Source organism: Atractosteus spatula, unplaced genomic scaffold (assembly GCF_055471065.1).
Source record: "Atractosteus spatula isolate fAtrSpa1 unplaced genomic scaffold, fAtrSpa1.hap1 Scaffold_62, whole genome shotgun sequence".
Lineage (NCBI taxonomy): Eukaryota > Metazoa > Chordata > Actinopteri > Semionotiformes > Lepisosteidae > Atractosteus > Atractosteus spatula.
The window spans coordinates 1215-124999 of NW_028296893.1; the positions used below are offsets into that span (position 1 = coordinate 1215).

The window sequence follows — 123785 nt, forward strand, 5'->3', positions numbered from 1 at the left end:
TTCATTTGATGTTAGTTTATCTCCATCAAATACCTAAGAGTATCTAAACTCGACAGTTGCTTTCAGTAGCTGAAAACACTGCTCCAGGTGAGGCTTGAACTCACAACCCCAGCATAACTCCGCTGTGCACTGTTGTATAAGTACCACGCGCTGATTGATTGCGCCACTGGAGCTGTGCAAGTTGTGATCCTTATACAGACTGACGCTGCAGAAACACAGGGTGAAAACAGTTTCGGTTGTGGATCCATCTCCACATGGGGAACACTAAAATAGCAAGGAAAATACAAGAAAAGAAACTGAAAGAATTGTGCTAACAGCAAATGGGGACGGAGGGAGGTGGTCGAACAAGTAAATAAGCCTGGCAGATTATTTGTAGCGACATTTTTTGAGTCAATCAGCACACTGATTTCTCTTCATGTACCTTAAACTGTGCAGTTTGTATTTTCGTTGTAGATAGGTTTCTTCAGAAGTCCAGTAAATTGACGATAATGGAGAACTAGCTGACACACCCCGTCGTGAAGACCCTCTGTAAGGTGATTACACGTTTCATTTTCAAGTCGCCTCCTTTACACGCAATTGCAGCTCCGACACTGAGAGAAAGCATGAGAAATGGCAGTACAGGCTCGATGGCTTCACATCTCCTATCAATCACATAAAATTGCAGTAAAGCGCTCTAAATATGACTCTGAAGTACTGGGAAAGATGATTATTTTGAGCGTGCCTCCCAGGGTCTGCTACAAGGCTGAAGTTGGCTTCTTATTCGCGTTTTTCGTTCCGCCTTAAATGCTGCTGCTGTGATGTTATGTCGCCTTTCGCCTGTAGATGGCTCTATTCGATCAGTACTAATTCGGCTGGAAAACTGTAGACATCCTCAGTGAAAGGGAATATCCAAATAAATAGCGACTGTCCAAATTATATTTTTGTATGGAATATATTTTAGAAAATCGCAAACCAATTTTAAAAACTCACCATAACATGGACTTGCACTGGGAAAAAGGTGATTGTGCTTTCTGCTTATTGCTACGGCCCTCCCCCCTGATTATAAAAACGTCTCACAATTCTGACACCGAGGTGTGAGAGACAATGTAATAGACTTTCAAAATCCTGAAGTACAAGACATTTTAATGCACCATTTTTCAAATATGACCCTCTGATCTTGGCTTGTCAGAATACATTGCGAAAAAGTATGGCACGAATTGCAATGGCACAAATTGTTGAGAATATCACTGACCATGCCGATATTTGCAGGGGATATGAGTGTTTTGCGCACGTTGAACTACAGCACGTAAGAATTGAGCTTCTTAGTCAATATCACCGGGGAATGTCCAATAATGACGAACATCTGTAGCTTCAAGGAAACTTCGACTCGCACATGGAGTTTTATCTTCGAATGGAGGGTGGGAGAATTCATTTATACTCTCGTTGCTCATTAGCTAAACTATTTTAAAAATATGACGCAGATTTGTTCGAGAAACTTGTAATCGTCTTAAAGAGAGTCTTCTTGAAGACGTGCACCAGGTAGCTCTCCACTGTTAATTGACAGGACTTTAGAATAAACTGTTCTCATACAAATTACTGTTTGTTCAAACATACAAATTACACATCTTAAGGAACATGAAGAGAAATCTGTGTACTAAATAACATAAAACTGTCGCTGCAAATTATCGCCAAGCTGTTTTACGTGTCCTAACACCTCTTTCTTTCCTATTTTGCAGCGAGCACAATTCTTTCTGTTTCTTCGTCGCTATTTTACTGTCTCTTCCCCCATGTGCAGATGGATCCACAGCCGAAACTTGAGGTCGGTTCCTATTACTCTGTCTGATTGAAAGAGCTGTATTAAGGGCACTCCCATCTCTGCAGGAAAGTTATTGCTGCTCTCAACACAATATACTGCAGACAAATATAGCGATACTGTCACGTGTTCCTGCTGTCAGTCTATTATGTCATGTTCATCCACACCCAGAAACATTACTGCTGTAGCACCAGAGTTATATAGGCGCAGTCCAAAGAGCAAGAATCTCTTAATCTCAGAACTGTGGGTTCAGCCCCCACATTGGGTCCCTCTGTGTCAATTTGATCCCGCCAATCCTCCTAGCATGACCTGATGGCGTAACAGTGATACCCAGTACCCAGCGTAATTCAGCTTTCTTTCCACTTGATTCAGATTTTGATCTGAAATCATCGGCCGAACAAGAGTTTGTCTAAATCGAGGGAGATCTGCTCACAAGCAAGTATTAAACACTTCAGGATTATCTGTTCGAATACCACACTTTGTCAAAACACTGCCGCTTCTTAAGCTAATAAGTAACGGTTTTTGAGCACGCATTGTATTGTTAATGCTTATATTAAAAAAGCATAAATTCACATAATGGAATTTGGACTGAACAAAGTAGTCCAGCCCCTTTACAACATTACATACCCACTGATTAAAGCTTAAAACTACAGCAGCAGGAGTAACAATAATGGCAACAACATGTTTGGAGTTCGGCATTTCATTTATACTGCGGAAACATCGTATCGGAATGAACTGCCCGAGATAAAAGAGCAATTGCGGCTTCAGATCGTTTTTACAGAGCATTGCGTTGTTCTGTTCATGCTGACTACACGCTTTAAATTTGTCATTTACTGCAAGCGTTGCTTTTCCAGGTTTTTCTGAAATTCCTCGCATTTGAGCCAGCACTAAAATATTTCATTCCCGTCGCTGAATACATCGTGGAAACGGTATTTGCAACGGAATGCTGTCACACATGAAATCTTTTTGTTATTCGGTTCTGAAGTTTGAAAATGAAAATAAAACGGGGGTCACTTCATAGGCTTGAAAGAAATCCAAGCAGCATAAAAACCAGCGAACTCTCACAAATTGCATTGTGCTGCACCTTTCTTCTGCTGCTTTTATAAATCTGCCTTAAACATTTGAATGCATACCTTACTGCTGCTAATCACATTCACGTGCTTACGAAGCTTTTTTCTGTCCGTTATGTTTTTCCAAAGCGGTTTCTCCGTTTTCCTTGTACTGTGATTGTCAGCGAGCACAACAAGACTGAAATAGTGTAAAGGCAGGTAAAAAAGACAAGGTAAAACGCCTGACTGTCGGGAGTGGGATTTGAACCCGTGCTTCTATTTGGAGAGCGGAACACAAAGATTGAAAGACACAAAACTGTGAATTTGCTGTTTTAAACCGCTCCACTATCCTGAAGAAATGGGTGCTGACTGTACCAGTTGCATCCGATTTTCTGTAACTTTAGGACGATTGATACGACTGGACGAACACAATTTGTGGCGTTTAGCATGACATGGAAAACGGTACCGGAGCATTCGGGTCCGGAGTACCAGACTCAGAAACAGTTTTTACCCCCGCACTATCAAACTATTAAACTCCCAGCCTCTCTCACTCTCACCTCACCTCTCACCTATGATCTGAACCTCACAGTGCCTTCTTTCTTACCAAAAACCCAAACACATTGAAAATCTACCTCTACCATACATGTCAAAAGTTCACTCCCCATAATTTCTATCCCTTTATTTCATTCTTTTGATGCATGTTTTTGCACATAACCTGTTACCTTTTTGTTGTTTTGCACACTGCCTGTTGTTGTTTTTTGCACATCGGCTGTTGTCTCTGTCTCTGTGTTTTTTTCTTTGTACTACTTATGTCCGAGAGCTAGCTAAATAGCATTTCGTTATAATATATACCTGTATATGAGTATAATGACAATAAACTTGAATTTGAACTTGAACTTGACATAGTCTTGCAGGCAGTATATTATTTTATCGTTTACTCGTTAAAAAAACACGGTCTTCTCGTTCCAAAGTCAGATTTTTAGTGCTTTCGAACGTCACTTCCAACCTGGACTGACAGCTCACCCGATCTGTTTGTGATCAGACCATGGGGGGGGGGGGGGGTTTACCAAGCGCACGTTCCTTCCCAGTGCTGAGGCGATCATTCGGAAGATGGGTGTGAAGAGAGACAAGCTTTGTCGACTAAAAAACAAGGCAGGATATGCAAGAATAGTAATCACTGGCGACAGTTATGTTCTTTTACTATTGAGACTCCTACATTACGAGTTCTTTGAAGACATTGAAACTGAAGGAAAGCGGCGACAAATGAAACAGGCACGGGTGGGGATTGAACCGACGGTCTTCAGTTAACGAGACAGACGCCTTACCACTTGGCCACCGCGCCTTCGAGCAAATATGGGAATAATGTTGTTCAAATTATTTTTTTCTGAATCTGGTTTACATCGCCTGGAGGCAGCAACAACAATAAAAGGGATACTTAACAAGGAGATATGCTGTAGCAGTGCGAATCCAACAGATGCTCCTGAAGAGACTGGAGGTTTAAGCCAACTCCTTAGAGCGCTCGGCCGCGTTACTCTCTTCAGCTCTTGTTGTTTGACCTAGTGGTTTTATAACGCGTGGAAACGACCGCAACTTCGTTTTCTGAGATGCTTTCTCTCACGTGGTGAAATCTCGACCTCTTTGGCATCTCTGGCTATAGTTCTTCTGTAGAGCAGGCTTTCACACCTCTGCTTATAGTGCCCTTGAAGTCATTTTATTTTTACAGGAAGACGCATTCCCTAACGATCTCTCCTGTTTTAGAAATGCTTCATAAGGCGTGTTTGATTCAACGGACAAACAGTATACTAATTGTACAATGCAGATTTATGCGGCATTCGTACTGGATTTGAGTGGGATTCTGAAATACTTCTTGCAAAGGTATTCAGACTTTCTTGAACCTATAATAAAAACACAGACCTGAAACTCCCTAGCTTCCAATCTCTGATGTTGCTGTCCTTAAACTCGGACGTGATGTTCTGCAGACGTGTGCATAATGTCCTGTTTTCTTACAGTGTACACATTTTGCTGTTCACGCTCCGCATTCATCTGCTTTGTGCATTGTTAGTCCGCACCTGTAACATGTAATGTCAGCCGTCCCCTGTTCTTCTACAGTATATCTCTAGCATGACTGCGTCCTGCTGCTCGGCTTTTGTTTGTAAAGTTTGAGCGAGCGCCCCGTTCAGTGTCACTTTGTCACTGTGGTCAGAAAGCATTCTTGATTCTGCTTGAGCTGCTTCATGAATTCTAGCGACTGTAAGAGCTCTTTCTAAAGTCAGCCCTTCCTCCTGCAGCAATTTATAGTCTCTTATGTGCACATTTTTCCACAAGTTGATCTCTTAACATGTCAGTTTCCAATACTCCAAAGTCACAAGATTTAGCCAGTCCTCTTAGTGCAGTCACAAAAGCATCAACTGAAGTTCTCTGCCTAAATTTATGCCGTTCCAAAACCACATTTCTCTGCGGTGTAAAGTAAGCGTCTAAGGCAGCTACAGTCTGTTCATATGTACCTTTTTCAACAGGGAGGTTGGCGAAAATCCGCTGCACGGGCACCCAGATACAGTGCAGTAATGTAGCACGTCTCACGGCATCCGGAGCTTCTGTAGATCCACTGGCTATTTAAAAAAATCTGTACGACTCCATCCATATCTTGTATTCCGCATACAAATCCGGAGCTCCGAGTTTCAGTAGAAGCGGTAGAAAAAGCTGGGCATAAGCAAAGCTTCTCGGCGCGGCTGCCATATCTTCCATGGCGCAAGCTAAACGAAAAGTCCGAAAATTCAAAAGTTCGTTTCTACCAGCAAGAGAACAAAAATCTGCAGTATTCTGCTCGCTTTGAGTCCGTCAAGCACTCATCTCTCGTCGCCATAAATGTTGTGTATCTTAATAAAGAGACGTTTTTATATTATTTTAACTATTTTGTTAACTACACAGATCACGCCCTTACACCATATATTCCCGCCTTCTACTCTCTCGTTCTGTTGTCTCGCGATTTCTACTCACTATACTACATTTAGTATGACTTCTTGTTGCAGTTGAGCTCAAAGCTGGAGATGATCTCCATATTCTACCGCACTAACTAGTCCGAAACGTAGTACACAGTACACACTTTTTAAGTGAAGTCAGGTTGTTAAAAAATTAAACCAGCGCCCTGTCACAGAAACGTACCCCGGTCTACCGCGCAACAAGCGGGGGTACTCAGCAGTATACTGTAACGCAACGGGGGCTCAGGCGGGCGCCCTTGCCGCATCAGGTCGGCCCCACACCGTCCGGGGCTCGAACCCGGGACTTCCGCGTCTCTCTGCAGCGACCCAGCCCCGTGAGCTAAAGAGAGATCTCTCCACAGCCCAGTAGCTGTAGTCCTGCTATCACAGGGAAGGGCGGTGACGTCACCTGCTCTGGTACGCCGGCTCTTACACAGTACCTGTCGGCCGTAAGCGTTACACTCTCCCCCGCTTAAATCGCCGTCCCCGGCGAAGGGCTATCCCACCCCGCTTCTGACACCAATGTAACGCAACGGGGGCTCAGGCGGGCGCCCTTGCCGCATCAGGTCGGCCCCACACCGTCCGGGGCTCGAACCCGGGACTTCCGCGTCTCTCTGCAGCGACCCAGCCCCGTGAGCTAAAGAGAGATCTCTCCACAGCCCAGTAGCTGTAGTCCTGCTATCACAGGGAAGGGCGGTGACGTCACCTGCTCTGGTACGCCGGCTCTTACACAGTACCTGTCGGCCGTAAGCGTTACAATACTAACGAGGAGCGCTTGTCTGCAGCTGAGCGTCAGCTCTGTTTACTGTTAGCAGTCATTGCCTCATTTCCAAACACTTTTTCACCTGCTCTCAGCTTTTAAAGACAGTCATAAACGCTCAAGAAGTAATTCATGTCAGTTTGAAGTCTGTTTCTGTTGTCTCAGCTCTTGATAAAGAAAAGCCGTGCGTGGGAGACTCCCTCTCTGAAGAAGTTTGCCGTCACCCTGCGAGGGAAAAGAGCCATCAATCACCGAGGCAACCACTGAGACAGTTAACATTAAACACGTGAAATGCGAGATGTTGTGATTTTTTTCCTGCTTAAGGCTTCTATCGTTTCTATTCTAACGAGAAAGACCTCTTTATTAGAAGTGAGATTTTAACAAACGTCTCCAGGGGTAACTGCGACCTGAACGCAACGCCTTAGACCACCAGCCATCTTGCCTGTGGTACTTATAATGAAGTATATATTTTATTTCTACTCGTTGATAAGAAAAGTGAAATCATGTAATTAGGGATATGTCTTTTTTTCATGGGGAAAACTAGCCCGAGCAAATGTAAAGTTTAGAGCAGCGCTCAATAAAAATGATCAGAAACCGAAAGCGCTTCTTATACGGATCAATATATTCCGATACCACTGGTTCTGCAGAAGAAATAAGAAAAGCCGAACTCAAAGCACTGTGTTGCCATTACGGCTACTCCATCTGCAGCTGCTTTAAGATTACTCACACTGTGTTGCCATTAAGGCTACCTAGTTAAAAAAAAAAACTTATCGTCACCTTTTTGAACGTGATTGTTAGACACCCGTTAAATCTCAACCGAGGTTTCTTGAGAGATCGTTCAGCGAGCGAGTAATAAAAAACTACTTCGCTTCTAACCTCTGCTGTCGCTGTAAACTCGGACGTGATGTTCTGCAGATGTGCAGTGTGCCTTTCCTCTCGTCGTATTCAAGAGTACTCACTGTGTGAGCTCCTCACTGCGTGTTCTGTATTCTACTGTGATTTAATTTAGATGATTACGTGGAGTAGAGTGACAAGATCTATTGAACATTTTCGGTTTGTGAAATGAAACACTAAATACACTACAGTAAATACAAGTAATGGACATTTAAAATAACCACAGTACAGCTAGAAGAGTGAAAGATAAAAGACTATTTAGAATGAGATTCACAATAGACTTAAGAAAGGCACAACCGCCCGAACAGGGACTTGAACCCTGGGCCCTCAGATTAAAAGTCTGATGCTCTACCGACTGAGCTATCCGGGCTCTGAAAGAAAGTCTACACTGTCGGGATCCTCGCAAGTCACGTGTCTCTTGTGCCGAAGAGCAGTCATACCTGACCCGTCTGGGATGACCACTGACAGACTTTATCCAGAAGCGACGGCACCACTCCCAGTAGAATGAGTGAGAAATACAGCATGACATGGGTAGTTAAGGGGCTCCCACAATCCATCTTTCCTCACATTACTGATTTTTTTCAATAGCATTTTGACCTTTTTTCACATTCAGATTTTTTTCACATTTAATAAAATCTTTCAATCAACAACAGTTGGGGTTAAGGGCCTTGTTCTGGAGCCCCATGGAGTAGGATTCCTCTGCCGACCGTGGGATGTAAACCAGCAACCTTCCAGCCACAGGTGCAGATCCTTAGCCACAGAGCCACCAAATGTGCCAATTCTTTAGAAAGAAGTCCAAAGAATGCAAATTTACTTTTTTAAAATAGCTGTTGTAAATAACATCAGTGGCTATTGAAGAGTACATACAAGCACAGAGACAAGTTAATAAACTTGGAATGACTACTTACAGCTCTGGAAAGACCGAAGATATTGTTTCCGGTTGTTAAGGAACAAGTAATAGGTTTATTCCATGCTGAAAAAAAGAAAACAATGTTTCGGCCGTGGAGCATTCTTCAGGTGTGAGAGAGAAGGCAGTAGGCAAAGGTAATGTAGTGGGAGAACAAAAGCTGGGAGGGAGGAAGGGTGAGAGGCGGGAGCAGGGGACAGAAAGAGAGGCCAATCAAGAGGTGTGAAGTCAGAATAGGTGTTGAGAGGTGTGAAATGAAACTTCCAATGAATGGAGAAAATTTAGTAGAATAGTAGTCTGTCGTTTAGAGAAGGGGGAAGTTGTGATCCTAGCTGCAGGATAAGTTTGGTTTGGTATCGGTAGTCTTTCTAATGTATGAGTTCAGAAAACCATCTTTGAGAACAAAGACGGAGAGATTAGAGTGGTCATGGCCATCAGAGGTTAAATGAGAAACAATGGTTTTTGGAGAGATCTTTAATCTTCACAGCCCTGACATGTTCTCTGAAGCGGTCTCCAAGTCCCCTTCCTGTTTCTCCAATATAGAGAGAAACTGGGCATTTACTGCAAGAGATACAGTAAATAAGGTTGCTGGAGGTACAAGATGCCATCTGGGTGATCCAGAATTGTCCTGAGGGGCCTTGAATGAGTGTGGTGTTGGATGTGTACTTGCAGGCGATACAGCGAGCTCTGTTGCAGGGGAAAGTACCTGGTGTGGAGGGTTGCTGAGGGCGGTCAAGGGAGCTGTGAACAAGAAGGTTGCGCAGATTAGGTGATTGACGATATAAGATGATGGGGCAGTCAGAAAAGAGGGCCCCAATGGAGGGATCATCCTGTAGGATGGAAAAGTTGTCGTTAACAGTCCTGGGGATAGGAAGTGTGTTAGGGAAGCACCAAAGGAATGCGGTTGTTACGGTGGGAGTTCCTGATTGGGTTGATGGTCCAAGGGGTGTTTTTGGCTCGGGCAAGGGCCCTGTCAATAACACTGCTGGGGTATCCTCTGTTGTTGAAAAAGGAGTACATTTTGAGGGTTTGGTTCTGGAAGTCGATGTCGTCGCTGCATATTTGTTGTAGCCGAAGGAACTGTGAAAAAGGGAGAGAATTTTTAGTATGTTTGGGGTGAAATTAGCTATACAAGAGATAGCTGTATGAAACCGTGGGTTTGTAATAAACAGAAGTGGAGAGTCTGGGGTAGTTGATGGAGAAGTTGATGTCCAGAAACGGAAGAGTAGTGGAAGATATGTTAACCATATATTTGAGGGACAGGTGGAAGTTGGTGAAATGGTGCAGGAAGCACTTAAGCTGATCGTTGGAGCATGTGGCGGCACTGACGCAGTCATCAATATATCGCTTGAAGAGGTCAGGGACATAGCCAGTGTAGCAAGCTAAGAAACGTTCTTCTACCCAGCCAACAAAGATATTGGCATAGCTGGGTCCCATTCTGGTGCCCATGGCAACTCCACTCACCTGTTGGTAAAAAAGATTATTGAAGGAGAATGCATTCAGTGTGAGAACCAGTGTTTCTGGTTGTTGTCCTTTAATTGATCTGCCACCAAAACATTAATCCTAAACAGTCAAACAAGTCCATGTGATGAAAACCTTTATGCTCTTTAATGTTTTTTTATGGATTGTGCATCTGCACTAATTTCCCCCCCTCCTACTCATCAGCTTTTGGATGAGAGATTCTGACCACTGTATAAGATCAGAAGCAATAGAAGAAACGGGCTTCTTTTCTGCTTATTAAACACACTCCTAATGCAAACAACACATTACAAGTACAACGCAAAGGTTGCACCAAATGGGATCAAGCAATTTAAAACATATGTTCAGGGTACAGGAAAGTTGTTATAGAGATGAATGGTATTCATGAAACAAATAATGTTGCAAAAAACTTTGCCAAAAGTCACAACCCATTTAACATTCATCAGACAGGTTGAATCAGTTGGATATCTCTTAGGTTTAAAATGCACTCAACGGCTGTATAATGCAAGCTCAAGAGTCAAAAGAACAATAGTGAACTACAGTTCTTACAATAATAAACAGCCATTTGATCTTGTGAATGATCTATCATACACCCTTGAAATGATGTTACAGATTTGGAAGTTTGCACAGCTTGTAGTCTTTCTAACTCCATGAGACACACAGACAGGGAGAGAAGCTGGGGGTCAGAGCGCAGGGTCAGCCACTGTGCTCTTGTGCCAAACAGGTCATACAAAGACCGCCATTCCTTATATCTTTCCCTGAACCTGTGCGTCACTACCTCACCTTCCAGAAGCAAAATATCGAGCTTCCACACACCCTTCTCCACAGTAACAGCTGTTGGAATAGAAATTGTAAATGACAGTAGACAATGGTCAGAGAAAAAAAAAAACAGGGGTTAGGCCTGCGGTCATGCAAGTAAAATCAAGTACCAAAACAAAATGCGTGAGCCTTGGGTCCCATTAGACTTGTGGCATGTGAAACCTGCCCTCCCCTGACTATGAAGTTTGAAGCCATCTTTCAGTTTAAAATCTTTACATAATGTTTGCAATAATATTGATGATTTATCAAATTGGACCTGTCTCTCGCCCGTTATTCTGCCTTCTCTTTCTAAAAGAGAATTAAAATCCCATCCCAATAAATATACTCAGTTCCTGAATTAGGACATATCTGTCATGTGAGCAACTCAGACAATATATATTTAAGCGTTTAAATTAGACATTCATGAAACCCAGATATACCACCAGTGCTCTCCCTGGTTTCATTACAAGGTGCTGTCGTACCTCTACCATCTTATTTTTAATTAGAACAGCTATACCATCAGATTTATTTTCTTTGGACCCACACCAGGTTGATCGGCCCAATGTCCACAGTTCTTCCATATCCTTATAGCAGTTTTTAAAGGGTAACCCACACTCCTGTAACAACACAATATCAGCAGTTACCTTCCTCACAAATGATAATATAGTCCTTGCCCTTAACTTGGAGCGAATGCTTCTCACATTTATGGACACAATATTAAGAGCCATACTTAAAGTAGGACCAGGGGAGACTAAAAGATCTGGCTACAATCATTCAAGTGTATAGACACCTACTATACAGGCCTCCCCCCCCCACTTTTGCTTTAATTGTCTCCTCCTCCACCACCCCCACAATCCATAGGATATTTCTCCACCTGCCATCCTTGAGTCTCTGGTTCTGAAGCTTGGTCAGTAAGATCACATATATTGGAGACATCTAAACCCATGGGAGAACCTACCTGAGGACTTGGAAAATGATCTTCCCTCACTCTGCTCGGAGTTAAATCATTTTCTAAATCCAATGTCTCTTTTAGACTGCACCCACTGTTCTGTACATTTCATTTGAGCACTTTCAGTCTCCACAGGTGGCAGGCTATTGGAAGAGATGCTACCAATCAAATCAGATTCCACCTCACTTTTTGCAACATTATCATTCTCTTCTACCTCAGCCTCATCTCCTTCACTCCATTCTGAACCCTCGCTCTCTTTTTCACCACTTTCTTCAACGTCAACCACATCCAGTTCCTGATCCAGAACCACTGCTCCAGCCCTAAATACCTCTTCAAACTCTTCCTGTTTTTGCATCGGTCTTACCAGTTTTGTTCTATTTGCAAAGGAATTTGGACAGTCTTTAAACACATGACCTTCACACTCACAGAGATTACATTTCCTCACGCTTGTACATTCAGTATATGCATGTCCAGTTTCCTTGCACTTACCACACACCACCTTTGTACAGGCATCCACAAAGTGACCCAGCTCCCCACATCTCCTGCACGGTTTTGGCTGCCCTTGGTAGAACACAAGGCCTCTATTTTCACATAATCCAATCAAAGAAGGAATGTGTTTAAATCCACCATAACCATTTTTTGTCTTCATGCAATGAAACAGGTACTCTCCATGAACAGTTCCAGATGCCATCATCATCCAAGACTTTCTGAAGCTCACCTTTCACTAAACAATACTTAGACAACCATGTCACAACATCTTCCTTCATCACCATCTCATTAAACATGCGAACAATCACAGTCCTATTAATCAATAATAATTGCTTACACTTATATAGCGCTTTTCTGGACACTCCACTCAAAGCACTTTACAGGTAATAGGGACTCCCCTCCACCACCACCAATGTGCAGCATCCACCTGGATGATGCGACAGCAGCAATAGTGCGCCAGAACGCTCACCACACATCAGCTCTCAGTGGGGAGGAGAGCAGAGTAATGTAGCCAATTCATAGAGGGGGATTATTAGGAGGCCATCATTGGTAAGGGCCAATGGGAAATTTGGTCAGGATGCCGGGGTTACACCCCTACTCTTTTCGAGAAACGCCCTGGGATTTTTAATGACCCCAGAGAGTCAGGACCTCGGTTTTACGTCTCATCCGAAGGACGGCGCCTGTTTACAGTATAGTGTCCCCGTCACTATACTGGGGCATTAGGACCCACACAGACCACAGGGTGAGCGCCCCCTGCTGGCACCACTAACACCTCTTCCAGCAGCAACCTTGGTTTTTCCCAGGAGGTCTCCCCTCCAGGTACTGACCAGGCTCACACCACATTAGAAAGATCCATCAGCTTCTGCCATTCAAACATTCTAATTAGGCCCACATCTTTTTTTCTCCTCTATTTTCATCCAAAATTCTTCCAGTAACTTCGCCGATTGAAACTAATGTCAAAACCAATTCCCTTCAGAAAAGTGATTAAGCATTTGACATCTAATGCCTTAATCCTTTCTGTAACACCTTCCTTAAAAAGTCCAACCGTGAAATATCACCCGAGTGAGCCGAACCCTCACCACCCTTATTCACCAAACGTGCGCAAAAGTAACGGCGCATGCCGAATCTACAGGCCGCCATGGCCGTTACAAATGTGTCAAAAGCAAACTAAACCTAAACCGAAACCTCTTCTGTGCACCAAACTCCCCAAAACCCTATTCCCTTAATCTTACACTTATACAAAAACTCCACTCTCGACTTCTGGGTTTAACCCTTTACATCGCCAACGCTGGTTAGAGATTCAGTGTGTCCCAGGCTCAGCGGTTATATAGGACAGGACTCGGTGAGCTGCAGGGGAAACTCGTTGTTCTGCGCTCCCCGTGCGGAATGCGCGTCTCCACCCTCCAGACTCGTCACACCGCCTTCATACTCTACAGCGGGAAAAAAAACTCCCTTTACTGTCTTCATACAGTACATCCCTCTTAAATCCCAGAAACACAGAAACTCCGGGGCGTTTCTGTGAGTCAGTACCGGGTTTCTCTGTTCGAGGTTACAAGCAGAAACAATAAAAGCGCTGAAAGCAGGAAGTTATTTCTGCTCGTAGGCATAAACGTACAAATAAATTTTCTGATTCCTAAAACCTAATAAAATCCATGTACAGTGCCTTGCGAAAGTATTCGGCCCCCTTGAACTTTTCAACCTTTTGCCACATTTCAGGCTTCAAACATAAAGATATAAATTTTTTATTTTATGTGAAGAATCACCAACAAGTGGGACACAATTGTGAAGTGGAACGAAATCTATTGGATTTTTGAAACTTTTTTAACTAATAAAAAAATGAAAAGCGGGGCGTGCAAAATTATTCGGCCCCTTTACTTTCAGTGCAGCAAACTCACTCCAGAAGTTCAGCGAGGATCTCTGAATGATCCAATGTTGTCCTAAATGACTGATGGTGATAAATAGAATCCACCTGTGTGTAATCAAGTCTCTGTATAAATGCACCTGCTCTGTGATAGTCTCAAGGTTCTGTTGAAAGCGCAGAGAGCATCATGAAGACCAAGGAACACACCAGGCAGGTCCGTAATACTGTTGTGGAGAAGTTTAAAGCCGGATTTGGATACAAAAAGATTTCCCAAGCTTCAAACATCCCAAGGAGCACTGTGCAAGCGACCATCTTGAAATGGAAGGAGTATCAGACCACTGCAAATCTACCAAGACCTGGCCGTCCCTCTAAACTTTCAGCTCAGACAAGGAGAAGACTGATCAGAGATGCAGCCAAGAGGCCCATGATCACTCTGGATGAACTGCAGAGAACTACAGCTGAGGTGGGAGAGTCTGTCCATAGGACAACAATCAGTCTTACACTGCACAAATCTGGCCTTTATGGAAGAGTGGCAAGAAGAAAGCCATTTCTCAAAGATATACATAAAAAGTCTCGTCTAAAGTTTGCCACAAGCCACCTGGGAGACACCCCAAACATGTGGAAGAAGGTGCTCTGGTCAGATGAAATCAAAATCGAACTTTTTGGCCACAATGCAAAACGATATGTTTGGCGTAAAAGCAACACAGCTCATCACCCTCAACACACCATCCCCACTGTCAAACATGGTGGTGGCAGCATCATGGTTTGGGCCTGCTTTTCTTCAGCAGGGACAGGGAAGATGGTTACAATTGAGGGGAAGATGGATGCAGCCAAATACAGGACCATTCTGGATGAAAACCTGTTGGAGTCTGCAAAAGACCTGAGACTGGGACGGAGATTTATCTTCCAACAAGACAATGATCCCAAACATACAGCAAAATCTACAAAGGAATGGTTCACAAATAAACGTATCCAGGTGTTTGAATGGCCAAGTCAAAGTCCAGACCTGAATCCAATCGAGAATCTGTGGAAAGAGCTGAAAACTGCTGTTCACAAACGCTCTCCATCCAACCTCACTGAGCTCGAGCTGTTTTGCAAGGAAGAATGGGCAAGAATTTCAGTCTCTCGATGTGCAAAACTGATAGAGACATACCCCAAGCAACTTGCAGCTGTAATCGCAGCAAAAGGTGGCTCTACAAAGTATTAACGCAAGGGGGCCGAATAATTTTGCACGCCCCACTTTTCATTTTTTTATTAGTTAAAAAAGTTTCAAAAATCCAATAGATTTCGTTCCACTTCACAATTGTGTCCCACTTGTTGGTGATTCTTCACATAAAATAAAAAATTTATATCTTTATGTTTGAAGCCTGAAATGTGGCAAAAGGTTGAAAAGTTCAAGGGGGCCGAATACTTTCGCAAGGCACTGTAAGTCTCCTTTTCGTCCCCAATGCATATAACTGAATATAAATCAGTCAAGTTCAGCTACTTTTCTGATGTATATGAATACACTAGTTCTGGTGCAGCTGTTACAACAAAGATACTGAAGAACTTTTTTTTCATACGAGCTCTTGCCGTTTTTTAAATTGAATATTTTTTTCATTTCGGTAAATCACACGAAACACCAGCAACACTCATCGTAAGCATCTGACCAATCACATTCCTGAATTTTAAAACCATTTAGTATTTATTTTTAACTTGTTTTATTTATTTTTTAATTTTACACACCTGTTTTAAGTATTCTTGCCATTTTTAGCATATTGTAAGTGGATTTTTTTCAAACATTTTATTTTTTAAATCATATCAACCCATTGTAACTTCCCATTGATAATTCCTGAGCTTTATAACTGTGTATTATTTATTTTTACCTTGTTTTATTTTTTATTATTTTACAGAGCTTTTTAATATATTGTGAGCATTTTAGTGTCATTTTCAAATAGGACTATCAATGCTCTTGACTTTTAAACCTGTATTTATTCTGACATTATTCTCTCCACCTGCAGATGAGGGAGGTATTTGATTTTAAATTTGTTGATTTTGGGGGATAATGTACATTCATTTCCTTGTATGTATCACCAGTGGGAAACTTTTTTTGGATGAATTGCATTTTTGGATGAATTGCAATCTTTACTTCAAGGCCTTCAGACTGATATAGAAATGACGGGAGATTTAAATGACACATTTGATAAATCAGACAGGAACAGCATAACATCTAAAATGGCAGAACCCTCTAAAGTACTGAAAAATTTCCGGCACATTCATAATAAATAAAATGTATTGAATTTGAAGCATAAAATTTGCTTTTTTTCCCACCTCACCTCACCTAATGCTATTGCATTAACGAGGCTGAAGTTGGCTTCTTATTCGCCAGCTTCTTCGCGTTTTTCGTTCCATCTTAAATGCTGCTGTTGTGATGTCATGCCGCCTTTCGCCTGTAGATGGCTCTCTACAGTCATTTTTAAAAATACTTATCCGGATGTATTACTGTACATATCCTCAGTAAAGGGGAATATGTAAGTAGAGACTGTCCAAATTGCATTTTTGTATGAAACACATTTCAGAAACACAACTCACAATAATACAATCTGGCATGTTATACAACGAGTAAATAAGACAAAGGCAAAACATAAGTTCACTGGCACTTTCTGCATATTTTCCACGACCTTGCCTTCTGGTCATAAAAAGTCTCAAACTCTTGGATTTTGCAAGAAATTTTAATATAGCAGTTTTAAATGGGATATTTAGAACATGGCATATGAGAATATATGGTTAACTGAGGATGAGCAGAGGGTGATCACACTTTCTGCTTATTGCTGTGAACCTACCTCCTGGTTATAAAAATGTCTAAAAATTCTGACACAGATGAGTGAGAGACAATGGAAAAGACTATCAAAATCCTGAACTTCAGGACATTGTACTGTACCGTTTTTTAAATACGACCCTCTGAACATGGCATGAGAGAATACATTGTCAAATGGTAAATGCAATGTTTGTTATATTGCTAGGGCCCTCCCTCCTGATTTTAAAATTGTCTCATATTTCTGACATCAAGGTGTGAGACACAATATAACAGACTGTCACAATCCTGAACTTCAGGACATTTTACTGTACCATTTTAAAAATATGACCCTCTGAACATGGCATGGGAGAAAATGGCATGTGAGAATGCATTGGGAAAAGGTGAATGCAATTTCTGCTGATTACAAAATCGTCTCACAATTCTGACACTGAGGTGTGAGACACAATGTAACAGGCACTCATAATCGTGAAGTACAAGAGATTTTACTGTTACGTTTTTTTTAATAATGACCCTCTGAACACAGCATGTGGGGATTTATAGTCAACAAAATAGCACACATTCTGCCAAATTGCTTTGTCCCTCCTTCCTCGTTACCAAAACATCTTAGTATATCGACACTAAGGTAAATATCGGAGTCAACCGATACTGATCAGGGTCTGCTGCTGCTGAGCCCGCAGCCTTCACCATAAGGTCCAATTCCCCAAGCCTGCTGACCATATATGTCTATCCCTTCTCGTCAAAACTCGTATTTTCACAGGGTACCCTTCAGAAATCGCAGTATAGAATGAAAAAAAAAACCTCCAATAGATCTCGGCCGCTGTTGGTGATTTTCCTTTAAAAACAAATGAATGTCTTGAAATTTTACGGAGTGTATCACTTTCACCGAGACCGAGAAGTCTCCACGACCGGTCTTGTACCGCAATGAAATACAGAGCCCGTAGGGGGCAGTAGGCTTGCAAATATAGCTCACTGTGTATATAATGAAGAAGCAGAGATTAGTTCCTCGTCTGCATGTTGCAGAGCCTTACGCTACTCGTACCAGCAGCTGGGGTTTGATCCCTGCACGGGCGATTAGTTGAAAGACCATTTAGCCGGCTGGCTTTTATGTTTCACACTAAATTGAGATCTCGAAACCAAAATAGTTAGAAATATGGAACACAACCGTTGTTCCCCAAGAAGGAAAGCTGTTTTGTACTGACGTCACTCCTTTTGATTTAACCCAGATTGTGAAGACAACTCCGCCCTATCAAAGAAAAATGTTACTCAAAAGTTGGAAAGCACACTCTTAACCCATCTTATATCTGATTCCCGCGATCCGTTCAAAGCTGCTTAGTGTTTCGCAAGCAAATCATTTCAGGGAAGAAACTCAGTTTAGTGAACTACTTTTGTATTTTCACTCATTGAATTTGATATTTGTACTCTCTTTGCATTCTCAGCAATAATAATTCAAAATTACAGTTCGGATTTATTGGAAAACTTCACAAGCATTGTTAGGTTAGGACTTTAAAATTGTATTTTAATATCTTGGTATATTTACCTTCATTTTAATATAGATATAACCATAAATGTTGTTAAGCATATTGTACTTATGTCGTACTTTTTAAAACATTTTAGCTGAGGACGCACAGCGACTATTATACCTTGTGATACATGCAAGACATCTGTAAACAAAGATGTAATTACAATAAAATTGGCAATTAACAGAAAACCACAATTTGTGTAATATTATTCCTCGATATCGATGATCAGTTGAAGGATTTGAAGAAACTATCAAAGAAACAGCAGCAATAGCAGATGATTGGTTTTGAACCCATCTTTACACCTCAATAATCCATTTGTCCTCAAAAAAAGAAAAGACAGGCATGTTTCGAGTCTCATAATTATCCTCCTCTCGATCCAAAAGAAACGTATACCTTTGATTGCTTCTGTAGTATTTTGGATTTTCTTACAAAGATCTCACGAAGTATTGCCAGGATCTATATTTAGCGTTCGGTAGCGATAACACTGCTGATATTGATTGAGTAAAAATCTATGATGTATTGACAGCTTTATCCGAAGCGAGAAGTCCTTGAACGCCGCTTATGAAGTGTTGGGATCCATACCAAGAAATGCCTTTTGTTTTCTCACCCAAAATACTGCTATTGCATTACACATTACATGAACATTACCAGTTTTGGTAGCTTCTGGGTGCGATTTTCCAAAACTGAAACTAATTACAAAATTATTTAAGATGAACCATGTCCAAAAATTGTAAATCAGGATTAATATAATATCAAATGAAATTACTACAGAAGAAAATGTTTAACTGAAATATGAATAAGACTATGCAAGCCTACAAAATAGAACAATTCAATATTTATAACTTATTTTTTTTATATTTTGAGAAATGGGCTCACAAACTGGAAGACACTAACGTTTCTCTTTGTTAGAGTATGTGAATAACAGTTTAACCCCAAATGTCTGTAATTGTGATTTTGTTAAAATTCCAAAAAAGCATCTATCAATACTAAGAAATTATTAAGAAAGGAAGAAATTGTATTTCATAACCTGTAAGACATGAAGACATTTACAGGTTATATCCTTTGCTTTGTCTTTTAACGCAAGCGTTAAAAAACAGCAGTACTGATGATTTTCATGGACTGATGCACACTTGTTCTGTACAACTCCAGTGATAAAACCTTGTCTGTAAAAATTGTAGAATGTAAAAGGGCGAAACAACGCTCCAACCACAGGAATGGTATCATAAAGGATCATTTTCTTATTTAATACATCCTTTTGAGATGCCTTGTCAACGCACACAGACGTTAGAGCTGAACAAATATTTTGTACACAAGACGGCAGTGCGATATTAGTTTTCCTGTCTTCTTGATGGATTCAGAGGTCCTTGCTCACCACATAACTTTACAGCTAAGGAACAGTAGCTTGGAAAATACCCAACTCAACAAGTGAGCATGTTGGTTGCTCTTGCTCTGAATGCAAGGAGCTGTTTTTTTTTCGCATTAATCATTATTAACCAGAAACAGCTGCACAACTGGTCGCATTTGTGATTATGTCACTTCTCTGCTTCAGCAAGGTCAATAAAAAACTCTGAAAGTAGTAGAGAAAAACTGAATTAAAATCATATTAGCAATTCTGAGCGATATCTGCATACAGGCAATCCAATAAGAACATTGAAATCTTTGAATATCATCTCTCTATATATTGCGCTGCTTTTTACTTGGAGTAAAACTATTGGATTGGAGGAATGCTAACCGCTGGGTTAAAATGTATTGTTGTTATTTGGAGAAATCAATGAACTCGTGATTTTATATGTTTTAAAAGACGGTCATGCACACAGAAAAAAGACAGTGCTGATTATTTTTCTGGAGACGGAGCACTGATGACCTATCCGAGCCAATTGATAAAGCCCACCCAGTGGATACTCTAGCAGAACGTGGAAGAATGTTCACCATTGTAACCAAGGCAACCACAGGAACAACATCAAGAAGCACAATCAATTCCCCATTTAAATCTTTCGTGTAAGGTATGCTATGTGAAAGTATGAAGTAAATCCTCTGATCTCTTTTGAACATGGACAAGGTATTTCTGATGGAGCGCTATGAGCAAAGATTTAATAAACTACTCCTGCCGATAATTCAGCTTGAAGAAGTAAAAGCCTCACAAACAAAAGCAGCTCGCTACCACAGCCAATATTAAATGTACTTGGTGGCACATTACCATGTGCACTGGCTCAAAAGTGATCTCAGCAGATGTTATTCCCTACGTAAAGCTGAAAGCGCTGATGAGCATTTCCATTGAGAAAAAATAAATCTGCCTTGATGTTAAACATAGAGAGCCTGTCTTTTAGACGTTCTCCCTCTAAACACCTTGTGCAGCCTCCCGACAGACTAACAAAAAGCGCATTTTCACCAACTCAATTTATAATACGCCCCTCAAAACTCACAACCAAATAACAATCCATCCGTATATTTGAATTCCAAGATCCATTCAAGGCAACTTGGCTCTTCGCAAGCAAATAATTTCAGGGAAGAATCTCAGTTTAGTCAACTACTGGTGCATTCAGCACACACCTTGCTTTTGCTTGTCAGGGTGGCCGAGTGGTCTAAGGCGCCAGACTCAAGGATGTGTGTTTTTTCAGCTGGCTTGGGTGTTCTGGTCTCCAAATGGAGGCGTGGGTTCAAACCCCACTCCTGACTGCTTCTGTTTTTACCTCTCTTGAATTGTTCCAGTGCTAGCTGACAGTGAATGACTGAAATATAAAAGCAGCAGAAGAAAGCAAGCAACTCAGTGCAATTTGTGAGTATTCTGCACTGTTAAAATGCACAGGTTTTCATACTTTTTGGAATTTGTAGCTCAAGAAGTGACTCCTGTTTCATTTTCTATTCACCAACTCGATTTGCATTCCGCCCCTCACACCTCACAACAGAATAACAAACGGCTTCATGTGCCACACCATTCCCCTGTAGATTCGGTTTGCACTATGAATTAGGCGACCCCAAATGAAATATTTTAGTGTTGGCTCAAATGTGAGGAATTTCATGAACCCTCAAAAAGGAACGCTTTCAGAGAATGCCAGCAATTCAAAGCGTGTAGGCAGCAATTCTGCAATTTATTTTATCGGGGCTGGTGCTTTCCGAGTCGATGGCTCCGCATTAGAAATGAGAAGTGCTGAACTCTAAACATGTTCTTGCCATTACTGCTACTCCTGCTCCTACTCCTTCGTCCTCGAAAAAAGAAAAGACAGGCATGTTTTGAGTCTCAAAATGATCTTCTGGATCCACAAGAAACATGTAAATTTGATTGATTCCGCAGTATTTTGGATGTACTGTACTTATAACTTCCATCGAAGAGAGATTTCATCAGTTGCATGAAATTGAAACTTTCGACTTTTTGTCTGGTATTGAAAATATGTTAAAAAAAAACATAAACAATTTTCTAATGAACAACTCATGAAGTATTGCCAGGATCTATATTTAGCGTTTGGTAGTGATAACACTGCTGATATTGACTGAGTAGAAATCTATGTTGTATTGACAGCTTTATCTGAAGCAAGAAATCCTAGAACGCCATCTATGAAGTTTTAGGATTCATACCAAAAGATGCCTTTTGTTTCCCACCCCAACTGCTGCTATTGCATTACACATTATGTGAACATTACCAGTTTTGGTAGCTTTGGGGCATGATTTTCCTAAACTGAAACTTATTACAAAATTATTTAAGATGAACCATGTCCAAAAATTGTAAATCAGGACTAATTTTAATATCAAATGAAATTACTACAGAAGAAAAGGTTTGATTTATATAACTTATTTTTTTTATTTTTTGAAATGGGCTCACACATTCAGATTCGTTCTCAGTGGTTCTTGCTCACCAAATAACTTAAAAGCTGAAGAAGAATGCTACGAAAAATACTAATCAAAATACAAAATAATAATCATTATTAACCAGAAACAGCAAAAAAACTGGTCACATTTGTGATTATGTCGCTTCTCTGCTTCAGCAAGGTCAATAAAGGACTCTCTGAAAGTAGTAAAACACTAAAGAACTGCAAAACTGAATTCAGAATCATATTAGGAATTCTGAGTGATGCCTGCTTACATGCAATCCAATACGGATGTTGTCTTTAAATAAGAATTCTCTATGTTTCCCTGCCTTTTCCCTGGAGTGAAACTATTGGATTGAAGGAATTCTTATCACAGGTTTACAAGGTGTCGTTGATATTTGGAGAAATCTATGAACTCGTGATTTTTATATACTTTAAATAACGGCCATACGCACAGAATAAAATGACAGTACTGATGATTTTTTCCTGAGACGAAGCACAGATTATCTTTCCAACACAGCTGATAAAGGCAAGCCAATAGATACTCTAGCAGAACATAAAAAAACAGAATCAATTCCCCACTTAGATCTGATATCTGAGGTATGCAATCAGGACTCTGTATTAGCTACTATTGATCCATGCAGGACACAGCACAATTTGAGCCACCACTTAGACCTGGTGCCCTCTTGTCTTGGATGAGATTGGCACAGCGATTGATTACTGGGGATCATCTTCTTCATCCCTGAACTACCTCACTCACACCGAGATCCCTGGCTGTAGTCCCCTTTACCTAAAGTGGGGTCTCCCTCACTGTCATCCACACTGTATCCAGAAGGTGCCGCATCAGAGAGGAGTCTCCCTGTGAACAGAAGAGCAGGTCAGTAATCTCGCTGTCATTCTGACACATACTGGCTTGTCAGAGACTATTTCTCTTCCAGGTAGTGTTTATTTCTAATGACAAAGGCTAATGCAGGCTGGTACAGAGTGTACTACCAAGTCTTATTTATGATAACTCACCTGACACTGTGTCTGGGCTCTGGGGCACAGTTACAGCATCATCATAGTACTCTGGAGCCTCTTCTTTCACAGAAGTCATCAGCTCTCCTGAAGCACACAGAGACAGTTTTACTGTTACACATCAGATTTAAAATACAGGGGATCAGGCAACCTGATTATATAATACATTTCAAACCCATTCCATTTTTTTAAATTGAGATGGTGACTGACAACAGTGCAGCCTGTATCAGAACAGAGAAGGCAATGCTTTGTATCCTTGTGAAATATTTGAAGAGGAGCTGGACACTGGCAGCAGAATAAACAGACTCAGTGTGATGTGGTCTGCAGTACATAGAGGAGAGAGACTCAGAGTTTCTGGGATTGGTACAAGGTTTCTCTTTGGGACTGGACTGAAATAACCCACCTGACAAGGCATCTGGACTCTGAGGTATAGTTACAGCATCGTCATAGTACTCTGGGGCCTCTTCTTTCACAGAGGACATCAGCTCTCCTAAAGCACACAGAGCAGAGCTTCACTGTCACTGTCACACATCAGAACACTGATTCACTCGGCGTCAACATGACAGAACAGCAATCACTTGAAAACAATGTTCCACACTCCGTAAGCAAGAACTTCAGTGTTTGCAGTCACCCGATATGCCGATAGTCAAAGGAGCGCAAAACACGAAGCGTCAAAAGACAAGATGAGTTGATGGAAAGAGGGTTGAATTGATGAGCACAAAAGTTCAGCTCGTACAATAGGCAACGAAGGTCCCAGCGTCGTCATCGCACTTGAAAGGACTGCCTTGCAGACCAAGGGCAGTGGGCGGTGCCTGGCAAGAGGGGCAGAGGCGTTAAGACATGATGCCGAGAAGCATGAAGCGCGGGGGATTAGCTCAAATGGTAGAGCGCTCGCTTCGCATGCGAGAGATAGCGGGATCGATTCCCGCATCCTCCAGGTCTGAGTTTGGAGCTCTGGGAGCCCGGTGCTCTAATTTAGCCTCTGCGACTTCTGATAGGTGCTCCTCCGTTGTGGAGAGAATGTCCTTCAGTTGTCAAGCGTTGAAGGGCCACACCTCCTTCCCAACCTCAGTCTGCACTGAGTGCGTCTCCAGCATTTTCTCGTCCAGTTTGTCAGCTTAGCAAGTGAGAAGTATATCCGAGTGAAAACAGTGCTGATAATACTCTCACAAATTGTTAGAAGACGTGCTTTTGATCATCGATTGCTTAACAATCACATTTGTTCGACTTGAGCCATCAAGCTCGTAGTTTTCCTTCAAATCTTGAAAGCTCTCAGTGAGAACATCATAGGCTGCAGGACGCCCCGTAACTTGAGTACTTCAACAGAAAGAAGAGCAGACAGCTCCACAAATATGCGAGGCGCAGAGAGCGCAAGGCGAGCCGCACACGTTTCGGTGGCTGAGAGAGGGCAGTTTTTGCTTTTGCATTTCCCAAGTAAGGACGCATGACAACAAGCGATCGCGGTGCTCATCTACGACATAGTGGTGATGAGTTTTCAGTACGTGTTCTTTTGAACGAGCAATGAGGTTGCCGCCTTGGAGAGCTGACTGCACGCTCTCATTGTGCCACGTGATGAGAATTCGCCAGGCTCGTTCAGTCATTAGTCACATTCCATCGTTTGCCATAAGCAGACGCTGCGAAGTGATGTGGATATCAGTTCCCAGTCTTGTGGAAGAGGAGGAAAAGAGCACACGAGGGCTCGTCCGGGAGTTGAACCCGGGACCTCTCGCACCCTAAGCGAGAATCATACCACTAGACCAACGAGCCACGGCAACATTGGCTATTTCAATCTGTCAGTGAGCTTGAGGATGGGGGAGAGGCGTCATTCGCTCGTCCAGTCAGACCTTCATCAATAAGTCAAGAAAGCCGCAATTACACGGCTGCCTTGCAGACGAAGGGCAGTGAACTTTGCCTGGTAAGAGGGGAACAAGTGGCACTAGGTGACGCCGAGGCATAAGCCCCAGCAAGCGGGTTTGGCTTGTATGGTACAGCGCTTGCCTTGCATGTGGGAAGTAGCAGCATCAATTCCTGCGTTCTCTAGGTGTGTGCTTAGAGCTTGATGTGCTGAAAGGTGTCTTTTAGCCTGTGGTCATGCCTTTCATGGAGAGCATCGTGCAGCTGTCAAGCATTTCGCAGCCACGCCCCCTTTTCATCTTCTCTCTGGCTTAAGCGTCTCCGCCACTCTCTCTTGACATTTCATGTCAGCATGTCAGAAGTCCGAGTGACATTTTTAATGGCTGAGTGAGGGCACGATGCTGAAGCAGAGAGGCCACTTCAGCCAGAGAGACTTGTGCTAGGTGAGATCTGAAAGACGGACTCGCAACAGAAACAGACCAAAAAAGTATCGGTGAGATCAAAAGGCAAATGCAACATCCAGCAGAGGGCGTCGCAAGATTAGTGTATAGGTGACTGAAATTCACGTGAGGCAAACTTTCCGACACATGCACTGCAGCCGGCCTCATTGGCGTAGTAGGTAGTGTGTCAATCTCATAATCTGAAGGTCGTGAGTTTGTTCCTCACATGGGGCAGGGTTGCTTCCTCTCTTGCTCTTTTCAGACTCTTGTGCCAACTGTTCACTCATAACCACGTCTGGAATGCGTGACCTTTACACGGGCGAGAAGCAACGCCGCATCCCTTTCCTAAAGAACATTCACATTCAGAAATAAGTCAAGAAATTTGCCATTACTTTCGCTCGCGCTGCTGTCGGCCTGCCCATGTTGCCAAAGAAAGATTCACTCGGCGTCAGCATGACAGAACAGCGATCACTTGAAAACAATGTTCCACACTCCGTAAGCAAGAACTTCAGTGTTTGCAGTCACCCGATATGCCGATAGTCAAAGGAGCGCAAAACACGAAGCGTCAAAAGACAAGATGAGTTGATGGAAAGAGCGTTGAATTGATGAGCACAAAAGTTCAGCTCGTACAATAGGCAACGAAGGTCCCAGCGTCGTCATCACACTTGAAAGGACTGCCTTGCAGACTAAGTGCAGTGGGAGGTTGGTGTTTTGAGACGGAGGCATTGGGATGGTGGGCTGAGATCTATTCTTCTTAAGGAATTCTTCATCGTGAAAGATCGGTCCACAGGTCATCCAAAGAACTCAGGGAATCATGTGCTACTGAAGGGAGTGAAGTGCTGAAACACATGACATGCCCCCTTGATCTCACATGCACAATTCTGCTGCAACATGCACAGCTACCGTCCACACCAGGCAGTGGGGCTTCAGCAGAATTTGCTACACCACCTGCAATTACATATCCAGCTGCACACATATACATGGCCCCTCTGTCCTTTTCAGGATCTCAAAAAAAGCAAAAAGCATAGCGTGGTTTTCCTGCCACCTGATTGACCTCATCTCCCTCAGAATATGCCCCGCCACATTCATTGCTGAAGCAGGACGTAGGCTAACGGACATGTCAGAACAGTGAGGTTCAACGATCTCTCCAAAATATTGTGGTTGTAGTGGAAGAGATATGTTTTAAATTGTACCTTGGTATTTCAAACTCTCTCTAGAATGTTTTCCATTTCTATTTTATTTTGACAGGAACTGTTAAAAGGCTAATGACACTAGATGAAAAGAGAAGAAAGAAAACACAACGTTTCAGCCGTGGAGCCTTCTTCAGGTGTGAGGGCTCCACGGCTGAAATGTTGTGTTTTCTTTCTTTTCTTTTAAGCATGGAATAGACCTATTACTTGTTCCTTTGCAGCCTACACATGGTGACGCAGCTCCCCACCTGAACTGCTAATGATACTAGATGCCTGGTAGTTTGTGGTACTTGGTTATTGTCTTATGTTTGCTCAAACTGCATATGTGTTGTAGCGGCGAGGCTTATTAATAAGAAAGAATTAAGTGTTCTGAGCCTTCCCAAATGAGGCCCCATCTCTGTTCATCTCTGTGGTGCAGCCACAGAGAAACTATTCATGCAGGCTGATTTAAGGTTTCCTTTGATAAGGGACAGCTCCCAAAGGGGGATGCACTTAGCTAAGCCTGGCTATCATGATCAATGGTCATCCATTGGCGCCTATCTGTCTAGGGAGTGCCAGATGGACTGCATTCCTAGGTGTCAGGAGTAAATGACTCATATCTCACCTTGATCAACCAATCAGGGACTGGTAGGGCCAAGTAACCCACGTGGGACTCTGATGCCCATGGAACGTTCAGCCAATCAACGAGCTGGAGTTCCTCCAGGTAAAAACAGGCAACACAGAGAGCCTGTAGTAAGATTCAGGAGAATTCTGTGGACTTTTCTAAAGGGAATTCAAAGGAGAATTCCAGGGCAGGACGGCCCAGGAGCAGAAGGCTCCCAAGGGCAGGACATTCTCACAGCGCACCTCCTGACCATCTTGAGACTCAGCCCGGACAACCACGGAACGGCCAGTGTGTCCGAGTGCCAGAACTTTCCTTTGTTCTAAGAGTCTAGAGCGGAGGTTGCCAGAGAGTAACCAGAGGATCCACCCGAGGTTAGCACCAGCAGCAGGCCTCGTGAACAGGTCGGAACTGTGGACAGCTGAATCACTATTCAGAACTAGCGCTTCATCAGGAACGAACCGGTCTTTTTCCTGACTTGCTGGGACCCACAGTCATCTTTTCTCCTGTGCGCAAACTTTGCTAGTTAAAGCCAACACTAACCAGCCGGTCAGTGAGCATCAGCACCACACCGTCACAAGCCGCACAGCACAGCCTGGCACCGAGCCAGAGAGCGCGGATTGGACAGCAACAGCCTGCAACTGTTTCTTTGAGTCTGCAGGAGATCTGAATCCCCAGAGATTGGATGAGTATTCAACTTCACTGCATTACAGCTAGAGAATTCAATTGTTATCCCAACCAGTTGATATCACTTTAATTCCTAAGAGTTATGTACTTGTTTTGAGAATCTAATATAGAAGTTATAACCAAGTTCATTTACGAAACGGTCTAAATGAATGATATATTGAACGTATGTCCTTTTGATATGTGTAACACTTTGTATCTGACTGAATATATACCTTTTGTATTCTGATAACCCTCTCGATAAGATCTGTTAGGTTTATATGCATATTCTATGTATTAATAAATGTATCCTCGTGTATTAGTACCTGTGTGTGTGCGTTGTTCGAGTTATGTCGCATGGTTGGATTCTAAAGCCATCAAAAGAATCAATTTTGTGATTTACTGCTACAATTAATAATTGTCCCAGTAAATGCCCAAACCCTACAGAACTGGTGCCTTCAGAGAGCACACTACAGTGTGATTGCATATTTTTGTGTATTTTCATATGTCAATATTTAATTCACTCACATTCCTTTATGCTTGGAAGGAAGGCAGATTGGATTTGGCACAGGACGCCTGCTCATATATGTTGATCTTTGTTGGGCTGGAAAAACAATGATAAAAAGTGAATGAAAAAAGATCTCTCCAACATTTCCCTTCTCTTGGCCATGGTTACACTGCCCTTTCTTTCCATCTTTTGTCCTTCTACAAAGATTCCAGGGCTCTTTATCCACCATAATATCAGAAGCCAAAAATAACCATCTAATGTGTAAACAGCATTTGTAATGTTGGTAGCTGGAAGAGGTTAAGTATGTTTGCAAGACCTAGTTGATTACACCACAGACTTACCTTGTTTTTTTTCTCTTTTAAAGGCTGTGCTGGACTGTACCACTATCATAGAAGATTTTTTTCAAGACACATCGCAGTTCCATAGTAGAGTTTATCAACAGTAGAATTCCATAGGACATTATTTATCAACATCTAACATTACCCAGTGTGAGACTCTGCCAGTAAACCTCAGAGCATTGAGTTCTCCACTAGTGAAGATGGCTTTCTGAAGTCATGAAATCCACTGCTGGGATGCCTGAGAGACAGTGATTGAATCCTGGCTGGAATTAGGCTCTCTGTTAGTGTTGATCTGTGGGAATTATGTGGTAAAAAGGGAAAACTCCTTTACTTTAGTCACTTTGAAAGTTCAAATGTACAGATCTTCAGAAACCCCAGTCTGAAGGGTGAAGCAGGTTCTGCTCAAGGAGTTGCCTGCGTTTTGCTCCATTCAATCCAAGCAGATAGTCCAACATTTGCCTTTTCTTGGCCATGATTACACTGCCCTTTCTTTCATCTTTGTACTTCTACAAAGATTTCAGGACTCTTAATCCACCATAATATCAGAAGCCAAAATTAACCTTCTAACATGTACAAATCATTTGCAGTGAAAGGAGGTGGAAGGGTTTAAGAATGTTTGTAAGACCTGGTTGATTACCACACATAGACATACTTTGTTGTCAGTTTTTTTTTTTTCTCTTTGAAAGGCTATAGGAGGGGTTTGATGGACTGTACCACTATCATAGAAGATATTTTTCTTCTAAGGACACTTATGTAGCGGCAAGGCGTATTTAAAATACAGGAATTAAGTTTGCTGCTCCCTTGCCAGTCCCTCTCTCCCTCATCTCAGTGCAGCTGGATACAGAGAGGCCATTCCATCTGGTTCACATTTAAGGTGTTTTGCTAGCTGATAGAGTTTCCTGATAAGGAACAGCTCCCAAGGCTGAGATTCACCAGCCACCCTAATAAATGGTCATCTCTGGCGCCTTACTGTCTGGGAGATTCCATGGGAGAGGCTCATCCCAAGGTTTACAACCCTAAGGTCAGAGGTCACTGTTACTCATCCTCCACCTCAATCAGCCAATCAGGAACTGGTAGGGCAGGGTAACCCCACGTGGGTCTCGAATGCCCGCGGAACTTTAAGCCACTGAACTACCGTAGTTCCTCCAGATAAAACAGGCAGCACAATGCCCAGAAGGTGCCCCTAACAAAAAGATCTGCCCAAGGTTAGCCCAGCTGACAGCCTCGTGAACCACCGGTACTCCACCGCCAAAGCTCGCCTGATCAACGAGTGAACTACGGTCGGAACTGTCGACAGCTGAATCTCAGGATTCAGGGCTAGCGCTACATCGGGAACGAACTGGTCTTCTTCCCATCTAAAGAGTGTGACTGGCTTGGACCCGCAGTCACTTTCCATATGCACAAGCTCTGCTAGTTTCAGCCAACACTAACTAGCCGGTCTTCAAAGAGCATCAGCAGCGCATCGCAGCAGGAATCTCTCCCTCCTCTCCTTCTCGCCAGCCGCACCGGCCACTGCCTGGCACCGAGCCAGAGAGTGCCGATTGCACACAGCAACAGCCTGCCACTACTTCTTTGTGTCCGCGGGAGATCTGAATCCACACAGATCGGATGAGTATTCAACATTCTGCATTACAGTTCGAGAATTCAATTGTTACCTCAACCACAATTGATATCAATCTAATACCTATGAGTGATGTACTTGCTTTTGAGTATCTAGTGTAGAAGTTGTAATCCCAGTTCATTTACGAAACAGTCTAAATGAATGGTATACTGAATGTATGTCCCTCTTGGTTTGGAACTCTTCATGATTTAATATATACCTTTTGTATTCTGCTAACCCACACTCTTAAGATCTGTTATGTTTATATGCACATTTTATGTATTAATAAGTGTATTAGTATCTGTGTGTGTGCGTTAATGAGTTAACTCACAAGGTCGGTTTTCTAATAGCCATCAAAGAATCATTTTGTGACTTACTGCTACAATTAATAATTGTCCCAGTAAATACACAAAACCCCTACACATTCATGGAAACCAATATTTACCTGCTAATCCAGAATGCAGCAGAGAACAGTTGGACAGAAGGTTAGTATTTGTCGATACTGCATCACAGAAGTCAGTCTCTTCCCCCTCATTATGCAGGCTGACTTGTTGAACGATGAACTGTCCTCCAGTGACTGTCAGCTGCAATCACTGACTCAGACATGGTGTTGATCCATTGATGGCACTTTGGCTGATTTGGTTAACATGCTTTCCTCTTAAAACAGGAGATGCTGAGTTCAAATCCCAGCAGTGCTTGTCTTACAAAATGAATCACTATGGATGATTACGTACAGCTTGATTTTGTTTAACGCAAGTTTTCATTTTCTTTCTGGAACAACTTGCTTTTCATGAAATTCATACAGCTTGTGAAAGATGAAATACAAATCTTGCCTTGTATATCGCAGGCTGGTAAGAAAAAAGCATTATTTTCTTTTTTTAAGCTTGCAAATGGAGAAAAGGGACACATGTGAGTCTCTGTTAATTGAAAGGTTAGTGGTTTGAGCCCACCCAGAAATGCACTTCTCATTATTGCAATGTAAACCTCATCTCTACTTATTCGGATTTCTTAGCAAAACCTTAACCCACTTGATATTTGCAAGACATGTGAATGTTTTTGTTAAACAATTAAGTATGTAAGTCAATATCACTGGGAATGGCCAATAATGACCAACATTCAAGGACATCATATTCAGCCAAGGACTGAACGGCTGGCAGAAGAATTCATTTATGCTCTTGATGCATCCTTAGTTAGAATATTTAAAATTACGACACAGATTTGTTGGAGAACTTGACAAGCAAAAAAGACAGTTGGACAGCATGATTATGTTAGGACTGTACATTTGTATTTTAATACTTTTGTATATTTATCTTAATTTTAATATACATGTAACCATAAGTGCTGTTCTATGTAAATAAATTTTGTTGTATTTTATCATATTTTAGCTGAGGGCACAAGGGGGTATATTATACCTTTCGAAACTTCCAAGACAACTACAGTATAACAGAGGCTCATACTTTAATATAATTTGCTTTAAAAGAAAACCACAATTTGTACGATATCATCCCTCAATATCGACGTTCAAATGAAGGATTTAAAGAAGCAACAGCGATAGGAGAGTACATTGATTTTGGACCAATGTTTGCATCTGAACAATCCTTCCTCCTGGAAAGAAGAAAAAACAGGTATGTTTTGAGTCTCATGATGATGCTCTTCTGGATAAAAAAAACAGTGCAAATTTGTTTCGGATGTATTTTAGATAAAATTATAACTGTCATCGAAGAGAACTTTGATCAGTTGAATGCAGTTGAAACTTTTGACATTTTATATGATGACAGGACGTACATTTAGGACTCAGTACCGATAACGCTGCTGCTATTGATGGAGTAGAAATAAGTGTATTGGCAATTTTATCTGAGGCAAGAAGTACTAGAACACCTCCTATAAAAATGTTAGGATTCAGAGCAAGAAATATTTTTCCACTTCACCCAATGGTATTGCATTAACGAGGCTGAAGCTGGCTTCTTATTCGCCAGCTTCTTCTTCTGCCTTAAATGCTGCTGCTGTGATGTTATGCCGCCTTTCGCCTGTAGATGGCTCTTTACAGTAATTTTTAAAAGTACTAATCGGGATGGATTACTGTATTTATCCTCAGTAAATGGGAATATGTAAGTAGTGACTATCCAAATAACATTTTTGTGTGAAACACATTTCAGAAAATTGTAAACCAATTTTCAAAACTCACAGCAACACAAACACAATAAGTAAATAAGACAAAACAGAAGTTCACAGGCACTTTCTGCATATTTACCACGACCTTGCCTTCTGACCATAAAAAGTCTTAAAATCTTGCATTTTACAAGAACTTTTTAATATAAATGGGACGTCTAGAACATGGCATATGAGAATATATGGTTAACCGAGGATGAGCAACGGGTGATGGCACTTTCTGCTTCTTGCTATAAACCTACCCCCTGGTTATAAAAACATCTAAAAATTCTGACACTGAGGTGTGAGAGACAATGGAACAGACTATCAAAATCCTGAACTTTAGGAAATTTTACTGTGCCATTTTTTTAAATATGACCCTGTGAACATGGCATGTCCCTCCTTCCTCATTATCAAAACATCTCAATGTTCCGACACTATGTACATTGGTAATTACAACACTTCACTGTTGCATTTCTGAGTTGTGACATTGTGAACATGGCATGTTAAAGTATATAGACAATCTAGATCAGAACAGGCTTAATGCAATTCATAGTGATTTATCATTTTCTTACTTTCTAAATGAAAAAAAAAATTCAGTGATTATGACACTTCGGTATGACATAAAATATGCTTCAATGACAGAATAAATAATCATGGAAAAAATACCCACAGTAGACATTCATATTTGTGATTATAGGAAATTTAAATATCAGGTGAGTAGCTGCGTCAGCATGCGTAGGCTGCAAAGGAACAAGTAAAGGGTTATTCCATGCTGAAAAGAGAAGAAAGGAAACACAACGTGTTGGCCGTGGAGCCTTCTTCAGGTGTGAGAAAGACAAGGCAGTATGCAAAGATCATTTTCTTTTTATCTTTGCTGACTGCAGTTTATCTTTGATGACAACATCAAAGACATTAAGGAATTCTTACGGCTAACAGCTCCACATCAACTTCCTTCTATAACTAACCTCATCAGATCTCTCAACTCCCAACTCTTCCAGTTTCTCACTTCAGAGAAGGATAAAAAACTCAATCATCCTCTACAGAGAAAAACCATCAACACCCCTACCACCTCCACCAATCCTAACCTTGTTGTTACTATACCCTCTGACCTTTCCCTTTCACCCCTTTGCATCCTCAGCTAACATATTTTAATATTACAACACAATTACAACAGATTGTACAGTATTTACAGTTTAAAATTAGGGTAAATATGTCAAAATATCAAAATCCAGATGCACAGTGCTAACAAAACAATGCTTGTCAAGCTCTCAAACAAATCTGCGTTGTATTTTTAAAATATTTCAGCAGAGGATGTGAGGGGAGTATAAATGACGATTAGACGATCATTTTCCTTGGGTGAATATGGTTTTCTGGGGAGTTGCGATGTTGGGCATTATTGGACATTTTTGACACGTGTTGAACAGTCGCATCTCCTACAAATATTAAAATGGCTATGGTTTAGCTGAGAAATCCAATCGACCTATGCAAAAACAATGTTTACATCGCAAAAAAAAAACACGTCCCTGGGTGGACTTGAACCACCAACCTTACGGTTCATAGCCGAACGCGCTAACCGATTGCACCACAGAGACTGACTGGTGGAGTCTTTTCTCGAATCAAAAAAAAATCTCTTACCGTTCTTTTTGCCAGCCGGTAATATTTCTTCTGCACTGATAACCAAGAACTGAATTTCATGTTTCGCAAGCTGTGTGAATTTCATCAAAAAACAAGTTTTCCAGAAAGGAAATGAACACATGCATTTAACGAAATCAAGCCCTTTGTGAGTGCCCAAAATGGTAAGATCTATACTACAAGATAGGAAGAAATACACGGCTGGGATTTGAACATAGGTTCTTTTGTTTAATAGAAAGGTGCTTTAACCAACGAAGCTATGGTGACAAGATAACCATCACCTTTAACAGCTACTTGGACACACCGCTCTGAGACATCTGCGTTCAGAAAGCGCTGAAACTGCTCTCAGAGAAAATTGCCTCTTTTACATACAGTAGCAGCCCCGACACTGAGAAACGAAAAGAAATGGCTTTTATTGGGCATTTTTCATGTCCAATGCGTTTGACATCTCCCAAGGGCGACAGAGTTCTTTTGCGACACTATTTCTTCTTCTTTTTTCTTGCTGTACGTTTTGATAAAAAACGAAAAATCGTGCAAGGGAAAAATGTATTTTTTTCATAGAGAAAATGTGCACCAGGAAATGTTGTGTTGAGAAGAAGTGATTTAACATGATACGTGACCTAATTTATCGGAGCAAATGCTCACCCAGCAAGGTCTGGAGAAGTTGGAGAGTCTGGGGGATGTGATAATTATACGGTGTTGTGGAAGAAAACAGTCTTTCTTTGAATTCTCAATCAATCGGAATTTCGGAATCGGAATCGAAATTTTAGACGTGGCGGTGGATTACTAGTAGCGACGCTGAGCACACTATGAGGGAATTCAGGTTATGTGAAATGCCAGCGGTTTAATAAATAACGCATCTGATTTCGGATCGTAAGATTGTAGGTTCGACTTCTACCTGGCTCGTTTAAATTTTATTCGAGCTCCTCAGTAATATCTTTTATGTAATGAACCGCACCTGAAAGCAAACATTGGGTCTGTTTCCTTTGTTTTCCAGCATGAAATAGCAAATCGTTACAAAAAGTACCTGCTATTGTCCAATAGCGGGTTTTTTTTCAAATTACATTTTCAGGCTTCAGACACTTTTTAATAAAACAAAAGTGTCCGGAAACTCCCTAACTTTCAGGTTTGCTTGAACCTGTATTAAAAGAAGTTATTTTAAACTTCCGGGATTCCATTCTCTGATGTAGCTGTCTCTAAAGACAGAGGTGATGTTTCGCAGATTTGAACTGTGCCTTCTCTCTTGTGTTCAAGGGTATTCGCTGTGTGAGACCCTAACTGCGTGTCCTGTAGGGTTCTATTGTGTTTAGATTATCTATGTGGTGTACAGATAGAACTCAACTACATGGTGTGAATTCCGTGTTCAGGACCAACAGAACCTGATAAACTAATAGCAGACCTCGACGCGATTTGAACACGCAGCCTTCTAATGGGGAGTCAGACATGCTACCTTTGCGCCACAGATATCAGCAATTTTGAAATCCCCAAAGGAGACAAATCAGCTTCACAAAAAATTCTCCTGTGAAGCGCGCCGCTCTTCCGAAGAGAGTCTCTTCTTCCCAGACCACATTTTATTCTTCCTGCGCAGCTCTTGTGCAGGTGTTGTTCTCGATAACAGATCCAGGAACACTGACTGTTTTTCTATTTTTTTTAAATCAAATACCCCATGGTGCAACGGTAGCACGTCTGACTCTAAATCCCGAAGTTATTTTTCAAAGTATATCGGAGTCAACTGACACTGATCAGGTTCTGCTGCTGCTGAACCCGCAGTCTTCACCTTAAAGTTCAATTCCCCAAGCCTTCTGACCTTATATGTCCATCCCTTCTCGTCAAATTTCGTATTTTCACAGGGTACCCTACAGAAATCGCAGTATAGAATGAAAAACTCCAGTAGATCTCGGCCGCTGTTGGTGATTTTCCTTTAAAAACAAATTAACCTCCGGAAATTTTACGGAGTGTATAACTTTCACCGAGACTGAGAAGTGTTAAGCTGTACATGGGTTTTTGTGGCTCGGTTGTTAACCAAAAGGGTGGTGGTTTGAGCCCTCTCAGGGACACTATGAGCCTTTTAATGTACACACCAGTCTCACTTCATCTCCACAGCCGGTCTTGTACCACAATTAAATACGGAGCCCGCAGCGGGTAGTAGGCTCGCAAATATAGCTCACTGTGTATAAAATGAAGAAGCACAGGTTAGTTTCTTACCTGCATGTTGCAGAGCCTTACGCAACTTGTACCATTAGCTGAGGTTTGAGCCCTGCACGGGCTATTAGTTGAAAGACCATTGTAAATGACGTGTAAGAGATTTATCCAGCTGGCTTTTATGTTTCACACTAAATTGAGATCTTGAAACCAAAAGAGTTAGAAATATGGAACACAACCGTTGTTCCCCAAGAAGGAAAGCTGTTTTGTACTGACGTCACTCCTTTTTATGTAACCCAGATTGTGAAGACAACTCTGCCCTATCAAAGGAAAATGTTACACAAAAGTTGGAAAGCACACTCTGAACCCATCTGTATATTTGATTCCCGCGATCTGTTCAAAGCTGCTTAGTGCTTCGCAAGCAAATCAAATCATTTCAGGGAAGAAACTCAGTTTAGTGAACTACTTTTGTATTTTCACTCATTGAATTTGATCTTTGTATTCTCTTTGCATTCTCAGCAATAATATTTCAAAATTACAGTTCAGATTTATTGGAAAACTTCACAAGCATTATTAGGTTAGGACTGTACAATTGTTTTTTAATATCTTGGTATATTTACCTTCATTTTAATATAGATATAACCATAAATGTTGTTAAGCATATTGTACTTTTGTCGTACTTTTTAAAACATTTTAGCTGAGGACACACGGCGACTATTATACCTTGTGATACATGGAAGACATCTGTAAACGAAGATGTAACAATAAAATTGGCAATTAACAGAAAACCACAATTTGTATAATATTATTCCTCGATATCAATGATCAATTGAAGGATTTGAAGAAACTATCAAAGAAACAGCAGCAATAGCAGATGACTTTGGTTTTGAACCCAACTTTACACCTCAATAATCCATTTGTCCTCGAAAAAAGAAAAGACAGGCATATTTTGAGTCTCATAATTATCCTCTTCTCGATCCAAAAGAAACGTTGATTGCTTCTGTCCTTTTTTGGATTTTCTTACGAAGATCTCACGAAGTATTGCCAGGATCTATATTTAGTGTTCGGTAGCGATAACACTGCTGATATTGATTGAGTAAAAATCTATGATGTATTGACAGCTTTATCTGAAGCGAGAAATCCTCGAACGCCGCTTATGAAGTGTTGGGATTCATACCAAGAAATGCCTTTTGTTTTCCCACCCAAAATGCTACTATTACATTACACATTATGCAAACATAACCAGTTTTAGTAGCTTCTGGGCGCGATTTTCCAAAACTGAAACTAATTACAAATTATTTAAGATGAACCATGTCCAAAAATTGTAAATCAGGATTAATATAATATCAAATGAAATTACTACAGAAGAAAATGTTTAACTGAAATATGAATGACTATGCAAGCCTACAAAATAGAACAATTCAATATTTATAACTTATTTTTTTATTTTTTGAGAAATGGGCTCACAAACCGGAAGACACTAACGTTTCTCTTCGTTAGAGTATGTGAATAACAGTTTAACCCCAAATGTCTGTAATTGTGATTCTGTTAAAATTCAAAAAACCATCTATCAATAGTAAGAAATTATTAAGAAAGGAAGCAATTGTGTTATTTCATAAACTGTAAGACATGAAGACATTTACAGGTTATATCCTTTGCTTTGTCTTTTAACGCAAGCATTCAGGATCCAAGCCCATGTTCGGACGGTTGTGTTTCTCTTGTAATCATCAAATGGCATTGTTTTGTCCGTCAGTTCCTTCTCGAGTTGTACCATGGATATTTTATGCCATCAATACTTTTCATGCTCTTTTGCATTTTCCTTCACATCCGGAAAAAAACACTCAAGGCGTTCTTGTCACTGTGCTACACAGTACAGGACACACAATGAGGAATTCGCGCAGCTTTCAGCTCAGTGCGGAATCCAGATGGAGGACTCGCTCGGTGAATGATCTCTCAGGAAAACCCGGGTGAGATTCAACATCCCGGGTGAGGTTTTTCTGCAACAGCCATGACAAGTGTGAAGACGTTCTCTGGATTTCCTGAATGTGACTTTAAATTAGTTCACATTCTTTGGTAGTTAACAGAACTAAATGCTTTGGAGGTACATTTAAAACTGCAGAGAACACTGTAGCACTTCGAGTTTAATTGTGTAAACCTGGCTCTCTATGAGCACGAGCAAAGAGTTCTCACTCAACAGAAGACAGCAATGTGAGCACAGTAACATAAAGCACTTGGAGATGCCCGGGATTGAACCCAGGACCTCATACATGCAAAGCATATGCTCTACCACTGAGCTACATCCCCCACATAAAAGGCTGTGGAAGTGACTTAGAGATGTGCAGGTGCTCACAGAACACAATCCATCTTTTGCATCTTTTAAGTGCTCTTGATTAAACTATGCATAGAAAAACAGCAGTACTGATGATTTTCATGGACTGATGCACACTTGTTCTGTACAACTCCAGTGATAAAACCTTGTCTGTAAATATTGTAGAACGTAAAAGGGTGAAACAATGCTCCAACTACAGGAATGGTAACAGAAAGGATCATTTTCTTATTTAATACATCCTTTTGAGATGCCTTGTCAACGCACACAGACGTTAGAGCTGAACAAATATTTTGTACACAAGACGGCAGTGCGATATTAGAATTCCTGTCTTCTTGATGGATTCAGACTCCTTCTCAGAGGTCCATGCTCGCCAAATAAGTTTACAGCTCTAGCGGCAATGCTTGTTAATAAGACAGAATTAAGCGTTGCTGTGCTTTCCTAAATGAGGCCCCATCTCACTCTCCCTCTCTGTGGTGCAGCCACAGAGAAAGTATTCATGCAGGCTGATTAAAGATGTTTTCTTTTGATAAGGGACAGTTCCCAAACGGAGATGCACTTAGCTAAGCCTGGCTATCATGATCAATGGTCATCCATTGGCACCTATCTGTCTAGGGAGTGCCGAATGGACATCTGGACTGCATTCCTAAGTGTCAGGAGTAAGTGACTCATATCTCACCTTCATCAACCAATCAGGGATTGCCAGGGCGTGGTAACACCACGTGGGTCTCCAATGCCCGCCAAACTCTCAACCAATCAGCACACATCTGTGTCTTGGTCAAAAAGGGAGCAAAAGAGTAGCTCGGAAAATACCCAACTCAACAAGCAAGCGCGTTGGTTGCTCTTGCTCTTAATGCAAGGAGCTGTTTTTTTTCCGCATTAATCATTATTAACCAGAAACAGCTGCACAACTGGTCGCATTTGTGGTTATGTCACTTCTCTGCTTCAGCAAGGTCAATAAAAGACTCTGAAAGTAGTAGAGAAAAACTGAATTAAAATCATATTAGCAATTCTGAGCGATATCTGCATACAGGCAATCCAATAAGAATGTTGAAATCTTTGAATATCATCTCTCTATATATTGCGCTGCTTTTTACTTGGAGTAAAACTATTGGATTGGAGGAATGCTAACCGCTGGGTTAAAATGTATTGTTGTTATTTGGAGAAATCAATGAACTCGTGATTTCATAATCACGTTTTAAAAGACGGTCATGTGCACAGAAAAAAGACAGTGCTGATTATTTTTCTGGAGACGGAGCACTGATGACCTATCCGAGCCAATTGATAAAGCTCACCCAGTGGATACTCTAGCAGAACATGGAAGAAAGTTCACCATTGTAACCAAGGCAACCACAGGAACAACATCAAGAAGCACAATCAATTCCCCATTTAAATCTTTCGTGTAAGGTATGCTATGTGAAAGCATGAAGTAAATCCCCTGATCTCTTTTGAACATGGACAAGGTATTTCTGATGGAGCGCTATGAGCAAAGATTTAATAAGCTAGTCCTGCCGATGATTCAGCTTAAAGAAGTAAAAGCTTCACAAACAAAAGCAGCTCGCTACCACAGCCAATATTAAATATAATTGGTGGCACTTTACCATGTGCACTGGCTCAAAAGTGATCTCGGCAGACGTTGTTCCCTACGTAAAGCTGAAAGCGCCAAAGAGCATTTCCATTGAGAAAAAAAAAATCTGCCTTGATGTTAAACATAGAGGGCCGGTCTTTTAGAAGTTCTCCCTCTAAACACCTTGTGCAGCCTCCCGACAGACTAACATAAAGCGCCTTTTCACCAACTCAATTTATAATACACCCCTCAAAACTCACAACCGAATAACAATCCATCCGTATATTTGATTTCCAAGATCCATTCAAGGCAACTTGGCTCTTCGCAAGCAAATAATTTCAGGGAAGAATCTCAGTTTAGTCAACTACTGGTGCATTCAGCACACCACTTGCTTTTGCTTGTCAGGGTGGCCGAGTGGTCTAAGGCGCCAGACTCAAAGATGTGTGTTTTTTCAGCTGGCTTGGGTGTTCTGGTCTCCAAATGGAGGCGTGGGTTCAAATCCTGACCGCTTCTGTTTTTACCTCTCTTGAATTGTTCCAGTGCTAGCTGACAGTGAATGACTGAAATATAAAAGCAGCAGAAGAAAGCAAGCAACTCAGTGCAATTTGTGAGTATTCTGCACTGTTAAAATGCACAGGTTTTCATACTTTTTGGAATTTGTAGCTCAAGAAGTGACTCCTGTTTCATTTTCTATTCACCAACTCGATTTGCATTCCGCCCCTCACACCTCACAACAGAATAACAAACGGCTTCATGTGCCACAGCATTCCCCTGTAGATTCGGTTTGCACTATGAATTAGGTGACCCCGAATGAAATATTTTAGTGTTGGCTCAAATGTGAGGAATTTCATGAACCCTCAAAAAGGAACGCTTTCAGAGAATGCCAGCAATTCAAAGCGTGTAAGCAGCAATTCTGCAATTTATTTTATCGGGGCTGGTGCTTTCCGAGTCGATGGCTCCGCATTAGAAATGAGAAGTGCTGAACTCTAAACATGTTCTTGCCATTACTGCTACTCCTGCTGCTACTCCTTCGTCCTCGAAAAAAGAAAAGACAGGCATGTTTTGAGTCTCAAAATGATCTTCTGGATCCACAAGAAACATGTAAATTTGATTGATTCCGCAGTATTTTGGATGTACTGTACTTATAACTTCCATCGAAGAGAGATTTCATCAGTTGCATGAAATTGAAACTTTCGACTTTTTGTCTGGTATTGAAAATATGTTAAAAAAAACATAAACAATTTTCTAATGAACAACTCATGAAGTATTGCCAGGATCTATATTTAGCGTTTGGTAGTGATAACACTGCTGATATTGACTGAGTAGAAATCTATGTTGTATTGACAGCTTTATCTGAAGCAAGAAATCCTAGAACGCCCTCTATGAAGTTTTAGGATTCATACCAAAAGATGCCTTTTGTTTCCCACCCCAACTGCTGCTATTGCATTACACATTATGTGAACATTACCAGTTTTGGTAGCTTCTGGGCATGATTTTCCTAAACTGAAACTTATTACAAAATTATTTAAGATGAACCATGTCCAAAAATTGTAAATCAGGACTAATTTTAATATCAAATGAAATTACTACAGAAGAAAAGGTTTGATTTATATAACTTATTTTTTTTATTTTTTGAAATGGGCTCACACATTCAGACTCGTTCTCAGTGGTTCTTGCTCACCAAATAACTTAAAAGCTGAAGAAGAATGCTACGAAAAATACTAATCAAAATACAAAATAATAATCATTATTAACCAGAAACAGCAAAAAAACTGGTCACATTTGTGATTATGTCGCTTCTCTGCTTCAGCAAGGTCAATAAAGGACTCTCTGAAAGTAGTAAAACACTAAAGAACTGCAAAACTGAATTCAGAATCATATTAGGAATTCTGAGTGATGCCTGCTTACATGCAATCCAATACGGATGTTGTCTTTAAATAAGAATTCTCTATGTTTCCCTGCCTTTTCCCTGGAGTGAAACTATTGGATTGAAGGAATTCTTATCACAGGTTTACAAGGTGTCGTTGATATTTGGAGAAATCTATGAACTCGTGATTTTTATATACTTTAAATAACAGCCATACGCACAGAATAAAATGACGGTACTGATGATTTTTTTCTGAGACGAAGCACAGATTATCTTTCCAACACAGCTGATAAAGGCAAGCCAATAGATACTCTAGCAGAACATAAAAAAAACAGAATCAATTCCCCACTTAGATCTGACATGTGAGGTATGCTTTGTGATCGCTTGAAGTAAAACCCACGATCTCTTTTGAACTTGGACAAGTTATTTCTGATAGAGCGCTATGCAGAAAGACTTTATCAGCTCTACCTCTGAGGACGACTCGACTTGAAGACGCAGAACGATAAAAGGAACACAACCGACATCATAATTGAGGGCACACTGTGATTTTCACTGAATCAAAAGTGATCTTGGTAGACAAACTTCCCTGCTGAAGGTGGAAACGAGAATTTGTGTTGAAAAGACGAAACATTTTTTTTCCCTGCTTTGATGTTAAGCTGATAAAATAGCTTTTGCTCCATTTATCAAAAAAACACATGTCCCCCCATTGGATTCCTAAACAGTAGGAAGGTGGTTCTAACACAAAAACACCAGACAGCAATGGGATTGGATTCCACACCTCCGAAAAGACTGAAGCCTTAAGCCAGAGCCTTAAACCACTGAGCCACATTACCTGCCTGGATAAAACAGGGTGGCTTTTGCTCTTGTCGCCCGACTTAGTGGCGTTATGACCGTGGAACCAACTGCACCTGCTTTTTCTGAGATGCTTCCCCTCTCATGGCAAGATCTCGACTTCTTTAACACCTCTGGATATAGTTCTTCTGTGAAACAGGCTTCACACCTCTGCGTACAGCGCCCTTGATGTCATTTTATTTTTACAGCAGCCGCATCCGGAAAGTTGTGTCTTTTATTTTTTATTTGAACAACAAAACTACATACAATACAAAAAAGAGCACATATAACGTATCAAGAAAATCGTCAGCGGTACATGCTATAATACAATTACACTTTATGAAAAACGATTACACAAGGTAAATAAAGATAAGGTCCACACAGCTTGTTCTTACATTTCGAAAGAGTCCGTAAATACCCCTTTATGTCTATTTTGAACTGTTCAAACGTAGGACTCTTCCCAGACCATTTCACTCTATACCACATTCCTAAACGAGGATGCATCTCCTGTTTTAGAACTATTTTGGCCGTGTGGCTTATACAACACACCCACAGTATTCTAATGGTGGACTGCAGATCTGTGCTATAGTTCAGTCGAATTCGAAGGATCCAGCAATCGTACTGGATTTGAATGGGATTCTGAAATGTCTCTTGCAAAAGTATTTGGGTTTGCTTGAACCTTTGATAAAAAAAAGTGATCTGATCTGAAACTACCCAGCTTACAATCTCTGAGGTAGTTGTCACTAAACTCGGACGTGATGTGGCACACATGTGCCGTGTGCCTTTACTTTTGTAAAAAACTGGTATCGGGAAAAGTTTCTTAATATTTCTTTTGATTAGCATGCAAGAAAATGTGATCATTACCTATGGAATTTCCCGCCAGCCTGGAGCTTGAATTCACAACCTTGAGATTCAGTGTTCAAGAGTCACAGAAGAGGTCGGCCTGGTCTTCAGTCTGCCAACAATAAGCTCCGGCAGTGCTCCTCTGTAAAGCAGATTGTTCAGATCGGTTATGTGGGACGGCACTTCGATATTAAGATCGTTTGCAGCACACGCATGGTTTCCCCCCTTCACGCAAAAAACATAGACGAAGGAAGCTCTCTTGTCTTGGGCTGCTGACTCCCGGATTTAAAGCGCTCTGGGTGCCAGCTAAGTCTCTAACAAGCACACTATAAAGACAGGAATTACACTTTGCTCACGTCACGCATGGAATGGCGAGGCTACTTGTTCCAATATTATCTAGTCACACCTCATATGGTGCCGATTCCTGGTTTTCATTAAAGAAAGAGCACTGCAAACACCGTAAACAGTGCAAAACGTGTGATGAAAGAAGTCTTTTCCCCCCTTTGTCTAAAGCAGAACACAGCGGAGTCATGCCGAGGGTTGTGAGATCAAGATTTCAGTGGAGCACTGTCGTCTACGTCTTTAGCTACATGAGTAGAACATCCTCTTGTACACGGAAAGCAGATTGAGATCCTCTGACATGAAAAGTGCCAGATAAAAGCCATTTCTCATCCTTTCTCTTAGTGGTGGAGCTATCGCATGTACAGATGCAGCCATTCAAAATGAGCGGTAAAAACCCGCAGTGCAGTAACCAACCCGCAGGGCACCGTAGGGCACCGCGGTAAGTGATTGGCTGGCCAAAATGACCGACAGGGGCACTCGTGGTGCATTGGTTGGTAGTGAAAAGATTTAATCATTCAATGTCTTTACTGTGCACATTTCAATCCACTTAGTTTTGAATATTTATATGGAATTTTACCACTAAAGGGAAATTTTAGTAGCTGAGCATAAAAAGAAGAGGATCTTAACGCATCTGAAGGTCATAAACGATATTAATTTTGGAACATAAACATACAGTATATAGCTGGTCTTGGTACTTTAAAGAAAAAAATACACACCAGTATTCCATTTCTCCCTAAACATTTTAAGCTTTGAAGTCTTTAACTAACGTGATACCAGAGTCAACAAGCATACTTTTAGAATTTGATTAAAAGGGAATATAATATGGAATCGCGTATCTAAAGAATTTAATAACGGTATGATTATATCCGTGTACTGCGACAGGGCTGTGTAGGGCTGTTTTGCCTGCCTGTTCATGCGACCTGTCTTGTAGCCTACTGGTCTAGGTGTGTGACTACCAACTGGCAGGTTGTGTGCTCGAAGCCAGCTGGTTCTGGACTTTTCATTTAACAAACATTTCTTCGAAAAAATAGAATAGCGATATTATGGACAATCAATTGACTTTTATATTTCAAAATATCGCAACATGATCGATATTTGCGATATTTTGAACATATCTTCCCTTCTGACAGCGGTTCCTGCTTCTAGTGTGTGTGTGTGCAACAGAGTAAATTTTTATAGAGAAATGGAGGCTGGACAGTATGTGTTACAATATAAACATTTATATTGATTTAAATCGTGTTCTGATTTAAATCGCAAACGCGTGTTTAATTATGTGTTTTTTAATCATAATCAGGCTAATGCATTTCTACATTTTCTGTATGAACCAGCTTAGAGGTTCATACAGAAAGACAGCTTGTGTTTAAATTGAGTGTAAGGTAATTTATGCTTCTAAAGTCATGGTCAGCATTTATTATTGTACTGTGCTGTAAACTTTTTCTGTGCCTAGTCACATTATTTTATTGCATTTTTATTGCGTTATTAAATCCGGTGGCGCTGTGTGTTAGTTTCCTGACTCCCATGTTACATGGTCTGTGATTGAATCCCATAGAACTATGACTTTATTTTTTAACAAACATTTCTTTGAAAAAATGAAACGTTTCCCTTGGTCAGAGATTAAATAAAACCTCACTCGCACCAAACAAATTTATATTTCTAAATATCACAAAATACGTTCATTGTCTTCCAATCAAGTCGAGTTGACATTGGAAGCCTGCCACACCCGGACTGTTAAACCAACGCATTAGCACGTCAAAGCCCATCGAGGGTATTGAGCCAGTATTGGCTTTAGTATTCCCCCCTCTCCCCTCAGTTCAATTCAAGGTGTTTTATTTGCATGACAGATGGGTACAAGCAGTGTTGGGTATGTATATTGTAACGCTTACGGCAGACAGGCACTGTGTAAGAGCCGGCGCACCAGAGCAGCGTACCGAGGGAGCGTCTGCATTTCTAACTTAGTTTTTAAAATTAGTCAAGCAATATGAAGCATCTCCTTTTACTTAGTGCCTGAGCATAAAAAGAATAGGAGCATACTGCAACGCATGTGAAGTCCATAAACGATATTAATTTTGGAACTTAAACATACAGTATATGGCTGGTCTCGGTACTTTAAAGAAAACATACACACCAGTATTCCATTTCTCCCTAAACATTTTAAGCATCGAAGTCTTTAACTAACGCGATACCGGAGTCAACAAGCATACTTTTAGAATTTGATTAAAAGGGAATATAATATGGAATCGCGTATCTCAAGAAATTAATAACGATATAATTATATTCATGTTGCAAAAGAACTGCAACGGACATAAAAACTCCCTTGCTTTTAACAGAGCGTTCCATAATTTCTAACTATGAAAATGCCAGGTGAAAGGATTTGTAAACATATTTTGTTAAAGCAAGTCAGTTTTTTCTGCAACACATAAAAGACATTTTTCCAAGAAAGTTTAGCCTTTGTCACTAATGAAACCACTAAATAAAGACATAAATATAGAAATCTTAAGATTTGTTTTATTTAATGTTGGTAGCAGGATGAACTGTCAGAGTGTATATTTTGTCGCAGAGTTGCTGCAAGATGTTAACAGTGAAAAAGGTATTTAGAAATGAGTTATTTCAAGATGAAAATTTTCAGAATAATTGCAAATCTAGCAGGATAGAGAAAGCACAGAAAACTGGCAGTTAGATTGATCAGATTAGTATGAAAAGTCATTTAGCAAAGGGAATTAGAAGAGTGACAAACTAGTATACTTTAGATCTTTTTTTCTGAACCAGGGACAATCTGATCATGTTTCCCTATAACAATAATAAAAAACTTTATTTGATATATCACCATTAAAGGTGGCATCTCAAAGCAATACAGTAGATGTAAAAACAGATAAAAGGACCACAGATTACAAAGTAAATGCATATAAGAAAGACAAGCAGTTAGAGGTGCTACCAAAATTAGAAAATGAAGCAGATACAGACACTAAGTCTTCTGAAAAGAAAGGTTCTGAGGTTAGATTTAAACTGGCCCTGGTGTGTGTGTGTTTGTGTCTGTCTGTCCTGTGATGGACTGGCGCTATGTCCAGGGTGTATTCTGCCTTGTGTCTGTCGCTTACTGGGATAGGCTCCAAATCCTCTGTACTGGATAAAGAGATTAGAAATGGATGGAAGTAAAGGCACTGTGTGGATGGAACTATACACAGTGTTAGAAACCCACTATGAAATGGCAGCATCTCACTGAGAATAAAACATTTTATACTGCTGGCTTAAGGAAACAGCCTTTCCACCTCTCTTGCACATCAGTATCCATACCTAGTTATTTAAACAAATTGCCTCTAATTATAAACATCTTAATATGCTGGCTCTGTGGATCCGCATCAGCTATGTTTGCCCATTCCTTCAATTCATGTGCATCCAACACACAGTTCAACGCTAGCAACTACACAAAATCTAAAATATGAGCTCTACTTGCCACTTACAGTACCAACAGTACCAGCTAACTTTAGTAGTGACATTTTCATGGATCTTTTTAACAATAAAATTTACAACATCAGACTTCAGACACAATTAAACAGGCCTCAAAAAAGTCTGGTACAAACATTTTCAGCATGGAATAAACCGTTACTTTAATGGTATAAACCTTAAATGGATTCATATTCTCAATAAGATTTGGTGCTCAGTAACATGACTTAGAAAATGACAGAAGACATACGTATCATGCTTATCCTTCTATTTTTCATAATCGTAAACTCCTTAAGGCAGTTACATTTTCTCTGTTCTGACCTGGAGTTACAGAGAAATTTAAATTCTAATAAGAGATTTGTAATGAGGAAAGTCATACCAATCACTCATACAGTACCAGGATTTGCAATTACAATACAAATACTTTCTTTCTGTATGTGTTTATTTTGCAGTTTGAGTCTATGGCATTCCTTTGGGGGTCCATACTCCAAGGCATGACTTTTTTATGTATAAACATCAGTATTTACTGCTATTAATTACTGTACGATTTATAGTTGAAATCTGAGCCTAGATATAAAGTTAGATATAAAGTTAAAATCTCGACAAAGCAATGTAGGAAATACAGAGAAAATAAATCCTTTCTGACATCTAAAATCAGTTTCGATCAAGGTCTCTAAAACGAACAAGAAAAAGAAGATTTTCGGAGGGCAATTACGCTGTGTTTATATAGAATAAGTGATTTATGAGCAATCTAATTTCTTGTTCGTTTAAAACAGTGAAATGTCAGCTGCAAAAGATCACACCAGAAACAGCACTCTCTCTGCCTGTCATAGACGTTCAGGAAAGGCTGAATGAAGTCATGTCAAGTACAATAATTCGGAGATCAACAATAACAGTTGTAGGACAGTATATAAGGAGGATAAGGATTTTGAAGTTGACTCGAAATCTGATAGGTAACCAGTGCAAGGACTTGAAAACAGGTGTAATGCATCCCTGATAGGATTCTTGCTGTCATATTCTGAACATATTGAAGATTGCTCAGTGTGGATTTAATTTCCCCAGTGAACAGGATGTGCATTTATTAATTCTAGAAAAAAAGCCTTTCTTGATTTCTCTAGTTCTTAGTTTCTCTAGTTCCCTTTAAAATAAACTATTATTCCACAATGCAGAGTATTACATGCCCAGTATTTACACATGATATTTGTGATTTAAAGAAATTAACACAAGCAGCTTTTGGAGATTTAAGTGTTGACTGAGTTATTGCAGGATAAAAGACTAGAGATGTTGGCAAGAAGAAGATAGTTTGGGGAAAGCTGAGGAATACACTTATAACAAGAACACTTCCTAATGGGGTTAGGCATACTTTTGATGAAGATGATGAAGTTAACAGACTATATGTTTACATAGATACTGAAATAAGGATTGTATTTTAGATTATGTGTAGTTGCTGGCATTGAACTGTGTGTTGGATGCACATGAATTGAAGGAATGGGCAAACATAGCTGATGCGGATCCACAGAGCCAGCATATTAAGATGTTTATAATTAGAGGCAATTTGTTTAAATAACTAGGTATGGATACTGATGTGCAAGAGAGGTGGAAAGGCTGTTTCCTTAAGCCAGCAGTATAAAATGTTTTATTCTCAGTGAGATGCTGCCATTTCATAGTGGGTTTCTAACACTGTGTATAGTTCCATCCACACAGTGCCTTTACTTCCATTTCTAATCTCTTTATCCAGTACAGAGGATTTGGAGCCTATCTCAGTAAGCAACGGACACAAGGCAGAATACACCCTGGACATAGCGCCAGTCCATCACAGGACAGACATACACAAACACACACACACCAGGGCCAGTTTTCCCATAAACCAATTAACTTACCAGTATGTTTTGGAGTGCGAGAGGGAGTCATATCACACATATGGAGAAAAACCATGTAACCCAGAGAGAACATGTAAACCCCACACACACAGGATGGCAGGAATTGAACCTAGGACCCCAGTGCTGCAAGATAGCAATGCTAACCACTTTGCCACCATTATAAATGGATAGATATCTTAGTTATCATTCTAGTTCACAGGTTTGGATGCATAATTTAATTTTGAAAGCCACTGAGACATCAGGTACTACTGTTGTATTTATGAAAAAGAAACAAAACAAAAAACATACTAACAACTGTGCCATCCTACTCCTTAGTTAATACATTTTATTATTCATAAACAGTTAACATTGTTAGCAAAATATTTTGAATTATATTTAACCCTATTTTTTCTTTAGTTTTGTATTTAACTTATTATATGATAGTCAGACTTAATGTATATTTGAACAATGAAAATATATTTTTACAAGATTTTACATTAAGCACTTAAAATTAATATGGTTAATAATAGTAAACTGTAACATGCTGTAACAAGATCGGTTAAACTGCGAAGAAAATGCTTTCAGAGAAAATGTTTCAGGTGTGAAGAACATAGATCTCCAATGCAATTTCAATCAAACCTGTTCCCACACACCCTGCCCCCACTACCATTAGAATATACACAAAGCACTCACATCTTTCGAGCTAATGATCAGGTGACCCAAGAGAGAGCGAGAGAAACACCAAGGGGTGCGGAACCAGGGAACCATTTACATGGAAAACGGGCGATCTCCCCAGACTGTCCGCCCGTTTCACTGTTACCTGGATACCTCTTTATTTAGAACTCACTAACACTGATTTTTAGTTTAGAAGGATTCAAGTAGGGTTTTAGATGAAAGGCAGCGACCTTAATCAAGCCCAAATCACAATTGAACCCATTCAGAGCCTACATTACATTTTAGCGTTTCATTCTGAGCAGAAGACCCTCACACCTGAAGAAGGGGGAGGTGTTTTTCGCTGGAAATCTCGCCTGCTTCTACTTTACAACCGGAGTGCTGGCTGTGACGAATTAAACCGGTATTACAGGTTTCAATCACAGACCATGTGACATGGGAGTCAGGAAACTAACACACAGCGCCACCGGATTTGATAACGCTATAAAAACGCTATAAAATAATGTGACTTGGCACAGAACAAGTTTACAGCACAGTACAATAATAAATGCTGACCATGACTTTAGAAGCATAAATTGCCTTACACTCAATTTAAACACAAGCTGTCTTTAGCCCTCTAAGCTGGTTCATACAGAAATGTAGAGATCCAGGCTCAGAACACACAGCTTCATTAGTGAATACATATGCAGGACAACTAGAGAAGATGTTTTACAGAGGATGGATTTTTAGAAACATCCCATCAGTGACATCACTGAAGTCAACTCCTAGGTACTGTAACTGTCGTGTGGATAGTTTCACAAGAATCAGACAAAGGTTTAAGCATCGCTTGTTCTAGATAAAACTGCAAAAAAAAAACAACAACCCATAATGTACTTCTTTGCGGCTCTGTTTGCCCAAATCATATATTCACAACGTGAAATCTAGAAAATAATATTACGTAACCAAAATCCGCAATATGGAAACAGAACCTGTGTAATTGTTGATAGATGATGTACTCGTAACATTTTTTCAAGACGAGCTACAACATTTAAAAAATGACTTGTATGTACTTGATATCTCTAATCAATCCACGGGTCCCAGCACAAAACGAAACTAAAACGCATACCGTTTCGCGCTTCTTATTAGTTGCTCAAAAGTAATTTGACCGTATGAAATGCATAATATAAACCTAGAAACATATACGTGAGCAGTACTTAAGCACTGTAGTATCGGTGTTAAGACATATCTCTCAAATACTGTAAATCAAGTTAAAAATATCTCAAGACAGATTCTGGTCATAATGAAACCATGTTTCGTGTATGTTTTCTTTAAAGTACCGAGACCAGCCATATACTGTATGTTTATGTTCCAAAATTAATATCGTTTATGGCCTTCACACGCGTTGCAGTATGCTCCTATTCTTTTTATGCTCAGCTACTAAGATTTCCCTTCAGTGGTAAAATTAGATATGAATATTCAATACTTAAACGGGCACAGTTAAGACATTAAATATACATATACATACTGTATACAGTACAGTTTGCATACGGTAATATGATTATGTTCCTAAATCAATCTCTTTTATGAGCATGTGTAAGGCATGGTGAATCGATTCTCAAAAATTACTGTACTTTGCATGATTGGAAAAAAATGTGTGATTGCGAAATGCTGTGGTGTTACTTTTACAAAGACGGTCAATGAAAAAAAGAATGTGGACCAGGGCAATACTTTGAGTTTACAGCTTGTCCAAGGTCATTTATTATTAATACTATTATTAATATCTTCGTTAAAGACTTTGATGGCTACAGCTCAAACATGAGAGGTTGAGCTTTATTAGCTCCACCTTGCGGAAATTCCGGATACTATTATTTTGCTAGCGGTATTTACCGGTAACTTGCGGTATTTACCGGTAACTTGCGGTAGACTGCGTACAGCATACCTGAAAATAATGCGGTATCGCCTGCGCATTTTGAATGGCTGCATCTGTAAATGAGGCAACTTGCAAGGCGAGCAGGCTCGGTGCACACCGAACGCAGATGTCTCAGAGCAGTTGAGACGTGTCCAAGTGGCTGTCAAAGGACGGCCCTTCGCCGGCGCCGTGGCTTAGTTGGCTAAAGCGCCTGTCTAGTAAACAGGAGATCCTGGGTCCGATTCCCAGCGGTGCCTTTCTTCCTGTCTTACTGTACAGAATTTATCCTTATGGGCAAATCCCATGCCTTTTAATTCAGGTGAATGCAAGTGTTCGTTTCCTTTCTGGAACAACTTGTTTTGAAAGAAATCTATACAGCTTGCGAAAGATGAAACACAAATCTTGCTTATCAGTGAAGAAGAGGTACTCCCAGCAGGCCAGCTAATACCAGCAGTGTTTTTTTTTCACCCTAACCCAGAGAATGGAGAAAAGCGAGGCGCCTGTGGCTCTGCAGTGTAATCAGTTCGCGAGTTCGGCGGTTAGCTGAAAGAGTGGTAAATGCAGCTTGCCCCAGCCCGTTCTTATTCTTTTAAAGAGGATAAAAAATTAACTTCGCCGCCATTACTACCAGCTTTAAAAGACTGCCATGGGCACGGAAAAAAACACACTACAGATGACTTTTCTGGAACCGAAGCAGAGATTCCTTTACGAACCAACTGATAAAGTTCAGCCAGTGAATACTGTTAACAGAATGTGAAAGCACGATCAACTTTGTAACTGCAACCACAGGAAAAACAGCAAGAAGCAGGCTCCATTCCCCATTTAGATCTGTCGTGCGAGGCATGCTTCTTGAACGCATGAAGTAAATGCCACGATCGCTTTTGAACTTGGACAAAGTACTTCCAAAGGAGCGCTATGCGCAAAGATTTAACAAGCTCAACCCCCGCCAACGATTCGGTGTGAAGAAGCAGAACATTCAATTTTCACAGACAGAAGCGGCACACCAGCACAGCCAACATTAAAACGGAGGGCACACTACGATTTGCATTGACACAAAAGTGATCTGGGCAGACGTCGTTCCCTGCATAACGCAAAAAGTGGCAAAGCGCTTTTGGGGTGAGAGGACGCAAGAGGGTTTTGGTTTTGTGCCTTGATGTCAAGCTGAGAAAGTATCTTTAAACACTTTGCTTAGTTTCTCGAGAGACTGCCAAAAGGCAGTTCCCTCCCTTTCGTCTGAAGTCAGCTGAAAAGGGGTCGCAACAGAAGCACCTGGCAGCAGTGGGATTCGAACCCACGCCCCCAAAGAGACTGGAGCCTTAATCCAGCGCCTTAGACCGCTCGGCCACGCTACCCGCTGTGCGATGTCTCTTTGTCTCATTACTTGCTCGGAGGAGGTCGGGTGGGTTTTGCTCTTGTCACCCGACTTAGTGGCGTTATGACCGTTGAACCGACTGCACCTGCTTTTTCTGAGATGCTTCCCCTCTCATGGTGAGATCTCGACTTCTTTAACACCTCTGGATAAAGATCTTCTGTGGAGCAGGTTTCAGACCTCTGCGTACAGCACCCTTGATGTCATTTTATTTTTACAGCAGCCGCATCCGGAAAGTTGTGTCTTTTACGTTTTATTTGAACAACAAAACTACATACAATACAAACAAGAGCACATATAACGTATGAAGAAAATCATCAGGGGAACATGCTATAATACAATTACACTTTATGAAAAACGATTACACAAGGTAAATAAAGATAAGGTCCGCACAGCTTGTTCTTACATTTCGAAAGAGTCCGTAAATACCCCTTTACGTCTATTTTGAACTGTTCAAACGTAGGACTCTTCCCAGACCATTTCACTTTATACCACATTCCTAAACGAGGATGCATCTCCTGTTTTAGAACTATTTTGGCCATGTGGCTTATACAACACACCCACAGTATTCAAATGGTGGACTGCAGATCTGTGCTATAGTTCAGTCGAATTCAAAGGATCCAGCAATCGTACTGGATTTGACTGGGATTCTGAAATGTCTCTTGCAAAAGTATTCGGGTTTGCTTGAACCTTTGATAAAAAAAGTGATCTGATCTGAAACTACCCAGCTTACAATCTCTGAGGTAGTTGTCACTAAACTCGGACGTGATGTGGCACACATGTGCCGTGTGCCTTTACTTTTGTAAAAAACTGGTATCGGGAAAAGTTTCTTAATATTTCTTTTGATTAGCATGCAAGAAAATGTGATCATTACCTATGGAATTTCCCGCCAGCGTGGAGCTTGAATTCACAACCTTGAGATTCAGTGTTCAAGAGTCACAGAAGAGGTCGGCCTGGTCTTCAGTTTGCCAACGATAAGCTCCGGCAGTGCTCCTCTGTAAAGCAGATTGTTCGGATCGGTTATGTGGGACGGCACTTCGATACTAAGATCGTTTGCAGCACACGCATTGTTTCCCCCCTTCACGCAAAAAACATAGACGAAGGAAGCTCTCTTCTCTTGGGCTGCTGACTCCCTGATTTAAAGCGCTCTGGGTGCCAGCTAAGTCTCTAACAAGCACACTATAAAGACAGGAATTACACTTTGCTCACGTCACGCATGGAATGGCGAGGCTACTTGTTCCAATATTATCTAGTCACACCTCATATGGTGCCGATTCCTGGATTTCATTTAAGAAAGAGCACTGCAAACACCGTAAACAGTGCAAAACGTGTGATGAAAGAAGTCTTTTCCCCCCTTTGTCTAAAGCAGAACACAGCGGAGTCATGCCGAGGGTTGTGAGATCAAGATTTCAGTGGAGCACTGTCGTCTACGTCTTTAGCTACATGAGTTGGACATCCTCTTGTACACGGAAAGCAGATTGAGATCCTCTGACATGAAAAGTGCCAGATAAAAGCCATTTCTCATCCTTTCTCTTAGTGGTGGAGCTATCGCATGTAAATGAAGCAACTTGCAAGGCGAGCAGGCTCGGTGCACACCGAACGCAGATGTCTCAGAGCAGTTGAGACGTGTCCAAGTGGCCGTCAAAGGACGGCCCTTTGCCGGCGCCGTGGCTTAGTTGGCTAAAGCGCCTGTCTAGTAAACAGGAGATCCTGGGTCCGATTCCCAGCGGTGCCTTTCTTCCTGTCTTACTGTACAGAATTTATCCTTACGGGCAAATCCCATGCCTTTTAATTGAGGTGAATGCAAGTGTTCGTTTCCTTTCTGGAACAACTTGTTTTGAAAGAAATCTATACAGCTTGCGAAAGATGAAACACAAATCTTGCTTATCAGTGAAGAAGAGGTACTCCCAGCAGGCCAGCTAATACCAGCAGTGTTTTTTTTTCACCCTAACCCAGAGAATGGAGAAAAGCGAGGCGCCTGTGGCTCTGCAGTGTAATCAGTTCGCGAGTTCGGCGTTTAGCTGAAAGAGTGGTAAATGCAGCTCGCCCCAGCCCGTCCTTATTCTTTTAAAGAGGATAAAAAATTAACTTCGCCACCATTACTACCAGCTCTAAAAGACTGCCATGGGCACGGAAAAAAACACACTACAGATGACTTTTCTGGAACCGAAGCAGAGATTCCTTTTCGAACCAACTGATAAAGCTCAGCCAGTGAATACTGTTAACAGAATGTGAAAGCACGATCAACTTTGTAACTGCAACCACAGGAAAAACAGCAAGAAGCAGGCTCCATTCCCCATTTAAATCTGTCGTGCGAGGCATGCTTCTTGAACGCATGAAGTAAATGCCACGATCGCTTTTGAACTTGGACAAAGTACTTCCAAAGGAGCGCTATGCGCAAAGATTTAACAAGCTCAACCCCCGCCAACGATTCGGTGTGAAGAAGCAGAACATTCAATTTTCACAGACAGAAGCGGCACGCCAGCACAGCCAACATTAAAACGGAGGGCACACTACGATTTGCATTGACACAAAAGTGATCTGGGCAGACGTTGTTCCCTGCATAACACAAAAAGTGGCAAAGCGCTTTTGGGGTGAGAGGACGCAAGAACGTTTTTGTTTTGTGCCTTGATGTCAAGCTGAGAAAGTATCTTTAAACACGAGAAAAGCTTAGTTTCTCGAGAGACTGCCAAAAAGCAGTTCCCTCCCTTTCATCTGAAGTCAGCTGAAAGGGGGTCCTGACAGAAGCACCTGGCAGCGGTGGGATTCGAACCCACGCCTCCGAAGAGACTGGAACCTTAATCCAGCGCCTTTGACCGCTCGGCCACGCTACCCGCTGTGCGCTGTCTCTTTGTCTCATTACTTGCTCGGAGGAGGTCGGGTGGGTTTTGCTCTTGTCACCCGACTTAGTGGCGTTATGACCGTGGAACCGACTGCACCTGCTTTTTCTGAGATGCTTCCCCTCTCATGGTGAGATCTCGACTTCTTTAACACCTCTGGATAAAGATCTTCTGTGGAGCAGGTTTCAGACCTCTGCGTACAGCACCCTTGATGTCATTTTATTTTTACAGCAGCCGCATCCGGAAAGTTGAGTCTTTTACGTTTTATTTGAACAACAAAACTACATACAATACAAACAAGAGCACATATAACGTATCAAGAAAATCGTCAGGGGCACATGCTATAATACAATTACACTTTATGAAAAACGATTACACAAGGTAAATAAAGATAAGGTCCGCACAGCTTGTTCTTACATTTCGAAAGAGTCCGTAAATACCCCTTTACGTCTATTTTGAACTGTTCAAACGTAGGGCTCTTCCCAGACCATTTCACTTTATACCACATTCCTAAACAAGGATGCATCTCCTGTTTTAGAACTATTTTGGGTGGTATAGCTTATACAACACAGCTACAGTATTCTAATCGTGGACTGCAGATCTGTGCTATAGTTCAGTCGAATTCGAAGGATCCAGCAATCGTACTGGATTTGACTGCGATTCTGAAATGTCTCTTGCAAAGGTATTCGGGTTTGCTTGAACCTTTAAAAAAAAGTGATCTGAAACTACCCAGCTTACAATCTCTGAGGTAGTTGTCACTAAACTCGGACGTGATGTGCCGTGTGCCTTTACTTTTGTAAAAAACTGGTATTGGGAAAATTAAAGTCGAAACCCAAAACAGTTACATAATTAAGAGTAAATGCCTCCTAATAGCTAGCAAACGCTCCTAGTTAGTAAAGTTTTTTGTGTTCCTGCCTGTCACGCGGGAATCTGGGGTTTGATTACCGACGGGGAGACAGCTAGTTTTTTATGATCAGATTCCAATATTAATGCTGTGTGTGAGAGTTTACGTAACTTTCCTTTTCTCACATTTTCTGACGACTATTCCGAAGGAGCGCCCTGTCAACTCCTAATACTTTTAAAAAAAATCTACCTGCATGTTTGATTATTTTTGTTTTATTTAGAAAAAGTTCAATATTGATCATAACTAAAGAAAATAATGATCAGAAACAAAAACAAAATGTTGAAGATGCGACTCAATCTTGAATCAGAGCTGGGTGACACGGGCTTCTGTTCTGATATGGTTGTACGAGAAACAGGAGGAATCTTTTCTCTCCTATGGAGCATGAGCTGAATCAGGAATGAGACATTTCGTGTGTTTGTGCATATGTCAACGCATGACCTACATCGTAAAACTAAAACTAAATTAAAAACTAACATTAAGTTTTCAGAGACATTCATTTATATACAAACAAGAGATAGACAAAGCAATAATTCTACATTAACTTGTCCTGCACTGATCAGACTAATTGAAATGGTCTGATTCAGAGCCTGTGCAGCTCGTGCTAATACAACATTTTCCTTTGATTTCCTTTGAGTGACGTCAGTGTAAAACAGCTTTCCTTCTTGGGGAACAACGGTTGTGTTCCATATTTCTAATTATTTTGGTTTCAAGATAGCAATTTAGGATGAAACATAAAAGCCAGCTGGATAAAGCCGTTACACGTCATTTACAATGGTCTTTCAACTAATAGCCCGTGCAGGGATCAAACCCTCAGCTGTTGGTACGAGTTGCGTAAGGCTCTGCAACATGCAGATGAGAAACTAACCTCTGCTTCTTCATTATATACACAGTGAGCTATATATGCGGGCTTACTGCCCCCTACGGGCTCTGTATTTGATTGCGGTACAAGACCGGCCGTGGAGAAATGAAGTGAAGAGGGTGTGTTCATTAAAAGGCTCATAGCATCCCTGGATGGTCTCAAACCACCACCCTTTTGGTTAACAACCGAGCCACAAAGACTCATGTACAGCTTAACACTTCTCGGTCTCAGTGTAAGTGATACACTCCGTAAAATTTCTGGAGAATCATTTGTTTTTAAAGGAAAATCGCCAACAGATCAATTGGAGTTTTTTCATTCTATACTGCAATTTCTGAAGGGTACCCTGTGAAAATACGAATTTTGACGAGAAGGGATGGACATATAAGGTCAGTAGGCTTGGGGAATTGGACCTTATGGTGAAGGCTGCGGGCTCGGCATCAGCAGAACCTGATCAATATCGGTTGACTCCAATATACTTTGACAACTTAACTTCTGGATTTAGAGACATTTACCTTAGTGTCGGTATACTAAGATGTTTTGGTAACGAGGAAGGAGGGACAAAGCAAATTGGCAGAATGTGTGCTATTTTGTTGACTACAAGTCCTCACATGCCAGAGGGTCAATATTAAAAAAAACGTAACAGTATAATCTCTTGTACTTCACAATTTAATAGTGTCTGTTACATTGTGTCTCACACCTCAGTGTCAGAATTGTGAGACGAGTTTGTAATCAGGAGGGAGGGCCATAGCAATTCAGCAGAAATTGCATTCACCTTTTCCCAATGCATTCTTACATGCCATTTTCTCACATGCCATGCTCAGAGGGTCATATTTTTAAAATGGTATCATAAAATGTCCTGAAGTTCAGGATTTTGACAGTCTGTTATATTGTGTCTCACACCTTGATGTCAGAAATATGAGACGATTTTAAAATCAGGAGGGAGGGCCCTAGCAATATAGCAAACATTGCATTTACCATTTGACAATGTATTCTCTCATGCCATGTTCAGAGGGTCGTATTTCAAAAACGGTACAGTACAATGTCCTGAAGTTCAGGATTTTGATAGTCTTTTCCATTGTCTCTCACACATCTGTGTCAGAATTTTTAGACATTTTTATAACCAGGAGGTAGGTTCGATCACCCTCTGCTCATCCTCAGTTAACCATATAGTCTCATATGCCATGTTCTAAATGTCCCATTTAAAACTGCTATATTAAAATTTCTTGTAAAATGCAAGAGTTTGAGACTTTTTATGATCAGAAGGCAAGGTCGTGGAAAATATGCAGAAAGTGCCAGTGAATTTACGTTTTGCCTTTGTCTTATTTACTCCTGGTATAACATGCCAGTTTGTTTTATTGTGAGTTGTGTTTCTGAAATGTGTTTCATACAAAAATGCAATTTGGACAGTCTCTACTTACATATTCCCCTTTACTGAGGAAATGTACAGTAATACATCCGGATAAGTATTTTTAAAAATGACTGTAGAGAGCCATCTACAGGCGAAAGACGACATAACATCACAGCAGCAGCATTTAAGATGGAACGAAAAACGCAAAGCAGCAGCTGGCGAATAAGAAGCCAACTTCAGCCTCGTTAATGCAATAGCATTAGGTGAGGTGGAAAAATATTTCTTGCTCTGAATCTTAACATTTTTATAGGAGGTGTTCTAGGACTTCTTGCCTCAGAAAAAAAAACTGCCAGTACATCAGTTATTTCTACTCCATCAATAGCAGCAGTGTTATCAGTACTGAGCCCTAAATGTACTGTAGGTCCTATCATCATATAAAAAGTCGAAAGTATCGACTGCATTCAACTGATAAAATGTATCTTCTATGAGAGTTATATCTTTATCCAAAATACATCAGAAACAAATTTGCACGTTTTTTGGGGGGGATCCTGAAGACTGAGACTCAAATTTTATGCTTTAAATTAAATAAATTGTATTTATTATGAATGTGCCGGAAATTTTTCAGTACTTTAGAGGGTTCTGCCATTTTAGATGTTATGCTGTTCCTGTCTGATTTATCAAATGTGTCATTTAAATCTCCAGTCATTTCTATATCAGTCTGAAGGCCTTGCAGTAAAGATTGCAATTCATCCAAAAATGCCAATTTTCCCACTGGTGATACATACAAGGAAATGAATGTATATTTTCCCCCCAAATCAACAAATTTAAGATCAAATACCTCCCTCATCTGCAGGTGGAGATAATAATGTCAGAATAAATACAGGTTTAAAAGTCAGGAGCATTGATAGTCCTATTTTAAAATGACACTAAAATGCTCACAATATATTAAAAAGCTCTGTAAAATGCAAAAATAATAAAAAAAATATTAAAACAAGGTAAAAAGAAATAATACACAGTTATAAAGCTCAGGAATTATCAATGTGAAGTTACAATGGGTTGATTGTGTTTCATGTGATTTAAAAAATAAAATGTTTGCAAAAAATCCACTTACAATATGCTAAAAATGGCAAGAATACTTAACCTTTTACTACCAGTGACATATTTAGCCAATGTCCACCTGGAATTTCCTCCCCCTTAAACATTTGTTATATCTCTGCAGCAGAACATAGCAGGAGCCTGGTTCAGGTCTTAAATTGAAGCTAACCCCCTTGGCTTTGAGTGTGAATAGTCAAATTTCTTATATTTCTTAATGTGTCCACTCAGCAGACAAACATATGAAAATAAAACAAAAAAAACAGCTGGCGAACATTTTTTTTGGTCTTCAGAGGTCAGAGTTTTCAACTATATGCATGTCAAGGGCCTGGGAATGATTTGAAAACCTTGTTCTAGGTGGCTACTAGCTTGGATAAAAATTTGGGACAAATGGATCAATTAGAAAAAATTCTACATCATGTTTTGTGAAGACTGGACCTGGAATGAAATTTCACGCCTATAATAAAAAATCATAAAAATATTGAAAATAATAAGAATAAAAACCATTGCAATTGCTATAAAAACCTTAAGACACTGCTAGAGAGCCTTTATCTGCTGTTATGCAATGAAAAAAAACCTCAGAGTTGCCTTCTGGTGTGAAAAAAAGGAGCACTGATAAGAAACTGATAAAAAACTGATTGATTATCCCTTCTGAGTCAATGATTGACAGCTAAAAATGCAGCCTGAAGCTTCTAGAGGAAGTCTCACCCCCTAAGGGCTCTGAATGGCTGAAAATACAAAGAATGACAGCGGTTTTTACCAATCAAATCGCCTTATTTCTGGCGCTCGTTCTTCAAACATTTATTACGTAATCAGTAACGTTTACTAGTCTCTAGCTCTTGAGATAAATTAGTCTGGGTTATTTTGGATATATATCATGCTCCAGAATAAGGTAAAAACATGGGATATATATATATATTTGCTGGTTTTTGCTTTTGCGGTTTTGTTGGTAAAAATGTATGATATTGACATGCTGGGCTGGCCAGGTGATCGGGTGTTTTTATTGGGATTCTGCTAGTTCATTAATTTATTGGTTTATTGCATAATAGTGTCATGTCTGTGGAAACAAACTTTATGATTTTGTTGTGGTGATATTTGAGAATACGTGCATGTGAGAAAATTTGTGGAGCGGTTTCAAACAAACGTTGTTTATCTCGCCTTTATCTTAAAAATAATAAGTGTCATCTGGGGAGACAGGAGTGGTCCTCGGTGACCGCGATCCGGACTGTTAACAGGTGTGTAATTTAAAAAAAAACAAGTTAAAAATAAATGCTAAATGGGTTTAACATTTAGGAATGTAATTGGTCAGATGCTTACGATAAGTGATGCTGGTGTTTCGTGTGATTTAGCGAATTCAAAAAAATATTAATTTTAAAAACGGCAAGAGCTCGTATGAAAAAAAAGTTCGTAAGTATTTTTGTTACAACAGCCGCGCCAGAACTATTCAGATACTGTACATCAGAAAAGTACCTGAACTTGACTGGTTTATATTCAGTTATGTGCATTGGGAACGAAAGGGAGACTTAGATGGATTTTATTAGGGTTTTAGGAATCAGAAAATTTATTTTTACACGTTTATGCCTACGAGCAGAAATAACTTCCTGCTTTCAGCGCTTTTTTTGTTTCTGCTTCTTACCTCGAACAGAGAAACCCAGTACTGACTCACAGAAACACCCCGGAGTTTCTGGGATTTAAGAGGGATGTATGCAGCGGTGTTACGAGTCTGGAAGGAGGAGACGCGCATTCCGCACGGGGAGCGTAGAGCAATGAGACGCACCTGCTGCGCGCTGAGTCCTGTCCTATATAACCGCTGAGCACGGACACACAGAGTCTCCAGCCAGTGTTGGAGATTTATGATTTCAATGTTTTTTTTTTCCTTTTGAGCAGAAGCTGGGTTTCTTCCTCTAGTTAAAGTTATTGGAGTTGTGGTTACTGTGCTAGACCGTCGGGAATAGCGCTTTTATTTATTTTTTTGTCAAGCAGTCTGCTGTATACTGTACGTGAAATAAAGATAAGAGTGCTTTCTTGATACTTCACAAGAGTATACATAATCCACGAGCTGTATTAAAAAAAATGAACTGGAAGAAAAGCAATAGGGCTGGAGTTTATAGACTGTGATGCAAATACGAGAGTAGGAGAGGAGGGGACTAGTTCAGGAGCACAACCGGCCCTCTCCTGCCCATTCTCCCACCAGGGTCTGTTGTAAGCCAGTGTGAAATTCAGCTCCTTGCAGTTCAGCTTTCGATCACTCAGCTGCATTGCCCTGGGAATGTGGGGCAAATAAAGGAGATAGCAACCAGACTAGAGGGAGAGTTTTTATTCCTAAGGAATGACTTGTTTTACAACAGCAGACAACTTAAAGAAACAAAAACCTCTGTTTTGCTGCTCCAGGTTGGTTCCACTGGGAACAAGTGTGGCCAGGAGCTCATGAACAGTAATTAGGGGTTGTTTCCACAAGGGGGGCTGGAGTAAGTTAGATGTCAAGGGCAATAAAACTCATTAGACCTAATTGACCAGTTAAAGTGAGTTGTTCTGCTTTCTGCACAGAAACCAGTGCTCTCTTCTCAATGTGTGGGTGAGTCTCTCAGTGATATAACAGCTAGGCAGGACTGCCACTGTGGTCTATTTCATCACCTGTGACCCCATCTTCCAAAGACAACAGTCCAATCTAGCATAGAGTGTCCCGGACTGCTCGGTCAGTGACAGTGAGAGGTTTATCTTGTCTCTTGTTCCGCCAGAATGTAACAAATAGTGACCCCTTAATGGAGGAAACTTCAGCTTTTGTAGGTAATTATACCACTTGACAATGTTACAGGTGATGGGGGGGAACCCCTAGTGATCCCACAGTCTCACATAGACAATGGCCAGTCTACACAAACCTCCAGTCAACACAGCCCTGACCCCTGTTATGTCACCCAGGTCTACACTGTGAGACAATGATTATTTAGGAAAATTGTAAGGAATGCATTCCAAAGCAGTCAATGGAAGTATGGAATTAAAATAGTCAAGTCTTGATAAATAGAGTATATTATCTATTTATTATACCTTTACATTGTGACAAAAACAAATTTCAAGTCCATTATGAGCACACACAGCATATTAAAGATGGGTCTCTGCACTGTAAAGGAATCTCAGTTCACTTATAAAAACTTTAGCTAATAAACCTGAAATGTCATTTCTTTTACTGCTTGTTCTTTAAGGTACTAACTCATTGACATTATGTAGATTAAAATAAGACTATTCACAAAGAAAAAGCATTTATCACAAATGTATCATGCCAAATAAACTCTAGTAATCAAGAGCAATTAAGAAAAGGAAACAAAACCATCTTTTGAGGATGCCAGATAGAAATGTAAACACACACTCACACGTGGGGCCAATCTTACCAGAAATCAATTAACCCACCAATGATCTTGGACTGATGTCTGAAAACCAGAGCAAACAGTACAATATTAAGGTACTAAAGCTATTAGTAGAACAGATCTAGCTTCTCAACATAATACTTATGTCTGAACTTCATTGAATAGTGACACTTCAATCTTTCATATTCAATATTTTTCACAAAATCAACAGCTGAGAACAGACCGCCATATACCTTTATCCAGTGGTTTTCAGAGCAGAGACTTCCGTGTGGGCAAGAGTTCTTTCCCTGAGGTCCACTGCACTTCAGCTAGCCACGTTCTGGCTGGGTCGTGTGTACTCCTGGGAACGTCGCCTGTAATGAATATTGGGGACTTTGTACAAATTAATAATGTGAGCATATAAATATGATTTGTGTTGAAGCCAAACATAGACAATCACTGTTAAAACTTGAATTCAACCTCCAGTGTCTGCTTTTGAAATGCTGATCATCACCCGTCTTCTGGCTTCTAGATGGACGTGTTAATGGATATTTCTTGTCTTCTTTTTTTTTCCCCCATATGCTCTTCTCTGTATCATTAAGTACTTCTGGGTCATTTCATGTACCTTGTGGCATCTTGGCTGATGGTGAATGGCAGGCAGCTGCTCTAAAAATAACATGCCTATTAATATGATGTTGAAGACAAAACCAAAACAAACAACTTTGTTTTGCACTTTACAATTTATCACAAGCTTGTCATATTTACAGTCATCAACTGATTTAGGCTGCTGTTCCTGTGAAAAATGTCCTTTGTTTAAGAAAGATTCAATTTAAAATCTTTAGGTTTTAAATATAAACCACTGGCAATGTGGTAATCACTTTTACAACTTTTAAGAAGTTGCAAGATATCTCTACAACTATGTTGTCCTTAACCTATTCAGAAACTACCACTAATATTGTAAGAAATTGTTCTCTAGACTCTAGATCTTGTGGGCTCTGTTCTCGATGAATTGGAAAGGTGTCGTTCATGAAGTCCAGTACTCTGTCGATCTCTCTCTTACCAAGAGACTACCCATCTAACGCTGCAGGAAACTCCAGTGCCTGGTCTGGGAATGCTGTGCTATTCAGATTCTGTCAATAAATTTCAAGAATGGTTCACCTTTTGGTTTACACTGTGGCATTTCTTTGCAGTAACAATTGAGTGGGATAGTTATCTGCCTTCTATACTCTTCTGAAAATCATGTATCTTTTTAGCAGTCCCATATCCTTTCCTTATATGCTTGCTGATGAGAATGAGAAATGCTATTTTCAAGACATTAACACGAATATAATTTTTACATTAATTCCAAGGTACAAGAAAATGAATATCTTCAAAATATGCACTTTAATAAACTTACTTAGTTTCTTTTTTGGAAATGGTCAGTGAACCAACCACTCCAGAGCTTGTCCTTCAACCTTGAAATTATTTCCTGGAAATGCTGTAATCACAGAGGAGCTCTTCTCCCCTCAACAATGTCCCTTTTTGTCACAGACAGAATTATGACAGGCTGTTCGTTGATTATAAATGACTTTCTTACAGCCCTTACATTGTCTTTTCTCTTTGATGGATTTATCCATCTTCCAATTTGCCTCCTTATCCGGGAGGCAGGCTCAGTGTTTTTCACGAGCATCAATGCACAGTTTTTGTGCAGGTTCATCTGAAAAGAAAAGACATCTCATGTCTCCCTCTGTCATCTGTGAGCTTCAGCAGTTGTCTTTGTGATGACCTTGCCGTTGTAATCACACACCACCTCTCCCTTCTGGAAACACCTGGAAGTCACAAACTTCTTCCCCTTCACAGGATCGTCAGTGATGCTCAGGCCTTCCCAGATTTGATACTTTATCAACTTTTTAATTTGCATGCCATTTGGTGGCAGTCCTGTGTTGGGCTTCCACTCCTCAAGCACTTCAGACACTGTTGATACATTGGCTGACCAGTCCATCTTCTCCGTCTCCTTTCACAGCTGCTGACCTGGGCATTACAGCGCAGTTTAGTGAAGTAAAGATGAAACGGCTGATAAAACACAAATAAAATGCAATTAAGGTACATTCCAGATTTTCTTAAATACCGTACATGATTGGAGCTATGCAGGTGGAGGTCTTTTGTTCGGTATTAACATGGATTTTAATTGGCTTCTATGAAAATTGGCCATGGTGTGAGTGAGTCCTGTGATGGACTGGTGTCACATTATGGGTGATACAGTACTTTGCATCCACTGCTTGCCAGGATGGTTCCAGTTCTACCACAACCCTGAATTGAGTGGATGGGTATATCAATGTAGCCATCAACTTGCATGTTCCTCTTCTTCACTCAATGCAAAGGAAGCCAGCTGTTGTTTGAGGTTTTGTGCTCTTTAACAGGAATTATGACCATTTTTGTGCCCACTTGTTGAAACAACACTTTCTTTGCACCCATTCCTCAACCTGTAATAGCGAGAAAATAAAAATGAATACACCAAACTGTAAAAATCCCATCTATGTAATTTCTTACTTTTGTTGTATGAAAGTATTCTTACTGTCATGTTCTTTACCACCCCTGGGTGCTACAGGTGCTTCAGCTGGAGAAAGGCCTGCAGGTAATACAGTACAAGAAGCTGCTCAGGCAAGGTGATGTCTTGCCCAGTCTGTGCAACACATCTCTCTTTGCAACACTTTGCAACACCTTCCAGCAATCCTTCGTACTTGGTTCTGGACTCTGCAACTGTCTATATCTGTGGGAGAAATTAATACTCATCAACTTTTTTTGTATTCAAATTAAAAGTACAACTGAAAGAAGTTTTAAAATGAAAATGACCTATTTTTAGTAATCTCTTGGCAACATTCTTACTGTTCTTCTTCTGAATATCCTTTAGGATACTTTGGAAGTTGATGATGAGGTTAGCCAGGCTGGGATCCTCTACTTTCACACTGATATCATTTAGGATGTAGCCCGGAAAATGGTTTATGTTCTTAATATAATTAGCAATGATTTGGTGAGACAGTCCAGTGGTCTTCATTTGGTTACAATAATTGTTGTTTTGGATAGGCCCTTTACAAAGTTTAAGGAAGATGCAGATGGATCCATAAAAACAGGAATCTGGAAACATTTTCTACCTCACAAATGTAGAGTCACTATGTTTATGGCTGAGATTTCACATGGGTGAATTTTAAGCTAAGGAGTAAAAACATGTGCTATGGAAATATCACTGCTCAATTTTAAATGCCTTTAAAAATAAATACCTCCTGAGAGCAATCTGCCACTCCAAGATCCTTGGTAAGGTCCTGTTTAAACCCAGCCAGGTGAGGAGCATCCAGGGAGTGCGTTCTGTCCAGTCCAGCCTGGTTCACCGTCTTCCTGAGAGCCTGCTGATGGCTTTTAATAACTGGGGGACAGTACGAATACAAAATACACATTTAAACATTTTTACTTCTAAGACAAACTAGAATACAAGTATAAAACAAAAGATACATTTGGAAAAAATAGAAAGTTCTCCAGAACTCACATCTTCCCCTTCCTCTTCCACTTCAGTCTCTGGCATCTCTTCCTCCTGGACAGCAGCCTCTTGCTCAGGGCATCTGGACCACTGGTATATCATTTTAACATACCCTTACATAAAGGTAAAGGTTAGAAATGAAACAGAAGAACCCTTATAAATTATAAATATCTTACCTTGCTGATGTGTCTTCAGGATTCCACATAAAACAGTCCATGGACTCCGCCAGTCTCACATTCTCACCACACATGAGCCCTATGCTCTTGCAATCCCCGACCTGCCCATTCCTCAGGTGATTCAACAAGTCCTTCCTGGCCTGGAGAAGGAACTTGCTGATCTCCTCTGCTGAGGCTCATTTCATACACACCCTCTTTAGGTGAAGAGGAAACTGGTCAAATGTCTTCAGGCAGGTCTTGCACACCAGAGGAATCCTCATGGGTCTCTTTTGAAAATAAATAACTTTTGTGTAAAGGAACAAGTCAAGACTGTTTCAGTTTCTTAACCGAGCCTTAATTTTCTCTCCAATAGCTTCACCATATTGTTTATTGTATTTTTATCAGAATTATACCTTGCTCTAAAATAATGACTTTATAAAACAACTTAACTCTTACTTGGTCTTGTTCGCAGTCTTTCCAGTAGAAGTCGTTGTAGAATTTAAAAACTGCTGTGATAATTTGATCTGCCTGAGTGTCCTTCCCTAACCCAGTATTGATAGCTTGTGTACTGTAGGGTCCAAAGGTGGTGTTCTGCAATTTCCTCCCATAATGTTTCTTTGATCAGTTGGGAGCAAGTGTGAAAGCTTCCTCCCAGTGGGGAAGCTCAAGATCCTCTAGTTGTATGACAGATTTTGCTCTTCGAGGATCTGCAGTGTGGTGTGAAGCCAATTTTTGGCATTGCTTACCAGCTTCAAATATGTGAGTTTGGGTGGCTTGGCAGGTTTTATGAGTTCCTTGGTCTTCCGTCGTAGGCTGGCGGGTGCTCGGTTCTCCCGTCCAATAAAACTGCTGTGTTTTGTAAATGGTGGACTGTTTGGATCATTTTGTAGATGATCCTGGTTCCTTGTTGGAAGGTATCCTGTCTGTTTGACATGTTTGTTGTGTAGGCAGTGTGGAGGGTGACCGTACGGTTGCGTGCGTTGTCAACTCTGGATTGATCCATACTTACCATTTAAATGCCTAAAGCTTCGTTGACACCATTAGGTTTCCACTGTTAGGCAGCTTTACCTCTGTAGAATCTGTGGCTCCATAGGAAGACAATCTTGCCTTTCTGTGTGTCGCTATGTTTCTGCCTGGGTCTTCTTCAGGCATTGTTCTGGAACACTGTGTCCATGCTGGCCTGTTTTTATCCTGTTTTGTAAGGGGCAGTGTGTTGTAGTTCCTCCTAGGGGGCTAGTTTGTATCCTATGGTCTGTGTTCCTTCTGTATGTTTCTGTACGAGTAGGTGCAGTTTCAGTTGGTGAATGGGTTTCTGCTTTCCCTGGTGGGGATTATGCATGGACCATTAACATCTCAATAGGAAATCAGGGTCTTTTTGTTTTCCTCCCTAGTAGGACTGTGCAAGCTGTGCGAGTTTCCATAGCTGATTGGTTTCAGTTATTCTTCTGTTTGTTGCGTGTTAGTATGGTGAAGAGTTCCAGTCCCTGTAGGGTCTGGCTATTGAGGAGAGGGGAACAAAGCTCCTTCTCCCAGATTTTATCCGAGAGGGGACCATCTGGGACAAGGAGAGCACTCTCCTTCCAACGACTAAAACCCTCCCGGTTTTTCTGATGTTCAGGTCTTGTGTAAAGATAGTATTAAGTCTTTTGATCCACTCCCTTTCCTTTTTCTTTCTTTCTATCTCTGTCCAGTTGGGGTTGCTTTCCAGTCCCGTGGTTCCTGATGTACCTGTGTTGTGTCAGCTGGGTTCGGATGGAGTTACCCGTTCCCCCCACATAGGTCACCCCGCACTTTTTGCACTGGATGCTGTAGATGGCGTTATTGATGTTTTCTGAGAGTGCCCTTTGCAACTGGAAGATTTCTTTAGTTTCTTTGTTTTGGATCATTGTTTTCTGTTATGAAATGTTTGGCTCTTGGTGTATATGATCTGTTTTGTACAGGTTTTAGCTTGCTTTGGACTAATTAATGCTGAAGGTTTTTGTTTTTTTCTGTGTGCAGATATGATTTTGTGCTCCCTCAGTAACGCCCTTTCTCTTGCCATTTTTTATAGCCATGAACACCGAACTGGGCGACCCTAACAGAGCAAATAAATTAGCCTGAGTGATCAGAGGGACGGTGTTACCACAGGTTCTATGTAAAATACGTTGTATTTTGGAATACACACCGCTGAATCCGCCAGGCTTCAGTTTCTGATCTGAAAACATCAGAATCGCAGTAATTTCACTCATGTTCTTTACATGCACATCTATCTCTTTAACAAATTCAAGGACATTAGCATTCAGTTAATTGATTTTCATTTCAAGCTTTGCAGAAAGAAGAGTGTAAAGCACTTTTTGTAAGAATTCTTACGTATACATTCGAAATTTTTCGTTCTTCTCACAATGGCACACCTGTGTCTGTAAAACAGAGTGAAAGCTCTATTCACATTGCGAGTATTTCACAGCCCTGGTTTTACATAGATCTTTTTTCTTTTCTGTAAAAATAAGTATAAATAAGTATAAAATAAGTTTTGCAACGCACCAAAAGTCACGTGTAGTATTTTTCCATCTACCTTTACAAGTAAGGAGCGTACATTCTCATATGGCGAGCGGTCGTCAATTATTTTTCTCAGCAAGTGCTTTATAATCTGCTCAGTATCATCTGTAAAAGTATAGGCACCCAGGCCACTGGCGATGTACAGAACAGCCGATAAAATTCGGGCTAAACTGAGACACTTATAAATTTCTAATGCGGCAAACAACACATCTTTGTACTGTAACATGACCAGGGGAAGGGTCATTCATAACAGGTATTTTCGGAATGACCTACTTAAAATACTAGATATGGACCTTAGCAAAATGGCTGCCAAAAAGAATCAGCTGACCGGTAAATGGAAAGGGTCTACCCTGAGAAACAATGAGACACAGCTGAGCCGCATCAGGAACCGAAATATAAGTGCCCCGGAGGCAGTGAACAGGGCGGAAGCCGATAAGGTGAATGCGGTTTGGAGGAAAAGAGAGGAAAGAGGTGTATGTTAAAGATCGGGCTACAGAATAACGGACTACTGAAAGGAGAAAAGGTTTATGGTTTTTGGATTACGGACACTGGATAAAGATACATCGCGGATTGGCTTTATTACGGACTTTTGGAACTCGGATCGGATCAGGATTAAGGGAACGGATTACGGACTGTATTTGGAAGATAGTTGGAGGAAGAAAAGCCACGAAACTCAGGAAAGAAAAGTGTGGTGTGAGTACTACTTTCATTTACATAAACTTTCCCCCGGAGACACCACAGTACCCATCCGCGCACCCGACAACCAGGCATGTGTGACCCCGTTGACCTGGATGATTAATCAAACAGGCCGCGCATTCATCAACCACAACCCCCTTTAAACAATGGTTGAAGGTGCAACATACCACCCACTTTACAATCTGATCCATAGCATCGGGCTCATTAGAGCCATCGTTAGCTAAACTAGGTTGAACATTATCATTAATCACATTTTGGCGAACACACATGAACAGACACGAAACATTCAAGCTTGATGGTAGTTTGAAGATTGATGCATCGACCTCTTCGTTATTCTATTAAAGGAAAAAAGAAAAGGAAGGCTTAACAAAATAAATAGGCATGCTTTTTACCTAAAATATTTAAATTGTAATGCCTCTTTTGTGTTAGAGTTCTTTGTTTGCTTCGAACTTGCTGTGGTTTAATATTTACCATTTGTAGCAACTCTTCATCAGTCGTTGACGGACCCCCAACACCTGAATCGCCATCAGAGTTCACATGACAGCCACTGTCACACACCACTGAGTGCTGAGTCAGCTTTTGCTAAAAAGAAGACAAAGTGTTGAAAACGAAATACGCTAAACGCAGATTGAAACAACAATTCCACGATCAGAAAAAATATTTTAGCAACCTACTTCTTCAGTTTGCATAGCAGAGGAATCCGATGATTCACTACTCAAAGAAGCCATCTTCGCAGCAGTCAATATCGGGGCCTCACAGCTCAGGTGTCACACTTCAAAACTGGCAAGTCGGCTAATTTAAGCATAAACTCCAAATTTGTAACCATGCTCAAGACATTTTTCAAATGGTTGTGATGTTTTAGAACGCCCCACCATATCCCCCCGCCCCAAAATCACACGTGTTTTATCGAGAGTGAAAAGTAATCACGTTGAATTAAAATATGTAAGCTTATTTCAATGACAAATTCTCAACAACTTTTCAAAAGTTTGAAATGATTTTCCACGTACCGTGAACGTAAAGTCTTTAAACCTTAAAAATATTAACATGCAACCCAAGCCTCAAATGATGTGTGTTTCTCTAGAAAAGAAATTACATTGAATCAAAAAATGTAAAACTTATTTTATCTTTTGAGAAGAGCATTGTAGGGCGGGTCTTTATATTTTAGTGGATAGGTCATAAAAGTGTTAAAATAATTGAATAAGACACATTTAGCAGCGATAACTTATAAGCACGAGCAAAAATTGATCTTATAGATTATAGACGCTTATAGATTTTAACAATATAACAGACTTTACTAAAATGTTTACTTTTAAAATAAATATTACATCACAACATGTCCACACTCAGGCACCTGCCGTTAAAGGTTATGGGATGTAGAGATACAGTATATAAGGTTCATGATAAGAATAAATGGCTGGCGATAAACCTTTCCTCGATCCTTTGCGGACTTGTAAAACTGTTCATGATCAGAATAAAAAACGCTCACGCTATTACACAAGCACCCGTGTCTCGCCAAAGCTGACAAATAAACAGACGGAAAAGCCGCACTGCACGTGTGAACAGGGGAATGAGCGAGCGAGCGGGGATAGGGCGCCTCCTGCGCTTAAAAGCTTACAGCACCTGGTATTCCCAGGCGGTCTCCCATCCAAGTACTAACCAGGCCCATCCCTGTTTAGCTTCCAAAATCAGACAAGATCAGGCGTGCTCAAGGGGGTGTGGCCGTAAGCGAGAGCAGGGCTCACTGGCACCCTTCTTATAGAGAGGACAGCTCCGCCACATCTTTTACGACGCTGCTTTTTTTCCCTTGCGTTTTTCTCTTCTTCCCACGTTCTCTCTCTTCACTGCCTTCGTCCCCGCTCTATTTCACTTCAGCCTTTCACTCTTGCTTCCTTCCAATGAGGACGGAGCTGCGGGAGAAAGGGCGCTATAGAGGATCGCTGTGGAGAGCTGCTGCTGTGCTTTGACATCTGAGCTCTGTGGAAAATGATCTCAATACAATTCTGAAAAAGGCGACTCCCCGAACGCCAGCCGAACAAGTCTCCACAGCCGAAGCGCTGTGTCTCTTTTCAGCTGGCGATAAACCTTTCCTCGATCCTTTGCGGACTTGTAAAACTGTTCATGATCAGAATAAAAAAGGCTCACGCTAATACACAAGCACCCGTGTCTCGCCAAAGCTGACAAATAAACAGACAGAAAAGCCGCACTGCACGTGTGAACAGGGGAATGAGCGAGCGAGCGGGGATAGGGCGCCTCCTGCGCTTAAAAGCTTATAACACCTAGTACTCGCAGGCGGTCTCCCATCCAAGTACTAACCAGGCCCGTCCCTGCTTAGCTTCCGCAATCAAACGAGATCAGGCGTGCTCAAGGGGGTGTGGCCATAAGGGACAGCAGGGCTCACTGGCACCCTTCTATTAGAGAGGACAGCTCCGTCACCTCTTTTACGACGCTGCTTTTTTTCCCTTGCGTTTTTCTCTTCTTCCCACGTTCTCTCTCTTCACTGCCTTCGTCCCCGCTCTATTTCACTTCAGCCTTTCACTTGTAGCGGCAATGGTTGTTAATAAGACAGAATTAAGTGTTGCTGTGCTTTTTCAAATGAGGCCCCATCTCTCTGTTCATCTCTGTGGTGCAGCCACAGAGAAACTATTCATGCAGGCTGATTTAAAGATGTTTTCTTTTGATAAGGGACAGCTCCCAAATGGGGATGCACTTAGCTAAGCCTAGCTATCATGATCAATGGTCATCCATTGGCGCCTATCTTTCTAGGGTGTGCCAGATGGACATCTGGACTGCATTCCTAAGTGTCAGGAGTAAGTGACTCACATCTCACCTTCAACAACCAATCAGGGACTGGTAGGGCCGAGTAACCTACGTGGGACTCTGATGCCCATGGAACTTTCAGCCAATGAACGAGCTGAAGTTCCTCCAGGTAAAAACAGGCAACACAGAGGGCCTGAGAGACTATTTCCTGGACTTTTCTAAAGGGAATTCAAAGGAGAATTCCAGGGCAGGACGGCCCAGGAGCCAAAGGCTCCCAAGGGCAGGACATTCTCGCAGCGCGCCTCCTGACCATCCTAAGAGTCAGCCTGGACAACCACGGAACGACCAGTGTGTCCGAGTGCCAGAACTTTCCTTTGTTCTAAGAGTCTAGAGCGGAGGTTGCCAGAGAGTAACCAGAGGATCCACCTGAGGTAAGCACCAGCAGCAAGCCTTGTGAACAGGTCGGAACTGTGGACAGCTGAATCACTATTCAGAACTAGCGCTTCATCAGGAATGAACCGGTCCTCTTCCTGACTTGCTGGGACCCACAGTCATCTTTTCTCCTGTGCACAAACTTTGCTAGTTAAAGCCAACACTAACTAGCCGGTCAGTGAGCATCTGCAGCACAGCACAGCCTGGCACGGAGCCAAAGAGCCCGCAGGAGATCTGAATCCCCAGAGATTGGATGAGTATTCAACTTCAATGCATTACAGCTCAAGAATTCAATTGTTATCCCAACCAGTTGATATCAATTTTATTCCTAAGAGTTATGTACTTGTTTTGAGTATCTAATGTAGAAGTTGTAACCAAGTTCAATTACGAAACGGTCTAAATGAATGATATACTGAACTTATGTCCTCTTGATATATGTAACTCTTTGTAACTGAATGAATATATATCTTTTGTATTCTGAAAACCGTCACGATAAGATCTGTTAGGTTTACATGCATATTTTATGTATTAATAAATGTATCCTCGTGTATTAGTACCTGTGTGTGTGTGTGTGTGTGTGTGTGTGTTGTTTGAGTTATATCGCATGGTTGGATTCTAAGGCCATTAAAAGAATCCATTTCGTGATTTACGGCTACAATTAATAATTGTCCCCTTAAATGCCCAAATTCTACATTAGTATAGTGGCAAGTATCCCCGCCTGTCACGCGGGAGATTGGGGTTTGATTCCCCACCGGGGAGTAGCTTTTCTTTTACCTCCTTAGAGAAAGGACTGCCTTTCACTTCTCTGTTTTCTTTCACAGCGTCGTGCACCTTTTCATTGCTCTCGCTTTCAGAGCCTCCGCACGGCACACGACTCGACATCAGAAAGCACATTGAAGTGAAAGCAGGAAGCGCTGCGACATGCACTGTGCAGATCCTGCCACACTAAGAGGTGAGTGGGTCTGTTCGATGCACAAAGAACGCTTTGATAAGCGTCAAAGGCAAGTCATTCCGAGTTGGTCGTTTGTGTTTTCTGTTCAGACGCGAAATGCTGAAATGATCTCTCGGCTCCTCGGTTGTCATTTCTGCTCCGTAAAGAAATCACAGCACGCGTCGGCTTCCAGCACGGTGGGTCGGGACACGATGCCGGGGGTCGGAGAGAGCGATGTCTTCCTCGTTAGTATAGTGGTGATTATCCCCACCTGTCACGCGGGAGACTGGGGTACATCAGGACGCGCATTGGAGTGAAAGCAGGATGCGCTGCGACATGCACTGTGCAGATCCCGCCACACTAAGAGGTGAGTGGGTCTGTGCGATCACAGCGCTAGGCGAATCCCCAATCCCCTTTTGTGCGTGGCGACAAAAGAAGCCGGTCTGTTTCCGCCCAGTTTCGAACCAGGGACTTTTCGCGTGGGAGGCAAACGTGATAACCACTACACTACGGAAACGGTAGCAAACCCTTCCCAGCGGCCCAGTGCTGAGCTTCGCCAATGCGATTCAGCTGCTTCCAGTGCCTTTATTGGAGTGCGCTGATGGACCGTGCTCTCTCTCCAGAGACCAGCACGCCTGTCATGGACGGAGCAGGAAAAGCGGCGCCACATTCTACAGCCCTCTCCACGCAATCGACGAAATCGGGCTACTGAAGTGGAGAAAATCGCCTCTCCAGAAAGTGCAAATATCATCTTGGAGAGTATAAATCCTATTGCCGAAGGTCAGCCCTGTCTACCAGAGTAACCCTCCCACCTCCTGCAGCGATGATCAGCTCGTCTCACACGCGAGAAGTCTTCGGTTGGAAACAAGCGCCCCCTCTTCTCGCGCGTTTTGCACGTTCGAGTGGTTTTAATGCGGCTCCTTCGTACACGGTGCTGATCTTTTGGAAAGCAGGAGGCAAAACTGACACGTTCCCATACCGGGAGTCAAACCCGGGCCGCCTGGGTGAAAACCAGGAATCCTAACCGCTAGACCATATGGGAGCACACAACCCCGCTGTTCCGGGCATCATGCAAGCAAACTACATAAATATGAGAAAACACGCAAGAGAGTTGTCACTCAGAGTGTCGAAGGGTCGATGTATACTGGGGCTCAGTTGAAATGCAACGTCAGGACTTTTCCGAATTAGGTCACACGAAGAGAGCACAGCCTTTTCCGCCCTACCATGTGTGTATCGGTAACTCGCCGTGATCGTATAGTGGTCAGTACTTTGCGTTGTGGCCGCAACAACCCCGGTTCGAATCCGGGTCACGGCAGAATAGGGGCGTCTGCTTTTACTACTTGCGCGAATGAAGGCAAAAGAAAGCCAATCGATGTGAACGAACGGCGCTTTACAGAGGAGTACTGCCTGACTGGATCGTTGATGAACGACAGAGGCCACTCCGACCTCTTCTCGGTTTTCTTCAACGACTTACTAAGGATCTTCTTCACATTCGCCCATGCAGGGGAAGCCAGTTACACCAAAGCAAACGCAGGAAAGTGCATTTCAAGCAGAGACCAGGAGGGACTTGTTTACACCGAGAGTGGTCGGAGAATGGAACAATGCGCCCAGCCCTGTTGCTGGAGCCGATTCTTGATGAGATCTTGGGCTCACTGGATGCTAATCTTTCTGTTGTTCTTGCAGGTCCTGCGCTGCTTTTGAGCCGACAGAGCTCGTCCTGGTCTGTCGGCACAGCCCAATTGCAAATGATCGGCTCCGCGTACAGAAGGAACGTGCGTTTGGTACAAGAGTGCATGAAGGCACCGGAAATACATTGGGAACAAATGACCGGTCGCTCAAGACCTCTGTGAAGTACAGGAGCGTGCAACAAGAGGCTGTTTTCGCCCGGTCTCGAACCGGGGACCTTTCGCGTGTTAGGCGAACGTGATAGCCGCTACACTACGGAAACCTGCAGGGACCGCTGCTGGTGTCTCGCTTGCGTTTCGGGCTGAGAATGGGAAGCGTCACTTTAGGCAGGGGGCGCTGGAGAGAGGAACAAAGGGCGCGATGAAACAAAATGCCGAAACCCGGGATCGAACCAGGGACCTTTAAATCTTCAGTCTAACGCTCTCACAACTGAGCTATTTCAGCAGTGCACAGAGCCCACAGCCACCTGCTCCAGCCTTCCTGTATTGCGGCATGAGCGCACCAAGAGGAGCGGGAGAGTGTTGCAGGAACGTCACTCAGAAGGAAAGCCACCCAGCTGCGCCCTCTGAGCTCTGTCCAGCGCATCTTCCTCGCATGGACTCCTGCCTGCGACGGGCAGGAAACAATTAGCAAGAACAGAACAGCACCCCATGGGTGTCTCATGACCACACCTTAGGTTGTGACACGTGCAGGTGTGAGGGGTTGCCGGGCTACTCTGGAGCAGAGCTTGGGCGGAGGGGGGGCGGGAAAGCAGACAAAGAGGTGACACCTCAAGGTCTGCACGATCACAGCTCTCCGCCGCCCCAGGCTTCCGCTCGATAAGCTACTGGACACACCCGCCCCTCCTCACACAGACCGTGGAAAAGCCCCCGAATGGGAGGGCTCTCTCTTCCTCCCAGGAGCTCTTGGACACGATGCACAGACAGAGCGCGGGGAGCCGCCGCCTGCAAACACGGCTCCAGGCAGGACTCCACTCCACAGGAGCCGCAGAGCAGAGGAGATGGGGGCAGCTTAGTTCCTGTGCAGAGACCTGAGCTGTTGTTGCTGCGGACGCTGTCTTTTCTGTTCTCGGGGTAGGAGTGAATGTTGAGTTGCCCTTAGAAATGAAGCAGAGCACTTCAACGGCACGGGTGTGTGTGTGTGCGTGCGCCCTGGTGATTCTGGGAGACAGATCGAACCTGGGCTAAAAGAGAGGGGGCTTAGCCCTCTTCCATTTGCTAGTTCAGAGTTGTACAACCCATTCGTATCTGCTAGGCGGCGCAGTCGTCGTGCACAAAGAACGCTTTGAAAAGCGTCAAAAGCAAGTCATTCCGAGTTGGTCGTTTGTGTTTTCCGTTCAGACGCGAAATGCTGAAATGATCTCTCGGCTCCTCGGTTGTCATTTCTGCTCCGTAAAGGAATCACAGCACGCGTCGCCTTCCAGCACGCTGGGTCGGGACACGATGCCGAGGATCGAAGGGTGTGATGTCTTCCTCGTTAGTATAGTGGCAAGTATCCCCGCCTGTCACGCGGGAGACCGGGGTTCGATTCCCCGACGGGGAGTAGAAAGCTTTACTTTTACCTCCTTAGAGAAAGGACTGCCTTTCACTTCTCTGTTTTCTTTCACAGCGTCGTGCACCTTTTCATTGCTCTCGCTTTCAGAGCCTCCGCACGGCACACGACTCGACATCAGAAAGCACATTGAAGTGAAAGCAGGAAGCGCTGCGACATGCACTGTGCAGATCCCGCCACACTAAGAGGTGAGTGGGTCTGTTCGATGCACAAAGAACGCTTTGATAAGCGTCAAAGGCAAGTCATTCCGAGTTGGTCGTTTGAGTTTTCTGTTCAGACGCGAAATGCTGAAATGATCTCTCGGCTCCTCGGTTGTCATTTCTGCTCCGTAAAGAAATCACAGCACGCGTCGGCTTCCAGCACGGTGGGTCGGGACACGATACCGGGGGTCGAAGGGTGTGATGTCTTCCTCGTTAGTATAGTGGCAAGTATCCCCGCCTGTCACGCGGGAGACCGGGGTTCGATTCCCCGACGGGGAGTAAAAAGCTTTTCTTTTACCTCCTTAGAGAAAGGACTGCCTTTCACTTCTCTGTTTTCTTTCACAGCATCGTGCACCTTTTCATTGCTCTCGCTTTCAGAGCCTCCGCACGGCACACGACTCGACATCAGAAAGCACATTGAAGTGAAAGCAGGAAGCGCTGCGACATGCACTGTGCAGATCCCGCCACACTAAGAGGTGAGTGGGTCTGTTCGATGCACAAAGAACGCTTTGATAAGCGTCAAAGGCAAGTCATTCCGAGTTGGTCGTTTGTGTTTTCTGTTCAGACGCGAAATGCTGAAATGATCTCTCGGCTCCTCGGTTGTCATTTCTGCTCCGTAAAGAAATCACAGCACGCGTCGGCTTCCAGCACGGTGGGTCGGGACACGATGCCGGGGGTCGGAGAGAGCGATGTCTTCCTCGTTAGTATAGTGGTGATTATCCCCACCTGTCACGCGGGAGACTGGGGTACATCAGGACGCGCATTGGAGTGAAAGCAGGATGCGCTGCGACATGCACTGTGCAGATCCCGCCACACTAAGAGGTGAGTGGGTCTGTGCGATCACAGCGCTAGGCGAATCCCCAATCCCCTTTTGTGCGTGGCGACAAAAGAAGCCGGTCTGTTTCCGCCCAGTTTCGAACCAGGGACTTTTCGCGTGTGAGACAAACATGATAACCACTACACTACGGAAACGGTAGCAAACCCTTCCCAGCGGCCCAGTGCTGAGCTTCGCCAATGCGATTCAGCTGCTTCCAGTGCCTTTATTGGAGTGCGCTGATGGACCGTGCTCTCTCTCCAGAGACCAGCACGCCTGTCATGGATGGAGCAGGAAAAGCGGCGCCACATTCTACAGCCCTCTCCACGCAATCGACGAAATCGGGCTACTGAAGTGGAGAAAATCGCCTCTCCAGAAAGTGCAAATATCATCTTGGAGAGTATAAATCCTATTGCCGAAGGTCAGCCCTGTCTACCAGAGTAACCCTCCCACCTCCTGCAGCGATGATCAGCTCGTCTCACACGCGAGAAGTCTTCGGTTGGAAACAAGCGCCCCCTCTTCTCGCGCGTTTTGCACGTTCGAGTGGTTTTAATGCGGCTCCTTCGTACACGGTGCTGATCTTTTGGAAAGCAGGAGGCAAAACTGACACGTTCCCATACCGGGAGTCAAACCCGGGCCGCCTGGGTGAAAACCAGGAATCCTAACCACTAGACCATATGGGAGCACACACCCCCGCTGTTCCGGGCATCATGCAAGCAAACTACATAAATATGAGAAAACACGCAAGAGAGTTGTCACTCAGAGTGTCGAAGGGTCGATGTATACTGGGGCTCAGTTGAAATGCAACGTCAGGACTTTTCCGAATTAGGTCACACGAAGAGAGCACAGCCTTTTCCGCCCTACCATGTGTGTATCGGTAACTCGCCGTGATCGTATAGTGGTCAGTACTTTGCGTTGTGGCCGCAACAACCCCGGTTCGAATCCGGGTCACGGCAGAATAGGGGCGTCTGCTTTTACTACTTGCGCGAATGAAGGCAAAAAAAAGCCAATGGATATGAACGAACGGCGCTTTACAGAGGAGTACTGCCTGACTGGATCGTTGATGAACGACAGAGGCCACTCCGACCTCTTCTCGGTTTTCTTCAACGACTTACTAAGGATCTTCTTCACATTCGCCCATGCAGGGGAAGCCAGTTACACCAAAGCAAACGCAGGAAAGTGCATTTCAAGCAGAGACCAGGAGGGACTTGTTTACACCGAGAGTGGTCGGAGAATGGAACAATGCGCCCAGCCCTGTTGCTGGAGCCGATTCTTGATGAGATCTTGGGCTCACTGGATGCTAATCTTTCTGTTGTTCTTGCAGGTCCTGCGCTGCTTTTGAGCCGACAGAGCTCGTCCTGGTCTGTCGGCACAGCCCAATTGCAAATGATCGGCTCCGCGTACAGAAGGAACGTGCGTTTGGTACAAGAGTGCATGAAGGCACCGGAAATACATTGGGAACAAATGACCGGTCGCTCAAGACCTCTGTGAAGTACAGGAGCGTGCAACAAGAGGCTGTTTCCGCCCGGTCTCGGACCGGGGACCTTTCGCGTGTTAGGCGAACGTGAAAGCCGCTACACTACGGAAACCTGCAGGGACCGCTGCTGGTGTCTCGCTTGCGTTTCGGGCTGAGAATGGGAAGCGTCACTTTAGGCAGGGGGCGCTGGAAAGAGGAACAAAGGGCGCGATGAAACAAAATGCCGAAACCCGGGATCGAACCAGGGACCTTTAGATCTTCAGTCTAACGCTCTCCCAACTGAGCTATTTCGGCAGTGCACAGAGCCCACAGCCACCTGCTCCAGTGGCATGAGCGCACCAAGAGGAGCGGGAGAGTGTTGCAGGAACGTCACTCAGAAGGAAAGCCACCCAGCTGCGCCCTCTGAGCTCTGTCCAGCGCATCTTCCTCGCATGGACTCCTGCCTGCGACGGCACGAAACAATTAGCAAGAACAGAACAGCACCCCATGGGTGTCTCATGACCACACCTTAGGTTGTGACACGTGCAGGTGTGAGGGGTTGCCGGGCTACTCTGGAGCAGAGCTTGGGCGGAGGGGGGGCGGGAAAGCAGACAAAGAGGTGACACCTCAAGGTCTGCACGATCACAGCTCTCCGCCGCCCCAGGCTTCCGCTCGATAAGCTACTGTACACACCCGCCCCTCCTCACACAGACCGTGGAAAAGCCCCCGAGTGGGAGGGCTCTCTCTTCCTCCCAGGAGCTCTTGGACACGACGCACAGACAGAGCGCGGGGAGCTGCCGCCTGCAAACACGGCTCCAGGCAGGACTCCACTCCGCAGGAGCCGCAGAGCAGAGGAGATGGGGGCAGCTTAGTTCCTGTGCAGAGACCTGAGCTGTTGTTGCTGCGGACGCTGTCTTTTCTGTTCTCGGGGTAGGAGTGAATGTTGAGTTGCCCTTAGAAATGAAGCAGAGCACTTCAACGGCACGGGTGTGTGTGTGTGCGTGCGCCCTGGTGATTCTGGGAGACAGATCGAACCTGGGCTAAAAGAGAGGGGGCTTAGCCCTCTTCCATTTGCTAGTTCAGAGTTGTACAACCCATTTGTATCTGCTAGGCGGCGCAGTCGTCGTGCACAAAGAACGCTTTGAAAAGCGTCAAAAGCAAGTCATTCTGAGTTGGTCGTTTGTGTTTTCCGTTCAGACGCGAAATGCTGAAATGATCTCTCGGCTCCTCGGTTGTCATTTCTGCTCCGTAAAGAAATCACAGCACGCGTCGCCTTCCAGCACGCTGGGTCGGGACACGATGCCGGGGATCGAAGGGTGTGATGTCTTCCTCGTTAGTATAGTGGCAAGTATCCCCGCCTGTCACGCGGGAGACCGGGGTTCGATTCCCCGACGGGGAGTAGAAAGCTTTTCTTTTACCTCCTTAGAGAAAGGACTGCCTTTCACTTCTCTGTTTTCTTTCACAGCGTCGTGCACCTTTTCATTGCTCTCGCTTTCAGAGCCTCCGCACGGCACACGACTCGACATCAGAAAGCACATTGAAGTGAAAGCAGGAAGCGCTGCGACATGCACTGTGCAGATCCAGCCACACTAAGAGGTGAGTGGGTCTGTTCGATGCACAAAGAACGCTTTGATAAGCGTCAAAGGCAAGTCATTCCGAGTTGGTCGTTTGTGTTTTCTGTTCAGACGCGAAATGCTGAAATGATCTCTCGGCTCCTCGGTTGTCATTTCTGCTCCGTAAAGAAATCACAGCACGCGTCGGCTTCCAGCACGGTGGGTCGGGACACGATGCCGGGGGTCGGAGAGAGCGATGTCTTCCTCGTTAGTATAGTGGTGATTATCCCCACCTGTCACGCGGGAGACTGGGGTACATCAGGACGCGCACTGGAGTGAAAGCAGGATGCGCTGCGACATGCACTGTGCAGATCCCGCCACACTTAGAGGTGAGTGGGTCTGTGCGATCACAGCGCTAGGCGAATCCCCAATCCCCTTTTGTGCGTGGCGACAAAAGAAGCCGGTCTGTTTCCGCCCAGTTTCGAACCAGGGACTTTTCGCGTGTGAGGCAAACGTGATAACCACTACACTACGGAAACGGTAGCAAACCCTTCCCAGCGGCCCAGTGCTGAGCTTCGCCAATGCGATTCAGCTGCTTCCAGTGCCTTTATTGGAGTGCGCTGATGGACCGTGCTCTCTCTCCAGAGACCAGCACGCCTGTCATGGACGGAGCAGGAAAAGCGGCGCCACATTCTACAGCCCTCTCCACGCAATCGACGAAATCGGGCTACTGAAGTGGAGAAAATCGCCTCTCCAGAAAGTGCAAATATCATCTTGGAGAGTATAAATCCTATTGCCGAAGGTCAGCCCTGTCTACCAGAGTAACCCTCCCACCTCCTGCAGCGATGATCAGCTCGTCTCACACGCGAGAAGTCTTCGGTTGGAAACAAGCGCCCCCTCTTCTCGCGCGTTTTGCACGTTCGAGTGGTTTTAATGCGGCTCCTTCGTACACGGTGCTGATCTTTTGGAAAGCAGGAGGCAAAACTGACACGTTCCCATACCAGGAGTCAAACCCGGGCCGCCTGGGTGAAAACCAGGAATCCTAACCGCTAGACCATATGGGAGCACACAACCCCGCTGTTCCGGGCATCATGCAAGCAAACTACATAAATATGAGAAAACACGCAAGAGAGTTGTCACTCAGAGTGTCGAAGGGTCGATGTATACTGGGGCTCAGTTGAAATGCAACGTCAGGACTTTTCCGAATTAGGTCACACGAAGAGAGCACAGCCTTTTCCGCCCTACCATGTGTGTATCGGTAACTCGCCGTGATCGTATAGTGGTCAGTACTTTGCGTTGTGGCCGCAACAACCCCCGTTCAAATCCGGGTCACGGCAGAATAGGGGCGTCTGCTTTTACTACTTGCGCGAATGAAGGCAAAAAAAAGCCAATCGATGTGAACGAACGGCGCTTTACAGAGGAGTACTGCCTGACTGGATCGTTGATGAATGACAGAGGCCACTCCGACCTCTTCTCGGTTTTCTTCAACGACTTACTAAGGATCTTCTTCACATTCGCCCATGCAGGGGAAGCCAGTTACACCAAAGCAAACGCAGGAAAGTGCATTTCAAGCAGAGACCAGGAGGGACTTGTTTACACCGAGAGTGGTCGGAGAATGGAACAATGCGCCCAGCCCTGTTGCTGGAGCCGATTCTTGATGAGATCTTGGGCTCACTGGATGCTAATCTTTCTGTTGTTCTTGCAGGTCCTGCGCTGCTTTTGAGCCGACAGAGCTCGTCCTGGTCTGTCGGCACAGCCCAATTGCAAATGATCAGCTCTGCGTACAGAAGGAACGTGCGTTTGGTACAAGAGTGCATGAAGGCACCGGAAATACATTGGGAACAAATGACCGGTCGCTCAAGACCTCTGTGAAGTACAGGAGCGTGCAACAAGAGGCTGTTTCCGCCCGGTCTCGAACCGGGGACCTTTCGCGTGTTAGGCGAACGTGATAGCCGCTACACTACGGAAACCTGCAGGGACCGCTGCTGGTGTCTCGCTTGCGTTTCGGGCTGAGAAAGGGAAGCGTCACTTTAGGCAGGGGGCGCTGGAGAGAGGAACAAAGGGCGCGATGAAACAAAATGCCGAAACCCGGGATCGAACCAGGGACCTTTAGATCTTCAGTCTAACGCTCTCCCAACTGAGCTATTTCGGCAGTGCACAGAGCCAACAGCCACCTGCTCCAGCCTTCCTGTATTGCGGCATGAGCGCACCAAGAGGAGCTGGAGAGTGTTGCAGGAACGTCACTCAGAAGGAAAGCCACCCAGCTGCGCCCTCTGAGCTCTGTCCAGAGCATCTTCCTCGCATGGACTCCTGCCTGCGACGGGCAGGAAACAATTAGCAAGAACAGAACAGCACCCCATGGGTGTCTCATGACCACACCTTAGGTTGTGACACGTGCAGGTGTGAGGGGTTGCCGGGCTACTCTGGAGCAGAGCTTGGGCGGAGGGGGGGCGGGAAAGCAGACAAAGAGGTGACACCTCAAGGTCTGCACGATCACAGCTCTCCGCCGCCCCAGGCTTCCGCTCGATAAGCTACTGGACACACCCGCCCCTCCTCACACAGACCGTGGAAAAGCCCCCGAGTGGGAGGGCTCTCTCTTCCTCCCAGGAGCTCTTGGACACGACGCACAGACAGAGCGCGGGGAGCCGCCGCCTGCAAACATGGCTCCAGGCAGGACTCCACTCCGCAGGAGCCGCAGAGCAGAGGAGATGGGGGCAGCTTAGTTCCTGTGCAGAGACCTGAGCTGTTGTTGCTGCGGACGCTGTCTTTTCTGTTCTCGGGGTAGGAGTGAATGTTGAGTTGCCCTTAGAAATGAAGCAGAGCACTTCAACGGCACGGGTGTGTGTGTGTGCGTGCGCCCTGGTGATTCTGGGAGACAGATCGAACCTGGGCTAAAAGAGAGGGGGCTTAGCCCTCTTCCATTTGCTAGTTCAGAGTTGTACAACCCATTTGTATCTGCTAGGCGGCGCAGTCGTCGTGCACAAAGAACGCTTTGAAAAGCGTCAAAAGCAAGTCATTCCGAGTTGGTCGTTTGTGTTTTCCGTTCAGACGCGAAATGCTGAAATGATCTCTCGGCTCCTCGGTTGTCATTTCTGCTCCGTAAAGGAATCACAGCACGCGTCGCCTTCCAGCACGCTGGGTCGGGACACGATGCCGGGGATCGAAGGATGTGACGTCTTCCTCGTTAGTATAGTGGCAAGTATCACCGCCTGTCACGCGGGAGACCGGGGTTCGATTCCCCGACGGGGAGTAGAAAGCTCTTCTTTTACCTCCTTAGAGAAAGGACTGCCTTTCACTTCTCTGTTTTCTTTCACAGCGTCGTGCACCTTTTCATTGCTCTCGCTTTCAGAGCCTCCGCACGGCACACGACTCGACATCAGAAAGCACATTGAAGTGAAAGCAGGAAGCGCTGCGACATGCACTGTGCAGATCCCGCCACACTAAGAGGTGAGTGGGTCTGTTCGATGCACAAAGAACGCTTTGATAAGCGTCAAAGGCAAGTCATTCCGAGTTGGTCGTTTGTGTTTTCTGTTCAGACGCGAAATGCTGAAATGATCTCTCGGCTCCTCGGTTGTCATTTCTGCTCCGTAAAGAAATCACAGCACGCGTCGGCTTCCAGCACGGTGGGTCGGGACACGATGCCGGGGGTCGGAGAGAGCGATGTCTTCCTCGTTAGTATAGTGGTGATTATCCCCACCTGTCACGCGGGAGACTGGGGTACATCAGGACGCGCATTGGAGTGAAAGCAGGATGCGCTGCGACATGCACTGTGCAGATCCCGCCACACTAAGAGGTGAGTGGGTCTGTGCGATCACAGCGCTAGGCGAATCCCCAATCCCCTTTTGTGCGTGGCGACAAAAGAAGCCGGTCTGTTTCCGCCCAGTTTCGAACCAGGGACTTTTCGCGTGTGAGGCAAACGTGATAACCACTACACTACGGAAACGGTAGCAAACCCTTCCCAGCGGCCCAGTGCTGAGCTTCGCCAATGCGATTCAGCTGCTTCCAGTGCCTTTATTGGAGTGCGCTGATGGACCGTGCTCTCTCTCCAGAGACCAGCACGCCTGTCATGGACGGAGCAGGAAAAGCGGCGCCACATTCTACAGCCCTCTCCACGCAATCGACGAAATCGGGCTACTGAAGTGGAGAAAATCGCCTCTCCAGAAAGTGCAAATATCATCTTGGAGAGTATAAATCCTATTGCCGAAGGTCAGCCCTGTCTACCAGAGTAACCCTCCCACCTCCTGCAGCGATGATCAGCTCGTCTCACACGCGAGAAGTCTTCGGTTGGAAACAAGCGCCCCCTCTTCTCGCGCGTTTTGCACGTTCGAGTGGTTTTAATGCGGCTCCTTCGTACACGGTGCTGATCTTTTGGAAAGCAGGAGGCAAAACTGACACGTTCACATACCGGGAGTCAAACCCGGGCCGCCTGGGTGAAAACCAGGAATCCTAACCACTAGACCATATGGGAGCACACAACCCCGCTGTTCCGGGCATCATGCAAGCAAACTACATAAATATGAGAAAACACGCAAGAGAGTTGTCACTCAGAGTGTCGAAGGGTCGATGTATACTGGGGCTCAGTTGAAATGCAACGTCAGGACTTTTCCGAATTAGGTCACACGAAGAGAGCACAGCCTTTTCCACCCTACCATGTGTGTATCGGTAACTCGCCGTGATCGTATAGTGGTCAGTACTTTGCGTTGTGGCCGCAACAACCCCGGTTCGAATCCGGGTCACGGCAGAATAGGGGCGTCTGCTTTTACTACTTGCGCGAATGAAGGCAAAAAAAAGCCAATCGATGTGAACGAACGGCGCTTTACAGAGGAGTACTGCCTGACTGGATCGTTGATGAACGACAGAGGCCACTCCGACCTCTTCTCGGTTTTCTTCAACGACTTACTAAGGATCTTCTTCACATTCGCCCATGCAGGGGAAGCCAGTTTCACCAAAGCAAACGCAGGAAAGTGCATTTCAAGCAGAGACCAGGAGGGACTTGTTTACACCGAGAGTGGTCGGAGAATGGAACAATGCGCCCAGCCCTGTTGCTGGAGCCGATTCTTGATGAGATCTTGGGCTCACTGGATGCTAATCTTTCTGTTGTTCTTGCAGGTCCTGCGCTGCTTTTGAGCCGACAGAGCTCGTCCTGGTCTGTCGGCACAGCCCAATTGCAAATGATCGGCTCCGCGTACAGAAGGAACGTGCGTTTGGTACAAGAGTGCATGAAGGCACCGGAAATACATTGGGAACAAATGACCGGTCGCTCAAGACCTCTGTGAAGTACAGGAGCGTGCAACAAGAGGCTGTTTCCGCCCGGTCTCGGACCGGGGACCTTTCGCGTGTTAGGCGAACGTGATAGCCGCTACACTACGGAAACCTGCAGGGACCGCTGCTGGTGTCTCGCTTGCGTTTCGGGCTGAGAATGGGAAGCGTCACTTTAGGCAGGGGGCGCTGGAAAGAGGAACAAAGGGCGCGATGAAACAAAATGCCGAAACCCGGGATCGAACCAGGGACCTTTAGATCTTCAGTCTAACGCTCTCCCAACTGAGCTATTTCGGCAGGGCACAGAGCCCACAGCCACCTGCTCCAGCCTTCCTGTATTGCGGCATGAGCGCACCAAGAGGAGCTGGAGAGTGTTGCAGGAACGTCACTCAGAAGGAAAGCCACCCAGCTGCGCCCTCTGAGCTCTGTCCAGAGCATCTTCCTCGCATGGACTCCTGCCTGCGACGGGCAGGAAACAATTAGCAATAACAGAACAGCACCCCATGGGTGTCTCATGACCACACCTTAGGTTGTGACACGTGCAGGTGTGAGGGGTTGCCGGGCTACTCTGGAGCAGAGCTTCGGCGGAGGGGGGGCGGGAAAGCAGACAAAGAGGTGACACCTCAAGGTCTGCACGATCACAGCTCTCCGCCGCCCCAGGCTTCCGCTCGATAAGCTACTGGACACACCCGCCCCTCCTCACACAGACCGTGGAAAAGCCCCCGAGTGGGAGGGCTCTCTCTTCCTCCCAGGAGCTCTTGGACACGACGCACAGACAGAGCGCAGGGAGCCGCCGCCTGCAAACATGGCTCCAGGCAGGACTCCACTCCGCAGGAGCCGCAGAGCAGAGGAGATGGGGGCAGCTTAGTTCCTGTGCAGAGACCTGAGCTGTTGTTGCTGCGGACGCTGTCTTTTCTGTTCTCGGGGTAGGAGTGAATGTTGAGTTGCCCTTAGAAATGAAGCAGAGCACTTCAACGGCACGGGTGTGTGTGTGTGCGTGCGCCCTGGTGATTCTGGGAGACAGATCGAACCTGGGCTAAAAGAGAGGGGGCTTAGCCCTCTTCCATTTGCTAGTTCAGAGTTGTACAACCCATTTGTATCTGCTAGGCGGCGCAGTCGTCGTGCACAAAGAACGCTTTGAAAAGCGTCAAAAGCAAGTCATTCCGAGTTGGTCGTTTGTGTTTTCCGTTCAGACGCGAAATGCTGAAATGATCTCTCGGCTCCTCGGTTGTCATTTCTGCTCCGTAAAGGAATCACAGCACGCGTCGCCTTCCAGCACGCTGGGTCGGGACACGATGCCGGGGATCGAAGGGTGTGATGTCTTCCTCGTTAGTATAGTGGCAAGTATCCCCGCCTGTCACGCGGGAGACCGGGGTTCGATTCCCCGATGGGGAGTAGAAAGCTTTTCTTTTACCTCCTTAGAGAAAGGACTGCCTTTCACTTCTCTGTTTTCTTTCACAGCGTCGTGCACCTTTTCATTGCTCTCGCTTTCAGAGCCTCCGCACGGCACACGACTCGACATCAGAAAACACATTGAAGTGAAAGCAGAAAGCGCTGCGACATGCACTGTGCAGATCCCGCCACACTAAGAGGTGAGTGGGTCTGTTCGATGCACAAAGAATGCTTTGATAAGCGTCAAAGGCAAGTCATTCCGAGTTGGTCGTTTGTGTTTTCTGTTCAGACGCGAAATGCTGAAATGATCTCTCGGCTCCTCGGTTGTCATTTCTGCTCCGTAAAGAAATCACAGCACGCGTCGGCTTCCAGCACGGTGGGTCGGGACACGATGCCGGGGGTCGGAGAGAGCGATGTCTTCCTCGTTAGTATAGTGGTGATTATCCCCACCTGTCACGCGGGAGACTGGGGTACATCAGGACGCGCATTGGAGTGAAAGCAGGATGCGCTGCGACATGCACTGTGCAGATCCCGCCACACTAAGAGGTGAGTGGGTCTGTGCGATCACAGCGCTAGGCGAATCCCCAATCCCCTTTTGTGCGTGGGGACAAAAGAAGCCGGTCTGTTTCCGTCCAGTTTCGAACCAGGGACTTTTCGCGTGGGAGGCAAACGTGATAACCACTACACTACGGAAACGGTAGCAAACCCTTCCCAGCGGCCCAGTGCTGAGCTTCGCCAATGCGATTCAGCTGCTTCCAGTGCCTTTATTGGAGTGCGCTGATGGACCGTGCTCTCTCTCCAGAGACCAGCACGCCTGTCATGGACGGAGCAGGAAAAGCGGCGCCACATTCTACAGCCCTCTCCACGCAATCGACGAAATCGGGCTACTGAAGTGGAGAAAATCGCCTCTCCAGAAAGTGCAAATATCATCTTGGAGAGTATAAATCCTATTGCCGAAGGTCAGCCCTGTCTACCAGAGTAACCCTCCCACCTCCTGCAGCGATGATCAGCTCGTCTCACACGCGAGAAGTCTTCGGTTGGAAACAAGCGCCCCCTCTTCTCGCGCGTTTTGCACGTTCGAGTGGTTTTAATGCGGCTCCTTCGTACACGGTGCTGATCTTTTGGAAAGCAGGAGGCAAAACTGACACGTTCCCATGCCGGGAGTCAAACCCGGGCCGCCTGGGTGAAAACCAGGAATCCTAACCGCTAGACCATATGGGAGCACACACCCCCGCTGTTCCGGGCATCATGCAAGCAAACTACATAAATATGAGAAAACACGCAAGAGAGTTGTCACTCAGAGTGTCGAAGGGTCGATGTATACTGGGGCTCAGTTGAAACGCAACGTCAGGACTTTTCCGAATTAGGTCACACGAAGAGAGCACAGCCTTTTCCGCCCTACCATGTGTGTATCGGTAACTCGCCGTGATCGTATAGTGGTCAGTACTTTGCGTTGTGGCCGCAACAACCCCGGTTCGAATCCGGGTCACGGCAGAATAGGGGCGTCTGCTTTTACTACTTGCGCGAATGAAGGCAAAAAAAAGCCAATGGATGTGAACGAACGGCGCTTTACAGAGGAGTACTGCCTGACTGGATCGTTGATGAACGACAGAGGCCACTCCGACCTCTTCTCGGTTTTCTTCAACGACTTACTAAGGATCTTCTTCACATTCGCCCATGCAGGGGAAGCCAGTTACACCAAAGCAAACGCAGGAAAGTGCATTTCAAGCAGAGACCAGGAGGGACTTGTTTACACCGAGAGTGGTCGGAGAATGGAACAATGCGCCCAGCCCTGTTGCTGGAGCCGATTCTTGATGAGATCTTGGGCTCACTGGATGCTAATCTTTCTGTTGTTCTTGCAGGTCCTGCGCTGCTTTTGAGCCGACAGAGCTCGTCCTGGTCTGTCGGCACAGCCCAATTGCAAATGATCAGCTCTGCGTACAGAAGGAACGTGCGTTTGGTACAAGAGTGCATGAAGGCACCGGAAATACATTGGGAACAAATGACCGGTCGCTCAAGACCTCTGTGAAGTACAGGAGCGTGCAACAAGAGGCTGTTTCCGCCCGGTCTCGAACCGGGGACCTTTCGCGTGTTAGGCGAACGTGATAGCCGCTACACTACGGAAACCTGCAGGGACCGCTGCTGGTGTCTCGCTTGCGTTTCGGGCTGAGAAAGGGAAGCGTCACTTTAGGCAGGGGGCGCTGGAGAGAGGAACAAAGGGCGCGATGAAACAAAATGCCGAAACCCGGGATCGAACCAGGGACCTTTAGATCTTCAGTCTAACGCTCTCCCAACTGAGCTATTTCGGCAGTGCACAGAGCCAACAGCCACCTGCTCCAGCCTTCCTGTATTGCGGCATGAGCGCACCAAGAGGAGCTGGAGAGTGTTGCAGGAACGTCACTCAGAAGGAAAGCCACCCAGCTGCGCCCTCTGAGCTCTGTCCAGAGCATCTTCCTCGCATGGACTCCTGCCTGCGACGGGCAGGAAACAATTAGCAAGAACAGAACAGCACCCCATGGGTGTCTCATGACCACACCTTAGGTTGTGACACGTGCAGGTGTGAGGGGTTGCCGGGCTACTCTGGAGCAGAGCTTGGGCGGAGGGGGGGCGGGAAAGCAGACAAAGAGGTGACACCTCAAGGTCTGCACGATCACAGCTCTCCGCCGCCCCAGGCTTCCGCTCGATAAGCTACTGGACACACCCGCCCCTCCTCACACAGACCGTGGAAAAGCCCCCGAGTGGGAGGGCTCTCTCTTCCTCCCAGGAGCTCTTGGACACGACGCACAGACAGAGCGCGGGGAGCCGCCGCCTGCAAACATGGCTCCAGGCAGGACTCCACTCCGCAGGAGCCGCAGAGCAGAGGAGATGGGGGCAGCTTAGTTCCTGTGCAGAGACCTGAGCTGTTGTTGCTGCGGACGCTGTCTTTTCTGTTCTCGGGGTAGGAGTGAATGTTGAGTTGCCCTTAGAAATGAAGCAGAGCACTTCAACGGCACGGGTGTGTGTGTGTGCGTGCGCCCTGGTGATTCTGGGAGACAGATCGAACCTGGGCTAAAAGAGAGGGGGCTTAGCCCTCTTCCATTTGCTAGTTCAGAGTTGTACAACCCATTTGTATCTGCTAGGCGGCGCAGTCGTCGTGCACAAAGAACGCTTTGAAAAGCGTCAAAAGCAAGTCATTCCGAGTTGGTCGTTTGTGTTTTCCGTTCAGACGCGAAATGCTGAAATGATCTCTCGGCTCCTCGGTTGTCATTTCTGCTCCGTAAAGGAATCACAGCACGCGTCGCCTTCCAGCACGCTGGGTCGGGACACGATGCCGGGGATCGAAGGATGTGACGTCTTCCTCGTTAGTATAGTGGCAAGTATCCCCGCCTGTCACGCGGGAGACCGGGGTTCGATTCCCCGACGGGGAGTAGAAAGCTCTTCTTTTACCTCCTTAGAGAAAGGACTGCCTTTCACTTCTCTGTTTTCTTTCACAGCGTCGTGCACCTTTTCATTGCTCTCGCTTTCAGAGCCTCCGCACGGCACACGACTCGACATCAGAAAGCACATTGAAGTGAAAGCAGGAAGCGCTGCGACATGCACTGTGCAGATCCCGCCACACTAAGAGGTGAGTGGGTCTGTTCGATGCACAAAGAACGCTTTGATAAGCGTCAAAGGCAAGTCATTCCGAGTTGGTCGTTTGTGTTTTCTGTTCAGACGCGAAATGCTGAAATGATCTCTCGGCTCCTCGGTTGTCATTTCTGCTCCGTAAAGAAATCACAGCACGCGTCGGCTTCCAGCACGGTGGGTCGGGACACGATGCCGGGGGTCGGAGAGAGCGATGTCTTCCTCGTTAGTATAGTGGTGATTATCCCCACCTGTCACGCGGGAGACTGGGGTACATCAGGACGCGCATTGGAGTGAAAGCAGGATGCGCTGCGACATGCACTGTGCAGATCCCGCCACACTAAGAGGTGAGTGGGTCTGTGCGATCACAGCGCTAGGCGAATCCCCAATCCCCTTTTGTGCGTGGCGACAAAAGAAGCCGGTCTGTTTCCGCCCAGTTTCGAACCAGGGACTTTTCGCGTGTGAGGCAAACGTGATAACCACTACACTACGGAAACGGTAGCAAACCCTTCCCAGCGGCCCAGTGCTGAGCTTCGCCAATGCGATTCAGCTGCTTCCAGTGCCTTTATTGGAGTGCGCTGATGGACCGTGCTCTCTCTCCAGAGACCAGCACGCCTGTCATGGACGGAGCAGGAAAAGCGGCGCCACATTCTACAGCCCTCTCCACGCAATCGACGAAATCGGGCTACTGAAGTGGAGAAAATCGCCTCTCCAGAAAGTGCAAATATCATCTTGGAGAGTATAAATCCTATTGCCGAAGGTCAGCCCTGTCTACCAGAGTAACCCTCCCACCTCCTGCAGCGATGATCAGCTCGTCTCACACGCGAGAAGTCTTCGGTTGGAAACAAGCGCCCCCTCTTCTCGCGCGTTTTGCACGTTCGAGTGGTTTTAATGCGGCTCCTTCGTACACGGTGCTGATCTTTTGGAAAGCAGGAGGCAAAACTGACACGTTCACATACCGGGAGTCAAACCCGGGCCGCCTGGGTGAAAACCAGGAATCCTAACCACTAGACCATATGGGAGCACACAACCCCGCTGTTCCGGGCATCATGCAAGCAAACTACATAAATATGAGAAAACACGCAAGAGAGTTGTCACTCAGAGTGTCGAAGGGTCGATGTATACTGGGGCTCAGTTGAAATGCAACGTCAGGACTTTTCCGAATTAGGTCACACGAAGAGAGCACAGCCTTTTCCACCCTACCATGTGTGTATCGGTAACTCGCCGTGATCGTATAGTGGTCAGTACTTTGCGTTGTGGCCGCAACAACCCCGGTTCGAATCCGGGTCACGGCAGAATAGGGGCGTCTGCTTTTACTACTTGCGCGAATGAAGGCAAAAAAAAGCCAATCGATGTGAACGAACGGCGCTTTACAGAGGAGTACTGCCTGACTGGATCGTTGATGAACGACAGAGGCCACTCCGACCTCTTCTCGGTTTTCTTCAACGACTTACTAAGGATCTTCTTCACATTCGCCCATGCAGGGGAAGCCAGTTTCACCAAAGCAAACGCAGGAAAGTGCATTTCAAGCAGAGACCAGGAGGGACTTGTTTACACCGAGAGTGGTCGGAGAATGGAACAATGCGCCCAGCCCTGTTGCTGGAGCCGATTCTTGATGAGATCTTGGGCTCACTGGATGCTAATCTTTCTGTTGTTCTTGCAGGTCCTGCGCTGCTTTTGAGCCGACAGAGCTCGTCCTGGTCTGTCGGCACAGCCCAATTGCAAATGATCGGCTCCGCGTACAGAAGGAACGTGCGTTTGGTACAAGAGTGCATGAAGGCACCGGAAATACATTGGGAACAAATGACCGGTCGCTCAAGACCTCTGTGAAGTACAGGAGCGTGCAACAAGAGGCTGTTTCCGCCCGGTCTCGGACCGGGGACCTTTCGCGTGTTAGGCGAACGTGATAGCCGCTACACTACGGAAACCTGCAGGGACCGCTGCTGGTGTCTCGCTTGCGTTTCGGGCTGAGAATGGGAAGCGTCACTTTAGGCAGGGGGCGCTGGAAAGAGGAACAAAGGGCGCGATGAAACAAAATGCCGAAACCCGGGATCGAACCAGGGACCTTTAGATCTTCAGTCTAACGCTCTCCCAACTGAGCTATTTCGGCAGGGCACAGAGCCCACAGCCACCTGCTCCAGCCTTCCTGTATTGCGGCATGAGCGCACCAAGAGGAGCTGGAGAGTGTTGCAGGAACGTCACTCAGAAGGAAAGCCACCCAGCTGCGCCCTCTGAGCTCTGTCCAGAGCATCTTCCTCGCATGGACTCCTGCCTGCGACGGGCAGGAAACAATTAGCAATAACAGAACAGCACCCCATGGGTGTCTCATGACCACACCTTAGGTTGTGACACGTGCAGGTGTGAGGGGTTGCCGGGCTACTCTGGAGCAGAGCTTCGGCGGAGGGGGGGCGGGAAAGCAGACAAAGAGGTGACACCTCAAGGTCTGCACGATCACAGCTCTCCGCCGCCCCAGGCTTCCGCTCGATAAGCTACTGGACACACCCGCCCCTCCTCACACAGACCGTGGAAAAGCCCCCGAGTGGGAGGGCTCTCTCTTCCTCCCAGGAGCTCTTGGACACGACGCACAGACAGAGCGCAGGGAGCCGCCGCCTGCAAACATGGCTCCAGGCAGGACTCCACTCCGCAGGAGCCGCAGAGCAGAGGAGATGGGGGCAGCTTAGTTCCTGTGCAGAGACCTGAGCTGTTGTTGCTGCGGACGCTGTCTTTTCTGTTCTCGGGGTAGGAGTGAATGTTGAGTTGCCCTTAGAAATGAAGCAGAGCACTTCAACGGCACGGGTGTGTGTGTGTGCGTGCGCCCTGGTGATTCTGGGAGACAGATCGAACCTGGGCTAAAAGAGAGGGGGCTTAGCCCTCTTCCATTTGCTAGTTCAGAGTTGTACAACCCATTTGTATCTGCTAGGCGGCGCAGTCGTCGTGCACAAAGAACGCTTTGAAAAGCGTCAAAAGCAAGTCATTCCGAGTTGGTCGTTTGTGTTTTCCGTTCAGACGCGAAATGCTGAAATGATCTCTCGGCTCCTCGGTTGTCATTTCTGCTCCGTAAAGGAATCACAGCACGCGTCGCCTTCCAGCACGCTGGGTCGGGACACGATGCCGGGGATCGAAGGGTGTGATGTCTTCCTCGTTAGTATAGTGGCAAGTATCCCCGCCTGTCACGCGGGAGACCGGGGTTCGATTCCCCGATGGGGAGTAGAAAGCTTTTCTTTTACCTCCTTAGAGAAAGGACTGCCTTTCACTTCTCTGTTTTCTTTCACAGCGTCGTGCACCTTTTCATTGCTCTCGCTTTCAGAGCCTCCGCACGGCACACGACTCGACATCAGAAAACACATTGAAGTGAAAGCAGAAAGCGCTGCGACATGCACTGTGCAGATCCCGCCACACTAAGAGGTGAGTGGGTCTGTTCGATGCACAAAGAATGCTTTGATAAGCGTCAAAGGCAAGTCATTCCGAGTTGGTCGTTTGTGTTTTCTGTTCAGACGCGAAATGCTGAAATGATCTCTCGGCTCCTCGGTTGTCATTTCTGCTCCGTAAAGAAATCACAGCACGCGTCGGCTTCCAGCACGGTGGGTCGGGACACGATGCCGGGGGTCGGAGAGAGCGATGTCTTCCTCGTTAGTATAGTGGTGATTATCCCCACCTGTCACGCGGGAGACTGGGGTACATCAGGACGCGCATTGGAGTGAAAGCAGGATGCGCTGCGACATGCACTGTGCAGATCCCGCCACACTAAGAGGTGAGTGGGTCTGTGCGATCACAGCGCTAGGCGAATCCCCAATCCCCTTTTGTGCGTGGGGACAAAAGAAGCCGGTCTGTTTCCGTCCAGTTTCGAACCAGGGACTTTTCGCGTGGGAGGCAAACGTGATAACCACTACACTACGGAAACGGTAGCAAACCCTTCCCAGCGGCCCAGTGCTGAGCTTCGCCAATGCGATTCAGCTGCTTCCAGTGCCTTTATTGGAGTGCGCTGATGGACCGTGCTCTCTCTCCAGAGACCAGCACGCCTGTCATGGACGGAGCAGGAAAAGCGGCGCCACATTCTACAGCCCTCTCCACGCAATCGACGAAATCGGGCTACTGAAGTGGAGAAAATCGCCTCTCCAGAAAGTGCAAATATCATCTTGGAGAGTATAAATCCTATTGCCGAAGGTCAGCCCTGTCTACCAGAGTAACCCTCCCACCTCCTGCAGCGATGATCAGCTCGTCTCACACGCGAGAAGTCTTCGGTTGGAAACAAGCGCCCCCTCTTCTCGCGCGTTTTGCACGTTCGAGTGGTTTTAATGCGGCTCCTTCGTACACGGTGCTGATCTTTTGGAAAGCAGGAGGCAAAACTGACACGTTCCCATGCCGGGAGTCAAACCCGGGCCGCCTGGGTGAAAACCAGGAATCCTAACCGCTAGACCATATGGGAGCACACACCCCCGCTGTTCCGGGCATCATGCAAGCAAACTACATAAATATGAGAAAACACGCAAGAGAGTTGTCACTCAGAGTGTCGAAGGGTCGATGTATACTGGGGCTCAGTTGAAACGCAACGTCAGGACTTTTCCGAATTAGGTCACACGAAGAGAGCACAGCCTTTTCCGCCCTACCATGTGTGTATCGGTAACTCGCCGTGATCGTATAGTGGTCAGTACTTTGCGTTGTGGCCGCAGCAACCCCGGTTCGAATCCGGGTCACGGCAGAATAGGGGCGTCTGCTTTTACTACTTGCGCGAATGAAGGCAAAAAAAAGCCAATGGATGTGAACGAACGGCGCTTTACAGAGGAGTACTGCCTGACTGGATCGTTGATGAACGACAGAGGCCACTCCGACCTCTTCTCGGTTTTCTTCAACGACTTACTAAGGATCTTCTTCACATTCGCCCATGCAGGGGAAGCCAGTTACACCAAAGCAAACGCAGGAAAGTGCATTTCAAGCAGAGACCAGGAGGGACTTGTTTACACCGAGAGTGGTCGGAGAATGGAACAATGCGCCCAGCCCTGTTGCTGGAGCCGATTCTTGATGAGATCTTGGGCTCACTGGATGCTAATCTTTCTGTTGTTCTTGCAGGTCCTGCGCTGCTTTTGAGCCGACAGAGCTCGTCCTGGTCTGTCGGCACAGCCCAATTGCAAATGATCGGCTCCGCGTACAGAAGGAACGTGCGTTTGGTACAAGAGTGCATGAAGGCACCGGAAATACATTGGGAACAAATGACCGGTCGCTCAAGACCTCTGTGAAGTACAGGAGCGTGCAACAAGAGGCTGTTTCCGCCCGGTCTCGAACCGGGGACCTTTCGCGTGTTAGGCGAACGTGATAGCCGCTACACTACGGAAACCTGCAGGGACCGCTGCTGGTGTCTCGCTTGCGTTTCGGGCTGAGAAAGGGAAGCGTCACTTTAGGCAGGGGGCGCTGGAGAGAGGAACAAAGGGCGCGATGAAACAAAATGCCGAAACCCGAGATCGAACCAGGGACCTTTAGATCTTCAGTCTAACGCTCTCCCAACTGAGCTATTTCGGCAGTGCACAGAGCCCACAGCCACCTGCTCCAGCCTTCCTGTATTGCGGCATGAGCGCACCAAGAGGAGCTGGAGAGTGTTGCAGGAACGTCACTCAGAAGGAAAGCCACCCAGCTGCGCCCTCTGAGCTCTGTCCAGAGCATCTTCCTCGCATGGACTCCTGCCTGCGACGGGCAGGAAACAATTAGCAAGAACAGAACAGCACCCCATGGGTGTCTCATGACCACACCTTAGGTTGTGACACGTGCAGGTGTGAGGGGTTGCCGGGCTACTCTGGAGCAGAGCTTGGGCGGAGGGGGGGCGGGAAAGCAGACAAAGAGGTGACACCTCAAGGTCTGCACGATCACAGCTCTCCGCCGCCCCAGGCTTCCGCTCGATAAGCTACTGGACACACCCGCCCCTCCTCACACAGACCGTGGAAAAGCCCCCGAGTGGGAGGGCTCTCTCTTCCTCCCAGGAGCTCTTGGACACGACGCACAGACAGAGCGCGGGGAGCCGCCGCCTGCAAACATGGCTCCAGGCAGGACTCCACTCCGCAGGAGCCGCAGAGCAGAGGAGATGGGGGCAGCTTAGTTCCTGTGCAGAGACCTGAGCTGTTGTTGCTGCGGACGCTGTCTTTTCTATTCTCGGGGTAGGAGTGAATGTTGAGTTGCCCTTAGAAATGAAGCAGAGCACTTCAACGGCACGGGTGTGTGTGTGTGCGTGCGCCCTGGTGATTCTGGGAGACAGATCGAACCTGGGCTAAAAGAGAGGGGGCTTAGCCCTCTTCCATTTGCTAGTTCAGAGTTGTACAACCCATTTGTATCTGCTAGGCGGCGCAGTCGTCGTGCACAAAGAACGCTTTGAAAAGCGTCAAAAGCAAGTCATTCCGAGTTGGTCGTTTGTGTTTTCCGTTCAGACGCGAAATGCTGAAATGATCTCTCGGCTCCTCGGTTGTCATTTCTGCTCCGTAAAGGAATCACAGCACGCGTCGCCTTCCAGCACGCTGGGTCGGGACACGATGCCGGGGATCGAAGGATGTGACGTCTTCCTCGTTAGTATAGTGGCAAGTATCCCCGCCTGTCACGCGGGAGACCGGGGTTCGATTCCCCGACGGGGAGTAGAAAGCTCTTCTTTTACCTCCTTAGAGAAAGGACTGCCTTTCACTTCTCTGTTTTCTTTCACAGCGTCGTGCACCTTTTCATTGCTCTCGCTTTCAGAGCCTCCGCACGGCACACGACTCGACATCAGAAAGCACATTGAAGTGAAAGCAGGAAGCGCTGCGACATGCACTGTGCAGATCCCGCCACACTAAGAGGTGAGTGGGTCTGTTCGATGCACAAAGAACGCTTTGATAAGCGTCAAAGGCAAGTCATTCCGAGTTGGTCGTTTGTGTTTTCTGTTCAGACGCGAAATGCTGAAATGATCTCTCGGCTCCTCGGTTGTCATTTCTGCTCCGTAAAGAAATCACAGCACGCGTCGGCTTCCAGCACGGTGGGTCGGGACACGATGCCGGGGGTCGGAGAGAGCGATGTCTTCCTCGTTAGTATAGTGGTGATTATCCCCACCTGTCACGCGGGAGACTGGGGTACATCAGGACGCGCATTGGAGTGAAAGCAGGATGCGCTGCGACATGCACTGTGCAGATCCCGCCACACTAAGAGGTGAGTGGGTCTGTGCGATCACAGCGCTAGGCGAATCCCCAATCCCCTTTTGTGCGTGGCGACAAAGGAAGCCGGTCTGTTTCCGCCCAGTTTCGAACCAGGGACTTTTCGCGTGGGAGGCAAACGTGATAACCACTACACTACGGAAACGGTAGCAAACCCTTCCCAGCGGCCCAGTGCTGAGCTTCGCCAATGCGATTCAGCTGCTTCCAGTGCCTTTATTGGAGTGCGCTGATGGACCGTGCTCTCTCTCCAGAGACCAGCACGCCTGTCATGGACGGAGCAGGAAAAGCGGCGCCACATTCTACAGCCCTCTCCACGCAATCGACGAAATCGGGCTACTGAAGTGGAGAAAATCGCCTCTCCAGAAAGTGCAAATATCATCTTGGAGAGTATAAATCCTATTGCCGAAGGTCAGCCCTGTCTACCAGAGTAACCCTCCCACCTCCTGCAGCGATGATCAGCTCGTCTCACACGCGAGAAGTCTTCGGTTGGAAACAAGCGCCCCCTCTTCTCGCGCGTTTTGCACGTTCGAGTGGTTTTAATGCGGCTCCTTCGTACACGGTGCTGATCTTTTGGAAAGCAGGAGGCAAAACTGACACGTTCACATACCGGGAGTCAAACCCGGGCCGCCTGGGTGAAAACCAGGAATCCTAACCACTAGACCATATGGGAGCACACAACCCCGCTGTTCCGGGCATCATGCAAGCAAACTACATAAATATGAGAAAACACGCAAGAGAGTTGTCACTCAGAGTGTCGAAGGGTCGATGTATACTGGGGCTCAGTTGAAATGCAACGTCAGGACTTTTCCGAATTAGGTCACACGAAGAGAGCACAGCCTTTTCCACCCTACCATGTGTGTATCGGTAACTCGCCGTGATCGTATAGTGGTCAGTACTTTGCGTTGTGGCCGCAACAACCCCGGTTCGAATCCGGGTCACGGCAGAATAGGGGCGTCTGCTTTTACTACTTGCGCGAATGAAGGCAAAAAAAAGCCAATCGATGTGAACGAACGGCGCTTTACAGAGGAGTACTGCCTGACTGGATCGTTGATGAACGACAGAGGCCACTCCGACCTCTTCTCGGTTTTCTTCAACGACTTACTAAGGATCTTCTTCACATTCGCCCATGCAGGGGAAGCCAGTTTCACCAAAGCAAACGCAGGAAAGTGCATTTCAAGCAGAGACCAGGAGGGACTTGTTTACACCGAGAGTGGTCGGAGAATGGAACAATGCGCCCAGCCCTGTTGCTGGAGCCGATTCTTGATGAGATCTTGGGCTCACTGGATGCTAATCTTTCTGTTGTTCTTGCAGGTCCTGCGCTGCTTTTGAGCCGACAGAGCTCGTCCTGGTCTGTCGGCACAGCCCAATTGCAAATGATCGGCTCCGCGTACAGAAGGAACGTGCGTTTGGTACAAGAGTGCATGAAGGCACCGGAAATACATTGGGAACAAATGACCGGTCGCTCAAGACCTCTGTGAAGTACAGGAGCGTGCAACAAGAGGCTGTTTCCGCCCGGTCTCGGACCGGGGACCTTTCGCGTGTTAGGCGAACGTGATAGCCGCTACACTACGGAAACCTGCAGGGACCGCTGCTGGTGTCTCGCTTGCGTTTCGGGCTGAGAATGGGAAGCGTCACTTTAGGCAGGGGGCGCTGGAAAGAGGAACAAAGGGCGCGATGAAACAAAATGCCGAAACCCGGGATCGAACCAGGGACCTTTAGATCTTCAGTCTAACGCTCTCCCAACTGAGCTATTTCGGCAGGGCACAGAGCCCACAGCCACCTGCTCCAGCCTTCCTGTATTGCGGCATGAGCGCACCAAGAGGAGCTGGAGAGTGTTGCAGGAACGTCACTCAGAAGGAAAGCCACCCAGCTGCGCCCTCTGAGCTCTGTCCAGAGCATCTTCCTCGCATGGACTCCTGCCTGCGACGGGCAGGAAACAATTAGCAATAACAGAACAGCACCCCATGGGTGTCTCATGACCACACCTTAGGTTGTGACACGTGCAGGTGTGAGGGGTTGCCGGGCTACTCTGGAGCAGAGCTTCGGCGGAGGGGGGGCGGGAAAGCAGACAAAGAGGTGACACCTCAAGGTCTGCACGATCACAGCTCTCCGCCGCCCCAGGCTTCCGCTCGATAAGCTACTGGACACACCCGCCCCTCCTCACACAGACCGTGGAAAAGCCCCCGAGTGGGAGGGCTCTCTCTTCCTCCCAGGAGCTCTTGGACACGACGCACAGACAGAGCGCAGGGAGCCGCCGCCTGCAAACATGGCTCCAGGCAGGACTCCACTCCGCAGGAGCCGCAGAGCAGAGGAGATGGGGGCAGCTTAGTTCCTGTGCAGAGACCTGAGCTGTTGTTGCTGCGGACGCTGTCTTTTCTGTTCTCGGGGTAGGAGTGAATGTTGAGTTGCCCTTAGAAATGAAGCAGAGCACTTCAACGGCACGGGTGTGTGTGTGTGCGTGCGCCCTGGTGATTCTGGGAGACAGATCGAACCTGGGCTAAAAGAGAGGGGGCTTAGCCCTCTTCCATTTGCTAGTTCAGAGTTGTACAACCCATTTGTATCTGCTAGGCGGCGCAGTCGTCGTGCACAAAGAACGCTTTGAAAAGCGTCAAAAGCAAGTCATTCCGAGTTGGTCGTTTGTGTTTTCCGTTCAGACGCGAAATGCTGAAATGATCTCTCGGCTCCTCGGTTGTCATTTCTGCTCCGTAAAGGAATCACAGCACGCGTCGCCTTCCAGCACGCTGGGTCGGGACACGATGCCGGGGATCGAAGGGTGTGATGTCTTCCTCGTTAGTATAGTGGCAAGTATCCCCGCCTGTCACGCGGGAGACCGGGGTTCGATTCCCCGATGGGGAGTAGAAAGCTTTTCTTTTACCTCCTTAGAGAAAGGACTGCCTTTCACTTCTCTGTTTTCTTTCACAGCGTCGTGCACCTTTTCATTGCTCTCGCTTTCAGAGCCTCCGCACGGCACACGACTCGACATCAGAAAACACATTGAAGTGAAAGCAGAAAGCGCTGCGACATGCACTGTGCAGATCCCGCCACACTAAGAGGTGAGTGGGTCTGTTCGATGCACAAAGAATGCTTTGATAAGCGTCAAAGGCAAGTCATTCCGAGTTGGTCGTTTGTGTTTTCTGTTCAGACGCGAAATGCTGAAATGATCTCTCGGCTCCTCGGTTGTCATTTCTGCTCCGTAAAGAAATCACAGCACGCGTCGGCTTCCAGCACGGTGGGTCGGGACACGATGCCGGGGGTCGGAGAGAGCGATGTCTTCCTCGTTAGTATAGTGGTGATTATCCCCACCTGTCACGCGGGAGACTGGGGTACATCAGGACGCGCATTGGAGTGAAAGCAGGATGCGCTGCGACATGCACTGTGCAGATCCCGCCACACTAAGAGGTGAGTGGGTCTGTGCGATCACAGCGCTAGGCGAATCCCCAATCCCCTTTTGTGCGTGGGGACAAAAGAAGCCGGTCTGTTTCCGTCCAGTTTCGAACCAGGGACTTTTCGCGTGGGAGGCAAACGTGATAACCACTACACTACGGAAACGGTAGCAAACCCTTCCCAGCGGCCCAGTGCTGAGCTTCGCCAATGCGATTCAGCTGCTTCCAGTGCCTTTATTGGAGTGCGCTGATGGACCGTGCTCTCTCTCCAGAGACCAGCACGCCTGTCATGGACGGAGCAGGAAAAGCGGCGCCACATTCTACAGCCCTCTCCACGCAATCGACGAAATCGGGCTACTGAAGTGGAGAAAATCGCCTCTCCAGAAAGTGCAAATATCATCTTGGAGAGTATAAATCCTATTGCCGAAGGTCAGCCCTGTCTACCAGAGTAACCCTCCCACCTCCTGCAGCGATGATCAGCTCGTCTCACACGCGAGAAGTCTTCGGTTGGAAACAAGCGCCCCCTCTTCTCGCGCGTTTTGCACGTTCGAGTGGTTTTAATGCGGCTCCTTCGTACACGGTGCTGATCTTTTGGAAAGCAGGAGGCAAAACTGACACGTTCCCATGCCGGGAGTCAAACCCGGGCCGCCTGGGTGAAAACCAGGAATCCTAACCGCTAGACCATATGGGAGCACACACCCCCGCTGTTCCGGGCATCATGCAAGCAAACTACATAAATATGAGAAAACACGCAAGAGAGTTGTCACTCAGAGTGTCGAAGGGTCGATGTATACTGGGGCTCAGTTGAAACGCAACGTCAGGACTTTTCCGAATTAGGTCACACGAAGAGAGCACAGCCTTTTCCGCCCTACCATGTGTGTATCGGTAACTCGCCGTGATCGTATAGTGGTCAGTACTTTGCGTTGTGGCCGCAGCAACCCCGGTTCGAATCCGGGTCACGGCAGAATAGGGGCGTCTGCTTTTACTACTTGCGCGAATGAAGGCAAAAAAAAGCCAATGGATGTGAACGAACGGCGCTTTACAGAGGAGTACTGCCTGACTGGATCGTTGATGAACGACAGAGGCCACTCCGACCTCTTCTCGGTTTTCTTCAACGACTTACTAAGGATCTTCTTCACATTCGCCCATGCAGGGGAAGCCAGTTACACCAAAGCAAACGCAGGAAAGTGCATTTCAAGCAGAGACCAGGAGGGACTTGTTTACACCGAGAGTGGTCGGAGAATGGAACAATGCGCCCAGCCCTGTTGCTGGAGCCGATTCTTGATGAGATCTTGGGCTCACTGGATGCTAATCTTCAATTGTTCTTGCAGGTCCTGCGCTGCTTTTGAGCCGACAGAGCTCGTCCTGGTCTGTCGGCACAGCCCAATTGCAAATGATCGGCTCCGCGTACAGAAGGAACGTGCGTTTGGTACAAGAGTGCATGAAGGCACCGGAAATACATTGGGAACAAATGACCGGTCGCTCAAGACCTCTGTGAAGTACAGGAGCGTGCAACAAGAGGCTGTTTCCGCCCGGTCTCGAACCGGGGACCTTTCGCGTGTTAGGCGAACGTGATAGCCGCTACACTACGGAAACCTGCAGGGACCGCTGCTGGTGTCTCGCTTGCGTTTCGGGCTGAGAAAGGGAAGCGTCACTTTAGGCAGGGGGCGCTGGAGAGAGGAACAAAGGGCGCGATGAAACAAAATGCCGAAACCCGAGATCGAACCAGGGACCTTTAGATCTTCAGTCTAACGCTCTCCCAACTGAGCTATTTCGGCAGTGCACAGAGCCCACAGCCACCTGCTCCAGCCTTCCTGTATTGCGGCATGAGCGCACCAAGAGGAGCTGGAGAGTGTTGCAGGAACGTCACTCAGAAGGAAAGCCACCCAGCTGCGCCCTCTGAGCTCTGTCCAGAGCATCTTCCTCGCATGGACTCCTGCCTGCGACGGGCAGGAAACAATTAGCAAGAACAGAACAGCACCCCATGGGTGTCTCATGACCACACCTTAGGTTGTGACACGTGCAGGTGTGAGGGGTTGCCGGGCTACTCTGGAGCAGAGCTTGGGCGGAGGGGGGGCGGGAAAGCAGACAAAGAGGTGACACCTCAAGGTCTGCACGATCACAGCTCTCCGCCGCCCCAGGCTTCCGCTCGATAAGCTACTGGACACACCCGCCCCTCCTCACACAGACCGTGGAAAAGCCCCCGAGTGGGAGGGCTCTCTCTTCCTCCCAGGAGCTCTTGGACACGACGCACAGACAGAGCGCGGGGAGCCGCCGCCTGCAAACATGGCTCCAGGCAGGACTCCACTCCGCAGGAGCCGCAGAGCAGAGGAGATGGGGGCAGCTTAGTTCCTGTGCAGAGACCTGAGCTGTTGTTGCTGCGGACGCTGTCTTTTCTATTCTCGGGGTAGGAGTGAATGTTGAGTTGCCCTTAGAAATGAAGCAGAGCACTTCAACGGCACGGGTGTGTGTGTGTGCGTGCGCCCTGGTGATTCTGGGAGACAGATCGAACCTGGGCTAAAAGAGAGGGGGCTTAGCCCTCTTCCATTTGCTAGTTCAGAGTTGTACAACCCATTTGTATCTGCTAGGCGGCGCAGTCGTCGTGCACAAAGAACGCTTTGAAAAGCGTCAAAAGCAAGTCATTCCGAGTTGGTCGTTTGTGTTTTCCGTTCAGACGCGAAATGCTGAAATGATCTCTCGGCTCCTCGGTTGTCATTTCTGCTCCGTAAAGGAATCACAGCACGCGTCGCCTTCCAGCACGCTGGGTCGGGACACGATGCCGGGGATCGAAGGATGTGACGTCTTCCTCGTTAGTATAGTGGCAAGTATCCCCGCCTGTCACGCGGGAGACCGGGGTTCGATTCCCCGACGGGGAGTAGAAAGCTCTTCTTTTACCTCCTTAGAGAAAGGACTGCCTTTCACTTCTCTGTTTTCTTTCACAGCGTCGTGCACCTTTTCATTGCTCTCGCTTTCAGAGCCTCCGCACGGCACACGACTCGACATCAGAAAGCACATTGAAGTGAAAGCAGGAAGCGCTGCGACATGCGCTGTGCAGATCCAGCCACACTAAGAGGTGAGTGGGTCTGTTCGATGCACAAAGAACGCTTTGATAAGCGTCAAAGGCAAGTCATTCCGAGTTGGTCGTTTGTGTTTTCTGTTCAGACGCGAAATGCTGAAATGATCTCTCGGCTCCTCGGTTGTCATTTCTGCTCCGTAAAGAAATCACAGCACGCGTCGGCTTCCAGCACGGTGGGTCGGGACACGATGCCGGGGGTCGGAGAGAGCGATGTCTTCCTCGTTAGTATAGTGGTGATTATCCCCACCTGTCACGCGGGAGACTGGGGTACATCAGGACGCGCATTGGAGTGAAAGCAGGATGCGCTGCGACATGCACTGTGCAGATCCCGCCACACTTAGAGGTGAGTGGGTCTGTGCGATCACAGCGCTAGGCGAATCCCCAATCCCCTTTTGTGCGTGGCGACAAAAGAAGCCGGTCTGTTTCCGCCCAGTTTCGAACCAGGGACTTTTCGCGTGTGAGGCAAACGTGATAACCACTACACTACGGAAACGGTAGCAAACCCTTCCCAGCGGCCCAGTGCTGAGCTTCGCCAATGCGATTCAGCTGCTTCCAGTGCCTTTATTGGAGTGCGCTGATGGACCGTGCTCTCTCTCCAGAGACCAGCACGCCTGTCATGGACGGAGCAGGAAAAGCGGCGCCACATTCTACAGCCCTCTCCACGCAATCGACGAAATCGGGCTACTGAAGTGGAGAAAATCGCCTCTCCAGAAAGTGCAAATATCATCTTGGAGAGTATAAATCCTATTGCCGAAGGTCAGCCCTGTCTACCAGAGTAACCCTCCCACCTCCTGCAGCGATGATCAGCTCGTCTCTCACGCGAGAAGTCTTCGGTTGGAAACAAGCGCCCCCTCTTCTCGCGCGTTTTGCACGTTCGAGTGGTTTTAATGCGGCTCCTTCGTACACGGTGCTGATCTTTTGGAAAGCAGGAGGCAAAACTGACACGTTCCCATACCGGGAGTCAAACCCGGGCCGCCTGGGTGAAAACCAGGAATCCTAACCACTAGACCATATGGGAGCACACAACCCCGCTGTTCCGGGCATCATGCAAGCAAACTACATAAATATGAGAAAACACGCAAGAGAGTTGTCACTCAGAGTGTCGAAGGGTCGATGTATACTGGGGCTCAGTTGAAATGCAACGTCAGGACTTTTCCGAATTAGGTCACACGAAGAGAGCACAGCCTTTTCCGCCCTACCATGGGTGTATCGGTAACTCGCCGTGATCGTATAGTGGTCAGTACTTTGCGTTGTGGCCGCAACAACCCCGGTTCGAATCCGGGTCACGGCAGAATAGGGGCGTCTGCTTTTACTACTTGCGCGAATGAAGGCAAAAAAAAGCCAATCGATGTGAACGAACGGCGCTTTACAGAGGAGTACTGCCTGACTGGATCGTTGATGAACGACAGAGGCCACTCCGACCTCTTCTCGGTTTTCTTCAATGACTTACTAAGGATCTTCTTCACATTCGCCCATGCAGGGGAAGCCAGTTACACCAAAGCAAACGCAGGAAAGTGCATTTCAAGCAGAGACCAGGAGGGACTTGTTTACACCGAGAGTGGTCGGAGAATGGAACAATGCGCCCAGCCCTGTTGCTGGAGCCGATTCTTGATGAGATCTTGGGCTCACTGGATGCTAATCTTTCTGTTGTTCTTGCAGGTCCTGCGCTGCTTTTGAGCCGACAGAGCTCGTCCTGGTCTGTCGGCACAGCCCAATTGCAAATGATCGGCTCCGCGTACAGAAGGAACGTGCGTTTGGTACAAGAGTGCATGAAGGCACCGGAAATACATTGGGAACAAATGACCGGTCGCTCAAGACCTCTGTGAAGTACAGGAGCGTGCAACAAGAGGCTGTTTCCGCCCGGTCTCGAACCGGGGACCTTTCGCGTGTTAAGCGAACGTGATAGCCGCTACACTACGGAAACAGTGGGAAAAGGGGTCCCCCGGCAGTTAGTATTCAACTTCACAGCATTAGTGCTCGAGAATTCAATTGTTATCCCAACCAGTTGATATCAATTTAATTCCAAAGGTTATGTACTTGTTTTGAGTATCTAATGTAGAAGTTGTAAACAAGTTCAATTACGATACGGTCTAAATGAATGATATACCGAACTTATGTCCTCTTGATATATGTAACTTTTTGTAACTGAATGAATTTATATCTTTTGTATTCTGATAACCCTTACGATAAGATCTGTTAGGTTTACATGCATATTCTATATAATAATAAATGCATCCTCGTGTATTAGTACCTGTGTGTGCGTTGTTTGAGTTATATCGCATGGTTAGATTCTAAGACCATTAAAATAATCAATTTTGTGATTTACTGCCACAATTAATAATTGTCCCAGTAAATGCCCAAACCCCTACAGAACTGGTGCTTTGTGAGAGCACACTACAACAGTGTGTGATCTCCTGTCCCAGCCTGAGGAGCAGACAGCGAGCCTGTCTCTCAATAATACTAATAATACAGTGTGTGATCTCCTATCCCAGCCTGGGAAACTGTGAGTCAGCCACTCAATAATTATAATACAGTGTGATCTACTGTCCCAGCTTGAGGAACACACAGTGAGCCTGTTTCTCAATAATAATAATACAGTGTGTGACCTCCTGTCCCAGCTTAGGGAACAGTGAACTAGACTCTCAATAATAATAATACAGTGTGATCTCCTGTCCCAGCCTGAGGAACAGTGAGCCTGTCTCTCAATAATAATAATACAGTGTGTGACCTCCTGTTCCAGTTTGGGGAACAGAGAACTAGACTCTCAATGATAATAATACAATGTGATCTACTGTCCCAGCCTGAGGAACAGTGAGTTTATCTGTCAATAATAATAATACAGTGTGATCTCCTGTCCCAGCCTGAGGAACAGTGAGCTAGTCTCTCAATAATAATAATAATACAGTGTGATCTCCTGTCCCAGCCTGAGGAACAGTGAGCCTGTCTCTCAATAATAATAATACAGTGTGTGATCTCCTGTCCCAGCCTGAGGAACAGACAGTGAACCTGTCTCTCAATAATGATAATAATACAGTGTGTGGCCTCCTGTCCCAGCCTGAGGAAGAGACAGTGAGCATGTCTCTCAACAATAATATTAATAAACTGTGTGATCTCCTGTCCCAGTCTGAGGAACAGACAGTGAGCCTGTCTCTCAATAATAATAATACAGAACGTGATCTCCTGTCCCATCATAAGGAATAGACAGTGAACCTGTCTCTCAGTAATAATACAGTGTGTGATCTTCTGTCCCAGTCTAGGGAATTGAAAGTGAGCCTGTCTCTCAGTAATAATAATATAGTGTGTGATCCACTGTCCCAGCCTGAGGAACAGACAGTCAGCCCGTCTCTCAATAATAATAATACAGTGTGTGATATCCTGTCCCAGCCTGAGGAACAGACAGGAGTGAGCCAGTCTCTGAGTAATAATAAAGCAGATTATGATCTGCTGTCCCAGCCTAAGGAACAATCAGGAAAGAGCAGGTCTCTCGATAATAATAATACAGTGTGTGATCTCCTGTCCCAGCCTGAGGAACAGACAGTGAGCCTGTCTCTCAATAATAATAATATAGTGTGTGACCTCCTGTCCCAGCCTGAGAAACAGACAGTGTGCCTATCTCACAATAATAATAATACAGTGTGTGACCTCCTGTCCCAGCCTGGGGAACTGTGTGCCAGACTCTCAATAATAATAATACAGTGTGATCTCATGTCCCAGCCTCAGGTACAGTGAGCCTGTCTCTCAATAATAATAATCCAGTGTGATACTTCCTGTCCCAGCCAGAGGAACAGACAGTGAGCCTGTCTCTCAATAATAATAATACAGTGTGTATTATTGTGTATTATTATTTCTCAGCCTGAAGAACAGTGAGCCTGTCTCTCAATAATAATAATACAGTGTGTCATCTCCTGTCCAAGCCTGAGGAACAGTGAGCTTGTCTCTCAATAATAATAATACAGTGTGATCTCCTGCCCCAGCCTGAAGAACAGTAAACCTGTCTCTCAATAACAATAATCCAGTGTGTGATCTCCAGTCCTGAGGAACAGACAGTGATCCTGTCTCTCAATAATAATAACCTAGTGTGGAATGTCCTGTCCCAGTCTGAGGAACAAACAATGAGCATGTCTCTCAATAATAATAGAATAGTGTGTGATCTCCAGTCCCAGCCAGAGGAACAGACATTGAGCCTGTCTCTCAATTATAATAATACAGTGTGTGACCTCCTATCCCAGCCTGAGGAACAGACAGTGAGCCTGTCTCTCAATAATAATAATACAGTGTGTGACCTCCTCTCCCAGCCTGGTGAACACTGAGCCAGACTCTCAGTCATAATAATACAGTGTGATCTACTGACTCAGCCTGAGGAACAGTGAGCTTGTCTCTCAATAATAATAATACAGTGTGATCTCCTGTCCATGCCTGGAATACAGACAGTAAACCTGTCTCTCAATAATAATAATCCAGTGTGTGACTTCCTGTCCCAGCCTGAGGATCAGACAGTGAGCCTGTCTCTCAATAATAATAATACAGTGTGTCATCTCCTGTTCCAGCCTGAGGAACAGACAGTGAGCCTGTCTCTCAATCATAATAATACAGTGTGTGACCTCCTGTCCCAGCCTGGGGAACAGTGAGCCAGACTCTCAGTCATAATAATACAGTGTGATCTACTGTCCCAGCCTGAGGAACAGTGAGCTTGTCTCTCAATAATAATAATACAGTATGGTCTCCTGTCCCAGCCTGAGGAACAGAAAGTGAGCCTGTCTCTCAATAATAATAATAATACAGTGTGTGACTTCCTGTCCCAGCCTCAGGAACAGCGAGCCTGTTTCTCAATAATAATAATACAGTGTGTCATCTCCTGTCCCAGCCTGAGGAACAGTGAGCTTGTCTCTTAATAATAATAATACAGTGTGATCTCCTGTCTTAGCCTGAGGAACAGACAGTGAACCTGTCTCTCAATAATAATAACCTTGTGTGGAATGTCCTGTCCCAGTCTTAGGAACAAACAGTGAGCATGTCTCTCAATAATAATAATATAGTGTGTGACCTCCTGTCCCAGCCTGAGAAACAGCGAGCCTGTCTCTCAATAATAATAATAGTGTGTCATCTCCTGTCCAAGCCTGAGGAACAGTGAGCCTGACTCTCAATAATAATAATACAGTGTGTGATCTCCTGTCTTAGCCTGAGGAACAGACAGTGAACCTGTCTCTCAATAATAATAACCTTGTGTGGAATGTCCTGTCCCAGTCTGAGGAGCAAACAGTGAGCATGTCTCTCAATAATAATAGAACAGAGTGTGATCTCCAGTCCCAGCAAGAGGAACAGACAGTGAGCCTATATCTCAATAATAATAATACAGTGCGTGATCACCTGTACTAGCCTGAGGAACAGACAGTGAACCTGTCTCTCAATAATAATAATACAGTGTGTGACCTCCTGTCCTAGCCTGAGGAAGAGACAGTGAACCTCTCTGTCAGTAATAATAATACAGTGTGTGATCTCCTGTCCCAGCCCAAAAGAAGAGACAGTGAGCCAATCTCTCAATAATAATAATACAGTGTGTGATCTCCTGTCCCAGCCTGAGGAACAGACAGTGAACCTGTCTCTCAATAATAATAATAATACAGTGTGTGACCTCCTCTCCCAGCTTGAGGAACAGACAGTAAGCCTCTCTCTCATTAATAATAATAAAGTGTGTGACCTCCTGTCCCAGCCTGAGGAACAGCGAGCCTGTCTCTCAATAATAACAATACAGTGTGTCATCTCCTGTCCCAGCCTGAGGAAAGTGAGCTTGTCTCTTAATAATAATAATAATAATACAGTGTGATCTCCTGTCCCAGCCTGAGTAACAGTGAACCTGTCTCTCAATAATAATAATACAGTGTGTGACCTCCATTTCCAGCCTGAGGAAGAGACAGTGAACCTCTCTATCAGTAGTAATAATACAGTGTGTGATCTCCTGTCCCAGCCCTAAAGAAGAGACAGTGAGCCTGTCTCTCAATCATAATAATACAGTGTGTGATCTCCTGTCTCAGCCTGGGGAACAGACAGTAAACCTGTCTCTCAATAATAATAATACAGTGTGTGACCTCCATTTCCAGCCTGAGGAAGAGACAGTGAACCTCTCTATCAGTAGTAATAATACAGTGTGTGATCTCCTGTCCCAGCCCTAAAGAAGAGACAGTGAGCCTGTCTCTCAATCATAATAATACAGTGTGTGATCTCCTGTCTCAGCCTGAGGAACAGACAGTGATCCTGTCTCTCAATAATAATACCCTAGTGTGGAATGTCCTGTCCCAGTCTGAGGATCAAGCAATGAGCATGTCACTCAGTAATAATAGAATAGTGCGTGATCTCCTGCAATATTCTGAGGAACAGACAGTGAGCCTGTCTCTCAATAATAATAATACAGTGTGTGACCTCCTATCCCAGCCTGAGGAACAGACAGTGAGCCTGTCTCTCAATAATAATAATACAGTGTGTGACCTCCTGTCCCAGCCTGGGGAAGAGACAGTGAGCCTGCCACTCAATAATAATATTACAGTGTGTGATCTCCTTTCCCAGCCAGGGATCAGACAGTAAATCTGTCTCATAATAATAGTAATCCACTGTCTTAGCCTGAGGAACAGACAGTGATCCTGTCTCTCAATAATAATAAAAATACAGTGTGTGACGTCCTGTCCCAGCCTGAGGAACAGACAGTGAGCCTGTCTCTCAATAATAATAATAATACAGTGTGTGACCTCCTGTCCCAGCCTGAGGAACAGACAGTGAGCCTGTCTCTCAATAATAATCAGTGTGTGACTTCCTGTCCCAGCCTGAGGAACAGACAGTGAGCCTGTCTCTCAATAATAATAATACAGTGTGTGTCCTCCTGTCCCAGCTTGGGGAACAGTAAGCCAGACTCTCAACAATAATAATACAGTGTGATCTACTGTCCCAGCCTGAGGAACAGTGAGCTTGTCTCTCAATAATAATAATACAGTTTGATCTCCTGTCCCAGCCTGAGGAACAGACAGTGAGCCTCTCTCTCAATAATAATAATAAAGTGTGTGACCTCCTGTCCCAGCCTGAGGAACAGCGAGCCCGTCTCTTAATAATAATAATACAGTGTGATCTCCTGTCCCAGCCTGAGGAACAGTGAGCCCGACTCTCAATAATAATAATACAGTGTGTGATCTCCTGTCTTAGCCTGAGGAACTGACAGTGAACCTGTCTCTCAATAATAATAACCTTGTGTGGAATGTCCTGTCCCAGTCTGAGGAGAAAACAGCGAGCATGTCTCTCAGTAATAATAGAACAGTGTGTGATCTCCAGTCCCCGCAAGAGGAACAGACAGTGAGCCTATATCTCAATAATAATAATACAGTGCGTGACCTCCTGTCCCAGCCTGAGGAAGAGACAGTGAACCTCTCTGTCAGTAATAATAATACAGTGTGTGATCTCCTGTCCCAGCCCAAAAGAAGGGACAGTGAGCCTATCTCTCAATAATAATAATACAGTGTGTGATCTCCTGTCCCAGCCTGAGGAACAGACAGTGAACCTGTCTCTCAATAATAATAATAATACAGTGTGTGACCTCCTGTCCCAGCCTGAGGAACAGACTGTGAGCCTGTCTCTCAATAATAATAATACAGTGTGTGACTTCCTGTCCCAGCATGAGGAACAGACAGTGAGCCTCTCTCTCAATAATAATAATAAGGTGTGTGACCTCCTGTCCCAGCCTGAGGAACAGCGAGCCTGTCTCTCAATAACAATAATACAGTGCGTGATCACCTGTACTAGCCTGAGGAACAGACAGTGAACCTGTCTCTCAATAATAATAATAATACAGTTTGTGACCTCCTGTCCCAGCCCAAAAGAAGAGACAGTGAGCCTATCTCTCAATAATAATAATACAGTGTGTGATCTCCTGTCCCAGCCTGAGGAACAGACAGTGAACCTGTCTCTCAATAATAATAATAATACAGTGTGTGACCTCCTGTCCCAGCCTGAGGAACAGACAGTGAGCCAGTCTCTCAATAATAATAATACAGTGTGTGACTTCCTGTCCCAGCATGAGGAACAGACAGTGAGCCTCTCTCTCAATAATAATAATAAGGTGTGTGACCTCCTGTCCCAGCCTGAGGAACAGCGAGCCTGTCTCTCAATAATAATAATACAGTGTGTCATCACCTGTCCCAGCCTTAGGAACAGTGAGCTTGTCTCTTAATAATAATAATACAGTGTGATCTCTTATCCCAACCTGAGGAACAGTGAGCTTGTCTCTTAATAATAATAATACAGTGTGATCTCTTATCCCAACCTGAGGAACAGTGAGCCTGACTCTCAATAATAATAATACAGTGTGTGATCTCCTGTCTTAGCCTGAGGAACAGACAGTGAACCTGTCTCTCAATAATAATAACCTTGTGTGGAATGTCCTGTCCCAGTCTGAGGAACAAACAGTGAGCATTTCTCTCAATAATAATAGAACTGTGTGATCTTTAGTCCCAGCAAGAGGAACAGACAGTGAGCCTATATCTCAATAACAATAATACAGTGCGTGATCACCTGTACTAGCCTGAGGAACAGACAGTGAGCCTGTCTCTCAATAATAATAATACAGTGTGTGACTTCCTGTCCCAGCATGAGTAACAGACAGTGAACCTCTCTCTCAATAATAATAATAAAGTGTGTTACCTCCTTTCCCAGCCTGAGGAACAGCGAGCCTGTCTCTCAATAATAATAATACAGTGTGTCACCTCCTGTCCCAGCCTGAGGAACAGTGAGCTTGTCTCTTAATAATAATAATACAGTGTGATCTCCTGTCCCAGCCTGAGGAACAGTGAGCCTGACTCTCAATAATAATAATACAGTGTGTGATCTCCTGTCTTAGCCTGAGGAACAGACAGTGAACCTGTCTCTCAATAATAATAACCTTGTGTGGAATGTACTGTCCCAGTCTGAGGAACAAACAGTGAGCATGTCTCTCAATAATAATAGAACAGTGTGTGATCTCCAGTCCCAGCAAGAGGAACAGACAGTGAGCCTATATCTCAATAATAATAATACAGTGCGTGATCACCTGTACTAGCCTGAGGAACAGACAGTGAACCTGTCTCTCAATAATAATAATACAGTGTGATCTCCTGTCCCAGCCTGAGGAACAGGCAGTGAGCCTGTCTCTCAATAATAATAATACAGTTTGTGATCTCCTGTCCCAGCCCAAAGGAAGAAACAGTGAGCCTATCTCTCAATAATATTAATAAACTGTGTGATCTCCTGTCCCAGCCTGAGACACAGACAGTGAGCCTCTCTCTCAATAATAATAATACAGAGTGTGATCTCCTGTCCCAGTCTGGGGAACAGAAAGTGAGCCTGTCTCTCAGTAATAATAATATAGTGTGTGATCCACTGTCCTAGCCTGGGGAACAGACAGTCAGCCCGTCTCTCATTAATAATAATACAGTGTGTGATCTCCTGTCCCAACCTGAGGAACAGATAGGAGTGAGCCGGTTTCTCAATAATAATAAAGCAGATTATGATCTCCTGTCCCAGCCTAAGGAACAGTCAGGAAAGAGCAGGTCTCTCGATAATAATAATACAGTGTGTGATCTCCTGTCCTAGCCTGAGGAACAGACAGTGAGCCTGTCTCTCAATAATAATAATACAGTGTGTGACTTCCTGTCCAAGCCTGAGGAACAGACTGTGAGCCAGTCTCTCAAAATAATAAAAATACAGTGTGTGACCTCCTGTCCCAGCCTGAGGAAGAGACAGTGAGCCTGCCTCTCAATTATAATAATACAGTGTGTGACCTCCTGCCCCAGCCTGGGGAACAGTGAGCCAGACTCTCAATAATAATAATACAGTGTGATCTCCTGTCCCAGCCTGAGGAACAGTGAGTCTGTCTCTCAATAATACAAATACAGTGTGTGATCTTCTGTCCCAGCCTGAGGAACAGACAGTGAGTCTTTCCCTCATTAATAATAATACAGTGTGTGACTTCCTGTCCAAGCCTGAGGAACAGAGAGTGAGCCTTTCCCTCAATAAGAATAATACAGTGTGTGACCTCCTGTCCTAGCCTGAGGAACAGACAGTGAGCCTGTCTCTCAATAATAATAATACAGTGTGTGACCTCCTGTCCCAGCCTGGGGAACAGTGAGCCAGACTCTCAATAATAATAATACAGTGTGATCTCCTGTCGCAGCCTGAGGAACAGTGAGCCTGTCTCTCAATAATAAAAATACAGTTTGTGATCTCCTGTCCCAGCCTGAGGAACAGACAGTGAGCCTGTCTCTCAATAATAATAATACAGTGTGTGATGTCCTGTCCCAGCCCAAAGGAAGAGACAGTAAGCCTATCTCTCAATTATATTAATAAACTGTTTGATCTCCTGTCCTAGCCTGAGATACAGACAGTGAGCCTGTCTCTCAGTAATAATAATAAAGAGTGTGATCCACTGTCCCAGCCTGGGGAACAGACAGTCAGCCCGTCTCTCAATAATAAAAAAACAGTTTGTGATCTCCTGTCCCAGCCTGAGGAACAGACAGTGAGCCTGTCTCTCAATAATAATAATAATAATAATTATAATAATAATAATAGAGTGTGTGACCACCGACAATGGCCACAAAGCCGGGGAATGGCACCTGTAAAGTGTTAATTGGGGCACAGGAACAGCCCGTCTTGTCTCGGGGGCCGGCTTCAAAGACAATACAGCAAACACAACGGGGCAGGGGAAGAAGACGACACGACACATGCAGGTACATTCAGTTCCGGCCGGAACGAGTCATTTGTCAGTGTTTTCAAGTGCTGGGAGCCGAGTAATCCTTCGCTTGTATCGTTTCTCCCCGGTGACTAGATCTCACCCTGCGACTCTCGACTGGGCTCACCCACGGCAGCCCAGCAGGTGTGAGCCTAGCTGGCACCCGGATGGGAGATTCCCCCCAGAAAAGCTCAGGTTGCTGCTGCTCCTGCAAGAGGTGTGACTGGGACCAGTAGGGAGCGCTCACCCTGCGGTCTGTGTGGCTTTCTTATGCCCCAGCATCCTGATGGCAACACTCTGCTGCACAAACAGGCGCCGCTCTTCGGGGGAGGCGTAAAACCGAGGTCCCGACCCTCCTTGGCCATTAAGAAATTCCAAGGCGTCTCTCAAAAAGAGATGCCGGAGGTGTCACTCTGGTGTTAGTGTTCCCCTTTACCAATCAGTCGGGGTCTCCTCCTAATCAGCGTCTCATATGTAACAATCAATGACGAGGCCCTCCTGTCCTGCGATATTGTACTTGTCTCCTGGCCGCTGGCTGGCGCCGTGAGATTTAGTCCTTGCGCAAGAGACCGGGGGCAGAGCGCGAACGCGGTCCCCCGCCCCCCGCAAAGTGTGCGCTCCAGGTTCCCTCTCGGGGCTCTGCAACACAGCGGAAAGGCAGCGAGAAGGAACCTCTTGCTCTGACGCCGCAAGGCCACAAGAGGGCGGAGGCGCCGCGCGCCCGGCCGACGTGTTGGACTGGTGCGCTTTATGTGCTGAAATAAACACGCGACAGCCCAGAAATGTTTTCAGAGTGCTGTGCACTGGAGGTTTTTGTCTTGTGAAGACTTGCCTTGTGCTCCTCCGTGCAGTTTGTTTGTCCTCCTCCAGTGCGAGACAAGCCAACACTAGGGAGCACATTCGCCAACATCCAGGCACGCAATGCGATTTGGAATGAAGCTCCTTTCCAAAGAGTTGCACACGATCGATCCTTCAGTCCTGCTCGGGGAGCACGGAGCCCCAGCCACACACAGCTTCAAGTAGCGAGTCAGGCGCCACTGCTTTCACTTGCGGCCACACCACCCTCAACGCGCCCGATCTCGTCTGATCTCAGAAGCTAAGCAGGGTCGGGTCTCGTTAGTACTTGGATGGGAGACCGCCTGGGAATACCTGGTGCTGCAAGCTTTTGCTCTCTCGGCCAGCAGGGGTCGCCATTGGTGCCGTAGGCTTTGGGAGGAAAACCTGGAGGATGGAAAGGTGATCTATAGCCTCATCTCTAGAGATGTTTTGTTGCTATGGCATGTGTGTGACCCATATAAAAAAAACCCCGTTTGTAAAACGAATATCGAAGCTGCCTCGAAATCTACAAATGAAGATGAGTCGATAAACCACTTGTTTTTCGTACAACTATACATATATTCATTTATTACTGATTTCATTCATTGAGCACGGATACAATAGAGGTACAGCCATTCACTGTTTGACATGTCTGCACTGGTACAGAACCTAGCAATCAGAAAATGGGTGAAACTGTCTTTAGAATTAGCATACAGTACCGAGGTCCCCATGACCAAATAAAGGCTAACCTCGATAATCAGCCTAAATAATGCAGACTACAGCAAAACAACTGACTTTGAAAAGGGAATGAATGTCCGGAACCAGCTTGAAATGCCTCTCCGGACCTCTAACTAAAAGAAACCGAGAACCAGCAGTATCATCGACTCCTTTCGAACTGGGATCCTATCGCAGCCACGCAGTTCGTGGTGTCGTAACTCTTCCATATCTGATATTGGACCAAGCACATCAGATATAATCTTTGATATAATCTTAGTGTCCACATTATTATACATCTCTGTAAAGTTCTTATATACTAAAGCATTATTCATTTGTTTAAAACACTTCTGCAATGACAGTCTCTCCACTCTAACAGAACAAGGCCTTATTATCATCAAGCGCTGTAGGAGCTGCTGTTGTTCCTCCCTGTCCTAACTCTGTGTGTGACTCAGTACTGTTCTCTTCAGGTACATCAGTCTGCTGATCTGCAGGGTCAATCAACTGAGGATCCACATCCTGCTTTTTAAGATTAAATGCATACAGTTGTTTTTTGTGATTTTGTACAGAGTCACAGTCAAGTTCTTTACAACCTTGTCTAATATTGTTAGTATCTAGATTATTAATCTTCTTTGTAAAGTCCTCAGCTACTAAGAGCCCAGGTGTCTCACTCTCCGGCTCTGCCTTCATCATGGGCACAGAGTCCAGATCCTTGACACTCTGTCTGCTGTCTGTGTGCTGCTCACTGAGTGCTTCTTTCTCTTCTGCAGCAGTGAGCTCTGTCTCCTGCATCAGACTGGAGCCCCACTCCCCCTCACTGTGCTGCTGTTCAAGAGGAGCCCTTTCCCCAGCTTCAGGGAGAGCACTGGCCTCTGACCCTGAAAACACAGGAGAAGAGAATAAAACCTTTAATGTGATCTTAGAGGAGAATTCAAAAGGAAATAATATTCATACATAAGAGGCTTAAAAATTTAATTTTGAGATAGCAAGGAAATATCATCAATAACCTTGTCTAAATTAAATTGTCAAAGCTCATTTTTTAAACTAGATATACACCAAGTAGTCAAACACACTTGAGTTGCCTGAACATAGATAACGTGAAAAGGAACTGAAAATAATAAAATAATTTTCATCCTAGTTTCTGTCCGGGTGAGGTTCTGAATCCAACAAAAGGAAATGTTCAGCCACAGTGATCAGAAAAGCATGAACTGCAGATGCAGAACAAGACTTGTTCTCCTACAAATGAAAGGGATTTTATAGCACCTAGATAGACTAGCACAGAGCACTTGTCACCCCAATATTCACAAACTGAGTGGATGCTACAGTTCACTGACACTGCACCGAGACACAGGAGAAAACATGCAAGATGGGGCCGACAGGGAAGGCTGCCGTCCTGCGAGCTCCCATTCGTCCTTGTCTATTTTTTTATTTTTTGTTGTTTTTCGTACTGCTAACTGCACATACTGCTTGCTCAGTGATTAGTTATAACCGACAAACACTTATAAACATAAGATCGAATATTGGCACAGTTAAATCTACACCAATAATTACTGCCGACTATCTGGACTGTGGTGTCTCACCTGTACCTGTACTGGGAAGAAGACGGCATCATAGGAAGAGGGGTAAACGGGCAGGCGTTCTGGTAAGATTGAGGCAACGCAGCAAATCGCTCCCAGCCCCGAGTATACTTCTTGCTAATGTTCAGTCACTGGACAATAAACTGGGTGAACAGAGAGCAAGACTTACTTTCCAACGGGACATCAAGAACAGCAATGTGCTGGCATTAACTGAAACCTGGCTTGACCCGTCTGTTCCGGACTCTGCTATCCTCCCGGGAGGATTTTCTGTTCACCGTCAGGACAGAACAACGGATTCGGGTAAGAGCAAAGGGGGCGGGGTATGCTTCATGGTAAACAATTCCTGGTGTACAGACGTGGAGATTATTTCAACATCTTGCTCTACACATCTTGAACATTTGACAATAAAATGTCGCCCTTTCTATCTCCCGAGGGAGTTCACATCGGTAGTTCTCACAGTGGTGTATATTCCACCACAGGCAAATTACACAAAGGCACTGGATGAACTACACTCTCACCTTAACAGACAGGAGAATACACATCCTGAGGGGGCATTCATCATAGCGGGTGATTTCAACAGTGCGAACTTGAAAAAAACAATGCCTTATCTACATGAATACATCGATTGCCCGACGCACGGAACAAACACGTTGGTCAATGTTTACACTCCCTTCCGGGATGGTTACAAAGCCCTCCCCCCTCCTCCTTTCGGCAAATCTGATCACGCCTCCGTTCTGCTACTTCCCGTTTACAAGCAGAAGCTTAAACAGGAGAGGCCAGCGTTAAGAACCATTCAACGTTGGTCGGATGAATCAGATTTTATACTAAATCACTGTTTTGCTACCACTGACTGGCAGATCTTCCGCGAAGCTGCCGAAAATAATATCAATCTGTATACGGACTATGTTACTGGCTACATCAGCGAATGTATTGAAGACGTGGTTCCCAGGATTACTGTTCGCACATATCCAAATCAGAAACAGTGGATAAATGGTGAGATACGTGCCAAACTGAAAGCTAGGACAGCTGCTTTCAATTCTGGCGATATGGGTAAATACAAAAAATCCAGATACAACCTCAGGAAAGCCATCAAAAGAGCTAAATACAACTACAGAGTAAAACTAGAGTCATATTATCACGGCTGCAACACACGGACAATGTGGAGTGGTATACGCACCATTACAGACTACAAAACGCAACCCAGCTACAGTGGTGTGAAAAAGTGTTTGCCCCCTTCCTGATTTCTTATTTTTTTGCATGTTTGTCACACTGATATGTTTCAGATCATCAAACAAATTGAAATATTAGACAAAGATAACACAAGTAAACACAAAATGCAGTTTTTAAATGAAGGTTTTTATTATTAAGGGGAAAAAAATCCAAACCTACATGGCCCTGTGTGAAAAAAGTGATTGCCCCCCCTGTTAAAACATAAATTAACTGTGGTTTATCACATCTTTGGAAAGCTGAGTTCAATTTCTCTAGCCACACCCAGGCCTGATTACTGCCACACCTGTTCTCAATCAAGAAATCACTTAAATAGGACCTGCCTGACAAAGTGAAGTAGACAAAAGATCCTCAAAAGCTAGACATCATGCTGCGACCCAAAGAAATTCAGGAACGAATGAGAAACAGAGTAATTGAGATTTATCAGTCTGGAAAAAGTTATAAAGCCATTTCAAAAGCTTTGGGACTTCAGCGAACCACAGTGAGAGCCATTATCCACAAAACATGGAACAGTGGTGAAACATTTCAGTGTGACAAACATGCAAAAAAATAAGAAATCAGGAAGGGGGCAAACACTTTTTCACACCACTGTATATCGCACAACAGTCTGCCTCTCTTCCTGATGAGCTAAATTCATTCTATGCTCGGTTTGAGGTCAGCAACGCAGATCCAGTCAGGAAGATTCCAGAAATCCAAAACGGAAACCCACTGATTGTATCCAGAGCGGATGTTTGTAAAGTTTCTTAAAAAGACCAATCCACGCAAGGCTCCTGTCCCTGATGCCATCCCTGGCCGCGTTCTGAAGGCATGTGCAGATCAGCTGGCAGATGTCTTCTCAGACATTTTTAATCTCTCTCTAGCTCAGTCTATAGTTCTTTCCTGCTTTAAGAAAACCACCATTGTCCCTGTTCCTAAAAAATCCAGAGTCAGCTGCCTAAATGACTACCGCCCTGTTGCACTCACATCAGTTATCATGAAGTGCTTCGAGCGGTTGGTCAAAGCATACATCACCTCCTCACTGCCTGACACCCTAGACTCACTGCAATTTGCATACTGCCAGAACAGGTCAACAGAAAATGCTATTGCCACTGCCCTCCATACTGCCCTCTCACACCTGGATAAGAAAGGAACATATGTGAGAATGCTGTTTGTTGATTTCAGCTCAGCATTCAATACCATAGTGCCCTCAAAGCTCGTCATCAAGCTCCAGGACCTGGGACTGAACACCTCCCTCTGTAATTGGATCCTGGACTTCTTGACGGAACGTCCGCAGGTGGTGAAGGTACTCCTTATTTACCCATGATTGTGTCGCCAGGCATAACTCAAACTCCATCATCAAGTTTGCGGACGATACAACAGTCATTGGCCTGATCTCAGATGGTGAGGAGTCTGCATACAGGGAGGAGGTTGAAACCCTGGCAGTATGTTGCCAGGAGAATAACCTCTCTGTGAACATCAGTAAGACTAAGGAGATGATTGTGGACTATAGGAAACATCAGGGAGGAGCCCACACACCTATTTACATCAATGGGACTGCAGTGGAGAGGGTCAGCACCTTTAAGTTCCTGGGAGTTAACATCTCAGAGGATTTAACCTGGACCCACCACACCAACACTGTGGTCAAGACAGCACGGCAGCGCCTGTTCTTTCTCCGCAGGCTAAAGAAGTTCGGCATGCCATCACATATCCAGGCCAACTTCTACAGGTGCACTATTGAGAGCATCCTGACTGGTTGCATCAGTGCCTGGTATGGGAACTGTTCCGCCCAGGATCGCAAAGTATTGCAGTGGGTGGTGAAGTCAGCGCAGCTTATCACCAGCTCTGAGCTACCAAGCATCCCGGAGATCTACTCAGCTAGATGTCTGAAGAAGGCCTGGTCCATTATCAAGGACTCCAGTCATCCAACTCACAAACTATTTTCCCTCCTACCGTCCGGTAAAGTGTACCAAAGCATTCGGTCCAAGTCCAACAGACTACAGAACAGCTTCTACCTCCAGGCAATAAGACTGATAAATAGCCAACCTGTAGCTGGCTATTTTCCTGGCTAGCACTCCTCTCCATCTGGCAGCAGCCTTCCTTCCCTCACCATAAAAAAGGCCCTCGTCCTCACCTTCACCTCCTCCCACCACTTTCCTACTGACCTGTACAGACACTGCAAGGACAGCCACTGTGATAGTTTCTCCTTGTAGTGGGATACTACCCCCTCGTTCTCTAGCAGCTTTGTGTTGAGTTTCCAGAGGCCTGGGCCAAAGACAGTCCCACCCTGGAGTTCCACTCTACACCCTAAAGCCTGATGATCTGAGAAGAAGACAGGCTGAAGAGTGACCCCAACAACTTTCACTCTCTCTGAGACAAAGCAATAGTCAATTCTAGGGCTGCTATTCCTCCCTGACCATGTATATCCTGCTGTTGTGGGATATATACATCTATATGTGTCTGAGAGTTTAAAGTCTTGAACTAAGTTTTGCAGGGCCAGTGAGCTGGAATCCAATTTTATCGGAGAGCTAGACTGCCTGTCTGTGTGCTCTAAGATACAATTAAAATCCCCTCCCACTATCACATCTGTGCTACATAACAATAGGGGAAAGAGTGCCTTGAGTAGCTCCACCCTTCCTCCCACGTCAGTAGGACAATACACATTGATTAGACGCAGGTTAACGGTCCCCCATTCGACAGCCACACAAAGCAACCTGCCATCTATGACCCTCTGAATACTTTTCAATATGAATGCCCATCCTTTGAAAAGAATGGCCACGCCAGAGGCTCTGTTGTTATTGTCCCCTGACCAAACAGAAGGCCCTTTATCCCACCTATCTTCAAAGCTTTTATACCTCTCTTGATAGGCTAAAGGACACACCTGCAACATCAACACATCTCCCTCTCTCTGCTGGAGGTAATCAAAGACAGACTGGCATTTAACTCTGTCATTGATACCTCTGGTGTTAAGAGAAATTATGTT

The 123785-nt window shown here is 45.1% G+C and overlaps 38 non-coding genes and 3 pseudogenes across 38 annotated transcripts; 18 read left to right on the forward strand and 23 right to left on the reverse strand.

Moving 5' to 3' along the window:
* Positions 1-4111: 4111 nt before the first annotated feature.
* Positions 4112-4183, reverse strand: trnat-cgu (transfer RNA threonine (anticodon CGU)). The gene has a single exon. It is a non-coding gene; the product is annotated as a tRNA-Thr (tRNA).
* Positions 4184-7770: 3587 nt separating this feature from the next.
* trnak-uuu (transfer RNA lysine (anticodon UUU)) lies at positions 7771-7843 on the reverse strand. Its single transcript has one exon. It is a non-coding gene; the product is annotated as a tRNA-Lys (tRNA).
* Positions 7844-20836: 12993 nt separating this feature from the next.
* On the forward strand, positions 20837-20949 carry trnal-caa (transfer RNA leucine (anticodon CAA)). Its single transcript has 2 exons — positions 20837-20874; positions 20904-20949. It is a non-coding gene; the product is annotated as a tRNA-Leu (tRNA).
* A 3008-nt stretch (positions 20950-23957) lies between these two features.
* Positions 23958-24030, forward strand: trnaa-cgc (transfer RNA alanine (anticodon CGC)). The gene has a single exon. It is a non-coding gene; the product is annotated as a tRNA-Ala (tRNA).
* Positions 24031-24788: 758 nt separating this feature from the next.
* Positions 24789-24860, reverse strand: trnap-agg (transfer RNA proline (anticodon AGG)). The gene has a single exon. It is a non-coding gene; the product is annotated as a tRNA-Pro (tRNA).
* A 9096-nt stretch (positions 24861-33956) lies between these two features.
* trnah-aug (transfer RNA histidin (anticodon AUG)) lies at positions 33957-34030 on the reverse strand. The gene has a single exon. It is a non-coding gene; the product is annotated as a tRNA-His (tRNA).
* Positions 34031-38444: 4414 nt separating this feature from the next.
* On the reverse strand, positions 38445-38516 carry trnaa-ugc (transfer RNA alanine (anticodon UGC)). Its single transcript has one exon. It is a non-coding gene; the product is annotated as a tRNA-Ala (tRNA).
* Positions 38517-52031: 13515 nt separating this feature from the next.
* trnat-agu (transfer RNA threonine (anticodon AGU)) lies at positions 52032-52105 on the forward strand. Its single transcript has one exon. It is a non-coding gene; the product is annotated as a tRNA-Thr (tRNA).
* A 1013-nt stretch (positions 52106-53118) lies between these two features.
* On the reverse strand, positions 53119-53200 carry trnal-aag (transfer RNA leucine (anticodon AAG)). Its single transcript has one exon. It is a non-coding gene; the product is annotated as a tRNA-Leu (tRNA).
* Positions 53201-54878: 1678 nt separating this feature from the next.
* trnat-agu (transfer RNA threonine (anticodon AGU)) lies at positions 54879-54952 on the forward strand. The gene has a single exon. It is a non-coding gene; the product is annotated as a tRNA-Thr (tRNA).
* A 1017-nt stretch (positions 54953-55969) lies between these two features.
* trnal-aag (transfer RNA leucine (anticodon AAG)) lies at positions 55970-56051 on the reverse strand. The gene has a single exon. It is a non-coding gene; the product is annotated as a tRNA-Leu (tRNA).
* A 16055-nt stretch (positions 56052-72106) lies between these two features.
* LOC148805962 (5S ribosomal RNA) lies at positions 72107-72225 on the reverse strand (annotated as a pseudogene).
* Positions 72226-72762: 537 nt separating this feature from the next.
* LOC148805963 (5S ribosomal RNA) lies at positions 72763-72881 on the reverse strand (annotated as a pseudogene).
* Positions 72882-75062: 2181 nt separating this feature from the next.
* trnag-ccc (transfer RNA glycine (anticodon CCC)) lies at positions 75063-75135 on the reverse strand. The gene has a single exon. It is a non-coding gene; the product is annotated as a tRNA-Gly (tRNA).
* A 726-nt stretch (positions 75136-75861) lies between these two features.
* Positions 75862-75933, forward strand: trnah-gug (transfer RNA histidin (anticodon GUG)). Its single transcript has one exon. It is a non-coding gene; the product is annotated as a tRNA-His (tRNA).
* A 1841-nt stretch (positions 75934-77774) lies between these two features.
* trnad-guc (transfer RNA aspartic acid (anticodon GUC)) lies at positions 77775-77846 on the forward strand. The gene has a single exon. It is a non-coding gene; the product is annotated as a tRNA-Asp (tRNA).
* A 416-nt stretch (positions 77847-78262) lies between these two features.
* trnad-guc (transfer RNA aspartic acid (anticodon GUC)) lies at positions 78263-78334 on the forward strand. The gene has a single exon. It is a non-coding gene; the product is annotated as a tRNA-Asp (tRNA).
* A 1146-nt stretch (positions 78335-79480) lies between these two features.
* trnae-uuc (transfer RNA glutamic acid (anticodon UUC)) lies at positions 79481-79552 on the reverse strand. Its single transcript has one exon. It is a non-coding gene; the product is annotated as a tRNA-Glu (tRNA).
* A 201-nt stretch (positions 79553-79753) lies between these two features.
* trnah-gug (transfer RNA histidin (anticodon GUG)) lies at positions 79754-79825 on the forward strand. Its single transcript has one exon. It is a non-coding gene; the product is annotated as a tRNA-His (tRNA).
* A 742-nt stretch (positions 79826-80567) lies between these two features.
* trnaf-gaa (transfer RNA phenylalanine (anticodon GAA)) lies at positions 80568-80640 on the reverse strand. Its single transcript has one exon. It is a non-coding gene; the product is annotated as a tRNA-Phe (tRNA).
* Positions 80641-81652: 1012 nt separating this feature from the next.
* On the forward strand, positions 81653-81724 carry trnad-guc (transfer RNA aspartic acid (anticodon GUC)). The gene has a single exon. It is a non-coding gene; the product is annotated as a tRNA-Asp (tRNA).
* Positions 81725-83775: 2051 nt separating this feature from the next.
* trnav-aac (transfer RNA valine (anticodon AAC)) lies at positions 83776-83848 on the reverse strand. Its single transcript has one exon. It is a non-coding gene; the product is annotated as a tRNA-Val (tRNA).
* A 109-nt stretch (positions 83849-83957) lies between these two features.
* Positions 83958-84030, reverse strand: trnaf-gaa (transfer RNA phenylalanine (anticodon GAA)). Its single transcript has one exon. It is a non-coding gene; the product is annotated as a tRNA-Phe (tRNA).
* Positions 84031-86547: 2517 nt separating this feature from the next.
* trnah-gug (transfer RNA histidin (anticodon GUG)) lies at positions 86548-86619 on the forward strand. The gene has a single exon. It is a non-coding gene; the product is annotated as a tRNA-His (tRNA).
* A 742-nt stretch (positions 86620-87361) lies between these two features.
* Positions 87362-87434, reverse strand: trnaf-gaa (transfer RNA phenylalanine (anticodon GAA)). Its single transcript has one exon. It is a non-coding gene; the product is annotated as a tRNA-Phe (tRNA).
* Positions 87435-89951: 2517 nt separating this feature from the next.
* On the forward strand, positions 89952-90023 carry trnah-gug (transfer RNA histidin (anticodon GUG)). The gene has a single exon. It is a non-coding gene; the product is annotated as a tRNA-His (tRNA).
* Positions 90024-90583: 560 nt separating this feature from the next.
* On the reverse strand, positions 90584-90656 carry trnav-aac (transfer RNA valine (anticodon AAC)). The gene has a single exon. It is a non-coding gene; the product is annotated as a tRNA-Val (tRNA).
* A 109-nt stretch (positions 90657-90765) lies between these two features.
* On the reverse strand, positions 90766-90838 carry trnaf-gaa (transfer RNA phenylalanine (anticodon GAA)). The gene has a single exon. It is a non-coding gene; the product is annotated as a tRNA-Phe (tRNA).
* A 1026-nt stretch (positions 90839-91864) lies between these two features.
* trnad-guc (transfer RNA aspartic acid (anticodon GUC)) lies at positions 91865-91936 on the forward strand. The gene has a single exon. It is a non-coding gene; the product is annotated as a tRNA-Asp (tRNA).
* Positions 91937-93355: 1419 nt separating this feature from the next.
* On the forward strand, positions 93356-93427 carry trnah-gug (transfer RNA histidin (anticodon GUG)). The gene has a single exon. It is a non-coding gene; the product is annotated as a tRNA-His (tRNA).
* A 742-nt stretch (positions 93428-94169) lies between these two features.
* trnaf-gaa (transfer RNA phenylalanine (anticodon GAA)) lies at positions 94170-94242 on the reverse strand. The gene has a single exon. It is a non-coding gene; the product is annotated as a tRNA-Phe (tRNA).
* A 3149-nt stretch (positions 94243-97391) lies between these two features.
* Positions 97392-97464, reverse strand: trnav-aac (transfer RNA valine (anticodon AAC)). Its single transcript has one exon. It is a non-coding gene; the product is annotated as a tRNA-Val (tRNA).
* Positions 97465-98672: 1208 nt separating this feature from the next.
* On the forward strand, positions 98673-98744 carry trnad-guc (transfer RNA aspartic acid (anticodon GUC)). Its single transcript has one exon. It is a non-coding gene; the product is annotated as a tRNA-Asp (tRNA).
* A 620-nt stretch (positions 98745-99364) lies between these two features.
* On the reverse strand, positions 99365-99437 carry trnag-ccc (transfer RNA glycine (anticodon CCC)). The gene has a single exon. It is a non-coding gene; the product is annotated as a tRNA-Gly (tRNA).
* Positions 99438-100163: 726 nt separating this feature from the next.
* Positions 100164-100235, forward strand: trnah-gug (transfer RNA histidin (anticodon GUG)). The gene has a single exon. It is a non-coding gene; the product is annotated as a tRNA-His (tRNA).
* A 742-nt stretch (positions 100236-100977) lies between these two features.
* Positions 100978-101050, reverse strand: trnaf-gaa (transfer RNA phenylalanine (anticodon GAA)). The gene has a single exon. It is a non-coding gene; the product is annotated as a tRNA-Phe (tRNA).
* A 3148-nt stretch (positions 101051-104198) lies between these two features.
* Positions 104199-104271, reverse strand: trnav-aac (transfer RNA valine (anticodon AAC)). Its single transcript has one exon. It is a non-coding gene; the product is annotated as a tRNA-Val (tRNA).
* Positions 104272-105479: 1208 nt separating this feature from the next.
* On the forward strand, positions 105480-105551 carry trnad-guc (transfer RNA aspartic acid (anticodon GUC)). The gene has a single exon. It is a non-coding gene; the product is annotated as a tRNA-Asp (tRNA).
* Positions 105552-106697: 1146 nt separating this feature from the next.
* On the reverse strand, positions 106698-106769 carry trnae-uuc (transfer RNA glutamic acid (anticodon UUC)). Its single transcript has one exon. It is a non-coding gene; the product is annotated as a tRNA-Glu (tRNA).
* Positions 106770-106970: 201 nt separating this feature from the next.
* trnah-gug (transfer RNA histidin (anticodon GUG)) lies at positions 106971-107042 on the forward strand. The gene has a single exon. It is a non-coding gene; the product is annotated as a tRNA-His (tRNA).
* A 10495-nt stretch (positions 107043-117537) lies between these two features.
* Positions 117538-117656, forward strand: LOC148805991 (5S ribosomal RNA; annotated as a pseudogene).
* The last annotated feature ends 6129 nt before the right edge of the window (positions 117657-123785 follow it).